Source organism: Phocoena sinus, chromosome 1, assembly GCF_008692025.1.
Source record: "Phocoena sinus isolate mPhoSin1 chromosome 1, mPhoSin1.pri, whole genome shotgun sequence".
NCBI lineage: Eukaryota > Metazoa > Chordata > Mammalia > Artiodactyla > Phocoenidae > Phocoena > Phocoena sinus.
In genome coordinates, this window is record NC_045763.1 from 12906798 (window position 1) to 13020577 (window position 113780).

General features: G+C 50.0%; 1 protein-coding gene across 3 annotated transcripts; it reads right to left on the minus strand.

The window, feature by feature from the left end:
• Positions 1-337: 337 nt before the first annotated feature.
• On the minus strand, positions 338-46455 carry LOC116740164 (protein-arginine deiminase type-2). 3 transcript variants are annotated; one of them, XM_032605501.1, is made up of 16 exons: positions 46288-46455; positions 33928-34111; positions 32875-32947; positions 26326-26387; positions 23935-24052; positions 22458-22583; positions 16943-17121; positions 14947-15050; positions 13847-13958; positions 13202-13309; positions 10951-11102; positions 8906-9050; positions 8051-8144; positions 6276-6361; positions 4119-4247; positions 338-3447 (listed from the first exon to the last, which is right to left on the minus strand). In XM_032605501.1, exons 1-16 carry the CDS (start codon positions 46377-46379, stop codon positions 3214-3216), a joined length of 1998 nt encoding a protein of 665 aa, XP_032461392.1. In that variant the 5' UTR covers positions 46380-46455; the 3' UTR covers positions 338-3213. The 3 variants fall into 3 exon arrangements, with proteins under 3 accessions (XP_032461392.1, XP_032461400.1, XP_032461410.1); XM_032605509.1 differs by lacking the exon at positions 46288-46455 and having other exon boundaries at positions 23935-24054; positions 26327-26387; positions 33928-34059; XM_032605519.1 differs by lacking the exons at positions 33928-34111; positions 46288-46455 and having other exon boundaries at positions 26326-26437; positions 32875-33008.
• Positions 46456-113780: the final 67325 nt, after the last annotated feature.

The window sequence follows — 113780 nt, forward strand, 5'->3', positions numbered from 1 at the left end:
CCCTCCACTCCCTTCCTGGTTTCTCCTGGAGGCTCTTCCTTAATAAGTCACTTGTTCCCAAATGCTCACCTCGGGGTCTGCTTTTGGGGAGCCCCACCAGAAACACTGTCAGACTTTACTGTGGGTGTTGGTCTTGACCTTGGCTGGTGGCCATTTAATACACACCTACTGAATGCATGTGGGAGTCCAAACCCTTGAGGTACCCTTGCTGAGAGCCCTGACCCTGTGTGCAGAGGGGCAGGGGCTGGAGGACCAGGAGAGGGCCCGCGTATGGCCTGCCTCCTTCCAGGCCGTGGCCGTGAAGCAACCATGAACATCACACCAACAGCCACATGACTTCCCATCTGACCATTTATTTTCTTGCTGTTTATTCAGGTTCTTCCCCAAACGTCTTTTGATCTCCAGCATGGCCTCTCGTCCAGAAAAAGCTGAAACTGTGCCCCACTTGTTGCCATCTTCATGATACCTCCTGCTCTCTTATACAAAGTATTTCAAAATAAAGATTGAAACAGGAACTTAGCTGAGTTTTGCAACACAGAAGTGTATTCTAGGTCTACATTTATAGAAAGTGGTGGGTGGGGAAGACTGATGAGCCCGGGGGGACTGGGGGAGATGTCCGTGCCAAGGGTAGTCACATGAGTGGGCAAGCAAGATGGGAATGAGTGAGTCCTCGGGGCTCCAGAATCATCAGAAGTTACTGACTTATTGATGGGGAGAGCCTTAGAAAAATCTAGAAACACACACTGTCTCCACCTGGGAAGCACTCACTTCCCTTTAAGGCAGACTAGAAAAAAATGAAAGAAAGCCCCAAAACCCATATTAACCAAACACACGCACACACACACACACACACACACACACACACACACACACCCCCCACACACCCCAAAGTCTAAGTCTCCAGATAAACATCCACAAATAGGCACTTGGTGTCTTCAGCTCTGGGGTTGGAGAGATCTGGGGCTTTGGCCCCCAAAGGCAGGAGCCACTGTCCCCAAAGGGGGGTACAACAGTTTCTGAAGGCTCTGGGGTCTGATCTGTTAGGTGGTACTGGCCCAGCTGGATGGGAAGGAGGCCTGTTTAAAGAAGACCCAACCCCCTCATTTCACTGAGATAGTGACTTGCTGGAAGCTCTGTGTCCTGTACATTTCCTGAATATAGCGAATTGGTATTTCTAAAGAGCACATCCCTGAAAGGGCAAATGCTGGCCGTTTAAGTGTGGGCATCTCAGGTTGGGAACTGACCGGCTCCATGAGGCAGGGGCCAGATGCAGTTTGCTACTAAGCACTGTGTCCTCGGGGCCCACCACTGCGCCTGGCACTTAAGGAGGCATACAATATACGTTTGCTGAATGAGTGAATAATCCAAGAAGAAAATCCCATTCTCTAAGAATACAAATTTACAACATTTTCATTGGTTATATATCAGTTCCTCTCTAACCCTCAAAGTAGAATTATAATTCACTTCTTCTCCTGAATCAGCTGCCCTTAAAGGAATATTTTTTAGCTGAAACTGAGTCTTTTCAGTTGGAGCCAGAGAATGAATCTGATTATGTCCAAATGAGAGGGTCTTCAGCAAATGCACTGAGAAACTTCAATGGGATAATCAATCCGTCTCTAAGGCCAGCAGCTGGCCCAGAACTGGCTGTTCAGGCTGGAGGTTAGGACAGGGTCTTTATGTGTTGGATCTGAGGTCTGGAGAGGAGAGGCAGGTCTTTCATTGTGTCCTGGGGGAAGGTCTGAGCCTGGCTGGTGGGGAAGAAGTCCTTGTCTAGCTGTCTTGAGAGACGGCATTGGAATAGGAAGTGGAGGCTGTGAGAAGAGGGAGGTTAGGAACTGGCAAGAGAATCAAGGACCCAGCAAGAGAAGATGGATATGGCTCACCCTGGAGCATCTTGATACAGTGAACTCTCAGGCCACAAGGATGCTGGTGTGGGGAGCAGCCCCCAAGCATCTGGGAGAGCCTGGGTCCATGAGAAAGAAGAAGCATAAGAATCTTGTAAACAGGGAAGGCTGCTCTGATAAAATCCACTTCCAGGGAAGGTTGTAAGCTCAATTACTGGACCCTCAGGGAGTCTAAGTCTAAGGAGGCTAGCCAACGGTGTCTGCATGGCAGAGGGAAAGCCAAGGGGATTTGACCGAGGCTGTTAAGGAACGAATAATTGGGGGTGTCCAGGTGGCCAAGGGAGGTGAATTTCAAAGGATGATGACAGTTCAAGGTACATCTGGGGTTCCAGAATCCCTTTCCATACCATCTACCTTGACCCACAAGGCATGGCTACAGGGACAACTGGTCATCCCAGAACCTCCTTCCCTTCTCCCCTCATTCAGTTTTGGACAAGAGACTAAAGATTCTTTGGGGAAGGGTTTGGGTAAAGCGGTTTCTGTTTTGTTTTGTTTTTCACGTCAGGGCTATACAGACACTGGCCAAATGTCCAGCTATTTTCGGGAAGGACAGCATGGAGGCTCAGGGGGTGACTTCGTGGACCCTGAGGCCCTTCTGAGGGAAGGCAAGGCACAGATATCTCAAATCCCCTCCCCGCGTCTGGAGGTCGCGGCCTCCAGTCCACGTCAGGCAGGGGGATTCTCTGGGGGTGTGAAGAGTCTGGAGAACTCAAGGAAGGAGGGAGGTGCCCAGGCCCCTGTAGTGTGAACCCTGACAGTCAGATTTTCTCCTTCTTCTAATACGAGTGCCTGACTCAGCTTTGATTGCTAATATCCACTTCAAACATGGCGATCTTGAGTAAACACGTTGTCAGCCACACAACTAGATGAAGAGCCAGGCTGCCTCCCCACACTGAGGCTCCTCTCTTTTAGAGATCTTGATTGCTTTTGATAACTGACCATTTGGGCCACCTGCCTTTTTCCTCTTTCCTCGCTTTAAATTCCCACTCTTATGCTTTAAATTCACCAATAAAGAGTGAGCCCTCGAAATCCTAGGCCCTCACCCTCAACTTCCGTAAAAGCAGAACCCCAGTTCCGTGGGTTCTCTCTCTCTCTCCCCATGACCTCACTGTGTGGCCCCAGGTGTGCCAGTTATTTCCAGGTCCTATAAGTAAAAAAAAAAAGAAAAGTAATAAACGTTTCCCCCCAAGTTTCCTCATAGTTATTGCTGAAGCGCATTTTACAATCATAATAAAAACCACAAGGGTTGGTCCAGCCTCAACACTGGTTGTTGATGGGCTGTGACAGGCACACAACAGCCCCCTGCAGGTCAGGGTACCATGTGCCACCACTTGAAGGTGAAGGGCTTCCTGCGTACGTTGGTGCCGCAGTGCACCTCCCCCAGAAATTTGTGGTAGGCGGAGATGTCATCCACGAAGGTGCAGCAGAGGCCCAGGGGCTCCAGCAGGGAGCGCACATGTGTCTCCAGGCAGCACACCTCCTCAACCTGGGGCCCAAATGGCTTGGGGATGCCCAGGTCCTTGCTGAGCACAATCATGTTCACCTGCAACAAGGAAGCGGGGGGCCACAGCTCCGTTTAGTGAGCACCTACTATGCCCCGCCCTGTTCTAAGCTCACTGAACCCTCCCAACAACCCTATGAAGTAGGATTGTGATTATCCCCATTTTACAGATGAGGAAACTGAGGCTCGGGGGGGCTAAGCAACTCATACATGGCAGAGCTGAGTGGAAAACGAGGCAACCCGCTCCTGTATTATGTGTATGTCCGTGCATGTGCATGCGGCTATATATGTACGCATCAGCGTGTGCATTGCATGCATGCGTGTATGTGTGTTTTCATGTGTGTACATGTGTGTATATATGTAGCTATGTGTGTGTGTATGTGTGTTCTAACCTCCTTCTATCACATAGAAGACTCTGCTCTATGATAACAAGAATCCCTCCTGTCTATAAAGACCTTTTTAATTTACAAGACACTCTCCAATCTGTTAAAGGATCGCCCAGGACCCCAGGGGGCAGCTAGAATAAGGATATCACCCCAGAAGGGAATGAGGCCCAGAGAGGGCGAGTGCCTGGGGTGGGTGGGAGGCCACACAGCAACTCAGCCGGGACTGGGACCCGGGCCTCCTGATTGGACAGCCTCAGCCGAGGGGTCCCTCTCGATCTGGCTGCCCCTGACTGGCCTGGATGAGGTTTGGGGTCCAGAGCGCCTCACCATGTTTGGGAAGAAGGCTCTGGCCTGGCGGTCCTCGTCCATCTTGAAGAGGGCAGGCAGGTCGATGATATCCTGCTCCGTCAGCCCCAGCTCCTTCTTGAGGATGTCGCGGTTCCAGTCCAGGCAGCGCTGGGCGATGGGGAAGAAGGGAGGGCAGGCGAGTGAGGGGACACCCCTGCCACCTTTGTCAACCTCACCCCTGCCTGCAGGGCACCCGGCACTCCAGGGAGAGTGTCAACCTCACCCCGGCACTCCAGCACGTGCCGACCTCTCTGGTGCCCCTCCCACCAGTAATGGTAGTAATAAAGAGAACGAGAGAGAAGATTACAGAAATAATACTAGAAAATCACAGAAGTAACACTAGTGAGGGCTCATTTACTGAGCACCACCTACTACAAGCCAGACCCTGTGCTAAGCTCTTGCTATGCAGCATCTCATTGAATCCTTAGGCTGTCCCGTGTGGTGAGAATAACAGTGACAATGATTTTGATTAATAATAATTAAAACCAATATGTACAAGAACCCTAAGTGTACTGTTCTAAGTGCTTTACATACATTACTTATTTAAGCCTCAACCTCATGAGGTAGACACTATTATTAGCCCCTTATTAGAGACTCTACCCAAAATGTAGAGTCCTTAGTGAGTTGCCCAAGGTCCAACTGCCAAAACGAGGGGCCATGGTTTGACCTCAGATCTACTCAATGCCAAAAAATGTCCACGGAGGGGAGTTACAATAAAGTCAACTTTCAAACAGCCAGTGAGGCATTATGTGAACTGTGGGAAACTCTGCAGTTGCTTCTACAGCCTCCACTCCACCCCTCCCCCTGAAATGTAGCAGCCCGTTATTGGGTTGGGTTGACTACATCCTCCCCTCCTGGTGACAGCTAATTAGTGGACCCTTGCCCCTGCCTCTTTGCTCCAGTGATTGGTTCAAGGATGGGCAATAAACCAGGATTAAGGGAATCAGCATATGGAATTCCCCTGGCTACAATAATTGGTTCAGGTTGGCACAGTCAGAGTGAAATGCAAAGCTTTTGTTTAATTGTTGGGGGCACAGACCTCCCTCTTTGTGGATGGTGTGCTGGATGGATGTGAGACCTTGAACTGTTGCAGCTATCCTCCTGTCATGAGGGCACCTGCAGAGCCCAAGAAGTGCAGAGAAATGGAGCTGGAGCCCTGATCAACCTGTGCCTGAAATCCATCCCACTGCTGGGCTTCCTACTCACATGAGTCAATTCAGCCATTTAAAAAAACCAGTTTGAGTTTTTAAATTTAAACTTGATACTCTAAATGTGCCCATGCAGGGCTTCCTCGGTGGCACAGTGGTTGAGAATCCACCTACCAATTCAGGGGACATGGGTTCGAGCCCTGGTCCGGGAAGATCCCCCATGCCACGGAGCAACTAAGCCCGTGCGCCACAACTACTGAGCCTGAGTGCCACAGCTACTGAAGCCCGTGCACCTAGAGCCCGTGCTCTGCAACGAGAGAAGCCACCGCAGTGAGAAGCCCACGCACCACAACGAAGAGTAGCCCCTGCTCGCCGCAGCTAGAGAAAGCCCGCACGCAGCAACGAAGACCCAACGCAGCTAAATAAATAAGTAAATAAATAAATAAATAAATATGCCCATGCAAATAAAGAGAGATCTAATTCAACTAAATATGACCCTTTTGACTGGTATCTACTTCTGGATACAATCTTTGAGATTTAGGGACTCCAAAGGTGGGATTCATCCATAGATAGAAAACTTCAGGGATCTCTGATCCCCTAAAACAAATAAAAATTCATGGCCTGTGTTTACACATGAAATTTTCTGGAGAGCAGGTCTGTAGTTGTCATCATATTTTAATGAGTGTGGGTCTCCCCCAAATGCTGTGGGCTCTAGCCTTACAGAGCCCTTGGCTCTTTAGTACTGCCTGATACACCTTCCTTCCCAGGTCTCCTATCTGCTTCTAGCCTCCACTGACCTGCTTTGTCACCCCATTCAGCCTCCACTTTAGAGGCGTAAACCAGGAAGGCTGGACCGAATGCTTATTGAGGTCCTTCCCTCTGTCATGTGCCCTGAACCCTTGGCCATTCCCTATGGAAGCCCCGAGGATGTGACAGGTGCCATTGGTCATAGCCTTGTCCCTCCCACAGGCCCCTGCCTCGCCCTCACCTGGAAGTACTGGTTCTCCTGCACGAGGCTCTCGTTGGACAGAATCTTGTTGATGGTGATTCGCTTGCTGCTCATCCCGCCCAAGCCTGTGGGGGTCAGAGGACAGGGGACAGTCTAGCTTTAGGTGTCCAGCCTGGGCGCTCCCCTTTGCCAAGGCCCCCAGCTTCTGGGCTAACTCTTAGGATGAGGGAGAGGGGTTGGGACAGGCTGGGGCACAGGAGGGCAACCCCAGGGGTAACTCCTTTCCCCAGGGTTGGCCATGTCACCTGGGCCAGGGAAGGGATGGCAGCTGTCTTGCTCTCTCTCTGGCCAGAGGGTAGGGTGGCACAAGAAGCCTGCTTCTAAGGATGAGCAGCAGACCAGAGGGAGTGTGGCAGAAGCAGGATGCCAAGGGGTGTCACCCTTCCTGTCTTCCAGACCTGCCTCATGCTTGGCCCTTGTCCTGGTCTATGCCTGCATCTGCCTCCTATTCCATCAGGATGGCCCACGTGGCTTCTGGCTTGATTAGTGATACCTAATGCTCATGGAGCGCCTGCTATGTGGCAGGTAGTCTTCTAGATATTTACATGGATTAACTCAATAATCCTCCCCACATTTCTATAAGGTAGCTTCCAGCATTAAGGATGAAGAAATGGAGGCACAGAGAAGTTACAGGACTCGTCCAAGGTCTTACAGCTAGTGGCAGAGCCCGTAAGCAGACCAGGCAGTCTGATTCCAGAGCCTAAGCTATTAATTCTTTTTTTCCCTGCCCGATGCTGGTCCGCTGTGCTTCCTAGTCCTGTAGGTTGTTAGTGGCAAAGAGATCGGTGCCGTTGCACCCTGTACCTGAGCTGTCCCCACACCATCCCTTGGACCTATTTGTACAAAGATAATAGTTCCTATATCCTTATGGGTAGCTTTGAGGGGTTAATAGAGAAAGAAGCCTCCAGAAAGTCAAGACTCATGCCTGCCAATCTAAAAAAAATTTCCTATCGGTGGGAATTAAAAAATGACGGTGGTCTTAAGTTGGTCTTGTCCATCCCAGACACCAGTCACTATCAGGAACACTGCCTTTCGACATGGAGGGTGGTAATGTATGTAAGTATCAACCGGCCTTAGGGGTGCAGACTTTTGGGAGCAGGTGGATTAGAGACGCCAACCTGAAAGGTGTCAAAAGGGAATGTAGGAAGAGCACATAGGAAATTGTCATGGCCTCTCTAACCTGGCTCACCGTCTGTGCCCCATCAGCTTTGTCTCTTTCCATGATTAGTTTAAGAGCAAAGCTCATCCCAGTCTGTCTATCCCAGTTATGTGGACGTTAAATTAAGCAGATGATTTCTCACTCCGGGACTGACAGTGATGATGTCTGACTGTGCGTCACGTTTGTCGACTCCCACTTTTCTTCCCACCCCTCAAGTGCATTATGTATATTCTTTTCTACCTCCCTTTCGAAAACACAAGCTCCTTGAACACAGATTGCGTGTCAATTTTGAACCATTTAACTCTCCTTGGGGTCTGGTGCCATTTGAAGTATACACTAGGTCCCGAAGAAGCACTAGGCACTGCTGGTGGTCATAAGGGGCAGCGGGCAGCTCGATGGTCCCGTTGGCCACAGCGAGGGTCACAGAGGCCAGGGCTGCTTCCCACCACGGTGACCTCACAGCCCCAGAGCGGGCCGGATGTCCAGGAAGTGGAGCTGGCTGTTCAGGGACAAGGCACTCATCTGCCCTGTCCTCCCAAGGGTCTCTCTGGGGGCTCAGCTCCCTGCTCCCTGCCAAGGCCCTGAGGGCACTCACCTTTGAACATGATGGCCTCCCCATGGCCCTCCTTCTGCTTCTCTCGGAAGAGCTTGTAGCAGGCCGAGGTGCTGGCCATAAGCATCCGGAATTCCTGTGAGAGACCATTCAGAGGGCCAGTGTCAGCAGAGAGGAGGTGGCCAAGAAACGTGAAGAAGCCCCCGCTCTCAGCCCCCGGGGTCCCACCTGCATATCGTCTCAAGCCACTCTCTGCCGAGCAAAGGCCCCCTGGCAGGGTTTTCTCTATTTCAGAGGAATATTTCTCACCCTTCCTGCTATAGAAACTCCTCCACCTCAGCAACGCCATCGAGTCAAAGCTCAGAGTCAAAGGTGACCTTGGACAGAGAGGAAGAGCTTCTCCAAGTGGCCAAGAGGCCAGGCCATTTGCACCAAATTTCCAGGGTTTGAAGTTGCAGCTGTTTCTTTTCACTTCTTGGGAAATGAAAGAACCCCTTTCCAGAGCCCCAAGCCCATACCCCATTGCTCTCTAGAGCATTATGGCCAGTACAGTGGCCACCAGCCCTGTGGGATTATTGGACACTTGACTTGTGGCTGGTCTGACTTGAGATGTGCTAAGAGTAAAATACACACCTGATTCTGAACACTTATATAAAAAAGAATGTAAAATCTCTCATGAATAATTTTTATAATGACTACATGCTGAGGCGCTAATATTTTGGATTTATTGGGTTAAACATTTACCTGCCACAGCAACAACGTGCAAACCAGCTTCAGCCTACTTCCTTCTTCCTCTCTGCGGTTGTCTTCCTCTAGATACCCCTCTCTGTTGACAAGAGCTGGTAGTACAGGGGTTCTGCACTATCCTATTCACTCCAGTCTCAGGGGCCAGCTCACCTTTGTGCCTGGGATGGGGACGAATGTCATGAACTCATCTACATGGCCCACGGTCAGCCAGTCCGAGTAGAGCTCCACGGGTGCCTGCACCTGCTGGGCCTGCAGGAAGTCCCTCACCACCTTGGTCATCCTCCGACCACCAGACCTGGGGTGGGGTTGGGGAGGAGACAGTTCTTCAGAAGGTTGCCCACTGTGCCTGTCTCACCAGAGGGTCTGCAGGAGGAGTTCAGACTCTAGAATCTAGCCTGGACCCAGAATAGCATTGGCAGAAAAGTCATGGGAAGGAGCCTGAGTTGCAGAGACCCTGGCACAGGCAGAAAGGTGTTTGAGCCCAAGGGGAAAAAGGAGGAGTTAGCTGTAGCCATGGTCTGTGTGAAGAGCATAGAGCCCATTCTTTGGCCACTGAGGGTGTCAGTAGGTGTAAGAAGCCAGCTTCTCTGCTCAGGGATTCCTCATGGACTGCTGGAGGGGGCTAGGACACAGGCATGATTCCAAAATCTTCCCTAGCCTATGTACCTCTTCACTGTTAACTTCTCAACTTCAATCATTTCAAGTGACACCTCTTCCAGGAAGCCCTTCCTGACTTCCACACTCCCTGAGGTCTTCAATCTCCCCATTACCCTTATACTATAACCGCCAAACCTCACAGTGGTCAACAAATGCCTCTGTGATCTGGCCCCTGCCTGTCCCTCCTACCTCATCTTCCTCCCTTTCTCCTTGTTCTGTTTGCTCTAGCCACATGCTAAACTTGTTACCAAGGTTTTGTCCTTTCTGTTCCTTCTATCTGAAATGCTCCTTCCCTTTGATCTTCCCATGGCTGCTTCCTTCTCATCATCTGAGCCTCAATTCCAAAGTCACTTCCTCAAAACCACAAAAGCCAAAGTGCCCCTGCCTCATCACTCTTTATCATGTACCCTATTTTATCTTCTTCACTGCACCTATTAGCACTCAGAAGTATCTTATTTATTTGCTTAATTCCATGTTTATTGTCTATACTGCCTCCATCCTTAATGGAAAACTTCCTGAGAGCTGGGACTTTGTCTCTTTTGCTCACTGCTGTCTCCCTGAAGCCCAGAACAATACCTGGCACAGAGAAGACTCTCAATAGATATTTGTCTCTAAGAAGACCCCCCGTGATCTCCCCTAAGGGGGTTAGGGACCCCTCCTTGGGTTTCTCTGACTCTGTATCATTCTATCACTGTACACACCCTTCTGTTTTCATGTCTGTGATCTCCACCATCTCCTGGAAGGTGGGGGCTGGGCTTCATGTTTAGAACCCCATGTCTGACATAGGGCTTGGTGCTTGGCTGGTGCCTGGGAAATACCTGCTGAATGGATGAGTGACTGTTGAGTGGAGGGAGAAGGAGGGCAGGGTGAGCAAATGGTCACTGTCTGTGTCAGTGGCCCTGCTGCAGAAGATAGAGAAATCCCATGTGGCTTATAGGGACTTGGTGCCCAAATCCTGGCTGGTCCCACATGTGCAGGTTCCTGGCAGCCCTTTTGTGAAGTAAGGACCCACAGTACTCACTCTCTCCCCAGCAACTGCTCTAAGGAAGACTCTGCCTTCTCATCGACTGGTGGGTGACCTGGGGAGGGAGTGAAGGTGTTGCTGACAGGCCAGGGAGCCAGGGACTCAGGCTTTGGGGCAGAGCCATGTCTTCTCATGTGTCTTTTGTGAATGGGCACCCCCGAGGATTTGTTGGTGTGCTCCCACTGATCCTCTTTCGGTACTTCTTCTCTGAACTCCTTCATCCCTTCCCCACTTTCTTTATAATCCCATTATATTCCCTCCCATTTTGGGAAGAGAGTTATTTATTTAGTTTTGTATTAGGTCCTAATTCATACTAAGATGTAAAGGCTAACTTGGTTTTCTTTCCAAGAGTGTCTGTATCTTGTCAGAGAGTCATGGGAGAGGTTAATTCTCCCAGCCAATCCCTCCATGTATGAGCAACCCAGTCTGCTCCTAAAGGGAAACAATAACTCCCCCTGCCCCCCCCCCCCCCCCCCCCCCCCACTGCCCGCAGGCCCACCCTGGCTTCTCTTACAGAGGAAAGCTGCTCCCGATGAGGATCCGGCCCAGGGGGTATGTCTTGCCATTCACGGTCACTGGCGGACTGACCTCTAGGTTCCCAAAGGAATCAAGGCTGGTGACAGGCTCAAAGAGGGGCTCCCGGGTCACGTAGCCAAAATCTGGGCCCTGGGCAAGAGACACCGTTGTTAGTCTCTTGCGGCCAGGAGCCCTTAGCCCCAACCCAGCCACCCTCTGATGACCACTTTTCACTACCTTTGGTCTGGCTCTGTGAGCACTTAGCTACTAGGGGGGTCACCCATGCTCTTCTTATTCCCACTGATGAGCAGGACCCTGGCATGGGGAGGCTGAGTTTGTGAGTATGTCAGTATGAGTGCGAGAATGAATGTGAATATACGAGTGTCTGTGTGTGTGTATACATCTGGGTCTCTGGGTGTGCCTCTATTTCTTAAACACAGAGACATATTGGTGATTTCTGGTTTGGTCCTCATTTTGTGCTATTGACATCCCCACTCATCTCTTAATGTGAGCAAGAAATGGACCTTTGCTGTTGTCAGCTATTGATATGGGGGCTGTTTGTTACTGCAGTCTTACCAAGTGAAAGCTGACCAATACATGCAGGAATGGCAGATATGTAACATATATACCATCCCAACCCATTCCCAGCTAACCCTATTTATTCATATTTATATCTGGAGCCCAGATATAGCCTCAGAATCCTTCTTAGCACAGAGCCCCAACAGACTGCAGTTACATGACATAACCCCAGTGACGCACCCTGAATTTTAAGTTTCCTTTCATGATTTTTTGGTAAAAAAGTAGGGATCTTGCTTGGGAGCTTGCACTGGGGCTGGAACTAAGCTTGTCTGACACAAATCCTTGCTAATAAAAACCAAAGAGTGAGAAGATGTGGCTTATCCTGGCCCAGCTTAGAGGCTCAGGAGACAGCTGTGCCCAGTAGGGTGAATGGCTGCAGCTTAGTGCTTTCTCGCCTATGAGCCCCAGATGGCAAGGTGAGACTCGCCAGAGGCTGGGGCAGCTGGGGCTTTACAGCCTCACATGGGCAGGCAGGCATGCAGCACAAAGTTGGGCTTGGCCCAGGCCTCCAGGAATAATGCAGTCTGGGGGCCTTGGTACTAGGCCAGCCTGGAACACTGAAGGCAGGTGGTGACCTGGGAAGAAAGAGTAAGAGAAGGATCTGAGAGGCCTTGGTTCTCCTGCCTGCTGGCTGGTTTGACTATCCCTCATGTTAGAGGAAGTGGACAGTCCTCACCGAGGACAGTGTCCAGGGCTGTGGAATGAGAACCAGAACAGCAGCTAATAATAGTCATTGTATCAGGAGCAGCACAGATGCCTTATATAATGCTTCCAATCTTCACAATAAGCCTGTGAGATGGATACTGTTTCTATCCCCATTTTACAGATGAGCAAACTGAGGCTTGAGGAGGTTAAGGTGTTTGCCCAAGGTCACATTGCTGCTAAGGGGTGGAACTGGGGCTCAAGGCCAGATCTGTCTGGCATTCCAGAGCTTTGTGCTCACACCACTGGCTGTGCCATCTCCCTGTGATGAAGGGACTAGGTTAGTGAATGTTCTCAAGAAGCAGGTGTGGACCTGGCAAAGGGTTGCCTCTGAGCAGCCCTGATGTCTCACAGGAGGCTGCCCTGTGTGTGACCTTGGCAAAGCCACCTGATCTACCCAGTCTCTGTTTTGTGTTCTGTTCAAGCCTCCCCCTGCCTGTTCAGGGTGGAAGGTGAGGACAAAGACGACTAATTTTGGTTCTGTCCTCATTCAGTTGGTTGTTGAGGGCATAAAAGGAGAGTGGTAATGACCTCTAGAATCGAGGGTAGGGGTCAGATTGCTTTTTAAAAAACTCATGAACTGAAAAAAATCACAGATTTAATGAGCTTTGAAGTTGGAACCATGCTTTTCAACAATTGCTTAACTATAATTTTCCTCTCTGAAACTTATTTTGCTGTAAGTTGGAGGTGGGGCAGTGTCAGGAGTCAGGCCTCTGTCTCCCATAGCTCTCATTTCCCATGAGAGGACTCTCCACGTTTTGGAAAAGCATCAGTTATCAGAGCAGGAAAGGATGTTAGAGATTACTACCCCAACTTACGCATTTTGCAGATGAGAAGATGGAGGCAACAGACGAATTTGCAGTAAACTGATTTGCCAGGGGTGCCCAAGGCCTCCCGACCACTCTGTCCTGTAAGAGTCCCAGGATTGTGCCCTCCCTCATCCCCCAAGGTGGTCCTCAGCATCTCACCAGGAGCTGCTTCACTGGGAAATCCTTCAGGTTTCCATCTCTGGGGGAGTCCAGAACCACAGGGAAGCCTTTGTGGGGGGCCTCGATGTAGCCAAACTCGATTTCATCCTGTGGGGACACCGGGAAGAGCTATCAGACGAGCCCAGGGGGCCACCAGCGAATACTAGCCAGCCTCCCCAATTCTCCCAAGCACGTGATGGCAGTGGTTTCTTACATTTCCCTCCTTAGATACTCTCTGCGCACCCCCAGCATGTTTGTACTCATACTGACCCCATTTTAAAAAACATAACTGGTAACATCTGTACACATTTTCCTGCAAGTAATACCTTAACTGGAAGTGCATTCTTTATTTATAGATTGGCTTCTTTTTAGCTGATGTATATAGTACTCCACAGAAAGGCTGTCCAATCATATGGTCACCCCCTTGCCCCGTGGATGGACATTTAGGTTGTTTTACAGTCTTCTGCTACCCTAAGAAGCTGCAGTGAATTACCCTGTACATTTCTGTCCCTGTGTACACGTGCATGTGTGATCTGAGGACAGAATTTGCATACGTGGAGCAGCTGGGCGCCAGGGCATTGACATTAAGCTACCTCTTCTTGCCTGAGCCCTGGACCACATCCTTCCCAGCTTGGGGTTCCTTACCTGGATCCAGCGATCTCCCCGGTTCATGTATTGGAAGCAGACCTTCAGTTCACAGTTGGTTTTCTCAACCAGGTTCTTCACCTCTTTCAGGAACAAGTAATTGTCCTTCATGCTGAGAAGTGTAGGAAGAGGGGGAGGCCAAGAGGGAGGGTGAGGAGGGATGAGGGCCAGCCCACTGAGGTGGCAACAGCAGATGGCATCTCTGGGCTGTGCTGGGCAGATGAGGCCACATCTGTGTTCAAAGGCACCTTTGCAAAGGCTACTGGAGTCAAGGGCCAAGCAAACTCATCCCCTCATGCAGTGTTTACCAAAGTCATGAACAAACAAAACGAGGAGGGGAATTCTCACCCTCACCTGCCCCAAAGCCTTACATCTCTGACTCCCCAGATTTCCAAGGAAGAGCTATGCCTAGTATGGAGGCAGAGGATGGGTCCAGGACAGCAGGGGTGTGTGACCAGGTGGTGTGGCCAGTATCATCTGCAGGCACTTCTTTCCCCTGCTGTAGCTGTCTAGCACATAATAGATGCTCAGTTAAAGAATTGCTGGATGAATAAGATGAGTTGAATATCCATTGTAGAGAAAGGTTCCTGACTACATGGTATGGGCCAAGAAGATATGGGAAAGAAATGCCAGCTATTACTATTATTTTTTTTTTTGCGGTACGTGGGCCTCTCACTGTTGTGGACTCTCCCCCTGCAGAGCACAGGCTCCGGACGCGCAGGCCCAGCGGCCACGGCTCACGGGCCCAGCCGCTCCGCGGCACGTGGGATCCTCCCAGACCGGGGCACGAACCCGTATCCCCTGCATTGGCAGGCGGACTCCCAACCACTGCGCCACCAGGGAAGCCCGCTAGCTATTATTTTTTAGAGCACAAAAACTCTGTGCCAGGACCTTGGATGAATACTTCACCTGCTTCATCTCACTTAATCATCACAGTGACTCTGTGATGTGAGCGTCTCAGAGAAGCAGAGGCACAGAGAGGCCAAGTGAGTTGCTCAAGGTCACACAGCTGGTAAGTAACAGAGCATGATCTGAACTCAGGTCTATCTGCCCCTGAAGCCCCAGCTTTAGCCACTCTCTGCGCTGTGCCTAACGCTTACCAGCACACAAACACCGACAAAGGAGGCAGCGTGTTGGGGGTCATGATCCACGGAGCAATCCGGAACGTCACGGTGTCCGTGAAGATGGGTGTCAGGGGGATCTCCTGGGCGTGGGAGAGAAGAGGAGGGGATCAAAAAGTCTTGTCAGGGTGCTTTTCACTCCTGCCTAACAAAGTAGGTGAAACCAATAACAGTAGTACCTCAGGGAGCGCTTACGGTGTGCCAGGTCCTATTTGTATATGTGAGATTTCATTTCTGCCTTACAATAACCCCAGAGGGTAGATAGTATTATAATCCTTGTTTTATAGATGGGGAAACCAAGTCACATAGCTGTCCAAGGTCACATGGTTAGTAAGTGGTAGAGCCTGTATATAAGCCCGGGCAGTCTGGCTGCCGAGCCCGTACTCTCAACCACTGTCTGACCTCGCTGCATCAAAGTTCTCTTCCTGAAATTGGCTCACATGATGGCTGAACCAGCCCCGGCCTTCCTCTGTTTTTGCTCTGGGCACCTTGCCCTTTTCTATATGTGAGTGTTATAATGTTATTGGGGGAAATTTTGATATGTCCACATTGCTCTTTAAGGAAAGGTTCGGGAAGCTTGCCTGCAACTTGAAGGAAGATGAGATGATTCCTTTGCATGGCTGGCTTTGGAAAGCTACAGGAAACCGGGCCCCTGCCCTTGGTGGGGAGGATGGAGGTGGCCTTTCCTGTATGGGTCTGCCTTTTAAAAAAATTATTTATTTATTTTTATTTATTTATTTTTGGCCACACTGCATGGCATGCAGGATCTCAGTTCCCTGACCAGGGATCGAACCTGTGCACCCTGCAGTGGAAGCACAGAGCCCTAACCACTGGACCTCCAGGGAAGTCCCCCGGGGTCTGCATTTTGAGTGTCCGCTGGAGGGGGCCACTCTGAGAGACCCTGATGGCCAGGTTGCTCCAGGCACTGGGGGAGCAGGAGAAGCCCTCTCCCCACCCCCTCCTGTTAGCTCTGCTTTTCTTGCCTTTCCCTTTTCCCAACGACTTGAGGCTGCTTTGTGAATGAGATCTCACAAGCTTGTATGCTCACAGCCACCCTGGGAAGCAGCAATATTTGTCATTTCTGTTTTCCAGATGGGGCAACTAAGGCATAGGGAGTAAATTCACTTGCCCAGTGCCTCATGGGCTCAAACCTGGGCCATCTGACTCCAGAGCCCATAAATTCTAAGCCCTGGACCACGGGCTCATAAATCTAAGCGAGACCTAGCTTCACCTTTGGCAGAGCCCGTGGCCTCCTGCCTCAAAGCGGTCCGGGGATGAAACTGGGGAGCAAACCCTGTGTCTGAGAGGGCAACCAGGTCCCTCCCTATATCTGAACGAAGCTGGGTGGGCCTGAGGGGTAGGGGTCTGGGGCTGCAGTTTTTGATGAGAGGTCCTTGTGGGCAGGACACATCCTAGGCTGGGGGGTGGGGGGCTTCTCCTCGGGAGGGGAAGGTGCTCTCCTTCTCGTCCAGTTTCCCAAAACCAAGAGCAAAGGTGGGTGAGATGTCTGGCCACAGGGAGGAGACACGGCCTGCGATTGGGATTTGGGGTTCGGCCTGTGGTCAGAGTTGGTAGAACCCACAGCTAGGGTGTGGGACCAGGCAGGGAGGGAAGGCACATGTGTGTGGCCTACTTTGCTTCTTGCGCTAACCATTGGCACTCTGTGCCTCAGAACTAGGCCCGCTCTCTGCAGGGAGGAGGACAGACCAGGGACAGGCATGAGGTAAGAGAAAATCACCTGGAGAGAATCCGGGGGAGTAGATACAGTAAGGAGGAACCCCCAGAGCATAGCTCAGAGGACGCTGGCAGACACGTGTGGATGGTGGGGCATCCGGGTCTCCAAGCCTGGACCCCCTCCCCTTGGAGCTTTGAGGGGAGTAGAGCATACTGGGGACCCCCCTAGGAGTGGCCATCTAGAAGGAGCTCCACCTGGCCCGCAGGGCAGCCCCTCCTGGTAGAGGCCCGGAGCCCTCACCTCGGCCATATACTCCAGCAGGCTGACGTGGATGGAGACCAGGCCCGAGAAGCCCTCGTCGGGAAAACGCAGGCCTTCCACAAAGAACAGCAGCTCGGCAGAGCCGCCCGTGTACTTGACCACGTGGTAGAGCTTCCGGCGGCCCAGGATGTGGATATAACGCTGGCCGAAAAACGGGTCTGGAGGGAGAAGGACCAAGGTCAGGCCCCACCCACAACCGTCCGTGGGGCGGGGTCACTGATGGGGGACGCGATGGAAGAGTAACCTGTCCTCTAGACACAGAGAGAAAAGCACGAGCAGAAAATGCCACCAGAAGGGCCGTGGCCTGGTCATCTTCCCAGCACTGCAGGGCCCCAGCCATGTGGCACTCAGCCAGACACCCTTCCTGGCTTCTGGCTTCCTTGCCTATAAAGTGAGCTAACTCTCCCAGGAAGGGGACACGAAATGATAGCAGCTGAGGACCGGGCAGCCAGTGATGTCAAGGAAGGGAATTATTGTTTCCATTTTACAGAGGAGGAAACAGTCCCAGAAGTAAGAAATGGCTTGTCTGGAGTCACATAGCCAGTCACATAGCCAGTAAGTGGCTGAGCTGGGACTCAAATCCCTGTCTAGTTCTGAACCCTGCCCTCTCCTCTCCTTTATATAAATAAAACACCAAAGTGTCCATTTGTGCCCCAAATTCTCCTCCATATAATGCAAGCCACATTGGTGTGTGGGTCTCTGGCTGCACGTTTTTGTGGCTGGTTTCTCCCACGCTCCTGCCCCACTGAAACCACCCAGCTCTTTCCAGCGCTGTTCCCTCTGCTTGGAAGAGTTATCTCCCTCCTTCTTTCAGGCCTTCTGGGAATCACAGCCAGATCCCCTAGAGACCAAGCCAGGGGCTCTGTCTGGAGTTTCCGCAGCCCCTGTCCTTCCCCATCACAGCCTTTAAATGGACATGATCTCAGTGCTGGCTCTGAGAGACTGTCACCTGCATGGGGGCTGAGACAGGCCCGGTCCAGGGCAGGTTGTATTTAAAAATATCTACTGAATGAATCAATGGCTCCCATACCACTCCCCATGGGAGAATTTTCAGGCCAATTTAGAGCACATGTGTTGAATTACTACTCTGTGACCACATGGACACGGACCTCTGGGGGACACAGAGATGGGCAAGATGCAGCCCCTCTGTCTAGGAGCAGTGCTCAGCTGACGATAAGATGGCACAGATGTGGGAAGCGTCATAGTAGAGCTACGGGGTGAGAGAGCCTGTGGGGTTACTGGGGTGAGGAGGACAGGGGAAGGGAGGCGGGGTGGGAGGCGTTTGAGCAGAGAAAGGCAGCCTTTGAGATGCCCCTGAGGGCGGCAGAGGTGGGGTGCAGTGAGGAGAGGAGATACTTGCATTGCCCAAGGCATGGAGGTAGGACCCTATGCAGTTCCAGAAGGAGTTTCTTTATGCCCTGCAGAGCTGGAAGGGCAGAATCAGGCTCAGCTTAGTACTGTTGTCAACGACAATGGGTATGATTATTGACCAGTCACCTGAGGGCTAGAGCATGTAACTAGAACAGTCCTGGCATGAATAGGGCCCTTGATTAAAACTTGCAAAATGAACGGAGGAACCAGCAAAGCCCAGGCTCAGGATTGTTCCTCACGTAGGACAATGTGCTCAACTAGACCCTGGTTATACATCTCATTAAGGGTGGGTTACCTTATTGGTTATGACTTCCAGAGTCAGAGAGATGCAGGTTCAAGTACCTCTCTGGCTTACAAGCTGCAAAACCTCAGGGAATTCACTTAACCTCCCTGAGCCTCAGTTTACTCATCTGTTAAATGGGGGATAATAACACTTATGCCACAGGGTCCTTGCAAGATAAAATGACAGCATCAGCAATTGAGGTAAGCTCGGTAACCAAGGGTAACCATTGGTAACACAGCTAGGACTTGCTGGTATTACTACTATGAGAGCCCATGAATGTGTCAGCACACCCCTTACTGCAAGATTCATGACCTTTTCATTGAACGGCTTAGGAATGGAAGGCAAAGAAAAATACCTCACCTCACCTTCCCTTAGGTGGGCCCAAGAAATGAGGCATATAGACTCAGACACTGGGTGTCCCAAGGAACAGCTCAAGACAGAAGGTGAAGTCCTTCTCACTCAGAAAAGACAACATATGCCTGTGTCCCAATCACTAAGTAGATCCAGATGGCTCTGCATAATTAAAAAAATTCTCCCCCAGGCACCCAGGCCCTCCAATGTCCACCAGTCCCAGGCTGCACTTGAACTGGTGCTAGGAAAGAGATCCTCAGGCCTGGAAGCTGACTTGTCTTTGCAGAAAACTCCAAAACTTTCCCAGGGCTCTGGGCAGTTAGGTGGTGTGTGTGTGTGTGTGTGTGTGTGTGTGTGTGTGTGTGTGTGTGTGCTCCACCTGGGCCTGGGAGGGTGGGGGTCTGGCAGGGGAGCTGGGCCAGATGGAAGGATGCGTTCTTGCCCATCTGCATGCAGTTTTTTCCCCTCTATGGCCTGCAATTTACATGTGCCTCTCTTTCTAGTGTCTTGGGCCAGCTCTAGGTAGATTGATGACTTAGAGGGAACAATCCAGCCACTGTCCCGAGGAGCCTCCTTCCCCCATCCCCCGTCCCAGCTGGGTGCAGTCCTGCCTGAGTGCGGCCTCTTCCTGCAGGAGCCAACAATGACCCTCTATTGAGCAGCCCACGTGCCTTGGACTGGGCCCCGCCAGCCACCCTGACCTCTCCTTAGCCCCAGGCATCAGCCCCGCAGGCTGGCATGTGGCATAACCCTTCTGGTCACTTTGGAGCCATTCCACCTCCCAAGGAGACTCTTTGATAGTGTGGCCATCTGTCCTGGTTTGCCTGGGATTGAGGGGTTTCCTGGAACGAGGGATTTTTAGAGCTAAAACCAGGAAAATCCTGGGCAAACTGGGACAAGTCGGTCACTGCACCCTTGTAGGAAGAGGTCAGGTCCCAACTTTGGGATCCTGAGGCAGAATCTGAGGCTGGAGCACGGACACCTGGGTCCTCCTAACAGCACTGGAGACACTTGTCTACTGCAATCATTATATAGTAAGTCCCCTACATACGAACCTTCAAGTTGCGAAATTTCAAAGATGCGAACGTGCGTTCCATCAATATCCGGCGTAAGTGAAACTGCAGCTTGTCCTCGGATTGTGTTAGTTGGGTACCTAGGTTAACTTTGCTGGACTTAGGAACAAGTTGGACCTACGAACGCTCTCTTGGAACAGAACTCGTCCATATGTAGGGGACTTACTGTAATTAATAATCATAATAATCACCCCCCGAAAGCAAGAGAGAGTGTCCCACGGGCTGGCTACTGAGTGCGGACACATGCTCCTTATCTAATCTCTATCACCAGCGGGAACTGTCAGGCCTCTCCTTAGCCCCACGTCACATCACAGAAGAGGAACCCAAGGCCTGGGCTGGTAAGTAGACTTGCCCAGATCCAGGATTTGAACCTTCTGGGCTCTAAAGCTCCCTCTCAGGGTCTCTCAGCCTCCAGCCCAGCCCCCTGCCCTTGGGGGACACAGGTGACACATGACATTCATGTAACACAACATATTCTTATCCACAGGTGTACATGGATTTTGATAAAACCCCAAAATGCCTGCACGGATGAAAAGGAAGAAGAGGAAACTGTACCACAGATGAATTATTTTTCATCCTGTTTAGCGTGGCACTGAGTATTCACCCAGGATTCCAATTCTGTGGGAGACTGACGATTCTGGGATCATCGCTGCATCAGTAACACCGCCCCTCCCCCCACATTGCAAGATGGCAGCCCAGATGAGACAGACTGGGGAACAGCATCTCAAAGCACCCACAGCAGTGGCTCCTCCTTTCCTTGTCTGCTCAGGACCCATCTCGATGGCAGTGAGGGAGAGGGATGTGATTAAGGGCCAGATCTCAATCCACTGTCATCAACAAAAAGATGCTCTAGATAATGTCCAGGTGTCACCAGCAGCAACAGGTTGAGGGTCACAATACGACACAGTGTGGTCGAGAAGCCGAGATCCTGCTTGTCCCCTTCCTGTCCGGCCGGCAGCCCCATCCCCCGTGGCAACCCTGGCCTGGACAGGGTAAGCATCAACGTCCCCGGCCCGCTTAGGCGGTGGAGCCGGCCTGACTCTGGGGACGTTCCAACCTGCGTGAGGTCACTGCCCGAGCCCAGGGCGGATCAGGAGGTGGACTGGCTTCAGGTGGCAGCTGGGTCCACTGCTGTCCTGGCTAAATCCCTCCCTGAGGTGAGGGTGCAGGGCCACTGGGACCAAGTCCTCATGGCGACTGCTCTTAGTGGGCCTGGTCAGAAGAGGGCCCCAGAGCTAGGCTGGAGACCCTGGGCCCCCCAGAGAGCTGGGCATGCGGGGGAGGCCTCACCCTGCACCACAGTAAACGATTTTGAGGAGACAGCTTTTTAATACATAAATCAGACCTTGACAGTCACTTGCTTAAAACCTTCTAACGGCTTTCCAGTGCACTTGGAATAAAATGCAAGCCCTCTCTGCACGCGCTGGCCCCTGTCCAGTTCGCTGACCTTGACTCCAACACATCCCCCTCCTCCGGTCTTCTGTCTGTTCCTCCAATACTGGTTCCCTCCTCCGGGCTTTGTACACGCTGTTCCCTCTGCTTACAACACTCTTCCCTCAGCTCATGAACGGCTGGTTCTTTCTCATGGTTGCTTTGGTTCTCAACTCAAATGTCACCTGCTCGGAGACGTGCCGGACCATCTAGGCTAGCGGTGCCTCGCCTCTGCCCCTGCCGTTTTCTACTGCTTGGTCTGTGTCATTTCTTCCAATTGTGCTTTCCGTTATGTTTTCTTCATTAGACCGTCTCCTTCCCGAGGGCAGGGTGTGATGGCAGAGTTCACCCAGGGATCCCGGCGCTGAGACCAGCACCTGGCACTGAGGGGGCTCGACACCGATTCACAGAAGGAACGAGACAGAGCAGGCAGCTGCGGGGATTAGCTCCATGGCGGAAGCACATTCCTGACTCACTGGGGACCCAGGAGGCCCTGTCCTTGGCAAGAGGACCAAGGGGTCCGCTCCTTGAAGGTGCCCACAGCATCATCACGGGCTCTTTAAAAGTCAGGGGCAGTTCTCATGTTCAGAAAGTCTGAGATGAACAGAAAACACCTGGTGGGGGTGGGAGGGAGTGGGTACCTGCCTCAGGTATCATGAAGGTGATGTGATTCTGGGAAAGATGGACCTCAAAAGCCCTTCCTCCCCTGGTTCACGTGGAACTCCTCGGGGTTCCACATAAATCTGTCAGTGCCAACTCCTTTGAGGGAGGAGAGATCTATTCCACGGGTCCTCCTGACTTCACAGGACAACGGTGGTCCTGGTTACCATTACCAAGAAGCTGGCCCTCTCCAGTCACCTGCACCTGTGACTACTAAGGGGAGGGGCCTGGGGAGCCTTAGAGGGAGGAGCTGGGCCCCCGAGGGGTATCTCAGAGAGCACTGACTGGATGGGAACTGCAGGAGGGCCAGGCTGGGGACACTCACTCTCCACGTAGAACACGCCCACTTTGTCCGAGTCCGACATGGAAATGTAGAGAACGATCTCGTATCCGGTGGGGAGGTGGTCGGGCCCTTTGGTCCGCAGGATCATCTGGGACATGTCCTTGAGGTCTGAGGGGTGGATGCATGAGGAGGTTAGAATTAAGAGAATTGCGTTGGGGCGGGGTGGGGGCATGGGGGAACTGGATGAAGGTGGTCAAAAGGTACACACTTCCAGTTGTAAGATAAATAAGTTACCAGGGATGTAATGTAAAACATGATTAATGTAATTAACATGGCTGTATGTTATATATGAAAGTTGTTGACAGTAAATCCTAAGAGTTCTCATCACAATTTTGTTTTTCTACTTCTTTAATTTTGTACCTATATGAGATGTTGGATGTTTACTAAACTTATTGTAATACTCACTTCATGATGTATGGAAATCAAATCATTATGCTGTATACCTTAAACTTAGACAGTGTTGTATGTCAATTACATCTTAACCAAAAAAACAAAGGAGAATTGTGGCTGGAATGTTGGCCTGTTACTTTTATAATCAGGACAAAGCAAACCCCAAACCTGTGTATTATGAAAAAGCATAAGAAGTAGTTGTTATCTCCAACACTACAGATGACTTCCTATAACCTTTTGGGAGCTTCCTTCTGCTCCTTTTTCTACATATGTACAACTTCTTAAAAAACATGGTTCCAGGGACTTCCCTGGTGGTGCAGTGGTTGAGAGTCCGCCTGCCGATGCAGGGGACATGGGTTCGTGCCCCAGTCTGGGAAGATCCCACATGTCGCAGAGCAGCTAGGCCCGTGAGCCATGGCCGCTGGGCCTGCGTGTCCGGAGCCTGTGCTCCGCAACGGGAGAGAGGCCACAGCAGTGAGAGGCCTGCGTACTGCAAAAAAAAAAAAAAAGAAAAAGAATCCGTCTGCCAATGCAGGGGACACAGGTTACAGCCCTGGTCCAGGAAGATACCACATACTGCAGAGCAACTAAACCCGTGTGCCACAACTACTGAGCCTGAGCTCTAGAGCCTGTGAGCCACAACTACTGAACCCACGTGCCACAACTACTGAAGCCTGCACTCCTAGAGCCCGTGCTCCACAACAAGAGAAGCCACTGCAATGAGAAGCCCGCGCACCTCAACAAAGAGTAGCCCCTGCTTACCACAACTAGAAAAAGCCTGTGCAGAACAACAAAGACCCAATGCAGCCAAAAATAAATAAATAAAAGAATTTATAAAACAAAACAAAACAAACAAAAAAACTTTAAAACAAGAAAACATGGTTCCAATTGAACTATATCGATAGTTTTAGTGTCTGTTTTTAGCAGGAGTGGATACCTGAGTCCACCATCCTCAGGAGACCCAAGGTCACACCTGCCTCACCCTCGGCCCAGCCCAAGACTTATCATAAGTGCTTTCATTGCTCCTCCCTTCTCCCCACCCCAAGCTCAAGTGTGGATCCTGTGGTACCTTCCTTGCTGTAGACTTTCTCATCGCTGCAGTCCTCTCTGGGCAACCAGGGTGTGTCTCGGTCACAGTTCACCAGCAGGATGGCTCCCTGCCCCTCAGGGCCCCAGGTCCAGGATGCCTGCATTGCCGAGGAGAGAGGTCAGTGCTGTCTTCTCTATCTTCTGACAGATATTCTCAACCCCAGCACAGACCCCATAGGACACTGGAGAGACAGACCCAGGATAAGACTCTTGCAGCCACTACCCGGGAATGTAAATTGGTGCAGCCATTATGCAAAACAGTATGGAGGCTCCTCAAAAAACTAAAAATAGAGTTGCCATATGATCCAGCAATCCCATTCCTGGGCATATACCCAGACAAAACTATAATTCGAAAAGATACATGTACCTCTATGTTCACAGCAGCACAATAGCCAAGACGTGGAAACAACCTAAATGTCCATTGACAGATGAATGGATAAAGAAGATGTGGTATAAATGAATAAATAAATAAACAAACATAATACACACACACACACACACACACACACACACACACACAATGGAATATTACTCAGCCATTAAAAAGAATGAAATAATGCCATTTGCAGTAACATGGATGGACCTAGAGATTATCATACTAAGTAAGTCAGAAAGAGAAAGACAAACACCATATGAGATCACTTATAGGTGGAATCTAAAATATGACGCAAATGAAGATATTTATGAAACAAAAAACAGATTCACAAATATAGAGAATACACTTGTGGTTGCCAAGGGGGAGGTGGGGTGGGGGAAGGAAGGAGTGGGAGTTTGGGGTTAGCAGATGTAAATTTGTAATATATAGGATGGATAAACAACAAGGTCCTACTGTATAGCACAGGGAACTATATTCAATATCCTAGGATAAACTATAAGGGAAAGGAATATGAAAAAGAATATATACATGTATAACTGAGTCACTTTGCTGTACAGCAGAAATTAAACACAATATTGTATACTATACTTCAATAAAATTAAAAAAAATATTTATGGGATGAGTAAAGAATGTATGAAACTTCACTGGCCCAGATGGAGGAAGCCTGGGTAAGTTCAGACCCACAGGGACTGGGTGACTCCCCAGCTCCTCAGCGGAGGTTGGATGCCTCAGAGGCCTCAGTGGTGCCTACTGGCACGTAGCTTGGCCATGGACACAGAGAACATATGTGTGGGGCTGTCTTGTCCTCAGGAAGGCAGGGCTGGGGCAGAGCCCCCTGAGAAGCCTGGGGGAAGGGGCTCCCCTATAGGCCTGAGGACATGCAGAGAGTCTGCAGCTGGCTGCTAGGCCCCAGGCTTCTCAATGGGCTGTATTTATTTAGCTTTTTAAAGTATCCATCTCCATATAATTTAAACCAGACTTTACGTTGTTATTATAAAAGAAATGTATGGGGGCTTCCTTGGTGGCGCAGTGGTTGAGAGTCCGCCTGCCGATTCAGGGGACGCGGGTTCGTGCCCCGGTCCAGGAAGATCCCACATGCCGCAGAGCGGCTGGGCCCGTGAGCCATGGCCGCTGAGCCTGTGCGTCCAGAGCCTGCGCTCTGCAATGGGAGAGGCCACAACAGTGAGAGGCCCACGTACCGCAAAAAAAAAAGTAATGTATGGCCATGGCAAAAATTTAAATGCCATACAAGGGCAGAAAATGGAAAAAAGAAGTCTGGATGTGCATAGAGCAAAACCAGCAGAGCTTAAAAATGGGGTTGAGGAAAAAGTAGGAATCAACGACTTGGAGAACACAATGCTATCTGTCTGCACAAGTTAAAAATACACACACGCAAACCACACCGCATGTTTCGCAAGAATCACAAGAACAGAAAGTGATGTGTTAAAACCATTGAAGTGCTCCTTTGTAGGGGAGCAGAATGGGAGTGGGGAATGCAGGATCAAAGAGAATAAATGAATGAATGAATGAACAAATGAATGAATGATTAATGAACGAATAAATGAAAAACTAAGAACGGGAGAGGGGTTGTGCAGGCACCATTAAAGATGATGTGCCTTGAATTGGGAACGATTAATGCAATCTTCTGCTCCCCATGGTCCAAAAAAAAAAACGGCAAAATAATAAGAGCAAATGCTTTGGCAGTACTTCCTCTGTGGCAGGACATTCATCCTTTCCACCAACTCTATGAACTGGGCGTCCCCATCCTGTGGATGGGAGCCACTGAGACTCGGGAACCTGCTCCATCGCTGTCCCTCTAAGGAGCTTGCTCCTTGGTGGGCTCTGCCATTGGAGTGTGTGTCTGGGAACCTGTCTCCTCATCTGTAAAATGACAGTCGTTGAAGCTTGCTGGGAGGACCACGGCTGCCTGCAGGACCCAGCCTGGGGCTCTGGCCCCGGAAGCCCCCCGTTCAGTCTGCCCTTGCAGCGAGGTACCTTTTTTGGGTTGTTCTTTTCCACCACGCCGTCCCGGTCTGCATCCACATCCAAGGAGATCTCTGGGGACAGACACATGGGTGAGTTGCTGAGCCTGCCAGACTGGGTGGGGCTGGGACAGGAGGAAGATTAGGGTGGGATTAGGGTGCAGCTCAGCCATTTGCTTGGTTCCCAGAAGGGGAGTGCCTTGCTGAGGGCATCTTAGCCAACCCCCTACCTCAACACCCCCCACTGCAGGATGGAAACACGAGCAGATACCGTGCAGACTGCGCAGCTCTTGGAGGGGCTGCCAGGTGGGTCAGGGGTCTCTCACCCCTTTACTGTTCCTCAGTCAATTCTGGGTGGTGGATGGGATGAGCCTCACTGGACAGATTTGGGAGCCTCGGTTCAGAGAGGCCAAGTCACACGCGCAGGGGCACACAGGTCGCATTAGCAGAACTGAAGCACACACTGCGTCTGGTCTGAATCGAAGCTCATATTTTGAAAACTTTCATAGGATTCCCTACCTGCCTTTCCTAGTCCGCCCTAGGCGTGTGTGCACATGTGCACGTGTGTGCGTTTCTCTCCCAGAACTCCTGGTGGTCTAGGGCCCACCTCTAAGGACTGAGGGTTTTACTTTGGGTGGGAAACTGGGTCTTCAATCCCTCTTGATCTGAGGGTGCCCAAGAGGCCAGACCACCAGATAGAGGATCCACTGCAGGGTCCCTGTTTATCCTTTCTCTTGGGGGAGGGACCTTCTCTATCCCTCGGGCTGCTGTGGGGACCGTGTGGGGCATTGAAATGAGCCCAAGGTTTAGTACCAGACGGTGCTGGGCTTCAACCTTGGTTCTCTGCTTATAAGCTGTGTGGCTTTGGGCAGGTTAGACAGCTTCTCTGAGCCCCAGTTTCTTTATCTGAAAAGTGGGGCCCTTTCCAGTTAGATGAGTTGCCCTAATTGCAATGGTGGGCACTACTGCCACTTCGAGCCGGATTTCTGTTGTCGTTGCTGTGGGAGCCGTCCTGTGCACTGTAGGGTGGTAAGCAGCATCCCTGGCCTCTGCCCCCTGGATGCCAGTAACTCCCCCCAGCTATGACGACCGAAATGTCTCCAGATATTGCCAAGTGTCCTTTGGAAGGCAACATGGCTCCCTGAGTTACAGACCGACGGGGCGGGGCAGGGGAGTTGTTGGGAAGGTGATGGGCATGACACATGAGATAAGCTGGGTTCAGGCCCCTGAACTGCCCCCAGTGGGCTCGGCCTCATGCTGAGCATGGCTTGGACCGAGGTAGGAGTTGGGTGGGAATGAATGGATTCCTGGGCAGTACCCTTGGCAGGCGTGCTTTCTCCCTGAAGAGGCAGAAACATCTCCTCTCTCTCTCCTAAGTCGGGGGATTATATTCGGGGCCTCCCTTTGCCCACAGCCCGATTCCCTCTTAACCCTGGTTGTGGCTCTTCTGGGTTTTGAAGGAGGTAGGAGCAGGGGGGCTTTAAGGGCACCTGGTCCTTGGAGAGGCAGCACTCCCACCTCTGCAGCCCCACTGTCAGGCGCTATAGGAAATAGTTAAACTCTTCCCATTGATCCCATTCACGCAGCAAATCACTGTTGAGCCTCTACTGTGTTCCAGGCACCACACAAGTCGTGGGGACCAGTGGTGGGCAATCAGGGCCCCGTGCCTGCTCCCAGGAAGCCCCCAGTCCTATGAGATAAATATTGTTCCCATTTTGCAGGTGAGCAAACCCAGACTTGGAGACGTCACCTGTCAGCAAATTGGGCTGATGAGCTGGGAGGCTGGTGCAGGATAAGAATTCTAGGGAGAAAGCCAAGAAGGCGGCACCACCAGCTACTGTTAAAGAGGCTGATGTAAACTTGTAATATATAGGATGGATAAACAACAAGGTCCTGGAGGAACAATATTGATTTTGGCTCCCAGACCTTCATGAACTTTCCAGCGGGACACTCCCTAGGGAATGCTGCCTTTCGGGGAGGCTGGCTTCCTGAAGCTCCTGCCTGGGGACCGGCTGCATACCCAGCCTCCTCCAGGAATCACTCTTTGCTTTTCAAGATAACAATCTCTCCTGCGCGTATAGTTCTTTGTGGACGGTACAGCACTTCCCATGTGTGTTTTCCCTTCAATTGCCCCCCTCTCCACCCAGCCACCCGTACCATACAGATGAGGAAACAGAGGCACCCAGCAGGGCATTGACCATGAAGTCCCCAGAGAGTACAGAGCCAGGGGTCCCACTCGGGTCTCTGACTCCAGACTCCTGCCTTTGGCCGTTCCCTCCACTGTCTGAGGCTGATCTCTACCCTGGGCTGTTTCCAAAACCCAAGCCTGCCTTTCAAGACCAGGACTTGCTCCCCTGAAGTTCAGGGAAGTTGGCCACTTCCCCACCCCGGCAGCCGTGTGGCTTTGGTCTCTAGGCTGCAAGGTGGTTCCACATCACAGATCCTGTGGTCTGTGAAAGCAGTGGGGCACAGGAGAGAAATTGTGAAGCACTTCATTGTGCTTTACTTCATTATTTACTTTTTTTTTTTGGCTGTGCAGCGCAGGTTGTGGCATCTTAGTTCCCTGACCAGGGATTAAACCCAGGCCATGCAGTGAAAGCACCGAGCCCTAACCACTGGACTGCCAGGGAACTCCCCACTATGAATTTCTTAAATTAAATTTTTAAATCAATGTAATATTTGCACAGTGCAAAAAACAAAAAAAAATCAAAGAGTACCAAATAGCTTCTAAAAAAACCCAGGAGCTCCTTGTCCAGCCCGTCCCCTCACCTGCCTGAGGCAATCTCTATAATACCAGACAAGTTTCAGACAAGTTTCACTGACTTCCCATTATGAAATTCAGGCATTGCGTAATGGGGCTCCCTTATCGTCCACCTCCCGACCTCCCACGGTGCTCGACACGTTCTCTCTTACGACCCATGACCCAACTTCACAGTCAACTGAAATGGCTTCCTCTCCCCTCCACCATCCCTCAGAAACACCCTCAAGCTTTAAGCCATCCCTCAAGGACTTCTCCCCTTCAAAGCTTCCCCCCAGTGTCCAATTTAACTAGATTCCAAGGGATGGTCTTTGTGGGGACGGGAGCAGGGCGGGCATGGTCTGCGCAGGGCTCTGGCCTCCCGGGATGGCTCTGTCTTCCCTGGGGGAGGAGGGAGAGGACATCTGTTTCAGGGCCTCTGGGGTCCAGACATTTCCCAGAGGCTCTGAATCCTACCTCAGCTCCCCATAATAGCCCCAAGGTGTCAGGTGGCACCTGGGGTATGGGGCAGATTAACTGGAAATGTCACTGGGATTGGGTTCAACGCAGTCTGCCCTGAGAATCAAAACACTGCCTCGGCTTCGACACAGAGGCATAAGAGTTTTGGCGGGCTGCCGGCCATGGACAGTGGCAGGGTGCTGGGCCTTCTTGCCTAACAGGGCAGCTTGGGGAGGAAGGATTCTCTTCCCCAACAGCCAACTAGGGCAGTTATCCTCAGCTCTCCGGAGGGGATGCAAGGAATGAGGGCCTTAGGCTGATGCTAAAAATTCTCAAGGCTCCTGTACATGTACTGCTCTCATTGCCAGGACCACAGCAAAGAGGATGAGATTATTCCTCCCTCCGAGATCCCTCCCCTCCCACTTTCCCCCTTAACCTGGAGGGCTTGGCAAATCAGCCCTAACTGGGGGCTCAGAGGCCCTCAGGGATCAATGAGCTCAAAACTCTCATTTTATAGCTGGGAAAAAGGAGGTCTAGGGAATTCCCTGGGGGGTCCAGTGATCAAGACTCTGCAGTTCCACTGCCGTGGGCCCGGGTTCAATCTCTCATTGGGGAACTAAGATCCTGCAAGCTGTGTGGTGCAGCCAAAAATAAAAAATGAGGTCTGGTGGGGGGGGGGCATATAACAGGTTTTTGGCAGGACTGGGACCAAGACCCACAGTCTGATTTGGCCAAGGGCATTATAGTTTCGCTCTCAAATCCCAGGAGGAAGACTGAGGCACAGGAAGGTTCCTCAGCTTCACCCACGCAGAGGGAAAATGGGCTGCCCCAAGAGGAAGGGAGGAAGGCAAAGAGCATCGACTGAGCACCTAGCCCACGCCAGGCCCTCGCGACGCGCCATCCCACTGAACCCTTGTAAACACTGTGCAAAAGTGCACCGTGAATCGCATTTTGCAGATGAGGAAACAGGCTCGGGGTGGTGGTCACAATGTGGCCGGACGAGGCAGAGCCAGAACACCGTCCACTCTGAAGTCAGGGATGTTTTTGGCTCAGCGTGGACTCAGCACAGAACTAGGGTGAGACAGACTCGGATACATCCTTGGGGGCAGCCCCACCATCCTGGGACATTCAGAGCGTTCCTGCCTCTGAGGTGCTGCCCCTGCATGATTACTCAGGGCATGGGGCTCAGGGGCTCCTGGGGTAGATGCCTGAGGGAATATGGGACCCGGAGGGGTCAGATAGACCAGTGGGTCTCAAAAGAAACCCAATTTTCACTAGGATTGCTGGTGGAACAGGAAACGCAAGTTCAATGGGGTGAGTTTTTCATAAAGCTTTATTTCTGCAATGTAAACGACTGTCTTTTGTTCTGAGATTACGCCCTGCCTACTCTTTAGGTGTTAAAATGTTAAAATGATGGTGATAATTGATGGTAAATGGTTTTATTCCTGTCTTTTCTTTCTGGCCAAGTGTCAAAATGGTCAGGTTTACTATTTTTTGGTTGGGGCGGTGGGAAGAGGGGACACTTCACTGACCCACGGAACCTAAATATCTGGAACTTGGGGCAGTTAAAGAAATCATTGTTCAGTGAGAGCACAGCCTCGGAACCCGGAAGGATGAGTCTGGCCATTCGTCACGTGCGTATTTGGTATCTTCCGGACTCTCGTGCCTGCAGCACCCTGACAGGCTTGCTCCGAGCACAAGCTCAGAGTCTCCTAGCAGAGCCCTGCCTCCTTACAGTGCACTGTTTGGCCGTCCATCCCGAGTCTGCCGTGCTTTAGGGTGGAAGTCTCGTTAGTGGTATCGTCAGCCCCTGGACATCTCCCTTCTCTGCCAGGCCTCTGGCCACTGCCCTTCCTGCTAATGTCCTCAGGTGTCCTTGTCTCTGTGGGGTTAGGTTTCCTCAGGGACGGTCACCTGAGACAATCTGGGGGCACCGTGTGCCCGTGAGGTGGACACACGTGCCAGCCCTCAGCTGCGACTCGGGAGGCTTGGGTTTCATCTCCCAAGGCCCCCCGAGGTTGTCCTGAGGAACCCTCCACCCCCAAGGCCAGGTACTCACTCCCTCGGTGCGGAAAGAAGGGCAGGTGGCCAGCAGTGAAGCCTGTTTGGGAATAAGCTCAGAAGCAGGAGAGCACTGCTGTTGGGCCTGTTTCAGTGGCTAAAGACACAGGGCTGGAGAAGGAGGGGCTGGCTTGGGAACTAGTTGTTTTGTGGGGACAGTTCTGAGACCCCTGGAGGATGTGAGATAATTGAAATGGTGGGGTGTCCCACAAACCACTTTCAGGGTTTGTGGCCTCAGGTAAGTTTTTGTTCGTTTTATTTTTTTTAGGAGCCTTGATCTTTCTCATCTGTAAAATGGGGACAATACTAGTGTGTATTCTCAGAATAGATGTAAGAATAGATTGAGATCATGACAGTAAACCACTTAGTACTGGAGCCTGGCACACTGTAGGTGCTCAGTAAATGCCACCTCTTCACCAAAGTCCCGGACACAGAGCAGGTGTTCAGAAAATAGATATTGTTATTTTTAAAGCACTCAGCACACAGTTGACTCTCAGTAACTGGTAGTTCCCTCCCCCTGACATGTGGCCACTCTATCGATGTGAAACTGAAGCTGGATGGACAAAATGACCCACTGAAATGTCGCCCTGGCTTAAACATTATCTGATTTAAAATTTAAAAAACTAATATCTCCACTGCAGAGGGGTCGAGTGAATGAAGCTTCAGAAGACCACAACCAATGTGCCCTGGCATCCAGGGCAGGGGAGTGCATTGCAAATGGAAAGAACCCAGGGGGGGAATGATCCTGAGTTCTGGAACCAACCTGCCACTGAGTTGCTGTGTGACTTTGAACTAGTTCCCTAACCTCTCTGGGCCTCAGTGTCCTTGTGAATCAAACGAAGGGCTTGGACTAGGTGAGTTAAGGACCCAGGCTGCATCTTTGTGTCCCTGGGCTGGGTCTGGGGAAGGCAAGTGTGTAGCTTGGATTGTTGAGGATAGCACAGGTTTTGTAGACAGGTCATTCCCCTCACTATGAGAGGCAAGTTCTTCTCCAGGCTGCAGGGGAGAGGCGGGAGAGGAACAGACTTTGCTCTTTCTCCTCCATGGCCCCCAGAGCCTGCGATGCGGACCCTGACATTGGGATGAGTCGCTGGCAGACCTAGGCATGCCCGCTCCTGCAGCATCCCCACCCCAGGACAGGAGGGCCTGGGCACGTGTGGCATCACTTTTCGGGCCTGCATTATTCAGAGGAAGCTCTGAGTGCCAGGTCAGCAGCACTGAAAACAGCCCAAGTGTCGCTGAGAAGAGCAGCAATGCCAGCCCCTGGGGAACAAAGGCACCCAGGCCATAGCCACGTCCACTCACCAATGGCCGTGAGGAAGAGCCCAGCCTGGTCGATGGGGTTGACCCCCTCCTCCTCATAGTAGTTGACGGTGACCTTGACAGGGAGGGGACACATTGGGAGGGAGAGAAGGGCAGAGATCACAGATCACAGGCAGGAAGATCTGCAATGACCACCTCCCTCCCTCACACCTCACAGCCTGTCAAGCTGACCCTCTCTAAACATCTGAACCCTCTCCTCCAGGAAGCACTCCTGGGTTGGTGGGCTGTTTTTCTCAGATTATCCAACTAGATATGGGACTACCCTTTCTCAGAGTGCATCCAGGGCGCCGACCTGCCCCCTGGTGCATTCTGCTGCTTGTGGGGGCCGCTCATCTGCCTTGGTGTGTGTCTAGCTGCCGCCAAGCAACGAGGGGGCTTAGGTTGCTCTTACTGGATAACGCTCAGCGCCATCACTGACATGGGGCACACAGTGAAGTTCATAATTAGAGAACTTAGGGAAGAGAGAGTCCGGTCTCGGATCCAGCACTTGGGTAAATCATTTTGCTGCGTGGGCGCTCAGCATCCCGTTTGATACACGATGAGACCAAGGATGTTTGTGGCTGTAACTTCCCGTGATTCCAATAGTTGGTCATTGAGCAGCACACGCTTTTAACCTGCCGTGAAGTCATCATTCTATGATCTAACAACAGGCCGTCTAATACCATAGCCACTAGCTGCGAATGTTTACTGAGCACTTGAAATGTAGCAAGTCCGAACTGAGATGTGCTACAGGTGTGAAACGCACAGCAGGTTTAGACTTGTGAAAAAAGAATGTAAGCTAGCTTGTTAATTTTTTTACATTGATATCATGTTGAAATGATAATATTTTGATGATGGAGTTAAGGAAAAAAATATCAAAATTAAGTCCCCCTGTTTCTTTTTGCTCTTTTAATGTGGTTGTTAGAAAACATAAAATGACGCGTGTGGCCCTCATGCTGCTTCAATCAATAGCGCTGGTCCAGCCTGTCTTGATGCCAGCACCGTCGGTCCCCAGTTCCCGCGGCCCTCGCAGGGGCGCCTCCCCGGCCACGGTACCTTGTCGCTGCTGGCCTCGGCGCTCGCCTGGCTCATGGTGAGCCGCAGCGTGGTGCTGGGCGAGAGAGGCCAGCGCTGCTTGCCGTCGGCGGCCACCTCCTCAGGCTGCCTGTCGTGCACCACCTCCACCTGCACGCGCTCCGAGTGCTTCAGGCTGAAGGTCTGGGCCCCGGCTGGGGCCGCGCTGTAGGGAGAGAGGAGGGCGGTCACGGGGACCCCTGGGCAGGTGGGACAAGGGGCTTCAGGAGAAGACTCCTGGAGGGACGAGGCTGCAAGGACACTCCCAGGCTGCCTGGTCTCCCTACAGTACCAGGTGTACGGTAATCCCTGGTAGTGAAGAGGGCACTTGTTAAAACTACAGATTCCTTAAGTGGGGGAAGGGATAAATTAGGAATTAGGGATTAACCGCTACCCAGTACTATATGTAAAATAAATAAACAACAAGGACTTACTGTATAGCACAGGGAACTATATTCAATATCTTGCAATAAGCTACAATGGAAAAGAATCTGAAAAAGACTATATATACACATATATGTGTCCATATAACTGATATAACCGAATCACTTTGCTGTACACCTGAAACATAGTAAATTGACTATACTTTAATTTTTAAAAAAAATCACTGTATTCTAATGAAAACATCTTTTGGCCTAAAAAAAAAAATTACCGATTCCTTGGGCCAATCCTGTACCCACTGAGTCAGAATATTCCAGGGTGGGGCCTGGGGATCTGAATTCTTAACACGCTTCCTCGTGTTTCTGACAGGCAACCGGCTTGGGAGCCACCTGATACTGTATGGGTGGAGGTCTGAGGTTCAGACAGAGGAATGAGTTTGCTGCAAAGAGAGTGCCAGGCCTAGAACCCTGTCTCCCAACCCCTGTCCAGCGTCTGAGCTGAAGGCCAAGAGACCTCGGCTGATAGAGAGGAGGCAGGTGTCAAAGCGCTGGGTTTGCACAGAGAAGAAGCCTGGAACTCGGGTCTTCAAGGGGCAAGCGTGGGCTGGCTCTTTCACAAAGACCCCTACTTTTTGTCACAGCTTTCACAGCTTGGAATTCTCTCTGAGAGTCATTCCTTGGGGTTCTGGAGTGGTTTTCTATTGAAAGGGAAATAAGTTTGGAATTCTTGAAAAGCCATCAAGATTTCAGGGCAGAAAACTAACTGGTTTGAGCTGCTTGCTATGGACTGAATGTTTGAGTCTTCCCAAATTCAGACGCTGAAGCCCTAATCTGATTGTAGTTGCAGATAGGGCTTTAGAAGATAATTAAGGTTAAATGAAGTCATGAGAGTAAGGTCCTAATTTGATAGGATTGGTCATCTTGTAAGAAGAGGCAGAGGGAGGAGAGGGGGAGAGAGAGAGGGAGAGCCAGTGATCTCTTGTGCACCGAGGAAGGGCCATGTGAGCCCACAGCCAGAAGGCGGCTGGCTGCAAGCCAGGAAGAGAGTCCTCACCAGAACCCAACCATGCTGGTACCCTGATCTCAGACTTCCAGCCTCCAGAACTCTGAGAAATAAATTTTTGTTTTTAAGCCACTGATCCTGTGGCATTTTGTTTCTGCAGCTCAAGCAGATTAAGACACTGGCTTAAGGGGAGATAACAGGAAGGACAGGGAGATAACAGAGGAGGAAGGTACCCAGGGCTGACAGTTTTGCTAAATATCCAGCCCCCCCCCCCCCCCCCCCCCCCCCCGTCTGAAGGTTCCTAAAGACTGAAAAGGGCTCAGAGGGATTTAGGTGGATTCTCATGGGATTTGGGACTAAGATACAGGTACAAGTGTCTGCCTCAAAGGCACAACTGCTATTTTGAAGGTCTGGTGTTCCTGGGCTCCCGAAGAGTCCTCCACTGTGATCGGGCAACAGAATCATCGGGGGTGCTGTTTAAATCTTCACTGTTTTGAAGGCTACAGATCTGTGGATCCCATTCCCAGAGAGTTTGGCTGGCATGCCTGAGGGGCAGCTGAAGTTGTAAACAGTGACCAGGGTTGAATGAGAGCTTTAGGCCAGTGGTTCTCAAGGTTCAGGAGCAGTAGCAGTGGCAGCAAAAGCATTACCCGGAGGGCTTGTCGAAACATGGATTGCCTGGCCCCTTCTCAGCATTTCGGAAATTCAGTAGGTCTGGAGTGGGGCCTGAGAGTTTGCATTTCTACCACGTGTCCAGGAACTGCTGGTGCCGCTGGTCCAGGGGCCACACTTTGAGAACCACTGGTCTAGATGTGCAGCAACGCGCTCTGGTGCTTAGAGCCCTGGGATGAGACGGCCAAGGCCCTGAGTGTGAGTTTGCAGAGGCCCCCAGGCAGGGTCTCTTCGATCCAGGCCATAGACTGTGGGAGTTACTGGCAAAGACCACTGGTCTCGGGCATTGGAAGGAGAGACCACTGGGCAATGGTCAGGCAGCTTGTGTCCAGGGCTGGGAAAGGAGCTTGTAAAAGAAGCTCCAGAACCACTCTGTTTCTTGTCTGTCCCCTTCTAAACTCCTCAGCCCATCATGGGGACACTTGTTGGCTGTGGTCTGCTGCCCTCCATTCACATCCAGCATTAGGAGAGGCACAGAGTCTGGGTAGAAACCCTGGATTGGGAGCACATGTACAAAAGATATGGGTTCAAGCCCAATTTTGCCGCTTACTTGCCGAGGGGGTCTTGAGTGTGTCCCTCGCTCCTTCTGAGTGTCCACTTGCCGACCCATAAGATGCAGGACGACCGCCCATCCCTCCTGTCTCTCATTCTTCAGCGGGGACGGGGGACGGGGTGCCTGCATTTTGCCTCATGGTGTTACCCCGGGTGTCTGTCTTCCTCTGGATTGTAAGCCCCCAAGGGCAGGGTCTGGTCTCCTCTAGGGCCTAGCATATGGCTGGCACATCACACATACTCAGCAAAGAGGGTGGAGCTGAGCAGGACAGAGGTGAACCTTTTAGAAGCTCCAGGCAGCAAATCCCAAAAGGAGGTGTGGGTACCCATGTGAGATGCTTTTAGGTGACACATGGATGCACAATTTAAAAGAAGACTTATGTATTTATTAAATGTATTATCTTTTATGGCAAGTGATAAAGGTTGGGCATTTATGGTAATCATATAAGATCTCCACTTAAAGTTATAACAAAAATAAGAGTTGGTTTAAAGAAAATTTTTAAGTTAATGGTACTAGAGGTAGAATATGCTTTTGGTAAAAATTACGGGAGTCTGGGCAGTTGTAGGCTCAGACCTAGGAAGCATTCCCCTAGTGAGTAGTCCTGGGTTTGACCATCAACCTGCTGGTGGCCTTGGGCAAGGCGTTTCTCCTCTCTCAATTTCATCAAGTGTAAAATGAGAGAATGGGACCAGGTCAGAGGTGGCTGGAGTCTGGGGAGCACAGAGGGGGCAGGCCTGGACAAAGGGGTAGGGAGGAGGTGCTGAAAAGCTGGGGATCTCTCTGCCAGATCCCCACCCTCCCTTTAAGCAGAGTCACATTATTTCATCTTGTCTCATACAATGGGTTTCTGCATACAACTCTATTTAGAAAAAATTGCTTTATAAACTCACAGGGCAGGATAATCTTTAGGGCCTCGATTCTGACAATGGTGAGATATAAGTGATGCTTCCTGCCACCCTCATTCCTCTGAGCCAGTTAGAAACTAGAGGAGGCTGCAGAGGCTCGGGGGTTAATGCCCCACCCACACTGGAGCTCTGGGGACTCACACCCTCCCACCCCAGCACCAGTCCTGCTCTGAGTTGAGCAAACAACTATTCTTCCAGCGGCCCTGGCAGAAGCAACAAAGGCATCTATTGTCCCCCGTGGCTGTCCCCCCGTGGCTCCGGATGGCTGCCTCCCTCCCTCCCCAGGAAGAACCTCTCAGAATCCCCTGCAGAAACCCAAGAGCCAGGGACTGCCGCCACCTTGATTGTCCCTGGATGCTGCAGGGAGGGGCCTAGGAAGTTACAGAGAGAAGTAGAGCAGGGATGGTGGTGGCCATGACCTCCTGCTTATGGAAAAGAGGCTAAAGATAGGTAGATGGAAGGACAGGCTAGGACCACATCTGCACTGCCCCCCATAGCCCAGTACCCAGGACGTGACCATGCTCAATATATATTCTGGGAATAAACGAATGAATGGACCCACCCTTCCTGGTTTCCCAAAGTGTATTACCAGAGTGATTAAAAAAAAAAAAGAAATCAGGTTACCTGCCTGCTTGAAAATACTCAATGGCTCTTCAGTGTCTACCAAACAATAAATCCAAACTCTGTAGCCTGGTATTCGCCAGCGGCATTTAGCCACCGCATCTCAACTGGACTCCCTAGCCTCACTTCCTGCGACTCCTCCCACCCTCTCAACTCCCTGCATGGTTTCATCTCACCATGCATTTTGCATATGCTGCTCCTTCTACCTGTAGTGCTTTCCCCTGACTTCTCTGCCTGGCAACTGCCCATCCCTCTCTGACGACTCAATTGATTTGTCTCCATCCATGTTTATTTCCCCTTGTGGCAGTTTATCTCCTTGAAGGTAGAGATTGGCTTTTCTTTTTGTTCCAGCACGTGGCTTAGCATAGACACATGGTAAGTAAATGTTTGCTGCAGGAAGGGCTGGAAGAGGGGACTTGCTTATGTGGTCATTCATTCACTCAACATGTATTTATTGAGCACTTACTATGTGCCAGGCGTATACTAGGTCCTGGGGGGTAGAGCAAAAAAGATAATATGTTCCCGGGGCCCATGGAGCAAATGTTCCACTGGAAGAGAAAGACTTCCGACGGATTACACAATTATGTGATTACAGCTGTGAAAATTGCTCTAAAGGAGACGTATGGGGTTCCATGAAGCCCTGGCCTGGAGGTCAAGAAAGGATTCCTGGAGGAAGTGGCACGTTTGAGTTGAGGTTTAAATTTTACACTCTAAACGATAGTTAAGAATTAGTTAAATCAGTGGTTCTTAAATTCGAGTTGCATCGGCAACACCTGAAGAGCCTGTTAAAATACAGGTTGTTGGGCTACCCCCAGAGTTTCTGATTCAGCAGATGGGGTGGGTGGGGCCAGAGGAAACTGCATTTCTCTCCCCCCCCAACTTTACTGAGGAAAAACTGACAAATACAATTGTATGTATTTAAAGTGTATGACAGGATGACTTGATACACATATACAGTGGGAGCAAAGTGCGTTGCTAACAAGCTCCCAGGTGATGCTGCTGCTGCTGGTCTGGGGACCAGTGTGAGAACCGCTGAATTTGGACAAAGCGAAGAGAGGAAGAGGAGCAGGGACTTCCAGGCAGCAAGGACAGCCTGGGTGATGGCCTGAGGTGGAAGCTAGCCCAGCATGTTCAACAAACTGGAAGGAGGTAAACGTGGCTGGAGTTTGGGAGCAAAGGGGAGGGCGAGGGGTGGGGGGAGAGGACCCAGATCATGGCAAGGAGCTGGCCATTCTCCTGCGGGCACCGAGGCTTCTGAGCAGGGGAGACGTGATCATTTCTGCACTGCAGACAGATCCACCAGGGTGCAGGGTGGGCAATGGATTCAGGAGTCAACCAAAGGAACATTGAGCAAGACTGGAAAGTAGTGTCAGATGTATTGATAGAAGAGGGACGTTCACTGTGCCTGGCCACGAGAATTCTGGGTGTTGTGACCTAATATCTGCTCAGCCCCACAAATGCTGTGTGGCCTCTAGGGAGCCAGTCAGCCTCTCTGGTCTTCGCTCAGTCAGTGGGGAGGGTCACCAGCTTGGCCTCGCAGGGCTGGGATGCTCACTCAGCCTGGGACTCGAGGGCAGTACGTGCCTGCTGCTCGCTGGCACCTGGTTCTCCCAGCTTGTTCGCCTGCCCTGGGCCTTGTTAACACCAGCGGGGCTTACTCCACAGTGAGCCCAGCTCCTGGCAGGCTGGGTTTAACACCCTGTCCTTGGGTCTTTGCAGGAATCTGAGGGGGTCTGTGGGTGCCAACCTGGCGTGCAACCCCATGGCGAGCACCCTCCAGGAGCCGCCTGGTGTGGTGGTGGCTGGAGGCCTGGGGTGGGTAGCTGGTCTGGACAGGGATGGGTGAAGACGGAACATGACTTTTGCCTTCAGCCAGCCTTCTTCTGTGCCTGGTAAGCTCAGCAGCCTCTCTCACTAGGCACTGGTGCCTCCAGCTGCCCAAGGTCCCTCTGCTGAGGGAAGAAACAATCTAATCTATGGTCACTCCCTCTGCAGACACCTTCAGTGACTCCCTCCTGCCTGCAGAACAAAGTTTAACACCTGAGCCTGGCATTCAAAGCCCCAGTTTAAATGTATCCGCCCTCTAGTCTTACACTCCAGGCTAGAGAAACTATGCCCTTTCTGCCCCCACGTGTCCCGACTTTCTTGCCAGGTACACTTGCTCCTGCATGGCCTGTCCTGGTCACACTGTGAACCCCTGTCCACCCTTCAGCTAGGTTGCCACCTCCTCCAGGAAGTCTTCCCTGATCCTATTATGATCCAGGACTCATCTCTCCCTCCCTTTGCTGGTGCTTCAAACAACACTTAACACTTGTTCAACATTTCTCTCCCATGAACGTTATAAACTTTCTGACGCCATAGTTCATTATTATTTGTTTTAATAATATTATAATAAACCCAATACTAATTCCTGATAACCACTTACTGAGTATTATGTACCAGGCACTGTTTCATGCCCTTGGCCCACGTGACCTCAGTCCATCCTTTCGATAACCCCATGAGGCCTGTATTAATGTCATCCCATTTTACAGATGAGCGTGTTGAAGCCCCCAGAGGGCAAGCACCTGCTCTGAGTCTCAGGGACAGACTGAGATGGGCAGGGTGTGGGGTAAACTCAAGTGCTCTGAGCTCTGGTCCTGGTTGCTCCTTCCTGGGAGAGGATCCAGAGGTTACAGTCCTCCTTAAAGGTCCTTCAGGTAGGGACACCTGGCGGGGGAGGAGGACTGTCAGGCCTGGCTCGGGAGAGGATCAAATGAGAAGCCCCCTACTTATTTTGCACGTGGGGCTCAGAGGTCCAGAGAGGGGAGACCAAAGGCTGGCTTCCTGCCCTGGGCTCCTGGGTGAGTGACCAGCATAAGCAGGCTTGGGCCAGTCAAAGCTCCAGGCATGGGGTTGGGCCCGGCTGGGCAAGACAGAGCTGTCTCCGAAAACTGGCCTCCCCCAAAGTTGAACAGGTGTGCCTGTCCAGCTGGGGGTGGGCACTGGGGTGAGCCCCTGCCGCTGTGCTCAGGCCCTGTGGGTAGGGAGGCAAGGCTCTCAGGGACCCCAGCCGTGCAGGGGGCTGTGGGCTCGAACCACAGGGTGCCAGCTGCCCCTCAGGACCCTGCCGCTGCCCGGGAGCCAGCCTGATGCCCAGGTCCTGGAGCAGCTCCTGGCAGGGCTTCCTTTGTAGAGTCGAGGGCTCTGGGTGTTGTTCTAATTTATGGGGCCACCTGACCTGGCCTGAATGCCACCTGCTGTCATTCTCTCAGGAGCAAGTGCTGCTCTGGCCAAACTCGGCCACATGCCCTTGACCTTCCACCGGCCCGTCCAACGGTATCCATCACTTGAGGCCGGGGTTGGAGAGCCCAGTGGCAGGCCAACGATAGGCCAGTCCGCATGCATCCCTGGCCACAGCCATCCATCCATTCAGCCAGCCAAGGGGCCCTTCAGTGACTTGAGGGCAGGAAGCTCACAGGAAGAAGGAAGACAGTGAGTAGGGAGAGGACGCGCCTAAAACACGAGCCCTAGCAGGCGGCCCAGCAGGGCAGTCACGGGCCTGGTCTCCACACTACCGCCATTTACCAGCCATGCCATCTTGGACAAACATCCCTTACCTCAGTTTCCCCCAAAATAGCACCTAACTCATAAAGTTGTTGTGAGGTTTAAACACATGTAAATTATTAAGTACATGTGAGATGCGTGTGCCAGGTGCCCAGAAGGCTGCCTGGTACAGAATAAGTTAGCTAGTAATATTAAGTAAATAATAAGATCTGCAAAGACAAAAACAATAGTCATGAGGTAGGGAGTGACTGGGGCTTTGGGTCGGGCACTGCAAGATGGGGTGGAGTCAGGAAAGCTGCTTGGAGGAGGTCACGTGAGCTGAGACTTGCCAGGCTCGCAGAGGTCTGGGGGACAGTGTTCCAGGCAGAGGGAACAGCACCTGCAGAGGCCCTGAGGTGGGGATGAGGGGGGTGCATTCAAGGGCCAAGAGCATCCACAAAACCAACGTGGCCGGAGTGGAATGCGCGCAGGGGAGTCAGCAGGAGACGGGGCCTGGCACCCTAGGGGGAGGCACCAAGTCCTCGTTGCTTCAGACCGGACTGCTGACCCTCCCTGGCCTTTGCCTAAGGATACCTTCTAAAACACTCAGACCAACCAAGAGACAGAGAGAGGGGGTCTGAGCGAGCTGAGGGCGTGAGATGCGGAGGAATTGAGATTCGGCAGGCTCTCCTCCGAGGCAGGATATGTAACTGCCCCATGCCCTGTTTTGCCAGCATTTTGCTATGCTGACGTCTAGGAATTCCTGCCCTGGTACCACCTTTCCTATCTTCTGCCAGAGAGTGATGGGCAAGACCCTGCCGGGAGAAATGGCTGGTTAGCCTCTGCCTTAGGGTATCTCAGAGAAAGGGGCACAGGATCACCCCTACTTCCTACCTCATGGGCCCATGATGAGTCAGTGTAACCAGGAGAAAGCCCTGGAGAGGCAAGAGAGAGTTGATACCATCGTCTCTGCTCTGAAGCTCCTGCAGACCTCAGGGTACGGGTCCTGACCTCTCTCCACCAGGGAGAAGGGGACACCTGCCCAACTGAGAACTCTCACGCCCCAGGACAGACGCATGAACCAGGGAGGGACAGGAGAAGCTGTCTGCACAGCCTAGTCTGCGGGGGAGTTGGGCAGAGCGCCATCACCCCATTAATTTACTCCGAGGCTGCCCCTTCTCCAATCCCTCCAGGCTTGGGCGGTGTCCGGCCGAGGTGAGTGGGGAGGGTGAAACCGACATGGGGGTGCCGCTCACTCAATGTCCTCTCTCCAGAATCAGATGGGGACCCAGGCCAGCCCCAGTGGAGAAACGGCTGCCAGCTAAAGGGACCATCAGGGGAGATTGTGCGGGGACAAGGTGTACATGTGCCAGACCTAAGATAAGTACACTTCGGGGTGGTAGAAGGAAACAGCAAGTATCTTCAACAGTGATGGCCAAGGAAATCTCTAGGAAAAAAATCCTACTTCCTTTTTTCTGCGCATCTATTTATAGCTTGCCAGAACTCAGAATGTGGCTGGGTCAGGTCATCATCCCCAAAGGACCAGTTTTGCTGGGAGAGGGAGGGTGACTCTTAGGGCCTGCTGAGGAAGGGGCAGGCGAGGCCCCTGCTGTGTGTCTGGAGGGGAAGGAAGTCGTGTGTACATCTCAGGAAAGGCGGCCCAGAGCCCTTGGGAAAAGGGGTGGGTGTTGAGATCTCTTCACTTGCCTCTGTGACTCAGGAGTGAGGGGTCAAGACACTACTCCCTCACTAACTAGGCCCAGGGTCCACCAGACCTTGTCCCTTGGCGTCTCCTTGGAGATTGGAGCCCCTGGGGCATCATGTGGGGTCTTGGGTCAGGACCTTGTGTCTGGATGGGGAAGGGCTCAGTGGGAAGTGGAGGGTCAGTTGGAAGTGGGTGAAGTCTCCGGGGGCAGTGGGCTCATGGCCTGGGTGGAGGGTGGGAGGGACACATGCTGAGAGGTGCACCCAGTTCAACCTGCTAGTTTTAGGGTCACACAGGCTGGAGTGGAGATTCAGAGCCTGAGTTCTGATCCACACGGAACTAGACCTGAGTCCTGTGTGACATCAGGCAAATGGCTTCACCTCTCTGAGCCTCACTTTCCTCATCTACAAAATAGGATGATCCTAGCACAGCCTCCAAGGTCTGTGGAGAGGAAGAGAGGAGATAATGCATTTGGTCTGTAAGTGCTCACTAATATCTCCTGCTATTAATACTGACAGTCGCTCTTACCACTACAGGTATCAGGAGTAACAATGGCCCAGTCTCCTTAGTTTCAGAAGGGGCCTCTGTCCACTAGACCAGTGGTTCTCAACTGGAGGTGACTTGGCCCACCAGGGACTGCTGGCATTGTCACAACTGGGGAGTTGCTACTGGCACCCAGGGGTTAGAAGCCAGGGATGCTGCTAAACATCCTACAATGCACAGGACAGCCCCTGGCGACAAAGAATTATCCAGCCCCAAATGAGGTAGTGCCGAGGTTAAGAAGCTCTGCTCTAGACCTGCGCTGTTCAGCACATACAGTGGCCACCAGCTACCTGTGGCTATCGAGCGCCTGAAATGCGGTTAGTCCGCATACAAGTGGGCTGTAAATATAAAACACACATTGAATTTCAAACACTTAGCAGGACAAAGAGGATGTAAACTAGCTCATTAATAATTTTTATATTGATTACATACTGAAATGCTAATATTTGGGATATATTAGGTTAAATAAAATATATATTATTATAACTAAGTTTACCTGCTTATTTTAACCTTAAAAATGTGGCTACTAGAAAATTAAAAATTACACATGTGGCTCTATTTGTGGCTTGCACTCTATTTCCGCTGGACAGCGCTGGTCTAGACTGTACTGCTTCTCTTGGGGGTGGCGGAGAGTCTTAGGTGAAGTGCAGGTGGGAGGTGAGGGTCGCTGGGGCTGTGGCTGGTTTCTTGAGAAAGGACAAAGGGGATCGTCACATGTCTGCCCCCTGCCAGAGTCCACATCTCCCCTGCTCCCTGCCTCTACGCGGGATGGGCCTCTCTCTGCCAGGACAGAGGGCGGGCAGGGGGCCTGAGCCTGAACCCCTTCTTTATTCCCCACCCCTCAATGGAGGCACCATGCCAGCCTTTCAGGCTGCACTAAAAGTGCCGCAGTGAACAAACAGGCGGGTATGGTGACAGCTGAGGCTTAGAGACCTGAGCGTCCTGGCTCCCGTTCCACTCCCTGGCAGTGCCTAGTTCGGACTTGGGGAGTGGACAAGGGAGGGGAGCGCTCCCAGGCCACTGAGGCCTGGACCACACTCCAGTTTTGTGTTATGACCTTTAGAAACCACCCCTGAGGTTTACATGTGGACAACTGAAGCCAGGGGCCAATGAGTGGAGAGGGTCCCTGGTCTGCACGGTGATCAGGCCCTTTGCTCTCAGGGAAGACCAGTGCCTGATGAGGAAGAGGCTAGAGACAGGCCAGCAGGGCCGCCAGGGCCACTGGAGGCGACAGAGACAATGGGTTGGGGAGGATGTGTGGGAAGACACAGGGATGGGGTTTGGTGGGGGGGCCTGAGAGAGGCAGGGCACTCCAGATGACAGAATGATTTGGGAGCAGTAAGCCACTTTGGCACTTCCAGCTTAGCTCAAGGCACAGAGAGGTTCAGGGGACTTGCCCAAGGGTATCAGCATGGGGTCCCCACCCCTGGGTCCCGCATGCTCCCTCCTCTCAGCACTGACCCCTCCCACGCCAGCAGTGGGGAACATTTCAAATGCTTGGAACAGAGGGCTGCAGGATCCCACCCTGGACTCTCCACCCCTTCATTCACACCAGCCACACCTTCGCCAGACCTGCCCCATGCATGGTGGGGAGACGGGTCATTGCACTTGGGTAGCAGGGGATCCCTGACTTCAATTCCCTCAGCCCAGGTCCTGCTGTCTCAGAAATCCTGCACCCCACCAGGGTTCGTGGACAGGAGAACAGGGCCGGGGGAACAGCATCCTGAACAGGAGAGCGCCTCTGACAAAGACTCCACCTCACACCCTCGTCCCCGACCCCAGCGTGAAGTCAGGGGAAGGCATCTGGGGACAGGGAGCTCATGGCCAGTGCCTGGCGACAGGCAACCACCAGCAGCCCCCACAGGGCGAAGCTGGAGCCTAGGCAACCCCTAGGGCCAGATTCCGCCCTTGGGCAGCTCCCCTCTGGCCCTGCCCCAGCCCCTGGCAAATCCTGGAGGAAGCTGAGCGGAACTGGGAGTGGAGGGAGGGGCTGGGCTGAGGCGGGTGGTGAGCCAGGAGGGTCTGAGGGCGTAAGGGAGGTGCTGAGGGGAGAGCGGGGAAGGGAAAGAGGAGAGGATGCTGGGGAAGCTGAGTGGGTGCTGAGGTCATCCTGGGAGAGGGGCTGGAGAGGTGGGAAGACTCTGGTGAAAGGTCTGGCTCCTGGAAAGGAGTAGTAAGGGTGCTGGGGCTGTGTCAGGGTGTCTGGGAGGGTCTCCGGATTCCGGGGAGGCTGACACAAAGTTTGGGGGCTGTCAGGTTTCTGGGCAAGGTTCTTAGGATTTCTGGGCGCGGGGGCGTCGGATGAGGGACGACTCGGGCTGGAGGCAGGCTGTCCGTGTCCCCGAGTCTGGCGAGGGTCTCAGGATTTCTTGGGCCCAGATTTCGGGCCGAGCCCGGAGTCGGAGGGGGTCTTGGGCCGGCGCGGAGGCCCGGCTCACCTGTAGACATCGGTCCAGAGGTACGTGCCCAGCACGTACACCGCCTCCACGCGGCTCCCGTACTGCAGCCGCACCGTCCGCTCGCGCAGCATCTTCCCCGTAGTGCCCGGCCCCGTGCCAGTCCTCTCTCTTCTGGGTCTGCCTGGAGCACCTGCCGCAGGTAACCCCTCCAGCAGTCCGCAAGCGCCGCGGCCCCCCGGCTCCGCCTTTATCCTGCCGCCGGTGGGCGGAGCGGCCCGTCGGCCTCCTCTCGCAGTGGGCTGTGGGCCCGTCCGTCAAGCGTGGCCACGCCCCCCCACAACTCTTCCCGCGGGGCCCCACCCCCAGGCCCTCCAGCCCTCCCCCCACCCCCAGGCCTCCCAGCCCTGCCCCTCCCCCTCCCAGGCCCACCCCAACCTTCCCCCCCACCATGGTCTGGGTGATGTCAGCAGTTGCCAATTTCCTACTTTCACTGGTTGATTTGCTCATTCTTTCATTCAACATACTTTCAGTGGGCCCCCAGCTGGCCGGCGCCGGGACACAGGGCCAGCCGCCCCTCCGGGCGCCCCCCGGCCCTGCGGGGCAGATAATGCAAATGCGGAGTTGTCATAGGGGCGGGGACAGGAGGCGGTGGCTCAGAACGAGTGGATGCGCTGAACCAGCCCAGGGTCCCGGACCTGAGCCTTCTTAAAGGAGGGGTTTGCAAACTAAGGGGAAAGGAGGAGAGGGAGCTTCCTGACCAAACCGGAAAGCCAGATGCAGCCTGCCCCCTCTCCCCCTTAGCCCCCCAACAATCAGATCAGTATTACAGAGGGAAAGTGGGGAGAGGGGTGGGAGTAGGGAACTTAACAGCCTGCAGGGCCAGAATGCCAAGCCAAGGCACTGGTGGGTGGCGACGGGAGCCTTGGCATGGCTTCCTCAGCGAGGAATGGTCGCCGGTGGAAGTGAAGGAGGCCATCTGGCTGCCCTGGATGGAGGTGCCCCTGGGCAGGGTCCATGAAGACTCCTGCTGGGCTGCTGAGGGTACTGGAGAGAAGGGGATTGATCTGACCCCTGTTGGTGGACTGAAATATTGATGTTCCAGTGGAGGGATAGTGAGGGGGCACCGTTCTGGCCTGGGCCACTGGGCAAAGGACCGTGCCCCTGCAGAGGTCAGTTCGTGTCTTGTGGAGGCTGAGGTTCAGAATGACACCCAGTGGGAGCCTGAAGCAGCCCCCACCGAATCCCAGACCCTTCCAGCTCTGAAGCCAAGCCAGGGCCTGTTCAGATAATTCACATAAGACTGAGTGGTCCTTGGTAGAAGGGGCAGGAACTGACGTGTTCCTGACAGGGCAGAGGTTCTAAGAAGGACGTGGCAGGCTGGAGGGGATGCGTGTTTAGGAAGGGGGTATGTCTGCTAGGGGGATGGGAACCCTGGGACGGGGTGCGTCTGAATAAGAGGGTCGGGGCTCACAAGGGCTCAAGGCTGAGACACACCCAGACTCCTGACCTCAGCGGCCTCCTCGAGGCAGCCCAAATTAGGAGATAGCCAAGACCCCAGCTGTTCCTGGGTAGCCGGCACCTAGGAGGAATGTAGGTGGGGAAGGAGGAAGGCCTGAATCGGGCTAAGGGGGCATCTGTCCTCAAGGTGCACAGACCCAGGGAGATGCTGGTAGCTTTTGATAGGCTCCCGCGGCCGCTGAGTGCACCGTCCAATCAGGAGGCAGGGTGACCACCTGCCAAAGAGGTAAAAAACTTGTGCAGCTCAGAGCTGACTTCGAGGCCTCCGAGGTGGGCTCTTGTCCCGGCATCCCTCTACCAGAATTACTTTTGAGCCCCTACTGTGTGGCAGATACGGGGTGTATGCCAGGGTCCCCACCTTCCTGGACATCATAGAACACAGCACCCTCATTTCACCCACTGGGGCCCAGGGTGGGGGAAGAAGCACCGCACCCGGACCCGGGCCTGGGCAGGTCATCCCAGGAGCAGGGGAGTGATAACATCAGGCAGAGGTGGTGATTGCCAGGAAAGAGTGAATAACAGTGGGCCCTTAATGCGTTCTTTCTGCGTGCCAGGTGCTGTTCCAGCGGCACTTTTCATGCATTGGAATTAGATCATTATACCCTCCCAATAACCCCACCACTTTACAGATGAAGAAAGCGAGCCGCAAAAAGGTTCAAGAATTCTCCCTCAGTCTGGTCTCATAGCGCCTAAGAGCGGCAGAGCCAGGATAGGAACTTGCAGGGGTGCGGTGGGAGGGTTGGGGGTGGATGGCAGGGGCAAAGCAGGTAAGAGCCGGGAAGGAATGTTGTCTCTTAACTGGCAGAAGACGAATCCCAAGTTCTAATCCCAGCCCCGCCTTTGTGGAACCTTGGATAATTCACCCAGCCTGCCATTTGGAGCCCCATTTTCCTCATCTGTGAATGAAGTGATCTCTCCGCCCAGATGTAAGGATGACATGACATGAGACGATGTACAGAAAACACTAGCACAGTCTGGCACAGGCGAGCGCTCAAGAAATGAAACTCCCTCTTCTTAAAAAAAAAAAAAATCCCACCCAGGCTCGGCTGACACAAGCTCCAAGGCTCCTGTCCCTGGCTCGGGGCCTGCAGTGTTGGGTCACGGCGCCTGGTTGGTGGGATGGGAGCCTCCGGGTGCCCAAGGGTTTAAAATAGCTGAAGTGGTCACAGCTGTTGGTGGATTCGGGGCCGGAGGTCTCAGCCATCACGGCTGCTCCCCTGGGACCCAGAAGAGCCACGAGGCACCTCATTGTGCCTTTTGGGGAAGGTCAGCAAAGGGCAGGCTTAGCTTGGGCCAGTTCTGGCACCGACCTGCACCTCACACCCCCAATTCAGTCTGGCTCCCGCCAAGCAAGTGGCCGGAGAAGCTGGGCTGGGAGAAGCTCGTCTGAGCTGTCTCTCGCTGTGCCAGGCCTTGAGGGGACCGGGGAGATGACCCAGATAATTCACGGGCCTGCCTTGTGCTCAAGTTCACTGATGGCATCATACATGCAAGAATTTAAAAAGGAAGAAATACACAAGTAATACCTGATCATTTTCTTTTTTTTTTTTTTTTTGGCCTCTCCGCTTGGCTGGTGAGATCTTAGTTCCCCGACCAGGGATCAAACCTGTGCCCCCTGCAGTGGAAGCACAGAGTCCTAACCACTGGACCGCCAGGGAACTCCTCTACCTGATCATTTTGGAAAAATAATTTTAAAAAAGGTCTCCCATGACCCCAGGGCTAGAGATGAGCATCGTGAACACTTTGGCATGTGATCTCACAGGGCCCACGCAGAGGCAGTCGGACGCTGCTGTGGGTGACTGCGCTAAGTGAGTCCTAGGCTGGGCCAAGAGCTGCTCTAAGGGCTTCACATCTCTTAGCTCATTTAATCCTCCCAATAACCCTAAGAGCTGGGAGCTATTATTATCCCCAGTTTGCACAGAGACATCGACCAGCCTGGCGGTGAAGAGCATGCATGACCTTTGGACTTGGCAAACCTGAGGTCAAGTCCAGCTCAGCCCCTCAGTAGCTTGGGGACCTCTCTGGGCCTCGGTTTCTACCTCTGTATAGGAGATACTAGCAATACCCAGCCCACAGGGTTGTAAGGAATAACCAGCTGATACACAGCAAAACGCTTAGTGCATTAGGACTACAGACTCAAGTCCTAGTAGATGGAAATTATTTTCTATGCCTGTATATAGTTAACTTTTTGTAAAAATAGGCTTCTGACTGTACGTGCTATTTGATATCACACTTTAAAGGCCTCTGCAATGTGTCATAAGCATACATTCATACCCCTTCATGACGTCCAGAACTTCAGAGTCTGCAAATCAAAGCAAGGTTCTAATTAGCCGAGGAGACTCAGAGAGAGAGACAGGGACGGTGCAAGGTCCTCCAGCCAGATAGCAAATGAAGGAACCCAGGGCACACAGTGGACATTATTCAGTGAACCACTGTGTGCCAGGCTGTACCGGGTACCAGGTGGTCTGAGATGTGAAAACAGGCAGCCATAGTACAGCTGTGGCCTCGAGGGAGTGGGAGGGCAGGAACAGGGAGGTGCCCTGTGATCACCTTTAGGCCCCCCCGAAGCCACCCAAGCTGTGTCTAAGATCCTCAAATACAGAAGCTCTGGAGGGGCCACTGAGCCAGGGCCCTGGGGGCCCAGAGGAGGGGAAGCAGGGCTAGCATGCCAAATAAGGGGATGGAGCTGGGTGTCCAAGGTGAGACCAGGAGGGTGGGCTGGACATAGGGAGGGGAAGATGAAAGAGTGTTCCTGACAGAGGGAAGTACACATGCAAGGCTTGGTGAGTTCTATCTGGCCAGGGCCGGGGATGGGGAGAGTCTGGCCTGGCCATGGCCATGTCACACAATGCCTTATTGTATAGGTCATGAAGAGGGCTTTTGGCTTTATCTTAAGGTCACAGGAAAGCCTAGGAAGGACCTTGAAACATGGCAATGATATGATGGTGCTTTAGGCAAATCACTCTGGCTGCCATGTGGAGCTGAATTCGACAGGAATTTTGACAGGAGGCCAGAGTGGTAAGGTGATGGGGCCTGGGTCATCACCCCCAAGGCAGCTACTCTGTGCCCAGGGACCTCCTCTCCCCCCAACTCTGCCCTCAAGAGCAGCTCCCCATACTCTGGGCCTTTCCTTTGTCCCTCACATCCCCTTTTCCCCAGCAAAGCCCACTCTCTCAGCCCACTCCTTTGCAAGGGTTCCCTGGCCAGCCAGTGAAGGATGGGCTCTGGTATGGGGCATTAATTTTGCTCCTGTTCCTGCCCTTGGTCCTGCCAGATATTCCACTCAGGAGGAGGGCAGAGCTGGGGTGTTACATTGTTATATTTATGCAGTGACTGGAGCCAGGCCGTTATTCAGCCGCTAATACCATAGGTATTCAGAATGAGGGACGTGTGTCCTGCTCTATACTCACCCCTCAAATCCTTCCGGGGCTCTTGTCACCTACAGAAATTTATTTTAAGGAACTGCTTCGTGCCATTGTTCGGGTTAGCAATGCTGAAGTTTGCAGAGTAGGCCAGCAGGCTGGCTGGAATTTGGGAAGAGTTGATGCTGCAGTCTTGAGTCTGAAATTTGCAGGCCGGAAACTCAGGCAGGGTTTCTATGATGTATTCTTGAGGCAGAATTTCTTCTTCTGGAAACCTCAGTCTTTGCTCTTGAGACCCATCCACACTATGCGGGGGGCGGGGGACGGTGACTTGCTTTACACAAAGTCTATTGATTTATTTTATTTTATTTTTTTGGCCATGCCAGGCGGCCTGTGGGATCTTAGTTCCCCAACCAGGGATTGAACCCAGGCCCTCAGCAGTGAAAGTTCTGTGCCCTAACCACTGGACCACCAGGGAATTCCCAAAGTCTATTAATTTAAATGTTAATAACATCTAAATAAAAAATACCTTCATAGGGCTTCCCTGGTGGCGCAGCGGTTGAGAGTCCGCCTGCCGACGAAGGGTACCCAGGTTTGTGCCCCGGTCCGGAAGGATCCCACATGCCGCGGAGCGGCTTGGCCCGTGAGTCATGGCCGCTGAGCCTGCGCGTCCGTGAGCCTGTGCTCCGCGACGGGAGAGGCCACAACAGTGAGAGGCCCGCGTACCACAAAAAAATAAAAGCAAAAAACCCAAAACCTTCATAGCAACACCTAGTCTGGTGTCTGACTAAAACAACTGGGGAGCCAGAGCCAAGTCGATCTGACACTTAAAAGTAGCCTTCGGGCTTCCCTGGTGGCGCAGTGGTTGGGCGTCCACCTGCCGATGCAGGGGACACGGGTTCATGCCCCAGTCCGGGAGGATCCCACGTGCCGCGGAGTGGCTGGGCCCGTGAGCCATGGCCGCTGAGCCTGTGCGTCCGGAGCCTGTGCTCCGCGATGGGAGAGGCCGCAACAGTGAGAGGCCCGCATACTGCAAAAAAAAAAAAAAGTAGCCTTCATGGTGCCAGAAAGGGGGCTAACGCTCTGATGCACGAGGTCATCATTTACAGAGCACTGACTTCTTACCAGGCGTTCTTTTTTTTCTTATTCAAGTATAGTTGATTTACAATGTTGTGCTAATTTCTGCTGCACAGCGAAGTGATTCAGTTATACGTATATATACATTCTTTTTAAAATATCCTTTTCCATTATGGTTTATCACAGGATACTGAATATAGTTCCCTGTGCTATACAGTAGGACCTTGCTGTTTACCCATTCCATATATAATTGTTTACATCTGCTAACCCCAACCTCCCACTCCATTCCTCCCCCAGCCCCTCCCCCTTGGCAACCACCAGTCTCTTCTCTATGTCTGTGAGTTTGTTTCTGTTTCATAGATAGGCTCATTTGTGTCATATTTTAGATTCCACATACAAGTGATCTCATATGGTGTTTGTCTTTCTCTTTCTGACTTACTTCACTTAGTATGATAATCTCTAGTTGCATCCACGTTGCCACAGATGGCATTATTTCATCCATTTTCATGGCTGAGTAGTATTCCACTGTGTATAGGTACCACATCTTCTTTATCCACTCATCTGTCAGTGGACATTTAGGTTGTTTCCATGTCTTGGCTGTTGTGAATAGTGCTGCTATGAACACAGGGGTGCATGTACCTTTTTGAATTATGGTTTTGTCTGAGTATATGCTCAGGAGTGGGATTGCTGGATCATATGGTAATTCTATTTTTAGTTTTCTGAGGACCCTCCATACTGTTCTCCATAGTGGCTACACCAACGTACATTCCCACCAACAGTGTAGGCGGGTTCCCTTTTCTCCACACCCTCTCCAGCATTTGTTATTTGTAGACTTTTTAATGATGGCCGTTCTGACCGCGGTGAGGTGATACCTCATCGTAGCTTTGATTTGCATGTCTCTAATGAGTAGTGATGTCGAGCATCTTTTTCATGTGCCTATGCTTGCCAGGCATTCTTGCTGCAACCCCAGAGGCACCCTCACTTTACATTCCAAAGGGTAAATTGACTTGCCCATCATCCTATCATAGTCACTGAGATTCAAACCCAGCTCAGTGGGAGGACAGAACTTGGATTCTTAATCCCTCCACGTCCCTAAAGCAGAGCTACGAATGTGGACCTTGAATAAGATGTGATGGGTCAAACCTCTGAAGAGCTGCCATGGGGCCGGATTAAGCTGACTGGTCTGTGTAGACCTGTGCTGTCCAACATGGTAGGTAGTTGTTGCCACCTGGGGCTACTGAGCGCTTGAAATGTGGCTAGTCCAAATTTAGATGCACTGGAAGTGTAAAATACACAGATTTCAAAGACTTAGTGTGCAAAAAATAAAATAAAATAAAAAAGATAATCAAAAATATATTGACTACCTATTGAAATGATAATATTCTGGATGTATTGGGTTACATAAAAATATTATTCAAATTAATTTCACCTATTTCTTTTAATTAAAAAAATGTGGCTACTAGAAAATTGAAAACTACATGTGAAATTGTGCGCTTGTGGCTTGTATTATATTTCTATTGGCGGTGCTGGTCCAGACTCTTCTAAACTGTTAGGCAGGAACTGTGGCCACCTTGTTTGTGATCACCCCTCCTGGGTTGAGCCTTGGTGCCTGGGCATAGTACATACATATTTGGTGGAGAGAGTGGAATTGCTCTGGAGTTCCCAGAGGGCATCAGTGAGGTCTGTGACAAGAAGATACAGAAAAGGAAATGTGGTGGAGGATGGAAGAGGTTAGTGACCACAAGGTGGCGCCAGATCCCCGTTTTAGAAGCAGGGAGGAGAGAGGTTTTTTTTTCACCTGAGAAAAGGTACCAGCCAGCGTGAATCTGAGAGATCAAGGATGCCTCCTGTCTCTGTCCAGCCTCACTCAGCTCCTTCCTTTAGCTTTTGGAACCCTCTCCCCCACAGGCTTTTGGGGTCAGGGTTTCAGGGACTCTGTGTGAGGTCCAGTCCCTTAAAGTAGGGTCCCCTCCCTGGACAGAGGGGCAACTGAGGCCCAGAGAAGGGGGAGTGAGGCCTGAAGAGGGGCAGTGACCTGCCCAAGCCTATTGGTAGCAGAGCCAGGTCCTTTGAGCCTCATCCTTTATGGCTGTCCTGTTGCCTTAATGCCTTGGCCCCTTGAGCCTGGGTCGTTGATGCACTCTAACAAGCTCAATAAATAATCACTGAGTGTGTGCCAGGCATTGGGCCGGGCAGGAGAAGGTGTGTGATCTATAAGACACATGTGCACACATACACACACATACCCTTTTATAAGAATGCTTCTTAGGCATTTATAACTACCTGGGCGTAGGTGCTATAATTATTCTTGTTATACCCCACGAGATGGTTAAATTCTCCATCTCTAGAAGAAGACTCTTAGATTTAAACCCCAGCTCTGACACTTGCTAGCTTTTGAGACCTCGGACAAGCCATTTTACTTGAGTCTTGATTTTCTCATCTGTGTAATGGGGTAACAATGACCCCTACTTCCCAGGTTGTCATAAGATTAAATGAGATAGTACATATAAAGGGCCAGGCACGTAGAAAGTGCTTGATTCATCTTGCCTGTGGTTTTAATAGTCATCAGTCAAGGCCTCTGCTGACCAGTGCTACAGCAAAAGCATCAGCTAAGTTCCATGGAGGGAATGCACTGACAGCTTAATAAGCGTTCCCCGGGAAGAAGATCCTGTGGCAGGAATTCAGTGCAAGTTGTTTGTTTGAGAGGCAGTGCCAGGAAACACCAGTAAGGGAGCGAGGAATTATGGCGGTAAAGGTTAGGGAATAAAGCGATTTACCTTGGTGGGCAACTGCTGCTTGTGGAGCACTAACTCAGTTATCCCAGCGAGGGGCGAGGGAGCTGGGGTGTTCATCCTCCATCCTCCAACTGTACCATGGGTGGAGGGCTGCGCCTGGGTGGGGGCTGGGGTAATTCCCCAGCACTCCTGGTTTGTTGTCTGCTCAAAGAGAAAGCCTTCAGGCAGAGATACAGGTGCTGCTGGAAGTCTGGCTGGTATGCACAGCCTCTGCTTCAAGAGAGAAGGGAGAAGTTAATTCAAGTTGAGGAAAGAAGGGAAGGCTTTATGGAAGAGGTGGCCTTTGAACGCACCTTTGAAGGTTGGGTAGGAGTTTGACAAGCAGAGATGAGGGAAGGGTATTCCTGGCAGGAGGCAGAGCACAGCCAAGGAAAGGAAATGTGGAGGGGCAGGGTAAATTGTGGGGGGATATTTTGGGGGCAAAGCCAGGAAAACAGTCCCGGGATAAGCCATGGAGCCCTCAATTGCCAGGCCAGAGAGCATTCTGGCTGGATTCTTTGGGCAGTAGGGAGCCATGGAAAGTAGGATCTCTCTCTGCTGCAGGTGAGGGTAGGTGGGAGGGACTTCTGAGAGCAGGTGGGAGGCTGTACTCCAAGTGACAAGTGATGAGAGCCCAGATGGGACAGTGGAACTGACCTTAGGGGCAAACTGGAGAGCGGAGCACAGGCTCCGGACGCGCAGGCTCAGTGGCCATGACTCCCGGGCCCAGCCGCTCCGCGGCATGTGGGATCTTCCCGGACCGGGGCACGAATCCGTGTCCCCTGCATCGGCAGGCGGACTCTCAACCACTGCGCCACCAGGGAAGCCCTTGGAGCCCTTTCTTTCCTTCTGCTGGGTAGAAACCTCAGTTGAGCTCCTTTCTGAGTGGCTGTCAATGGCTGTGCCATATGCCCAGCTTCCAGCAGGGGGCACCAATGACACAAGGAACCCTCAGCCTCAGCGCTCAAAGAAGGAAGAAAGAAGGGGCTCGTTCTGTTAGTTAATTAGACGGATTCCATTCTTTAGGGGGAAGTTTGCGGTGACACAGCCAGGATAACCCTGGAGTTGGGCAGCGTGGATTTGAATTCTAGTGCTGGTCTACCTTTCTGTGTCTTCACCTTTCCATGTTGCCACCTGTAAAATGCGGATGATTGAAAGTATCTTCTTCACATGATTGTTAAAACGATGAAATGAGATAAAGCACATAAAGCCCCTGGTACATAGTAGGTGCTGCTGTTACTGGTGGGCAGGGTCTGGATACAGCATTACCTATGAGGACTGAAGCCAGGAGGCTGGTTGTCTGTAGAAGGTGACATGAGCAGTCCAGAGACCCTGGGCCTCGCCAGAGAGTGCCCAGTCCATCTGGACAGTCTGGCGACCCCTGCGAGGACCTCAGATCACTGGGAAAGTGGGAGCAGGTGACCTGATTTTAATTTCCACAGCTATTGTTACATGAGTGTCAATGTGAGTTTTTGGTGTCCTTGAGGGTGGCTTTTCTGAGTAGAAAAAAGTATTCGGACTCTCCTTTGGTTTACAAAAATTGTTAATTTAGGATGTTCAATTTATTATATTTATAAATTCAACAATCTCACTTTAGTCTTTGAGTTAGCTTAAAAATCTTCTTTTACGAATATAGCAACTTTTAAAATAATTTTAAGGGGGCATTGGATGAATGTTTTTTCTATAATCTTGGTTAATTAAACAGGCTTAAACATCTTAAACTACACTTATACATTTAATATACTCAGTTTCTTTTTAAAATACTTGCTTTAATGACAAAACTCTCTCAAGCACTTAAATAGATCTTAGAAATCTAATAATTATATTTATAAATATGGTGAATTTAAATTCTTATAACTATTTTAATACTGTTAACAAATTTAGTAAGATTTGGACTTAAAAATCACAAGTCTAAATCAATCAATGATTTGTTTATGCATTTTAAATTAGAAACTTAAGGCTGATCTGTTATTCCCATAGAGCACATTCTTTTAAATATTACAAATACTTAAAATTCCAAACATGTGCCCATCATTTTTATTTAACACAAACATGTAACTACTATATGTTCGATTCTCTTAAATTTTTTTTTTACTCAATTCTTTTCATGCTTAAGAGAGGTGGGCTCACTGAGTCAAGGATTTTACCACCTCAAGCAAATTTTGGGGTTGACTTCCCAAGCCATTTTGGGGTGATCATCTCCTCTAAGATTCCCTAACGTCCACAGAAACCTCAGGCTTAGACTTAGGTTTTTGCCCATGACCTTGATGGGACTTGAGTCCCCCTTATCATCACTTGAAAAGGATCTCCCATCATCTAAAAAGGGAGTGGTTGTGTAGCCTGGCTCTTGTGAGTTCAGTTTACATATTCCCCATTTCTCAAGTCAGATTTGAGGCTCAGTGTCTGGGTTTGGGTTTGGGTTCAACTGATGGATTTACTCCTTGATTCTATTCTGAGCTCCGTTCAGAGACTTCCTTTTGGGGCCACCCTGTTACAGGTGTCTAAATCACACCCAGCTGAATCTCTCTGCTTTTGCCTGGCTCCTCAGGACAATTCTAAGGTTTTTATAGGGATAATGAGTCTACTCTTAGAAGCCAGGATACGGCTGAAGAAATTGGAAGTGGGTGGAATCTTCCTCCTTATTCAGGACCATCCCCCCCCATCATCCTGGCTAACGTAGACCCCGCCCCCATCACTCTCTATCACAAAAATCGCCCTAGCTTAGTTTCCTCAGATTGTTTGTTACCAGCTGAAAATACCTTACGTAGGCAAAAAAACACAGTTAAATCTGAATTTCAGATAAACGATGGATAATTATCCCAGGTTCCAAGTATTGCTTGGGACATGGAAAATGATTTGGTGTTTACCCGAAATTCAAATTTAACTGAGTGTCCTGTAGTTTATCTGGCAGCCCTACTTATTTGTGTTGATAATGTCTGTCCTCCACCCTCTCCCTGCGAGCCTGGAGGGGTCATTCCCTCTGTCTTGTTCACTGCTGTGCTCCTGGTCCCAGGACAGGATCCAACTCATGGTAGGTGCTCAATGAATGAGTGAGTGAATGCAGGAGCTGACAGAGGTACCATAACCGAGCAGAACCCTGCCACGTCCCCCGCCTCTTTTTTGTAGAAAAGCTTTAGCCTCCTAGGCCTTCCCTGAGGTCCAAAGAGCAAATTTAATCAGAGAAATGAAAAAACGCAGAAGCAAAGGAAAATAGCCAAGCAAGGCAAAATAATAGTTTAACCATAAAACAAAGCAAGGATCTTTAGTCCCTCCTTATGGGCTATAGATAATATTCTGAGACACGTCCTTTGAGCTGTTTTGCAGATACTGAAACCCCCACCAGGTGGAAGAGGTTAATTGTATGCTGACCACTTAGACCCCAGACTGGCTGGAACTAGAAGGTTGATGACGCTGACTCCCGATTATGTGACCACCAACCAATCAGAAGAACGTCCATGAGCTGACTGTGACCCCGCAACTCTCTCCCTCACCCTGTCTTTAAAACCCCTTCTCTGAAATCCACTGGGGAGTTCGGGTCTTTTGAGAATTAGCTACCTGTACTCCTTGCTTGGCACCTGCAATAAACACTGCCCTTTCCTTCACTGCAACCAGTGTCAGTAGATTGGCTTTACTGTTAATGGGCGAGGGAACCCAAGTTTGGTTTGGTAACAGTATCAGTTCAGGCTGGCCAGGTGGGGAGAGCCAGGACCAAGTGGGGGGCGAGTGCTGCAGTGGGGCAGGGTTGACTTTTCCCAACAGCAGTTCCACACCTCAGGGTGTGACTGAGGGGCCATGACATTCCATCTGCTCCACCATCGCGAGGCTGGGAGATGGTACCTAGAGCAGGGCTGAGTGCATCCCGCACCCTGAGCAGGAGCTCAGTCACCCTCTAGTCCCACTCTGGGTGTGGCCTCTGTGTGCCCAAGAGAGAAGACAGGAGTCACACATGTGGCCTGCAGGAGTGTCCTCTCTCCTGGGGCCAGGTGGGTGACCCTCCTGCCCTCACAAGCCATGGGCTCTAAGGTGGAGCCCTGGGGTCCCCATGGGGCTGGGACGCATGGCTCCTGGCTGGGGTGGTCAGGCCTGGATTAAGAGGGGCCTGTGAGGGGTCGAAGCCTCAGCCCCTGCCCCCATTAACCAGACTCCACGTGCACAGATGAGCTGATGCTCACCCAGGCCAGCCCAGACGCACACGTGCATGCATACACACACACACACACACACACACACGATCTCTCTTCACTCCCACACCGAGGTCTCACACACGAGCTGCTGCTTCAGTCCCATGAACCCTGTAAGTAATGGCTCCCAGAAGCCTCCTATGCCCCTCCCTGGGACCAGCACCCCTCTTGGAGGGCATGTCTCATCCTGAGCATCAGGGAGGGGTGGGGAGCCTGCCCCCTCCCTGGCAGTGAACTCCTGGCGTTCAGGGACCTCTGATTCCTCTCTGTCCCCAGTGCCTGGCACAGGGCTTGGAAACACTCAGGAACCAGTTAATGAGGGTGAGATCAGAGACCTTGTCCCCGTGTAGCAGCCGGATTAATCACTGCACACCCGCTTCATGCCAGGCACCACGTTACGCTCTTTACAGGTATGAACTCACCGAGTGTTCTCACTGCGGTGGCTGCTGCTCACCCTCACATCCCTGAGGAGGAAACTGAGGCACAGAGAGCTTAAGTGATGTCCGTGGTGAATTTACCGGAGCCCTGTGAGCCTGCCAAACGGTGAAGGTTAAGAAATGCCACCACCCTTGTGTTTCAGGAAATGGTTTACTGTGCAGGGCCCCGCCTCGCCCGTATGACTTACCTAAGACTCACGGACGCTCCCCCCGCTTCCCCGTGACAAGGCCAGACACAGACCCTCCAAACTCCTATTCTTTGCCCAATAAATGAGCCGTTCGTTCTCACTGATCAATCAGAACAAAATGCTTGTTAACCAGACTTAAGCTTCTTTCCTTCATCCAGGCCCCTGAACTGTAGCCCCCTGGAGGCAGCCGACAGCCCCACTGCAACCACCAGAACAGGGTAGAACGTTCTCTGAGCTACCTTCCCAGCATGCACCCTTTCATCCCACTTTCCCACTCCTGATCCTTCTAGCTCTGTTGACTCCTCTCTGTAAAAGAAAACCTCTTTTTGCCCACTTCTTGAGAGGCTTGCAGAATTTACACTCAGAGCATTCTCCCTGGTGCCGTAGCTCCCTGCCACCCCTATCTCAATAGTGCCTTCCCTGCGAGCGTCCTCTTGAATGAATTCTCTCCTTGCTCAGTCTGAATTTCTTGGGTTTTCCTGGACATAACTTATCCAAGGTCACACAGCTAGCAAGTGGCAGAGTCAGGGCTCAGACCCAGGCCTTCTGTTCCAGAAGCTCTGCTAACATGCCTGTTGCGGCCCTCTACACCCTACACACCTCCAACACTGCACGCAAACACAGGTGCAACATGCGTAAGAAAGGCGCATCTCCAGGCTCGCAGGCTCGCACCTGTGCTCATGCCCCCACCACCAGTGCCCCCATCCTCAAGGCAAGGCTCATCCTCACACAGGTGTGCACGTCCCCCCCTCCCCCCCCACCACGTGCACATGCGCACACCCTCACTCCCTCTCCCAGCCTTCCAGGCACAGCAGGCTCACGGTCTTGGTGCCTGGAAAGGAAGCTGAGTCTGAAGAAAAGCTTGTGGCCGGCTCTGACCGTGACCCCACTCTCCCTTCATCCCTCCTCTGCCTGCCGGGATCTCCTGATCCCCCCACCCCTGTGCTCTCCCAGGGTGTCAGACAGGCTGCAGAGGTCACTGATCCCTCAGTGGGTTTCGATTCAGGCCCCTGGGGGGAGGGAGCCGGAGTGTGTGGTTAATGAGTGTGGGCTCCAGCCCCCAGGATCCAGCCGGCAGTGTGGAAAGAAGGCCTGGCTAGAGCCGCATAGACTCAGGCATTGCTCCCTATCCCACCCCATCCAGAGAGCAGTAGGTTTGCATCCGGGTTTGAATTTTTGCTCTGCTGCCTGCCAGCTGGGTGGCCTTGGACTAGTTATTTAACCTCTCTGAGCCTCAGTGTTTTCATCTGTTGCATGAGGACAATTAAAAAGACAAGCTACTGTTTATTGAGCACTTACTATGTGCCAGACATTGGGCCAACGACCTTAAATGGATTAATTAATTTAATCCTCCCAGCAACCTGCCAGTGTAGATTTTACTTTGAATCACGTGAAATTGCCATTTTTATAGGTCAAAAATAGTCAAGTGCTGACAAATTATTTAGTTTAGCCTCTTATCACCATCCCTGTGTTACAGATGAGGAAACAGACTCAGAGAGGCTGTGGCCTGCCCAATGTCACACAGCCATGAAGTAGCAGAGCTGGGATTTGGACCCAGGTCCCCCTGGCTCTCCTGCTACACTTTTAATCTCAATGCTGGGCCTTGGTGAGGACCAAACCAAACCATGTCAAGTGTTCAGCACAGCACCAGGCACACAGTACGTGCTCAATAAATGTACTCTTCCTTTCCTTGCTTGCCAGGGTGAGTCCTCTCAGAGCTAAAACCTTAACCCCCTACCAGGCTAGATGACTGACTCCCCCATTTCTCCCCCAGCCCCTCCCTCTGACCTGTCATCCATTCCAATGCTGGGGTGAAATCACACGCTGGCCTTGCCCCACACTTGACCCTCATCCTCCACCATCATCTAAGTGGGTCCTGGCAAAGGCAAGCCGCCCTCTTGCAGGGAGTCTTCTTGGATGGGCACCTCCCTGCCAGGTGCCCACCCCGCTTCCTGGGCTCAGGTTCAACACCATGTTCAATTAGTTCTGCAAGTGCCCACGGAGGCCATGTGTCTGGAGCACTCAACAAGGGCCCTGGAGCCAGAGCACCCCCCGAGTTCCTCAGCTAATGTATGTGCCCAGCACTGGGATCAGTGTTTCCTGTGGTCTCTAACTTCACTCCTACAACAACCCTTTGCGTGGAGTGGGGGGGAGTACCTTTATTCTTCCCATCTTGCAGATGGGAGACTGAGGCTCTGATAATTAAAGTGACTTGTAGTCTTGAGGTAAACCTGAGGATAGAGGAGGGCTGTGACCTCCGCCCAGGGAAATGAAGGGGCACATCCTGGTGGACGCTTGGAGAGACCCTTGAGTGGCTAGACTGTCAACAGGGAGAGGTAGGGAGGTGAGAAAAGAGGGGAAGGGCAAGCTGGGCCGAGGATACCATGTGATCAAGGCTTGGACGTTTTAATGTTTTTTATTTTTAACAACTTAGCACCCTAAGGTTCCCTAATCCTAACATTTTACTGGTCTAAGGTCATATATTTCTTCCATTCTAAGCTTTTATTAACCCAAAAGTTTAGAAACTTGGAGGTTCTATAATTCAGGGCTCCCCAAACCCTGGGTCCGCGGCCTGTTGGAACTGGGCGGCACAGCAGGAGGTGAGCGGCCGCGGAGCGATGGAAGCTTCATCTGCTACTCCCCATCACTTGCTTTACTGTCTGAACCATCCTCTCCTCCCCTGCTCCCGTCCGTGGAAAAATTGTCTTCCACAAACCGGTCCCTGGTGCCAAAGAGTTGGGGACCGTTGCTATAATTCACACATGCTGAGGAGCCTTTGTGTCTCAGATCCGGTAATTTGCAGATTCTATGATTAATTTCAGGAAGATGCTGGGTATGTGGGTGGGGAAGGCAGGGACAAATCTGGTACATAAGCATCACTCCCCCCACCCCCTTGCACCCGCCTTCCTCAAGTGTCAACTTCCCCAGGGCTGGGTACAGAAAAGGAATCAGGAAATACTTACAGAATGATTGATGTTTGGGCAAGAAAGGACAGGGCTGGCTTGGGGGTGTGAATGGGGGCCGGGGATGGTTCTTGGCCAGGTACAGGGCTCGTGTTGGCACAGTTAGGAGGAAAGGGTCAAGTGCATTTGTTGGAAGCCCACGTAAAGTTGTGGATAAAAGGGTGAGCATCTGAGCCTGTATATGAAATGGGAACTATGCCAACATTGGCTTGCAATGGAGTCAGACTTGCAGTCCAGCCCCAAGGCTGCTGTGAGGCCAGGATAAACCAAAATGGGGGTTGGCCAATCTCTTTCGTATAGATGGCCAGATAGTAAATATTTTAGGCGCTGTGGACCAAGACACAGTGTGTTCTTTTAGCACAGATATACTGTCATTGTGGGATAAGCACAATACATTTCCATCTAATTAGATTAAAAAAAGAATACACGCTCCACTGCACCTTTAAAGTGCACCATTTGCCCATCAACGGATGAATGGATTAAAACATGTGACATGGGGCTTCCCTGGTGGCGCAGTGGTTGAGAATCTGCCTGCCAATGCAGGGGACACGGGTTCGAGCCCTGGTCTGGGAAGATCCCACGTGCCGCGGAGCAACTAGGCCCGTGAGCCACAATTACTGAGCCTGCGCGTCTGGAGCCTGTGCTCCGCAACAAGAGAGGCCGCGATAGTGAGAGGCCTGCGCACCGCGATGAAGAGTGGCCCCCGCTTGCCGCAACTAGAGAAAGCCCTCGCACAGAAACGAAGATCCAACACGGCCATAAATAAAATTAAAAAAAAAAAAAAAGAATGATCCATGCTTTAAAAAATAAAAATTTTAAAAAAAGTGTTTAAAAAATACAAAACAAAACATGTGACACATACATACAACGGAATATTATTCAGCCTTAAAAAGAAGGGGATTCTGACACATGCTACAACATGAATGGATCTTTTTTATTATTATTACTTTTTTAATAGGTCTTTATTGGAGTATAATTGCTTCACAGTGCTGTTAGTTTCCATTGCACAACAAAGTGTATCAGCCACATGCATACACATGTCCCCATATCCCCTCCCTCTTGCATCTCCCTCCCACCCTCCCTATCCCACCCCTCTAGGTCATCACAAAGCACTGAGCTGATCTCCCTGTGCTATGCAGCTGCTTCCCACTAGCTATCTGTTTTACATTCGGTAGTGCATATATGTCCATGCCACTCTCACTTTGCCCCAGCTTCCCCCTTCCGCTCCGTGTCCTCAAGTCCATTCTCTATGTCTTTATTCCTGCCCTGCAACTAGGTTCATCCGTATCTTTTTTTTTTTTTTTAGATTCCATATATATGTGCTAGTATATGGTATTTGTTTTTCTGACTTACTTCACTCTGTATGACAGACTCTAGGTCCATCCACCTCACTACAAATAACTCAATTTCATTTCTTTTTATGGCTGAGTAATATTCCATTGTATATATGTGCCACATCTTCTTTATCCATTCATCTGTCGATGGACACTTAGGTTGTTTCCATGTCCTGGCTATTGTAAATAGTGCTGCAATGAACATTGTGGTACATGAGTCTTTTTTTTTTTTTTTTAACATCTTTATTGGAGTATAATGCTTTACAATGGTGACATGACTTTTTTTGAATTATGGTTTTCTCAGGGTATATGCCCAGTAGTGGGATTGCTGGATCATATGGTAGTTCTATTTGTGTTTTTTTAAGGAACCTCCATACTGTTCTCCATAGTAGCTGTATCAATTTACATTCCCACCAACAGTGCAAGAGGGTTCCCTTTTCACCACCCCCTTTCCAGCATTTATTGTTTCTAGATTTTTTGATAATGGCCATTCTGACCGATGTGAGGTGATACCTCATTGTAGTTTTGATTTGCATTTCTCTAATAATTAGTGATGTTAAGCAACTTTTCATGTGCCTCTTGGCCATCTGTATGTCTTCTTTGTGAAATGTCTATTTAGATCTTCGGCCTATTTTTTAATTGAATTGTTTGTTTTTTGATGTTGAGCTCCATGAGCTGTTTGTATATTTTGGAGATTAATCCTTTGTCCATTGTTTTATTTGAAAATATTTTCTCCCATTCTGAGGGTTGTTGTTTTGTCTTGTTTATGGTTTCCTCCTTTGCTGTGCAAAAGCTTTGAAGTTTAATTAGGTCCCATTTGTTTATTTTTGTTTTTATTTCCATTATTCTAGGAGGTGGGTCGAAAAAGATCTTGCTGTGGTTTATGTCAAAGAGTGTTTTTCCTATGTTTTCCTCTAAGAGTTTTATAGTGTCTGGCCTTACATTTAGGTCTTTAATCCATTTGGAGTTTATTTTTGTATATGGTGTTACATAGTGTTCTAATTTCATTCTTTTATATGCAGCTGTCCAGCTTTCCCAGCACCACTTATTGAAGAGACTGTCTTTTCTCCATTGTATGTTCTTGCCTCCTTTGTCACAGATTAGTTGACCATATGTATGTGGGTTTATCTCTGGGCTTTCTATCCTGTACCATTGATCTATATTTCTGTTTTTGTGCCAGTACCATACTTTTTTTTTTTTTAAACACTGTCTTCTCAACAGAAAATAATAAAATATTCAGGATAAGCTACTTCTGGAAGACAATGTGTGATTCTTACTTTTCAAAACTTAAACTGTGGATTAAATGCTTTTTAAAGTTTTTTTTGAATTTTATTTTATTTATTTTTTTATACAGCAGGTTCTTATTAGTCAGCAATTTTATACACATCAGTGTATACATGTCAATCCCAATTGCCCAATTCATCCCACCCCCACCCCCACCCCCCGCCACTTTCCCCCCTTGGTGTCCATACGTTTGTTCTCTACATCTGTGTCTCAGTTTCATACTGTCTTGATTACTGTAGCTTTGTAGTATAATTTGAAGTCGGGGGGCCTGATTCCTCCAGCTCCGTTTTTCTTTCTCAAGATTGCTTTGGCTATTTGGGGTCTTTTGTGTTTCCATACGAATTGTAAAATTTTTTGTTCTAATTCTGTGAAGAATACCATTGGTAATTTGACAGGGATTGCATTGACTCTGTAGATTGCTTTGTGTAGTATAGTCATTTTCACAATACTGATTCTTCCAATCCAAGAACATGGTATATTTCTCCAACTGTTTATGTCATCTTTGATTTCTTTCATCAGTGTTCTATAGTTTTCTGAGTACAAGTCTTTCGCCTCCTTAGGTAGGTTTATTCCTAGGTATTTTATTCTTTTTGTTGCGATGGTAAATGGGATTGTTTCCTTAATTTCTCTTTCTGATTTTTTGTCCTCAGTGTATAGGAATGTCAGAGATTTCTGTGCATTAATTTTGTATCCTGCAACCTTAACCAAATTCATTGATTAGCTCTAGTAGTTTTCTGGTAGCATCTTTAGGATTCTCTATGTATAGTATCATGTCATCTGCAAACAGTGACAGTTTTACTTCTTTTCCAATTTGTATTCCTTTTACTTCTTTTTCTTCTCTGATTGCCATGGCTAGGACTTCCAAAACTATGTTGAATAATAGTGGCGAGAGTGGACATCCTTGTCTTGTTCCTGATCTTAGAGGAAATGCTTTCAGTTTTTCACCATTGATTATGATGTTTGCTGTGGGTTTGTCATATATGGCCTTTATTATGTTGACGTAGTGGATGGGTCTTGAGAACATTAAACTAAGTGAAAGAAGCCAGTCACAAAAAGTACTTAGACAAATTCATAGAGACAGAAAGTAGAATGGTGGTTGCTGGGGGCTGGGGGGAGGGGAGTGGGGAGTTATAGTTTAATGGGTGCAGAGTTTCAGTTCTGCAAGATGAAGAGTTCTGGAGATGGATGGGGGTGATGGCTGCACAGCAATGTGAACTTACTTAATACCACTGAACTGTACACTTAACGATGGTTACGATGGTAAATTTTATACTTTGTGTATTTTACCACAATAAAAAAGTACAACATTCATTGTCCACTTTTCTTGTTTTGACATGATGGATGCGCACTGGTAATAAAAACATAAAAGGCTGCACTATGGTGATATGCATGCTGTCAGCTGGGCCACTAATTTGTTGAGCTCTGAGTAGCCAGGCAAAGTGATGAGAGGATAAGTCTGTGTCGTAACTACTCAACTCTGTATTGCAGGGTGAAAGTGCCGTGGACAGAATGTAACAAACGGGCGTGGTTGTGTTCCAGTGAAACTTTATTTATGGACATGGAAACTGAGTTTCACTTAATTTTTTTTTTAAATTAAGGTTTTATTTATTTATTATTTATTTATTTTTTTGGCCACGTTGGGTCTTCGTTGCTGCTCACAGGCTTTCTCTAGTTGCGGCGAGCAGGGGCTACTCTTCCTTGCGGTGCGTGGCCTTCTCATTGCGGTAGCTTCTCTCGTTGCGGAGCAGAGGCTCTAGGCGCGTGGGCTTCAGTAGTTGTGGCACTCGGGCTCAATAGTTGTGGCTTGCAGGCTCTAGAGCACAGGCTCAGTAGTTGTGGCGCACGGGCTTAGTTGCTCCGTGGCATGTGGGATCTTCCTGGACCAGGGCTCGAACCCGTGTCCCCTGCATTGGCCGGTGGATTCTTAACCACTGTGCCACTGGGGAAGTTAAGTTTATTTAATTTTCACGTGTCATGGAATATTCTTCTTTTGATCCCCTGCCCCTGCAACCAGTTAAAACCATTCTTAGCTCATGGGTTGAAGAAAAATGATCAGTGGGCCAGATTTGGCCTGTGAGCGGTAGTTTGCCAAGCCCTGGGAACATCAGACAAACCCAAACTAAGAAGCATTCTATGAACAAAATTGCCTGGATTCTTCAAAAATGTCAGTGTCATGAAGCACAAAGAAAGTCTGAGAAACTGCTCCAGATTAAGGGACACCAAAAACATATGATGACTGCATGTGATACATGACCTTGAGTTTTCTTTAGCTGAAATGGATGTTATTTTGACAGTTGGTGAAATCCCAATGAGATCCATGGGTTAGAGTGTTGTATCAATGCTAATTTCCTGATTTTGATAACTACTGTGGTTATGGAAGAGAATTCCATACTTACAGGAAATACACACTTAAGGATTTATGGTAAAAGGACATCATGCCTGCAACTTACTACTAAGTGGTTTGGGAAAATAAACAAATATTAATATATAAACTATAAACAAATATATAGTGTATAAATATATATAAACTATAAATAAATAGAGAGAGAACACTAATGTAGTAAGATGTTACTATTTGGGGACTCTGGTTGATCTAGATGCAGGGCATCTGCAAATTCTTTGTTTTATTCTTGCAACTTTTCTGTAAATCTGAAATTATGTCAAAAAAAATTTTAGGACAAAGAAGAGGATTGAGCATTCTCTTCTATTTTATGTATCTACAGATAGCTATTGAGAAACTCCTTCCAAAAAAGATACCATTTATCGTTCTCACCAACAGTGGATGAAAGCCCCTTTCCCCCCCATCTATACTACTACCTAATCTTTTGAATCTTTTTTTTTTTTTTTTGCGGTACGCGGGCCTCTCACTGTTGCGGCCTCTTCCGCTGCGGAGCACAGGCTCCGGACGCGCAGGCTCAGCGGCCATGGCTCACGGGCCCAGCCGTTCCGCGGCATGTGGGATCCTCCCGGACCGGGGCACGAACCCGTGTCCCCTGCATCGGCAGGCGGACTCTCAACCACTGCGCCACCAGGGAAGCCCCTGAATCATTGTGATAAATTAAAAATATATCTCATTTGTATTATTGGTCATTTCTTTTGTTATAGTTGAGGCTGGGCACATTTTTCTTTGTGTACTGGCCATCCATATTTTTTTCTTTTGTGTAACTAGGAAGCGAAGGGGGCCTGGGACCCTGGGCCCTTTTAACATTTGGACGAGGAGCAGAGGAGTGGGGAGAGCTGAGACAGCGTGGTATTATTGTCGATGCCAAGGAAAGAAGATGCTTCAAGAGGGAGGGAGGCCAACCTTGTCCAAGGCTGCTGAGAGGGCCAGTAAGATGAGGACAGAGGGGTGACCAGTGGGTTTGGTGGCATGGGGGCAGTCTTAGTGGTGTGTTGGATGGACGCCCAATTATAGTAGGTGGAGGGGAGAATGGGAGATGATGTTTTGAAGAGACAGAATGTGCCAACTCTTTCAAGAATGTTGCTATGAAGGGGAGCAGAGAGATGGGGTGGGAGCTGGAGGGGGAGGTGAGGTCAAGGGAGGGTGACACTTTCTGTGTTTGCTTATGGGGATGATTCAGAAAAGAAAGAGAAACTGGTGATGCAGGAGACAGCAGAGATAACAGGAGGAACGACGTGTTTCAAAAGAAGAGAGGGGGGACTTCCCTGGTGGCATAGTGGTCAGGATTCCAGGCTTTCACTGCCGTGGCCTGGGTTCAATCCCTGGTCAGGGAACTGATCCTGCAAGCTGCGTGGCATGGCCAAAAAGAAAAATAAGAGAGGGGACGTTACCTTCTCAGGTGACCTCCCCCAGCCCCTGGTGTCAGTTCCATCTAGACCCCAGTGACTACCAATTGCAGGCTCTCTCTTTTCACCCTAACTGCCCCTCCGAACTCCAGCTGCATCCATATACCTGCCTGCTCAGTATCTTTCTATGGATGGTCAATGGGCACTCCAGCCTACCCTGGCCAAAAAAGAACTTAACTATTCTGGGCCTCAGTTTTCCTCATCTGTAAATTGGGGATGATGACCAAATTCATAGGGTGTTTGCGAGGATTATATGAGAGAGTCTATGTAGAGCAGCGTTTCCAACCAGGAGTGATTTTACCCCAGGGGATGTTAGGCAATGTCTGGAGACATTTTTGGTTGTCTGACTGAGTGTGTGCGTGTGTGTGTGCATGTATGTGCGCTACGGGCATTTAGTGGGCACAGGCCAGGGATGTTGCTAAACATCCTACAGTGTTCAAGTCAGCCCCATGACAAAGAATTACCTGGCCTCAAACCCCTGATGTAAAGCACGCCAGGCACAGAGGAAAAGCTCAACAAATGTTAGCTAATACTATTATTGCCCACCCCCAGGGAGAATCACGTAATTATTTATTTACTTATTGCCTCGCAGCTTGCGGGACCTTGGTTCCCAGACCAGGGATGGAATCCAGCTCCAGCAGTGAAAGCGCTGAGTCCTAACCACTGGACCACCAGGGAATTCCCTGATTTATACTTTAAAAAATTAATTTTCACACTGAAACATGCACCATATTTCAGATATCTTCTAAATCTCGAAAGGTTATATTAGCACAGGCACAGCATTAATGATGACACTTTCTTCCACTTTGAAAAACTAAAGATAGTTAAAATTAGAGTTCTAGGAAGCCCAGTAATTTTACCTTTTTGGTCTTTCCACTGGTGGCTGTCACCAGGTGACATAGGGAAATAGGGAAATCCAGAGCCACTCAATACACTTACTGAGCTTGCAAAATCAGGGATGTCATCCATTTGTATTTCTTGTAAAATAAGAATGTATTTCTGTAGAGTAACTAACTGGTTAATTTTACTTGTAGGCCAGGAAATAAAATGAATAAACAAAAATAAAACAAAATTAAATTAAAAAATAAAATATAAAACTTCTGGGGACTTCCCTGGCCATCCAGTGGTTAAGACTGTGCGCTTCCACTGCAGGAGGCATGGGTTTGATCCCTGGTTGGGGAACTAAGATCCAAACTTCTGTCCAAACCAGCTCCTGCCACCCGCCCCCTGCCCCCGCTTCTGCCATTTTTCCCATCCAAGAAAAATACCGCCACCTACCCCAGGCAAAATATATACAGTATCCTTGATTCCTCTTTCCCCCTCATCCCCAAATCCAGTCCGTTATCAGCAAATCCTGTCAATTTCTCCCCCAAACATCCTGAATCCTTACCACCCTCACCTCCAGACATTCACCTGATTCCGAGTCCTCGTCACTTCTCCCCTGGACTGACATGGGCGCCACCTAACTGTGCTCCCTGCTTCCCCTCTGGCCCCACTTTGGTCAGCTTCCCACACAGCAGCCAAAGTGATTAAAAAAAAAGCATGCAACCAGATGGTGTCCTTCTCCTGCTTCTGATGGTTTCCCCCCTCCCTCATATCTGAACTCTCCCTCCAGCTTACTGAGCCCTGCACATTTGACCCCTCCTGTACTCTACACTCCCCTCATTGCCCACTTCTCTCTGGCCACATGGGCCTTCTTTTGGCGTCCTGAGCATTGAGCTCATTCCTACTTAGAGACCTTGTACTACCTCACTGGTCCCTCCTCTGGAGTGTTTTTGTCATTCAGATATCAGCACTTTCTTTTTTTTTAAACCATTAAAAAAAATTGAGGTATAGTTAATTTACAATGTCGTGTTAGTGTCGTGTATACAGCAAGGTGATTCAGTTATACATACATGCATACATATATATGTATACATATATATTCTTTTTCAGATTATTTTCCATTATAGTTTATTACAAGATATTGAACATGGTTCCCTGTGCTATACAGTAGGTCCTTGTTATTTATCTATTCTATATATTGTAATGTGTATATGTTAATCCCAAACTCCTAATTTCTCTCTCCCCCCACCCTGCTGTCCCCTTTGGTAACCATAAGTAGTTTGTTTTCTATGTCTGTGAGTCTATTTCTGTTTGTTTGGGTTTTTCTGACCATGCTGCACAGCATGTGGGATCTTAGTCTCCCCACCAGGGATCAAATCCGTGCCCTCTGCAGTGGAAGCATGAAGTCCTAACTGGACCGCCAGGGAATTCCCAGTCTATTTCTGTTTTGTAAATAAGTTCATTTATATCATGTTTTTAAGATTCTACATATAAATGATACCATATGATATGTCTTTCTCTGTCTGACTTCCCTTAATATGATAATCTCTAGGTCCATCCATATTGCTGCAAATGGCATTATTTCATTCTTTTTTATGGCGGAGTAGTACTCCATTGTGTATATATACCACATCTTCTTTATCCATTCATTTGTTGATGGAAGCAAACTTTTGTTGCTTCCATGTCTTGGCTATTGTAAATAGCTCAGCACCTTCTTGAGAGATCTTTCCTGACCATCCCAACTAGAGTAGCTCCATCACCTTCATCATATCACCGTATTTTTTTTTAACCAAAGCTTAAAAAAATTTTTTGTTTTTGGCCGCACCACGCAGTATGTAGGATCTTAGTTCCCGACCAGAGATCAAACCCGCGCCTCCTGCAGTGGAAGGGCAGAGTCTTAAGCACTGGACCTCCAGGGAAGTCCCCATAACACCGTATTTTACTTTGCTACATAGTACTTACCACTGCCTACTGTATGAGAGATATATGTTTATTTGTACCTTATTGCTTGTCTCCTTCTCACTAGGTTATTCCATGAGAGCAGGGACCTTGTCTTGTTTACTACGCACCTCCAATGTCTTGAACAGTGCTTGGCATGCAGTAGCTGCTCAATGAATAATTGTTGAAATGATCTGAAATCACGAGGCTTGCCTGTTTGTGACTTTTATCTATTTTTTCTACTGAGTTATTATTTTTATCTATTTGTAACGGCTTTTTGCTTATTAAAGATATTAGCACTTAGTTTTTTTTGATTTCTTGAAAGGCATTTGTTGGAACAAATGGTGCAAACTTTTGACTATGGTAGCATGAGTATGTAGCTCCTACCACCTGGATTAACTGCTCCAGCCTCAGAATAGAAACAGTGAAAAAACACGAATGGACACTCAGGGTTGGTCAACTCTTATGCAGCATTAAAGGGAGGGAACACTTCCCCTCCTTGGAATGTTGGGGAACTCGGACACCCAGATCCTTGCCCTGACTTAGCTAGTGGCATGAGCAGGTGACTTCTTGGCATGCCTCTTTACCTGAGCTGAGTCACTTGCAAATTGGGGATAATGATACTTGTCCCCGTCTCATCAGCTTGGGGTATTGTAAACTTTTCAGGTGGCAGGGTTTGCGGTTGGATCAACAGATCCACAAATATTTAGTGAGTTCGCGCTCTGTGCCAAGGCCCTGACGGAGTGAGACATAGTCTGCCTTCAAGGAGTTTGCAGTTCAGAGAGAGAGACAAGTGTGCAAATCACTACAAGGGCCAGCAGAAATGATAAGTGTGTGCACAGTGCACAGACATCATACCCAGGAAGAAGTGGGTGACTGCTTAGAGGGAGAGCGAGGAAGGCTTCCCAAAGGAGACGATAGGTGAATAGTTTCAAGGAATGAATAAGAGTTCCTCAGGCAGACAAGGGGGCAGAGCAGTCAGAGTAGAGGGAACGGCACGTGTAAAGGCTTGGAGGTATGCAACAACACGATGGATATGGAAAAGCTACAATTCTGTGGGATTCCTCCCTGGCTCCTACTTCCTACTTCTTTCCTTTCGCAACTTTGGTCTGTGCCACTGTGGTCTTGGGGGGCAGGTGGACGATGTATGATTGCAGGAGTGCTAAGCCTCCCTGGGGAGGGTTGGGAAGCAGCCCTGCTAGGAGTTGCTGCATTGGGGATCAGGTCTTTAGGGGGCTTGCTAAGTCTCCTTCCTCTCACCACCAGGAAAAAGGCAGCAGGAGGCTGCCCTGTGGCTCTCTGGCTTGGCCCAGCGGTCTTACCCATCATGATGGAGGATCCTGTCCAGGAGCAGACAAATCACAAGGCTGGGGGCTCTGGGAGAAATGGAAGATATTGGCTGAACTGGCAGAGCTGGGCAGAACGTGAGCTGCCTTAGTCGTGGGAAGGCAAAATATTTCATCTTCTCTGGCACTTCTATCCTTGGTGTTTGGTGGCTGTTGGGAGTTACGTAGCTGAGGCTGAGATGTGTTTCAGCAGGAAAGCACACTGGGATCAATTAGCAATGTCTGCCATGAGAGCTGGAAGGGAGAGAAGTGGCCTGTGTGCTATGTATGTTGCCATCTCTGACCCAGTCATATGCTCTCATTTTACAGATGGGGAGACTGAGGGACAGAGAGTCGAAGTGTCTTATTTGTTGTTCTATCTCCAATCCCAGGACAGTATCTGTCACTCAACATTAGGAAAGATCTGTGGAATTGACTTGTATGAGGCTAATAGCCCAGTTCTCCTGAGTTCCAGTTTCAGGTTCTCTCTGCTATAACTGGCCAAGTGGCTGTTTGCTGCACAAACTCTTGCATGTTTCCTGGGATAGTTTCCATCAAGAACCAGCCTCCAGAGGAGGCTGGGGAATCAGAGTGGTGCTTCCTCTTGGCAGCTATGGGATGACCAGGGCAGAGAGGCTGGGAACAGACTCAGGTACCAGGCTGCAGAAGAGCTGACTTTGTCCTTTGCAAAAAGATCAATTCAAAAATCTTAAATAACCCAGCAGAACCACAGAACTTCAAGTCTGAAAGCTCTCAACAGACTTTTAGTTCAATTCAGTTGGGAAAAAAGCACAGACATGGGTTTAAATCTCAGTTCTACAGTACGGAGGTTTCTTAAAAAACTAAAAATAGAATTACCATATGACCCAGCAATCCCACTACTGGGCATATACACAGAGAAAACCATAATTCAAAAAGACACATGCACCCCAATGTTCATTGCAACACTATTTACAGTAGCCAGGTCATGGAAGCAACCTAAATGCCCATTGACAGATGAAATGGATAAAGAAGGTGTGGTACATATATACAATGGAATGTTACTCAGCCATGAAAAGGAACGAAAGTGGGTCATTTGTAGAGACGTGGATGGACCTAGAGACTGTCATACAGAGTGAAGCAAATCAGAAAGAGAAAAACAAATATCATATATATATATATTTTTTACTAATAAATTTATTTATTTTTATTTACTTTTATTTTTGGCTGCATTGGGTATTCGTTGCTGCGCACGGGCTTTCTTTAGTTGCAGCAAGCGGGGGCTGCTCTTCATTGCGGTGCACAGGCTTCTCGTTGTGGTTTCTTGTCTTGTTTCAGAGCACGGGCTCTAGGCGTGTAGGCTCAGTAGTTTTTTGCACACGGGCTTAGCTGCTCCGTGGCATGTGGGATCTTCCCGGATCAGGGCTTGAACCTGTGTTCCCTGCATTGGCAGGCAGGTTCTTAACTACTGCACCACCAGGGATGTCCCCAAATATCGTATATTAACGCATATATGTGGAATCTAGAAAAATGGTGCAGATGAACCGGTTTGCAAGGCAGAAATAGAGACACAGATATAGATAACAAATGTATGGACACCAAGGGGGGAACGCGGGGTTGGGGGGAGGTGGTGGTGGTGGGATGAACTGGGAGATTGGGATTGACATATATACACTAATGTGTATAAAACAGATAACCAATAAGAACCTGCTGTATAAAAAAAAATTTTTTTTCAGTTCTCTTTCCAGCTATGTGATCTTGGGCAAGTGACCTAATATCTCTGATTCCAACTAGTTTCCACAACTGTAAAACAAGGATAATATAATCTCCAGCTAAAAGGATTAAATGAAATACGCAAGCAAATTGTCAGCCCAGGGCTTGAGTTTACGTTTTACAAAGTGAAGCAAAAGCAAAGAAAAATGGGCAAATTCTGCTTCCAAAGACAGTAGTGTTGGTGTTTCTAGCAGACATTCGTATAAAATAGGCACATTTTACTGGTCTATTCTGCACTTTCTAGAATATTCCTCCCCCTCACTTCTCCCACTAAGTCTTCAGCCACAGTCTTATCTCTTTCACCTGTTCATTGTGGAATTCTGGGATGACCCCAAAGGCCCAGGTTCACTCAACACCTACTATGTGCCAGGGTCTGACCTAAGCACTAAGCCACTAGTTTAGTCTAGACGGGAACAGGTGACGACAGTCAGGTGACCAGAATTCCACAGAGTCCAGCTCTGCTGACCCTCGGTAAGTTACTTCCTGCTGGGTCTCAGTTTTCTCATCTGTGACATGGGGATGTCGGCCTGGACCGGAAGAACTGCCAGAGCCCTTCCTCTGGCCCTCCGTGGTGATGCTGGGGGGCCCGGGCTGGGGAGGGGTGAACCACGTTGCGTGAGCGGGGCGAAAGAGGCGCGCCCGGCCAAGCCCCGACTCATGACGGCCCGACCCGGCCCTGGAATGAGCCCGGAGCAAGGGTTTAGCGCCTTTCCGCCCAGGGTTAGGGCGGGCGGCGAGCTCATTAGTGACTAAGCCCGGGTTCGCAGCTGGAGCCAGCGCCGGGGGCATCCCAGCTCGAGAGGACCAGAGGCGCGCGGAGGGTGGGGGGCGCTCCTCCAATCACAGGGCTCGTCTCACCGCCCCCCAGATGCTGAAGAAACACCGGAGACCCCAAAAAGAGTCCCTCTTCGTCGGTAGTTTCAGGCATCCTTCATCCCAGGCATCCTTCTGTTTCACGTCGACCTGGTGTGTTGGTGTGATCAAGGGCCCTGGGTTCAAATCCCACCTTTGCTGTTTGCTGGCTCTATGGCTTTGACAAATTAAGCTCTCCAAGCCCCCACTTTCCTTAAAGGACTGTAGCAAAACTCATTATTAATAATAACAACAATACTGAACACTTAGCCTAATCTCGTCAATATGGACTCTGGAAGCTCCAGGTATGGTCTGTGGAGCTCGTTAGAAATATGGCGGCTGGACCTCCGGTCAGACCTGAGCCAGACCGCGTGTTAACAAGAACCCCATGAGACTCCTGCTCAGGCTGAAGTCTGGGGAGCGCTGGAGTGCCAGGACCTGCACGCAGACCCCATGTGCCCCCTGCCAGCTGGGAAGGTTACTCTGGGGCGCAGTTTCCTTGTCTATAAAATGAGGATAATAATAGCGTGCTTTCCAGAGCTGTTGTGAGGATTAAACAACCTAAACATTCAAAAACTGAAAAGTGCCTGGGACAGACTAACGACTCCATAAACGACAGCCAAGCACGAGGGGTTCCCACATCCCACCTTCGCTGCCTCTCCAACTGCAGGCTGCTGTCTGCTCTCCTTTCCCAGAAAGCAGCTCTGGCCCTCGCCCCACCCCTCTGGGCTGGGAATCCTGGTCTCCCTCTTTCCCTAAGGCCAAGCCCCCCAGCAGGGAAAGGACATAAGTCCTCCAGTTTTCTACCAGGGTTTGCTTGGGCCTTACCCACAGTAGGTCATTAATACCTGCTTGTGAGGCTTGTGAGGTCTGAATGGGCTGACCCTGCTATTATTTCTTTCTCTCTGTGCGTGTGAGAGTGTGTTTGTGTGTGTGCAGGGGAGGTACTTAAAGGGAATTTAACGATAACCTTTATTAAACACTATGTTTCTAATCCTTCCTAATACGTCTTATTCATGTAGTGCTCAATAAACAGCTCTGTGAGTGAGCTAGGCACTCTTATTATCCCTTTCTTTTTTTTTCTTGCGGTATGCGGGCCTCTCACTGTTGTGGCCTCTCCCGTTGCGGAGCACAGGCTCTGGATGCGCAGGCTCAGCGGCCATGGCTCACGGGCCCAGCCGCTCCGCGGCATGTGGGATCTTCCCGGACCGGGGCACGAACCCGCGTCCCCTGCATCGGCAGGCGGACTCTCAACCACTGCGCCACCAGGGAAGCCCTTATTATCCCATTTTTATGATGAGGAAAATGAGGAGGCTCAGAGACAAAGTCATTGGTTCGAGTTCTCACAGCTGGTAGGTGGCCGACCTGGGATTCGGTTTTATCTTTCTGGCCCACTGTGTGACCCCGTTTCTTCTTTATTAAGTCTCTGGGGACAATGGTCAGTGAAAGAACTGGGGAGAAGAGAGTCTAACCTGGATCTGGCTTGAGGTGGGGGTTTAGAGGTTCTCCTTTGCTTGCTCCCTGGAGAAAGTGTCAGCTGTGGGCTGGATAGAAGGAGGGAGGGACTGAGACTCTGGGGGCCGTTTCTCTCCAACATCCAGGATGCACCTGGCATCTGGGCCAGGACCTGGGCCCCGCCCCTGTTTCTTCTGGCCCCTCCCAATATTCTCCCTTAATCTGTACTGCTCTGGCCTTGCCAGGTGAGGCAGCTCAAAATCCAAGGTCCAAAAGTGTAGGGGCGGTGCCTCGCTGAGGTGGGGGACAGATTTCCCAGGGCTGGGCCACTTGGGTGGAGAGGTGAAACCCCCACGTGGGTCTGGATTTGAACCCTGGACTTTGGGATTTCAGGGCTGAGCTCTCAACCTCCAGTTCTCCCAGGATTCCATGGAGGTCGGTGCTGTTACCTATTTCCCAAATGAGCAAACTGAGGCTCAGCGTCTGTATTAGTTTCCTATGGCTGCTGTAACACATTACCACAAGCTCAGCGGCTGAACAACACCAATTTATCTTTGCGGAGTTCTGGAGGTCAGAATTCCGACGTGAGTCTCGCTAAACTCGAAATGGCGACAGAGCTGCCTTCCTTTCTGGAGGCCCTAAGGGGAGAGTCTGTTTACTTGCCTTGTCCAGCATCTCGAGGCCACCCACTTGCGTTGGCTTACAGCCTCCTTCCTCCAGCTTCAGAGTCAACGATGCGTGTCTTTCTGACCCTTCTGTAGTCCCGTCTCCCTCTGATCACAGCCAGGAAAGGTTCTCCACTTTTAAGGACTCTGTGTGGTTAGATTGGGCCCACCTAGATAATCCAGGATAACCTGATTATCCTAATCTCAGAATCCTTCACTTTAATCACGTCTGCAAAGTAGCTTTCGCCATCTTCACAGGTTCTGGGGATTAGGATGTGGACATGTTTGAAGGGGTGTTATTTTGCCTCTCACTGAGGGGTGACGTGAGCTCTCCAAAGTCACACATCCTGGAAGCAGCAGGGCCAGGACTTGAACCCAAACCCCAAATCCCAAATCCCAGTGACCTCTCTCACTGTGTTCTTCTGCCGCTCTGGTTCTAACTTCTATTGTCTGGGTGAAGTTTGTTTGAAGGTTTCAGGGTACTTCTAAATTAATAAATCATCTGAGAAACTAAGAGGTCTCAGTAGGTAATTGCTCAGTAGATAAGATTAGTTGAGGACAGAAATGGAAAGATGGGATGGAAGAGTGGGACTACCAAAGTGTCACCGCTGCCCATGGAAAGTTGATCTTTCTACCAAGGCTGCCTGAGAGACAGGAACTTGTTTGTGAGAGCTGAGGCTCTTTTCAGATGGAGCTGGGGAGACTGGCCTGGCTCTGGCCAGTGTCCTCTGCTGTGGGCTCTTAAGCTCTGCCTCCATGCTTATCCAGCAGCTTCTGGGACTTCACCCTAGATTTGCATCTGGGGGTATAACCTTGAGGTCATTATTTAACAAAACTGTGGAGAGAAGTGGCAGTATGGATGGAGCTGCCCCGCTTCCTGTTCTCCTACAGTCTACCTTAATAACAAGTGGGGTTATGAGAACCTATAAAAGCTGTCACTGTGTTTATTGTGGGGATGTTATTGAAACCATTTATAGTTGTTAGGGTACTCTTCTGCAGCTACAAGTTGTAGAAAACCCAACTCAAACAATTTATTGGCGCAGGTACTGAAAAGCCAAAGGTAGGTTGACCTTCAGGTACAGCTTGATCCAGCAGCTCATACATGCTCAATACTGCCTCAACATTAGCTCCGTGCTCAGTCAGACTCTCCCCTTGTGTTCCTAAGATGGCTGAAGAAGTTTCTGTGACTCTGTGTTTCTAGACTCAAATGCAGTAGAAAAGAGAAAGCTACCTGGTGGCTCAAAAAAGTTCTGGAAGGGGGTCTTGTTGGTCTTGATTGATCTGCCTTGGGTCATCTGTCCACCTCCCTATCAATAACTGTGGCCAGAAGAATGGGACATGCTAAGTGGCTTAAGTTAATTGACACTTGCCTCTGAAGCTGAGGGTGGGGTTAATTCCTCCCAAAGCATCAGGTTGGCAAATTCAGGGTCCCATTAGGAAGGGAGAATGGATCCTGGGGAGTCTATGGCATCACCCTCCTTGTCATCGTCATGTCCCCCTGGTAAAGACATACAGCTTTGTAATGTGTGAGAATCTGAGCAATGGGCATGTTTCTACCTATGGACACCATGATGTGTGTGTGTGTGTGTGTGTGTGTGTGTGTGTAGTGGTGTTCAAATGACAAAGAAGTTAGGGGGAAGAGGAAATGAACGTCAAATAGTATAAAGCTGGGGAGAAGTAGCACACAGAAATTAATGTCACAGCTTGTACTTTGTCTCAATCTCTCTGAGCCTTAGTTTCCTCATCTATAAAATGGGAATACCAACCCCAGCATGAAATCAAATGAGAGGAGGTTTGTAAAAGTTTGTGTGAATAGAAAGAGGTGGCCATCCAATCATTCAACAACCATTTATTAAGCACCTACCGTGTGCCAGGACCAGTTCTGGGGCTCTAATGATGAGCAAGACAGACGTGATCCCTGACACAAGGGACCCAGAGTTTCCCAAGTATAGAAGTTGTTGTTATTATTAAAGATTCTAATGCCAGAGGGGCCTCCCCAGCCAGTCATGGGTGGGGAGTGACATTCCCAATGCCACATGTCGGTGGAGCTGGGACTTGAACCCTGAGCCTCCAGTTCTCTCTGCTGAGACTCATAGCCTCTCCCCTCCCCACGCGGCAGCCACTTCCTGGCTAATGAACCAGACTTCCTTCTGGTGCACTTAGGAGCAGTGTGTGATGTTGCTCTTCCTTGTTCCAGGAGCCAACAGGCCCTTCCCAAACTATTCCTGGTAACTGGGATGGAGAGTCAATCACAGCTTAGTGGTTCCACTTTCCCTGCCGGCAGCCCGGCACGGCTGCCCTGAGCAGGAGGCAGAGCACACGTGCCGGGTTATGATTTTGTGTCCTGGGATGAAGCCACCGGGAGGAGGTCAAGCCAACCCTGTTCTGTGTGTGTGTATGTCTGGGTGCATTTGGGCATGTGTGGTGCGCATGTGTGGCAAAGAAGGGTCTGCAAGTGTTGGGGAATGGCAGGGTCCTCTCCCCTGTTGTGAGTGCATCACAGCCCAGCTTCTCCCTTCACCCAAGCCAGCTTCCCACCCCCCTCCCCACTACAGGTGTTGATCCTGGGAGCACTTCTCAGTTAACCACCTGCATGCAAATCTCCATCTCAGAGTTTGCTTCCCAGGGAACCCAACCTCAAATGCACTCTAAGCCAGTTGCCTCCATCTGTAAAAATGAAACAATATGGTTTTGAGGATTAAATGTGATATTTTAAGTGAAACACCAAGCACATAGCAGGTGTTCGGTAAATAATGATATTAATGAACGCTTAAGTAGATAGCACTGGGAATTCCCTGGTGGTCCTGTGGTTAGGACTCCACACTTCCACTGCAGGGGGCACTGGTTCGACCCCTGGTCAGGGAACTAAGATCCCACAAGCTGTGAGGCACGGCCAAAAAAAAAGTAGATATCACTAACTCTGCAAGACCCTGTTCTGTGCTCTTTGATGATTCATGATGTCGTTTACTCTTCACAACAAGCCTACGAGAGAAGTACTACTCTTGTCCCCATTTTACAGATGAGGAAACCGAGGCTTAGAGAGGTGAAGTAATGTGCTCCAGGCATCCAGCTTGTAAATATTCAGATGCAGTACAGATACCGAGCAACTGCTGGGTCAGGATTACGAGCCCAGAGCCAGGAGGATGGACTCTGTGACTCCAGGAAAGGAGTCTGGACCTTTGGAGCCTCTGCTGAGAACCTCCATCCAAGTCACCACACTGGCTCCTTTGAGGCTCCCGCGCGACCACAGATGGAAGTGCTGTGTAAACAGTCGTGCACCGGGCACCTCTGAGGTGTGGTCATCTCTCGTGGTTCTCTTTATAACGGTGATGATAACACCCATTTGTGGTGTGCCGGCCCCACTTGAAACACTTGGCAAACATTATGATATTGATTCTCACCAATCCCACGAGGCAGGTGGCTGCTACTGTCTGTGTTTTACCGATGAGACAAGGAGGCTCGGGGAGGTTTAGTAAATTCCCTTAGGTCCCAGGGTGAGGAGATGGCTGTGCGGGATGCAAACCCAGGTCATGCTGAGTCTGGAGGTAAACCCTCACCCCAAGGCCGTTAGCAGGATGAGGTCCTGAAGCGACTGCCCAAACAGCCACTTCTTGGATTCTAGTTACTGACCCCAAATAGAAAAGGGATTAGTTTACTAGGGCTGGCCGGTCTCCCAGAGCAGGGGGTCCCGGCAGTTTCCAGGGCATGGGAGAGACACAGGTCCACTCTGGAGAAGCTTCTGTCCAGGCAGAGCCACTAGTCTGAGGAGGGAAGTCCTGGGGGAGCTGCTGGTGTGGCTGGAGAGACACAGGCCCTGCCTTGCAGGAGACCCCAATCTAATGAGGGATGCTTAGCCCCGGCCCCTTCTCCCCACTTTGGGGAGCTTGGATACCAACAGAGGCCCCAGGAAGGAAGAAACAGCGGTGAGAAGGGCCTGAGGAAGGGGAGAAGCTGGAGCAGGGAGTTGGCCAGCGGCCAAGGCCAGTCTCTCCTGCTTCACCCCTCCCCCTGTCTGTTGGGGCCTCTGTAACAAGCCTGTGAGTAACTGCCCCGGGGCCAGGAAACCAGGCATGAGGACATGATGGGGCCTCATGAGGAAGCCACAGAGCCCCGTGTGGAGGACCTGGTGACTCAGGAGCTACCCTGCAGGGTGGTGCGTGGCCTGCCCGGGCCGTCTGCCCTCTCCCACTTGCTGTGTGGCCCGGACCACTCCTTGTCCTCTCTGGGCCTCAGTTTCTCCATCTGCCAATGGGGGGAATAGCCCTGGACAGCCTTTGTCTCTCCATGGCTCAGTCCCTTCAGGCCACAGACCCACAGGAGCCCTCAGTCTGGGAAATGTGGTCCTGAAGCCCCCTCCACCCCTGATTCCTGGCCTGGCCTGCTCCATTCCGCAGTCCTTCTCAGCCCCCAGTGCCCCCAAAAGAGCCCCTTCTAAGGAAGTCCTCACTGCCAAAGCCAAATATCAGTCCTTGACCGCACGGCAGCTTTGATTTCATGACCTGCACCCTCCCTGGGTTGGGTAATGTGGCAGGTTCCTGGTTCCCCTCCAGCTGCTCCGACTGTCACCTCCTTTCCCCCGCCCTTGGCAGGGTGCAGGAGATGGGGACACTCAGCAAGGCTCAGCTGTCCCTCTGTGAGAGCAACTCCCAGGGCGTTCCCTCTGGGTGGGTGCCCAGTGCAACACGACAGGATGCACCATTTCAGGCTCACTGCAATTCCCCGTGCTCTGTTGTGGACACGCTGTTATTTTTCCCTTCCCCACCATTAGCAATTAATGAAGCCTTTGCATCTCCTGCCCCCAGGAGGGTTCATACCTGCAACCCAAAGCAGTATGCTTTACAGAGCCGGGATTGTGTGTTATCTTGCACATTTGTTTTTTTTTTTTGGCGATACGAGGGCCTCTCACTGTTGTGGCCTCTCCCGTTGTGGAGCACAGGCTCCGGACGCGCAGGCTCAGCGGCCATGGCTCACGGGCCCAGCCGCTCCACGGCATGTGGGATCTTCCCGGACCGGGGCACGAACCCGTGTTCCCCTGCATCGGCAGGCGGACTCTCAACCACTGCGCCACCAGGGAAGCCCATCTTGCACATTTTTGTATCCCAGTTCTGGGCTCCATGCCTGGTGTGTAGTAGGCGTTCAGTAAATATTTGTAGACTTGGCAGGTGACCGGATGGTGGAATAAATGCATGAAGCATCCTCACCTGTGCAATGGGGGTGGTCACAGTACTGACTTCTCAAGGTTGTTGGGAGCAGAAATGAGAAATGCCTGCGAGGGGCTTAGTACGGTGCCTGGCACACAGCAAGTGCCCAACGGAAGCCAACTGTGACTATTATCATCTGGCTGCAATTTGGTAGAGCAAAGCGATGAGAGCTTGCACCTGTCACCCTGCTGGATTCCTTGGGGCCTCAATTCAGAGTCCCGCCCATGGCCTTTTGGAGTGAGTCCAGGCCAGCATCTGATGGAGGAACTCAGAACCTCTGAGTCTCAGCCTCCAGCTCCTGGGGACTTGTGGGCCACCCAGACCCCACTGTCATCGGCCAGTGCCCATAGCAGTACCAGAGAGGGCAGCCAGGAGCCCTGCAGGAGAATCCCATCGGAAAGAACAGAGCTGAAGCAGGATCTGGCACAGAAGGTGACTCCTGGGGTTGGAGCAGCCTTTGGATCAGTCTCTGACTCTCTACGGAGCATCTGCTGTAAGGAGTGTGTGATGTGGGTCAGATGTGAGAGGCAGCTGCTTACATGGAGTGTGGAGTCAGATAGACTTAGGGTGCCTGTGGAGGAACCCCTTCATCCCACTGAGCCTGTTTCCTCAAGTTGCAGGATGACTGTGGGGTCAAGGGAGCACAGAGCACAGCCTCATACGGTCCTGCTGCTGGGCGCAGTGTGCAGCATTCAGAAAACAGAGCCTACCTTTTAGACATAATTATAGGATATGGTCTTGACCCTTGGGGATGTCACGTTCCAGCTGAGGACACAGCACTGGTAAGAAGCAAGCTGAGAATCCATAGTTCCAGCCGTGATGTGGGTCCCAAGTGATGGGCAAGTAGCGGGAAGAGTTAAGACGGAAACTCACCTGGGTTATAGTGATCCAGGAGGGCTTTCTGGAGGAGGGGCTTCCTCAGCTGAGCCCAGGGGAGGAACAGGATGTGGACAGATGGCTAGGAGAATGGAGGGCATTCGGGCAGAGGAAGGAGGTACAGGGAAGTGTGGTGGTGGAGTGAAACCCATACACTGAATCTGGGTACGGTAGTAGGGGTGGCAGTGAAGTGGCCTGAGGGCTACCAAGAACACTTTTGGGGTGTAACAAGAACAGGGCGGGAAGCAGGGCCCACAGTCTTCCGGTGGCAGGTGGAGGTTGCTGCGTGGGTCTGATTTAAGGAAGGCTTATCTCTTCTGTGCCCAGCAGTGTTGGGAGTTAGTTTTATCAGGTCAGGAGAGAGAGGAGGGGACTGCAGGATCAGTCTAGGCCCCTCAGCCTGACCCCCAGGGCCCTTTGTGATCTGGCTTCTCCCCATCTGTCCAACCCAAGCCTCCCCACCCGACACTCTAGCCAAGCTGAACCGTACCCTGCCCCTAAACATGCTTCTGGCCTTTGCTCCACTGACCTTCTGCCTGGAATGCTCTTTCCCTCACACCCACCTGTCAAACCCCTGCTACTTCCTTAAGACTTAAAAGTCACCTCCTCACACCTTATCTTTGATAAAGGAGGCAGGAATGTACAGTGGAGAAAGGACAGCCTCTTCAATAAATGGTGCTGGGAAAACTGGACAGGTACATGTAAAAGTATGAGATTAGATCACTCCCTAACACCATACACAAAAATAAGCTCAAAATGGATTAAAGACCTAAATGTAAGGCCAGAAACTATCAAACTCTTAGAGGAAAACATAGGAAGAACATTCTATGACATAAATCACAGCAAGATCCTTTCTGACCCACCTCCTAGAGTAATGGAAATAAAAACAAAAATAAACAAATGGGACCTAATGAAACTTCAAAGCTTTTGCACAGCAAAGGAAACCATAACCAAGACCAAAAGACAACCCTCAGAATGGGAGAAAACATTTGCAAATGAAGCAACTGACAAAGGATTAATCTCCAAAATTTACAAGCAGCTCATGCAGCTCAATAACAAAAAAACAAACAACCTCATCCAAAAATGGGCAGAAGACCTAAATAGACATTTCTCCAAAGAAGATATACAGAATGCCAACAAACACATGAAAGAATGCTCAACATCATTAATCATTAGAGAAATGCAAATCAAAACTACAATGAGATATCATCTCACACCAGTCAGAATGGCCATCATCAAAAAATCTAGAAACAATAAATGCTGGAGAGGGTGTGGAGAAAAGGGGACACTCTTGCACTGCTGGTGGGAATGTGAATTGGTTCAGCCACTATGGAGAACAGTATGGAGGTTCCTTAAAAAACTACAAATAGAATTACCATATGACCCAGCAATCCCACTACTGGGCATATACCCTGAGAAAACCAAAATTCAAAAAGAGTCATGTACCAAAATGTTCATTGCAGCTCTATTTACAATAGCCCGGAGATGGAAACAACCTAAGCGCCCATCATCGGATGAATGGATAAAGAAGATGTGGCACATATACACAATGGAATATTACTCAGCCTTAAAAAGAAATGAAATTGAGCTATTTGTAATGAGATGGATAGACCTAGAGTCTGTCATACAGAGTGAAGTAAGTCAGAAAGAGAAAGACAAATACTGTATGCTAACACATATATATGGAATTTAAGGGGAAAAAATGTCATGAAGAACCTAGGGGTAAGACAGGAATAAAGACGCAGACCTACTGGAGAAAGGACTTGAGGATATGGGGAGGGGGAAGGGTGAGTTTTGACAGGGCGAGAGAGAGTCATGGACATATACACACTAACAAACGTAGTAAGGTAGATAGCTGGGGGGAAGCAGCCAGCCACAAGGCACAGGTATATTAGCTCGGTGCTTTGTGACAGCCTGGAGGGGTGGGATGGGGAGAGTGGGAGGGAGGGAGACGCAAGAGGGAAGACATATGGGAACATATGTATATGTATAGCTGATTCACTTTGTTATAAAGCAGAAACTAACACACCATTGTAAAGCAATTATACCCCAATAAAGATGTTTAAAAAAAAAAAAAGTCACCTCCTCTGTGAAGCCTTCCTTGATCTGCCCAGGAGGAATGGACTTCTTTCTCCTCTGTGCCCCACAGCGCCCCCTACCTTCAGCCGCCATAGCAAATGCATTTTGCTCTGACGATAACTGGCCATGTGACCTTGGGCTAGTTATTAAACATCTGTGTACCTCAGTTTCCTCACTTGTAAAATAGGGGTAATACTAGTACCACTTCGAATGGGCTGACACCTGTAAAGCATTTAGAACAGTGCCTGGCCCTTTACTAGTAAGTGGTAAACGTTACCCATTATTAAAAGAATTACTGTCACCTCATAAGGCTGTTATGAGGACCAGGTGAGTTAACACACGTTATGTGCTTAGCACCGTGCTGGGCACATAGTGAGCCCTCAACAAATCAGACCCATCCTCCCCACTGTCACTTCATTACCACCATCACCGTCATCATCAGTTTGCCATCTGCCTCCCCCAGACTGTGAGGCGCGGCTGTGCCCTGGCTACTTTTGATCCCAGTGGCCAGCTCAGAAGCAGGTACACAACAGGTGCTTGGTAAGTGTTTCTTGGGAGAATGAAGAAGACAGGGCCCCGGCCTGGGGCTGATGAGGAGGGGAAAGTTGTGAGTGAGGTTCTGGAGGGAGAGTCATCAGGACCAGCCCTAATGGCGGGGGTCGCGCAGGGAGTGGGGTAGTATAGGGGAAAGTGCTAGGCGGGTATTGACATGGGAGGCTTATGTTAATAGCCACCAGCACTGGGAGGCTCTGTCCTCTGCAGATCTATTCCCAAACCCTTTGGATCCAGAGCTGCAGCCTCTGTTGGAGCAGAAGGGTATTAAGAAGGATTTGGGGAAAAGAGATTCCCTCCGAAGACAGCTCGTCCTAAACTTCCAGTCTCAGGAACTGTCTCCAGTCTTGGACTCCATCCTGAGCTGAAGCTGTTGATCCCATAGATATGTGGTGGCCCTGGGCAAGGAGGTGCGTGCGGCTCCAGGACGGTCTTCTCAACAGCCAGCGATGCGGATGGGGAAGGGGTCCCTGGGATACAAGCTGAGGAGGTGGGAGAATTAGGGAGGGCTTCCTGGAAGAGGTGTTTGCAGTTGGGAAATAAATCCAGAGGAGGGATAGGTGGCACCAGTGGTCAGCAGGGTTGAAGAGGAGTGAGCCCTGGGTCCTCAGGCATTCAACCTGTTGACCTTTCGCTACCTCACTGCCCCTGCTCTGGTGCAGGCCCCCATCAGCCCTGCCTGGACCGCTGCAACTTCCTTCTTCCTATCCTGCCTCCGTAGAATCCACTCCCTGCCTGGCGTCCTCCACTCAGGACCCTGCAGTGATTCCCACCTTATTCAGTCAAAGCCACTGAGGCCCTGGCATGACCTGACCCCCTGCCTGTCACTTCCATCTTCTACCCTAACCCTTCCCTCCCTCACCTTCCCAGTCACAAATGTCTCCTTGCAGTTTCCTAAACCCTCCAGGCTGTTTTCCACACCCTTTGTTTTCCTGCTGCCTGGAAGACTCTATTCCTGACAATGTCTGGGGCCTTCTCATCCCTGAGGTTTCAGCTTAAATGTTTCCTTGTCTCTGAAGCTTTCTCAGACTTCCTTATTTGATTCCTTCATAGATCTAATCACAATCTGCAATTACCTTTACAGTCCTAAAATTTGTTTATTATCCCTTCTCTCCACTAGAATGTCAGCTCCACAAGGGCAGGGACTTGTCTCTCTCTTTCATTTTCACATCCCCAGAGCCTCAGGCAGTACCTGGCATCAAATAGGCCCTCATTAAATGACTCGGAATCCATCCTGTGCTTTGAGAGAAGGAAGGTGGGGAAATCAAGGAAGGCTCCCTGGAGGAGGTGTTTAAAGCTGGGAAACAAATGCAAGGCAGGGGTAGGTGGTTGGCAGTGAGGACAGGGTAGAGATGCAAAGAGCTGGCTGGAGAAGGCCCAGGGGAACCATTTTGCCCTCTTTGGAATATTTTAACGAAAGCCCCACTTGAGGCCGGAAAACTTCTGTCTAGCTGTGACCTGGCTCCAGGAAGGCTGTCTTGTGAGGCTTTAGAGCCATGTACTCCCAATTCTGCAACCTAGTAGCTGTGTGGCCATGGGCAAGTCCCTTAACAGCAGTGGGCCTCAGTTACCTTGTCTGTTTAATGGGGATGGTGATAACAATGGCCAGCATTCACTGAGTCACAGCCCCAATGCTAAGTGCTTTACAAATGCAGCTAACTGGATCCTCACAGCCACCGCATGAGACAGGTGCTATTGAAACAGGGGCACCGAAGAATTCCACGCAGTAATGCTGGCAAAAGGCTAGGCTACATGTCTGGCCCCGGTGAGCACTCAGCTTTAAGAGTTGCCAGTGAAATTGATACTGTGGGCATTTATTTCCCTTGTGGAGGGAGCACAGGCTCTGGAACTCGCTGACTAGGACTGAGTCAGGCCCATCCTCAGCGTTCTGTACCTTGATGCCTGCCTGTGAGAGGGAATGTCTGCACTTCTCCAGATCTCTCTCTGGAGCCTGGTCAGGCCACTTGTCCCTCTGGCCTGCCCTGCTGGTACCCAGAGCAGTGCTGTAAGTCATGCAGTGCCACTTCCCTGCCCGTGAGCCCAGCCAGCTGCCTGCTGTGCGTCACATTTTTCTGCCAGTTAATTATAGCCATTTCTGTCATCATGAAAAATGTATGTGATCTCGCAGGTCCAGGAAGCCCCGAGAGGCCCGGGGGGGCTGCTATCCATGGATAAAGCTTGGGAGGAGGCTCTTCCTTGCTAGCCTGCTCTGTCTTCCTCCATTGGACTACCAGCCCTTTGAGGATAAAGATTATATCTCCCTCACTGGGCTGGGCCTCTGGACAAAAGATCTAAGAGAATGTTTTAAAATGCGTGACTGAGCTGGCAAGAAATTAGAAGCACTCCAAAGCAAAAAATAGATAAATAAGTTTTAAAAATTAAAAAATAATAAATAGAAAAGAATGTGTGCACAAGTCAGGAGAGCTATGTGAGCCCTGAACTGCAGCTCCCCCCAAAATTCTTGTAAACTAGAGCTTTGCTGGTTTTCAAATGAAGGCCAAATTTACATAGAGTAAAATTCACCTTTTTTTAGTGCACGGTTCTCTGAGTTTTGACAAATGCATATAGTTGTGTCCTCACCACCACAATCAAGATAGAGAGTAACTTCACCTGCCCTCAAATTTCCCTGTGTCCCTCTAACCGTTTTTCTCATCTACAGCCTCTGGCAAACACTGATCTCCTTTCTGTCCCTCTAGTTTTGCCTTTTCCAGGATGTCATCTAAATGGAATCATACACTAGGTCACCTTTTGTGTCTGGCTCTTTCTACTTAGCATAATGTATTCGAGATTCCTCGGTGTTGTGTATATCAGCAGTTTATGCCATTGTATGGCCGTACCACAGTTTGTTTAACCATTAACCTGTTGAAGGACATTTGGGTTGTTTGCAGTTTTTAGTGATTACGAATAAAGCTGTTGGAAACGTTTGTGTACAGGTTATGGTTTAAGTGTAGGTTTTAATTTCACTTAAGTAAAGAGTTAGGGGTGAGATTGTTGAGGTGTATGGTAAGTACATGCTTGACTTTATAAGGATCTGCCGAACTGTTTTCCGAAGTGGCTGTGCCGTCTTGCATCCCCTCCAGGGCCAGCAAGTGGACCTTTGCTTTTAACAGGTGTGCACGAGGCAGGAGACAAAACCCAAGAGCTGACCAGGTAGTGGGATCTGAGATCCCTCATAAAGTCAGAACCTCTGTAGACAACATCTTTAATGAAAGAGTAAACTTGAAAAATACCTGTCTTCCAAAAGATGGCAGGAAAAATGACTGGTCTTGGCTTTGACTCAGGACGGAAGGGGAAATAAACTACTTCCTGGATCAACCCTCAGGTGATATCAGAGCCCAAATTCCTGCTTCTTGCTTAGTCTGGAAACTTCAAGCTGAGAATTTAAAGTAGTTCCTAGGGAGTAATGCTTTCAGGTGTCCAGCAAAAACAAACTGGAGGAAATCCTTTCTGGAGGAAAACGTGTCAATCAAAGCCTTATAAAATTTCCAGATAGAGTTCTAATGGTCATGAGCTTACAATGAACAATTTTTAAAACACACAAAACCCAAGATTCCATGAGCAAGTTTTAATAGAAACGAGCAGCAGAATCAGACTGGCAAACACCTGAGCTCTAATATGAATTAGAGCATTCATATTGGGAAATGAGGCTGCTAAATAATTTAAACAAATAAAAGGAAGTGTTGGAAGTATCACCATGGCACAAGAGACTATTAAGAATGATCAGGAACAGTTTCTTATATAATTAGACATATATTTACCATAGGAGTCCAATTCCACACTTAGGTATTTGCCAAAGAGAAATGAAAACATATGTCCTGGAAAAGATTTGTATACGAATGTTTATAACAGTTTATAATATTCAAAACATGGAAACAACACAAATGTCCATCAACACATAGATGGAGAAACAAATTGTGGTCTATAATGGAATACTACTTAGCAATAAGAAGGAATGAACTATGGATACTTTCAACTACCTGAATTAATCTCAAAAACATTATGTGGAGAGAGAGGAGCTAGGTACAAAAGAGTATGCACCGTATGATTTGATTTGTATGAACTCTTTGAACTGGCAGAAACTAATCTATAGTGACAGAAGGCAGATTAACGGTTGCTTGGGGCCAAGAGTGGAGAAGGGGATTGATGGCAAAAGGACACAAGGGGACTTTTTGGGATAATGAAAAGGCTCTATGCTTTGATTGTGGTGGTGGTTATACGTAAGTGTACACATTTGTCAAAACTCATCAAACTGTATACTTATAAGTGATGCATTTATTGTACGCAAATTTAGACAATATAATTACATCTCAGTAAATTATACCTCAGTAAAGTTAATTTCAAAACTAAAATGGCACTTATCAGGCAGTTTGAAAAAGACTTAGACTGAACTTCTTAGAGATGAAATACATAAAACTGAAATAGAAAAGACAATGGATAGGTTGAGTGTAGATTAAACACAGTTGGAAAGAGAATTAGTGAACTGACAGATTGCTGAATAAATCTCCAGACTGCAACACAGAAAGACAGAGATGAAAATTATGAAAGGGAGTTTAAGAGAATGACATGAAAAAGCCTAAAACGGATTCAGAATTCTAGATAGGGACAATAGGGAGAAGAAAGAGAAACATTTTTCAAAGGGATAATGGCTGAGAATTTTCCAAAATTAATGAGAGATGAATCCTCAAATTCGGAAACTCAACCAGGAAAACTTAAAAGAAATACACATCTTGACAGTTATATTGAAATTTCAGAACACCAAGGATAAAGAGAAGGCCTTTAAAGCAGTTAGAAAAGTCAGATCACCTACAAAGGAGTAACAATTCGGCTGATAACTCACTTTGTATCAGAGGCAGTAGAATGATACCTTCAAAGTGCTGAGAAAAATAGCTATTGGCCAGAACTGGATACTTAGTGAAATTATCTCTGAGAAGTGAGGGGGACTTTCAGACAGTTTCAGATCAAGAAAAGCTGAGAGTTTAGCTCCAAATGAGACACATTAGAGGAAATCATAAAGTACATCCTTTATGATGCAAAAGGAAAGAAAATAATTTTAGAAGAAAAGTCTAAACAGATGGCAAAATAAACATGCCAAACTTGTGAGTAAATCGAATGAAACACCAAATCTGTAATTAGTGGTGATAATGTCTTTTTTGAGAGCTTAAAAAAATATAGTAGAGTGAAAATACCAGACAACAGTAGCATGGTAAGCCAAGAGGGGTGATCAGGGTTAAAGCTTTCTAAGGCTGCTCTATGATTTTGGAGGAGAGTAAATATAGAGATTTTTTACATATGCTTTAGGATGGAGGTCTGCAAAATATGACCCTTGGGCCAAATTAGGACCGGTGCCTGTTTTTACAAATAAAGTTTTATTGGCATACAGCTATGCCCATTACTTTATGTGTTCTCTATGGCTGTTTTCATGAGTGGTTGCTACAGAAACAGTATGGCTAAAATATTTTATAACAAAGCCTAAAATATTTACTATTGGTCACTTTGTAGAAAATGTGTGCCAACAACTGCTTTTAAGTTTTTAACTACTGAAAAAACAGAAATAGAGGATATAATATTTAAACAAACAGAGGGGGAGAAAAGCATGAGGAGGAAACTAATCCCCCCCTCCAAAAAAAAGAAGAAGAAAAAAGAAAAATCAAGAAAATAGAAAGTACAAAGTAGGATGGCAGAAGTCCAAATGCTTCTAGCCACTGCCCGATTCTCTGCTTCCATTTCAGCAAAGCTTGCAGAGGTGGCTGCATGAACCGTCTCCATACCTTGCCTCTCACATCTTCCCCAAATCCTGCAATAAGGTACTTGTTCCCATGGCCCACTGTCCCAGCTCTGGTCAAGGGTACCAGCGACATCCACATTGCTGAGCCCAGTTGTCCAGAGTGTTCCATCTGGAGTCCCATGCACGGAAGGGTCTCACACGCCCAGATGTGGGTTCTCTTCACGCTTGGGGCATTGGGCAGAGCCTTGGGTGGCCAGAGGTCCCAAGTTGGTCCCTTCATCCTCGACAGCCTTGTCGGTTTCCCTGGGGGTCACACAAATACTGGTGTTTTCTGTGTGTGCCATAACTTGGAAAAGGTTGAGAGGCTTCGTTAAGGTCCATTTTCAATCCCTTTCTTAGACTCGTCTGCAGCGTTCCACAGCTGATCATGCCCCTTCTGGAGACACTTCCTCTTCTGGGACGTGCCCACTCTTCCTCGGTTTTCCTCCTACCTCCCTGGCTACTCCTTCCCAGCTCCTTTCCTCTCCCCGACCTCTAATCATTGGAGGGTTCCACAACGTGGTCCTTGGGCCTCGCCTCTCTTTTATCTACACCCGCTAGGAGCTTTCACCCAGTTTCCTGGCTCAAAACTGCCGACAACTCGCACATTCATAACTCCAGCCTAGCCCTTGCCTCTGAACTCCAGCGGCATTGCCCAGTCCCCTCCCGCGGTTCACTTCTTGAGGGTCTAATTGGGACCTCAGTCTCAATACCTGCAAAACTGTCCTCCTGCTTTGCAGCCCTACAAACCCGCGCCTTCCCCAGATTCTCAGTCCCAGCTCCATGCTTTCGGTTACCTACACTTGGAGTCAAACTTGGAGTCATCTCTGTCTCCTCTCTTTCTTTCACACCCCACGTTTGATTCATCAGTGAACCCTGTCAGATCTGCCTCCAAAAAATAGTTTCAATCTGAACACTTTTTCCCACTCCACTGCCTGTTTCTGGTTGGGATTATTAACACTGTCTCCAGCTGGTCTCTCTGCTTCCACTCTGGCCTCCCTATAATCTGTGGTCAGAAAGGTATCCAGAGGGATTCTGTCTAAATTCTTCCAATAATTCCTCATCTCACTGAGATGAGTGGGACCTCTCCTTTGGCCTCAAGGTCAACACGATTCTACCTTCTACCTTTCTGACCTCATCTCTTAGTTCCCTGGCCCATTCCCTCCACCCGCTGGCCATGCTGGTCTCCCAGAAGGTCCTTGAATGTGCCAACCGAGCACCTGTATCAGGGCTTTGCACATCCTGTTCCCCTTCCTGGCACTCGGATTCCCCAGATACACCCATTGCTTGTTCCCTCACTTCCTTCAAGTTCCCGCTAGAGTGTTACTCTGCTAGAGAGGCTTCCCGGCCCCTGTATAAAGCAGCGAATTTGCCCTGACCTATGGTGTTGATCACCACGTCTTTTCACTGTTGATGTTGGCTTTGTTTGATCACCCGGCTGACCAACTGGTTAGTTTTCTCCACTTGTTATGGGTAGAATGTGTACCCCACCCCAATTCCCATGTTGAAGTCCTCGGGACCCCAGGATGTGACCTTATCTAGAGGTAGGGGCTTTACAGAGGTAATCAGGTTAGAACGTGGTCATTAGGGTAGGCCCTAATCCAATATGACTGGTGACCTAATAATAAAAGGGATGGTTTGGAGACAGACACACATACAGGGAGAATACCATGTGAGCATGAAGACGGCCATTTGCAAGCCAGGGAAAGAAGCCTGGAAGAGCTCTCTTCCTCACAGCCCTCAGAAGCAACCAACCCTCCTGCTATCTTAATTGTGGCCTTCCAGCCTCCCAGACTTGAGGTAATAAATCTCTGCTGTTTATGCCATTCAGTTTGTGGTGCTTTGTTAGGGTGGCCCTAGGAAATCAACACACTGCTGTAAAGTCACTCTTTTCCCCATTTCCATCTTCTATGCATTGGAAGGAAGTCATTATGTGCAGCCCACACTTAAGCTCTACCTCCTTGAGGGGAGAGTATCTACATAAACTACTTGGAATTCTCATGCATGGCTAAAACAATGCATGTTTTAGTCATTTGTTTATTTCCTGTTTCCCCCAACCAGACTCGAACTCTCCCGAGGCCATGGATTTCAGCTCTCTGGTTCACTGCCAAATCCTAGCACCTAGAACCCAGCACCTAGGCACATAGTAGGCAGCTGAATATTTGGATGAACAAAATAATGAGCCAGCAACGACAATAATTAGAAATGGACTATATTATCTAGTTTAAAGACATATACTGTCAGAATGGGTGAAAAAAGCACACCTTTGTACTAAAGAAAGTCCCAAGATACTAAATCACAGGAAGTTTGAAAAGTAAAGGAATAGAAAAAGACATACCAGAAGAAAAGCCAACCCAAAGGAAGCTGGCGTGGCGTTAGTAACTGTGCATAGAATATTATTAGGAAACAATCATGTAATTATGTTTATATATTGTATATGTATATATACTATTGACGAAAAAAAATCAGTCCATCTAAGAAAGAAATGGAAAACTTTACTTGAGCCAAGTTGAGGAAGAGTTCTTGGATATCTCCTCTAATCTGCCCATTAGAGGTCAAAGCACTGTTATATGTGCCTTTGAGGCAGAGGACTATACATTAAATGATGTAGATAATTTGCACAATCCAGATCTACAGGTACAGAGAGGTAGGTCATGATGAGCCCTTACAAGATTAAGAAAGAATGTTGTCTTCGGGCCTCTCACTGTTGTGGCCTCTCCCGTTGCGGAGCACAGGCTCCGGACGCGCAGGCTCAGCGGCCATGGCTCACGGGTCCAGCCGCTCCGCGGCATGTGGGATCTTCCCGGACCGGGGCACGAACCCACGTCCCCTGCATCGGCAGGCGGACTCTCAACCACTGCGCCACCAGGGAAGCCCAAGAATGTTGTCTTTTAAGGAGTGGTCTTGTTGGTGCTGGGAGAATGTTCTTTATGGTTGAACATAAAGTATTTCTGCCGGTGGGGAGGTTTCATCAATGCATAATGCAGATATGCAATGCACAGCACAGGGGAGACAGGAGACCAAAGGGCAGAGAAAAATTTTTATGTTTAAATTTTCCTTGACTTGCCTTAGAATATGAATTTTTATTTCATATATATATATAATGTATGTATACATTATATATGCAATAATGCAATATATTATTAATATATAATTATATATGATTAATATATATAATTATATGTTAATGTATAAATACAATATATAATTAATAAATATAATTGTATATAAATATAGAAAACATACATTATTAATAAATATAATAAAGCAGTTACCAGATAATGTTAAAATGTTCAATACATTGGAAAGCTAGAATACTTCTGAACTTGTATGGTTTAATAACATAAATTCAAAATATACAAAGCTGAGTTTCCTGAGTTTTCTTTATGCCTGTATATCCCAGACCACGTACCAGAGAAATCAGCAACCCAGAAACATCAGACAAAAACACAGACAAAAAAACCCCACAAAAGCCTGCTGTCTTTAGTCAAATGACCAGGAAAAGGGCAGCTGAACAAGACTGGAAGCTTCTAGACAATAACCGCCTATTTCGGCCAAACGGCGTAGGAAAGACTGTGACCCCAGGCTTACCTTGCCAGCGAAGGATGAGTAGGGGACATTGACTTCCATCTTTGTCAGGCATTAAGGAGGTGCCCCCACTGCTCAGCTGTGCTGGTGTCAGAGGAAACTGAGGAGCTGGGCTTTTCATTCTTACTGGGTATTAATGAGGTGCCTGGCCGATGCTGTGGTATTAGTGGAGACCACGTGAGGGAGCCTGATCTCCCACCACCCTGAAGTAATGAGGGGCTCCTTCTCACTGATGTGGTGTCAGAGGAGGTCTAGAAGAAGGTCAGGACTTTCACTACCATCCAGGGTAATGAGGCCAACCCCCCACCCCCATGGTAGCAGTAGAGACCACATAGGGAGCAGTAACAATTCACCCCAGACTCTCCCAGCCTACTGGGGTGCCTAAGATGCTATTCACACACAACAGTAATCAGGAGACCCTTCCCGGCAGTTGTCAATAGAAGCTAAACAGGGAAACTGCGCTCACACTTCCACCTGGCAGCAGTGAGGTGGCATCCCTGTTTCCTGACTAGAGCAGTGTCAGAGGGACCCTGCTATAACGTAATGTTTAAATAAGATCCAGAGTTTCATAACATAACACCCAAAATGTCCAGGTTTCAGTAGGAAATTATTTGTTATACCAAGAACTAGGACGATCTCAACTTGCATGAGAAAAGACAATCACCATACACCAATGCTGAGATGAAAGGATGGAAAAAGATATAATATGCCAACAGTAATCAAAGAAGGCATAAGTGGCTGTATTAATAATGAGGTAACATAGATTTCAGAGCAAAGAAATTACCAGGGACAGAGAGAGACATTACATAATGATAAAAGAATCATTTCACTAAGAAGACATGGAAATCCAAAATGTGTATGCACCAGTCAACAGAGCTACAAAATATACGAAGCAAAAACTGATAGCACTGAAAAGAGAATAGACAAATCCACAATTATAGTTGGGGACTTTAACTCTCTCAACAAGTGATAGAAAAACTAGACAGAAATCAGCAGTCATAGAAGAACTCAAGTACACTATCAACCAACAGTATCTATTTTAACATGCATAGAACACCCCACCCAACAACAGCAGAATATACATTCTTTTCAAGGACCAATGGGCCATATGCCGAGTCAGACCATATCCTGGGTCATAAAACAAATCTCAAAAAACGTAAACAAATTGAAAACTTACAGAGTGTGATCTCTGACCACAGGGAGATGTAAATAAAAATCAATAGCAGAAAGATAATAGGAAAATATCCAAAAGCTTGGAAATTAAATAATATACTTCTAAATGATACATGGGTCAAAGAGGGGGTCTCAGGGAAATAAAAAGTACATTAAACTGAAAATAGAAGTACATCATACCAAAATACATGGGACACAATGAAAGCAATGTGGAGAGGGAAATCTATAGCACTAAACGCTTACATTAAAAAAAGAGGGAGGGGCTTCCCTGGTGGCGCAGTGGTTGAGAGTCTGCCTGCCGATGCAGGGCACACGGGTCGTGCCCCAGTCCGGGAGGATCCCACATGCCGCCGAGAGGCTGGGCCCGTGAGCCATGGCCGCTGAGCCTGCGCATCCGGAGCCTGTGCTCCGCAACGGGAGAGGCCACAACAGTGAGAGGCCCGCGTACCGCAAAAAAATAAAAACAAAAAAGGGAAAACATCTCATATTGATATTCTAAGCACCCTTTTTAAGAAACTAGAAAAAGAAGAGCAAAAAGAGACCCAAAGCAAGCAGAAGGAAGGAAAAAATAAAGATAAGAGCAAAATCAATTGAAAACAGAAGAACAATAGGGAAAAGCAATGAAACAAAAAGCTGGTTCTTTGAAAAGATCAAATAACAGAGTGGGGAGAGAGGCACAATTATCAACATCAGGAATGAAACCAGGAATATCAATACAGACCTGCAGACATCAAAATAATAATAGGGGAATACTACAAACAACTCTACACACATAAGTTGGACAACTTAGATGAAATGGACCACTTTCTCGAAAAACACAAACAACCAAAATTCACCCAATATGAAATAGGTAATTTGAATAGCCCTGTATCTATTAAAGAAATTGAATTCACGATTTAGAAATTCCTGAAAAAGACATCTCCTGGCTCAGATGGTTTCACTGGAAAATCCTACCAAATATTTGAAGAGTTAGCACCAATTCTACACAATATTTTTCAGAAAACTGAAGAGGAGAGCTCATTCCTCAATTCATTTTATGAAGCCAGTATTACTCGGATATCAAAATATAGGAAACTAAAGTCAATTGAACTCTGAGAATTGGAAAAGTCTACTAGACTGGGAGATTTTGACACATCTCACTGACTGATAGAGCAGACAAAAAAAATCAGTAGTCAATAGAAGATTTGACAAGCACAAATAACAACTCCATCCAATCAACATACACGTAACCGGGCATCAAGCATGGACAAATACTCATTCTTCTCAAGCACGGGGGACACATGTGAAAACTGACTATATGGGTACCAGCCACAAAGCAAGTCTCAACAGAATCAAAATAAATTGTATCATCTGGACCACATCCTCTGACTCTAATGCAATTAACTGAGAACTCAGTCAGGATAATAAGAAAATCCTATTTGTTTGAAAATTTTAAGAAATCTTTTAAAGAACTTACTGAACAAAGGAGACATTGATGGAAATTATGAACTGAGCAATAGTAAAAAGGACAACATATGAAAACTCAGGGACTCAACTAAAGTGATTCTTTTTTTTTTTTTTTTTGGCGTTACGTGGGCCTCTCACTGTTGTGGCCTCTCCCGTTGCGGAGCACAGGCTCCGGACGCGCAGGCTCAGCGGCCATGGCTCACGGGCTCAGCTGCTCCGTGGCATGTGGGATCTTCCCGGACCGGGGCACGAACCCGTGACCCCTGCATTGGCAGGCGGACTCTCAACCACTGCGCCACCAGGGAAGCCCTAAAGTGATTCTTAGAACAAAAACATAGTCTTAAATGTTTGGGGTAGAAAATAAGGAAGGCAAGAAATCAATGAATTAAGCACCCAGCTTGAGAAGTTAGAAAAATAAGATAGACCCAAAGAAAGGAAAGATAAATGTAAAAGTGAGAGATGGTAAAAACAAAAAAAATGGGAGTTTTAAAATTCCAAAAGTTGGTTCTTCGGAAAGATTAATTAAACTGGTAAACTTCTGACGCGATTCATTGGGGGAAAAGAGAAAGGCGTAAACAAAGGGACTTAATGAGGCAGGCACAGGAGAGGATGAAGCTGTCCATAGAAAACCCAAGGAAACCCCCTTGGTGCCTGGAATGGGAAGATAGAGACCATCTTAGATCTACTGGCCTTTGAATGACCCCAAGAGGGGAGACACCCATGTCCTATGATCTTTCTGGGAGCCAAGCTTGTGAAGCCAACCTTCACACTCCTACATGCAAACATACAGGAGCCCAGGCCTCCAGAGAGGTGCCTGCTACCTCTCCAAAGAGAGTCTCCAGGGTCACAGTCCCTTCCTCTCATACCTCCTTCCTCACTCGCCTCATCCTGAGAGGTAAAAGAACTCTCAGACTATCACGAGGGCGCACCAAGCTGCTACACCATTTTACCTCCCCACCAGCTACATATGAGGGTTCCAGTTTCTCCACATCCTCACCAGCGCTTGCCATAATCTGTGTTTTGGTAGTAGCCATCCTAATGGGTATGAGGTGACATCTCACTGTGGTTTTTTTTTGCGGTACGCAGGCCTCTCACTGTTGTGGCCTCTCCCGTTGCGGAGCACAGCCTCCGGACGCGCAGGCCCAGTGGCCATGGCTCAATGGCCATGGCTCACAGGCCCAGCCGCTCCGCGGCATGTGAGATCTTCCCGGACTGGGGCACGAACCCGTGTCCCCTGCATCGGCAGGCGGACTCTCAACCACTGCATCACCAGGGAAGCCCCTCACTGTGGTTTTGATTTGCATTTCCCTACTGACCAATAATGTTGAACATCTTTTCATGTGCTATTGACCATTTGTGTCTCTTCTTTGGAGAACTGTCTACTCAAATCCTTTGTCCATTTTGTAATAGGGTTTTCTTTTTAATGTTGAGTTGTAAGAGCTCTTCATATAGTCTGAATATTAGACCTTTATCAGATATAATATTTGCAAATATTTCCTCCCATTCTGTGGATTGTCTTTTCACTCTCTTGATATTGTCCTCTGAATCACAAAAGTTTAAAACTTTTTAAAAAAAAAATAATTTATTTATCTTTGGCTGCATTGGGTCTTCCTTGCTGCGAGCGGGCTTTCTCTAGTTGTGGTGAGTGGGGGCTACTCTTTGTCGTGGTGTGCAGGCTTCACCTTACAGTAGCTTCTCATTGTGGAACAGGGGCTCTGGGCACGCAGGCTTCAGTAGTTGTGGCACAGGGGCTCAGTAGTTTTGGCTCGTGGGCTCTAGAGTTCAGGCTCAGTAGTTGTGGCACACGGGCTTAGTGGCTCCGCAGCATGTGGGATCTTCCCGGACCAGGGCTAGAACCCGTGTCCCCTGCATTGGTAGGCGGATTCTTAACCACTGTGCCACCAGGGAAGTCCCACAAAAGTTTAAAACTTTGATGAAATCAAATTTATTTTTTTCTTTAGTTGCTAAAACTAAATTTATTTATTTATTATTTTTAAAAAATTTATCTATTTTATTTATTTATTTTTGGCTGCATCGGGTCTTCACTGCTGCGCACGGAGTTTCTCTAGTTGCAGCAAGCGGGGGCTACTCTTCATTGCGATGCGTGGGCTTCTCGTTGCGGTGGCTTCTCTTGTTGCAGGGCATGGGTCTAGACATGTGGGCTTCAGTAGTTGTGTCTCACGGGCTCTAGAGCGCAGGCTCAGTAGCTGTGGCACACGGGCTTAGCTGCTCTGCGGCATGTGGGATCTTCCCGAACCAGGGATTGAACCCGTGTCCCCTGCATTGGCAGGCGAGTCTTAACCACTGCATCACCAGGGAAGCCCCAAAACTAAATTTAAATGAAAAGAAAATATAGGTGAACAAATGTGAAAACTTAGATGAAATGGACAAATTTCTAGAAAAGTATAGCATCCACACAACCAGCAGTGTGCTGGTAAATGCTTGACAGTTGGCTTCCCAAACCAACCAAACACATACACACACAAACAAAATCTGCTCATTTGTAGCGTTTACCAATTGCTGTGGTGTAAATTTTCCCACCACAGCCAGTTTCAAGCTAGCAATATGGCATCGCTGAGTGCAGAGGCAGCCACCAGCACACTGCTGAGTTCTCACACAAGAAATGGAAACCTGCCATGTCCTGCTGCAGATGAGCAAGACACCCTCCACCCTCCACTCTGGTAGCTGCTGATGTTGCCGCTAGCGAGGGATGATCTTGGCAGGGTCCCGCCAGAGAGGGGCGGCCCAGGAACTCACACCCACTCCTCGCATGGCTCTCTTTCTGCGGACTGTGACTGAGCAATGGTCCTGTCTGAATCTTTGAACCTAACCAGGCATGTGTAGACTCATGCATCACAGAATGTCCGTGACCAGCTCCTGGCAATTGCAGCTCAGAGAGGGCCAGCAACGTGTCCAAGGTCACACAGCAGCATATGGCAGAGTTCAGCTAGGAGTTAAGCCTCCCATCCCAGTCTTGGAACTGCACAAATTTGAGTCTGGCCCATGAACCCTCTTCAGCTGGGCCCCTGGGCATCTCGTGCTGTCCTGTGCTGGCCTGGGGATGCCAATGGGATCATGCATACACCAAGGCCAGGTCTGGCTGTCCTCACTGCTTCTCCTCGGGAAGCCTAGGGAGCCCCGTGAGCAGGGCTATAACTGGGGGTGGGGGTCAGCAAGGCCAGCTTCGAGCCATGGGGAGAACCCATCCCCCACAGGCCCAAGTCAGCAGGGTGAGGCTTCCAGGAGGTTCTGGACACTCCCTAGAGGAGGCGGGCATCCCCTGGGGCCCTTTCGGAGGCTGCGGGTACAATGGAGAAATAAAGCTTGGGCTTCAGAAGCGCTCAGAGCCGGGTGGGCAATCCAGTTCCCCATGCACGTGCTGCGTGACCTTGGGCAAAGTGTCTCAACGTCTTTGAACCTCTGTTTCCTCTAATAAAGATGTCCAGCTCAATGGCATGAGGCTCGAATGAGGTAATGTTCAAGAGCTTTCTCTGGGCTGGCATACAGCAGGTGCTCAATAAACAGCAAGTTCCTCTCCTCCTGCAGCTATCTCAGCCGGGCCTTTCCCCTGCTCAGGGCATTCTGCCAGCTGACCGCATAGTGGTGGGCAGGGCGGTGAGGTGACCCTCCAAGCCCCACGACCTCCATAGTGGCAAATTCCTACCACAGCCAGGACCTGAGTTGGCCTCCTTAGGGGATGCTCAGGGGCAGTGGTGCAGAGCCAGGAGGGGGGATCCAGTCCCAAGGTGATCCCTGAATACCCCAAATACAGGCAATCTTTCTGACACCTGAGTTGTCCCCCCAAGGACAGCTTGAGGTGTAGAGCTGCTCCGCCTGGCCCCAGTGCAGGCTAGAGCCATGGCCAAGCGTCAGGGGACCAGTGGCAGGTCCAACCTCTGCTGCTGATGTGCTGTGTGACCTTGGGCAAGTCATTGCCCTTCTCTGGTCCTCACTGTTCCCTCCTGTAAAAGGCGGGTATTGGGCCAACTCAGCCCTGGGGTCCCTCTGGCTCTGATTGTTGATTTCCAGCCTCCACCCAGCTATGACTTGCAGAGAAGTGGCCTGGGCCAGGGCTGCGCCCCAGCAGGCATTTTCCTTGGCTCGTGCAGGAGCTGCGCCCCAGGCTCCCTGGGCCAGACCAATAAACAGGGCTCGTAAATGTCTGGCAAGGCAGCAGGCCTCCCTCAGATAAAAAGTGTTTTCTAAGCAGAGTTGAGAAAGGCTGGCTCTGGGCAGCCCTGAGTCAGACTGTAACAGGGGCAGTGGTGCAGAGGGCATCCAGCTGCCCAGCCCTCCCAGCCCAAGGGTGTGCGGAACCAGCTCCCTTAGTCATCCACCCTGTCTGCGGCCTCTCTCCTTCCCTCCTTCCCTTTGGATATAAACTTGGACTCTAGTCCTGCCTTCCTGTGTGGCCTTGGGCCTGTCACTTCTCCTTCTGGGCCTCAGTTTCCCCATTTGTCAAACGGGGGGGCCAATCTCTGGCTGGCCTTGCTCCTGGATGGTGTTGAGACTTAAGGGAGACAGCGTGTGAAAGCACTTTGCCAGAACTGAGCAAATGTGCTGTGTAAGAGTGACCCTCACGACAGAGCGGTTCCCTTCCAGGAAGAGACAGGAAGACAGTTTTCTGAGGGCTCCTCCATCAGACTGGAGATTCCTCCAGGACAGTGTCTGTGCCTCCCTTGTTAGATCAGAAGTTTCAAAAAAGAGAGAGAGAGAGGGGCGTTGCCTAACCCTTAACTCCTGTAAGGTAGGGGCTGTCTTTCCCCCATCAGACTAGGTGATCCGTGTCGTCAGGGGCTATACCTCCCCAGCAGATGGGAAGTTTCCCGAGGGTAGGGGCTGTCCTCTCCTCTCAGAGAGGAAGCTCCTGAGGACGGGCAGTGTGTCTCTCCTCTCAGTCTGGGGGTCCTGCAGAGCGTGGGCTGTGCCTCCCCTTCAGACTGGGGTCCCATTGTCCTCCTCTACGTTTCTCCTTCCCAGCCAGGGCCCAGGACGCCTGTGTTGTGGATGGCTGCTGGGTGCGGGGCTGGCCCTTGGGGACCAGCGCTGGGCGTCAGGGAGAAAGGAGGCCACACGTGGACCGAGGGGAAGTGGAGAGGGAAGTGCGTATTAAAGCAAAGCAGCGGCTCGGAACGAGGCGCCCACCCTGCCAGGCCACGATGGCACTGAGAGCTCAGGACAGAGGGCCAGGGTTGGGCTGGGTGATTCAGGCCTGCCCTGGGGCTGGTTGGCTCTCAGACTCAGCCCAACCCCACCTGGCCTCACCTGCTTATTTGGCGTGGGAGTGGGTCGCTGAGGCTGGGGGCACTGGGGTGCTGTTGGGGAGGAGATGAGAGAGGGGTAGCAGGTGGTGCAGACCTGGCCTAGTGTCACCGAGTCAGTGCTGGACAGCTCTCCGCGGATCAGAGCTACTCAGTCCTCTCCTTGTACAGCTGTAAAGACCAAGGTCATACAGAGGGTGCCCATGCCACCCAGCCAGTCTGTGGGGTGTTGAGCCTGGAACCCAAGGCTCTGACTCCTGGCCCAGTGCCCCTTCCACTCTGCCTGCCTACTTCTTGGGGAGACTCAGCTTGTGCTCTTAGAGAGCCTCTCCTCCCATCTGAGGGTGGATAGAACCCCCCCTGCCCCTGAAAACCTCACTGTTAGCACTGAGCCCAGATAACCCAGAGACAAATCTGGGTGCTGTCTGGAAGACTTCCCAGCCCCTCTTACCCAGGACACTGAGCCTGATACTTTCCAGAATTTACCCCTGAGTAAAGCACAACCAGATACACACCTTGGAGGGACTCTGGGGTTGCAGCCAGGGAAGCTAGCTGTGAGCACAGAAACTCCCCGAACGTTCCTGCTTAACAGTTGCAGCGTGTGAGTTTTGAGTTCCGCTCTACCATGCAGGACTGGTGGTTTATCTTTTTCATGTTGATTTGTAGACATTCCTTATGTATTCGGGATGTGAGTCCTTTGTCAGAGACACGGATTATGAGTATCTTCTCTTCTACATGGAATATTAAGTCATCAGCCCCTTCCAGGAGCATCAATAATGAACAGACTGGCAAGACATGGAAACAACCTAAATGTCCATCGACAGATGAATGGATAAAGATGTGCTACACATATACAATGGAATACTACTCAACCATAAAAAAGAACAAAATAATGCCATTTGCAGCAACATGGATGCAACTAGAGATTATCATACTAAGTGAAGTAAGTCAGAAAGAGAAAGACAAATGCCATATGATATCACTTATAGGTGGAATCTAATATATAACACAAATGAACCTATCTATGAAACAGAAACAGACTCACAGACATAGAGAACAGACTGGAGGTTGCCAAGGGGGAGGATGTTGAGGGATGGAGTGGGAGGCTGGGGTTAGCCGATGTAAGCTATTATATATAGAACGGATAAACAACAAGGTCCTACTGTATAGCACAGGGAACTATATTCAATATCCTATGATAATGGAAAAGAATATATATATATACGTATACCTAAATCACTTTGCTGTATAGCAGTAATTAATACAACATTGTAAATCAACTATACTTCAATTAAAAAAAATAAGGAAAAAAAATAATGAATGGGCCAGACCCTGTTTGTGCTGGGCGCTGGGCTTCCGAGGTACATGTGATGTGGTCCCTGCCCTCAAAGGGAGCACATCTCTGGAGGAGAGACAGACATCTAGAATGAGGAAGAAAGAAAGACCAGTTTCTCTCACCAAGCTAACATGATTTTCTTTACAAAAGTTTTATCAAAACTTTCTTCAGAATGCAGGCAGGGTGAAAAGAAAGGTTTCCCCGTGTTTTCTGGGCTGGGTCTTTAAATCCTGTGCAGTGAGCGCTGCTTCTAGAAGCTTCCTTGACTCCACAAGCCCCATTGGCTGAATGGGTACTCAGCCCCTGACCTCTTCCCTGGTTTCTGCCCTGGTTTTGGGTGGCTTCACCAGGACGTGGTCGAATTCTTAACCCTGGAACCCGGTTCTTGGTGCTCAGGGGACGTGAGTCAAGCGGCCTGGGAGTGTGCGAAGCGGGGGTGGGGTCAGGCCCGATGAATATTCTGCAAAGTTGGGTCCAGTTTAGGACTCCTCACCTGTCCTGGGGTCAGTGGGTACCATGTCAGGCCAAGCCAGACTCCACTCCCACCCTTGGGCTGCCAGCACTGAAGGGGACTCGGGAGGCTGCGAGCAGGACGGAGGCAGAGGCCAACCCTTGGAGCAAAGGGGGCAGGACGAGGCTGGTCGGATGGGCCTGGCACGAAGTGGAGCCCAGGCCACGGAGACGTCCACGGCCCTCCGGTGAACGGACGGTGGGGCCTTGGCGGGCTGGGGGCAGGGTGTCCGAAGTGTGACGGTAGGCAGAGGAGGGCAGAGAGGCCTGGGTTCCAGCCTGGGCCCTGTTCCTGGCCTGCCACGTGCCAACAGCCAACTCCCCTCTTATCTAAGAGGCCTCAGTTCTCTTATCTGTGAAGTGGCCTCCACGGCTCTGACGTTCTCTGAAGCGTGACTGAGAAGGAGGGACCGTGAACACGCTGGATCATGTTCCCTCCTTGGGGAGCCTGGAGGAAAGACAGAGAAGCAAGAGGCATCTCTGAATCAGGGAGGGAAAACCCAGTCCCGGCCCAGGAGGCTCCAGCAATGCCTCTGACCGGAAGGCTCCGGACCCCGCGCTGGACCAGGAGCCCGTGGAATTGGGGGCATCTCTTTGCTTGTTTGTAAGACCTGTGTTGTCATCTCTGCATCTGCCTGAGACTGTCCCAGGCCCCCAGAGCTCCGTGAGGGCACGGGCTGTGTCCCACTCCAGCACAGACGGCGGGGCAGCACTATGGGGGTGTGTGGTGCCCCCATGAGCAGCCTCGAGCCCCTGAGCTATTGCCCCCGCACCCTCTGCCTCCCTGGGTCAGGAGGCAGGGGCAGGGGGACCAGGCAGACGACCACACTCGTGTCTATATGCCCCCTGCCCCCAGAAACTGTGGGTGCTGTGTCCTGAAGACTTGGGAATCCTGGGATCAGCTTATGAGGAATCACAGCCACTTTGGAGGGGGGAAGCAAGGACCTCGGGCCCCAGACAGCACGTGGGCAAGGCGAGGTTCATGAAAGGCAAGCCTGCGGACCCTCAGAGACCATCAAACCATCCCCTGCCCCCTGACACATGCAGATAGGAAAACCCAATCAAGGCTCTGACCGGTCTGAGGGTGTTTCCCCCTTCTCAGCCCAGCGTACCCCAGGACAGGGATGGATGCAGAGCACATAAGAGCCATCAGCCTTGGGGGCCAGGGTGATGGCAGGAGCACGAGCTCAGAGTCACAACTGTCCTGAGTGAGTTGTATGACTTTGGGAGGCATCTGCTCCTCTCTGAGCCATGCTCTGTTCACCTGTAACCGCCTTTCTGGGGTGCAAGGGACCACGGTGAGCTGTGGTGAGTGCTCAGAGCACAGTCTCAGTGTGTGTCCTCCCTCCCCTCCTCCAGGGGGACCGGGCACTTTGGGGGAGCCTCAGGACACACTTTGCTGATGTCAGCAAAAGTGAGGGGTGTAGGGACAGCCACCCTGCCTCTTGTCTGCATGGGAGGCTGGGTTGGAGGGCAGGGGTTGGGGAGCTGGAGTTGCCACAGCCAGGGACCTGGCTCTTGGCATTACCAGTCAGCATTCTTGGCCTTCCCCAATCGATAGAAATTGATAAGAAGACAGACAAGAAATTCAGGCAGGGCTTTATTGGGGCTCCTGCTGCAGCAGGAGAGAGCGAGAACACTTGCTGGCTCCCTGAGGAGGGGTGAGCTGGGTAGGCATGTGTCCAGGGGTCAGGCCGGAGGGGTGGCTTAGGGGGTCTGCCCTCCCCTTTGGTGGTGGTGTGTGCAGGGGGCATGCGCGGTACCCTGCTTTTGCTCCCGGCTCTTCAGAAGCGGCAGTTGGGTTTTTGATCTTTTTGTATCTTGCTGTCCATCATTTGCCCCAACTGCACACGCACGCAGTTATTTTAGTCCCTTATAGTTACTTTGTACTTTGTTGCTCAAGGAGACATTTGTCTGTGTGCAAGCACTGCAGCAAAGGGTCCCAGGTCCCGAGTTTGGGCAGTTGGTCCCAGAAAAGACAGTGGGAGGTGAGTGGGCAAGACGGATGTGGCGGGAGGTGTTGACAGCTTCTAGGGCGCTGGCCATCTGATAAGCCCTGTAGCTTCCTTGCCAAAGACTTCATGAGATTTATTTGTTTTCTTTGGAGTCAGGTAAGGTGCCAGATGAGCTGGTTTCCAGCCTCGGCTTTGTGGCTGGCTGCTTTGTGATCCGGAGCCAGTCACCACCCATCTCTGGGCCTCAGTCTCCCTGTCCATGACCTCCCTGCCTGCACCCTAGTGCTGCTGGATCCAGTTTATTTGGCTGAGTCGCCTGATGGCTCCCAGCCTCAGTTTCTTCATCTGCATAGTGGGGATAAACACAGCTACCACCTGGGAGATGTGAAGGGGGTTGTCCCCTCCGCACCCAGTCCAGGGACGCAGTAGGTGATCAGTACCTGTCCGAGTGCAGGGAGCAGGGGGCTTGAAGGAACAGACCCTGGGGGAGCGGGAAGCCGAGAGAGGATCTTGTGGGCTCTAGGACTCCCTCCTTCTCTCTCCTCAGTGTCTCTGTGCCTTTCATTCTCTCTTGGTTTTGGCCCCTCCCTCTGACTTTCAGTCTGTCTCTCTCCGTCTCGGTCTCTCTCTGCATCTCGCTCTGTCTCTGTCCCTGCTTTTCTCTGTGTCTCTCCTCCTCACTCTCTCCCTTTTGTTCTCTGTTTTGGGCCTTCTTTGTCTCTGTCTCTGTTTTTCAGACTGTTTCTTTCCGTTTTTCTCCTTCCCTTTCCCATTCTCTCTCCTCTCTGGAGGCCCTCTGGCTTCATTGAACTGCTGGGCCAGGCTGGGGTGGGGAGAAGGCCGAAGCTCTGCTCTCAGGTGACACTGGGGTCCCTGAGGTTGCTCAGTTCAGTGCCAGGGTCAAGGAGATAAGGGCCAGACAGCCCAAGAGCTCTGTTAAGGGATGGCTGGAACCTCTGCCTGGGGAACATGGGGGCTTCTGACTGGCTACGGGATCTATGGGATGGGTGGCTGAGAACACTTGAACTGCTGTGAGTCTAGATATTTTCATTTAAGCCAGCTTCCTGATCCCCCAGAGCCAAAGGCCTGGCCATTCCCTGTCCCTCTGAAATGTGACGTCTTGTCAGAGGGACGAGGAGAATGTGGTTGAAGCAGGTGGTTTCCCAGGGCAGAGCCTGTGGGGGTTACTTAGAGAACAGAACACTTCTGGAAACCAGAACCATCTGGGAGGGCTTCCTGGAGGAGGTGGTCTATGAGGGACCAGGAGGGAGCCTAATAGGCCCCGGAGCCCAGCCTGTGCTGGGTGCTTTATTTATTTATTTTTCAATATTTATTTATTTATTTGGCTGCACCGAGTCTTCGTTGCAGCACACAGGATCTTTAGTTGCGGCTCGCACGATATTTAGTTGCGGCATGTGAACCCTTGGTTGCAGCATGTGGGATCTAGTTCCCTGACCAGGGATCGAACCCGGGCCCCCTGCATTGGGAGCTTGGAGTTTCACCCACTGGACCACCAGGGAAGTCCACTGTGCTGGGTGCTTTAGAAACCTCACTGGTTTCTTCTTCTGCAGGGTGGGGATAAGCACAGCCACCACCTGGAAGATGTCGAGGAGAGTGTGTTGTAAAACCCAGCACCTGGACCAGGTGTGTACATAACAAGTCCCTTTTTGCAGATGAGGCCAAAGCATCCCCAGAGGGGTCAAGTGGCTGCCCGTGATCATGCGGCCAGTGAATGGCGGGCCAGGGCTGGACCCATGCTCTGTGCAGTGCTGGTACTGCCTCCCCAGCTGCTGATGCCCCTGTATCCGCAGCGCCCCTTCTTCCCTCCCTGGACGTGGGGTAAAGAGAATGGGTTGTGTGGCCTTGGATCAACTGCTGACCCTCTCCGGGTGTATCACCTGGGACAAATCAGACCAGTGGCTTTCTGAGAGGGCCTGAGGAGCCCCAGGCCCCCGTACTAGGGCTGCAGGGCCTATTGGAGGGGGAAGGAGGTGAGCATGTGGGCTTTGAGCCCCTACCTTGCTTGGTCCCAAGGGTCTGCTCCTTAATCTGTTTTAACTGTGGCCTCCTGAACTTCCAGGTTCTCTGTAAAGCCTCCTATTTCCCTGAATTTCTAGGATCGTATGTACCCCCGCTCCTCTACCCCAGCCATCAGGGCCCCCCTGCCCCCAGGCTAGCCCCCGACCCCAGGACTCAGGCCAGGCCAAGGCCAGCAGAGGCTGGATGGCCTGGGTCTCTGTCCTGGGAGGCTCGAGGGTTTGAAGGGGTGCCAGAGTTGGCTGGCCGGTGTCCAAAGGACCTTAATGGTGTGAGGTGTCTGGGAACTGGTATCTCTTGGGTCCTCCTGCCATCAGGCCTCTGTGCGGGGGTCTGGGATCGGGGCTGCTCTGGGACCAGCAGGCCAGACGCAGGACGGTCTCGCCCTTCCCAGGGCAGAAGCTGGGGGTGCATGTGACGTAACAGGAGAGGCTGAGGCCAGTGGCCCCTGCAGCCTATAACAACACAAGAGCCACCCTGGCTTCATCCTCCTTGCAGGCAGTGGAACATGGTGATTAATACACAATCTCTGAGTCCCATGGATGGGGCTGCAGCTCTGCCTCTGTCCTCATTAGCAGGACACCTTGGACGTGTTGCTTAAACTCCCTGAGACTAGACTTCCTTCTCTGCAAAGCAGAGGCAACAACAGCGCTTGTCTCCTAGGTCTGATGCAAGAAGAAAAGATGATGCCTGCAAAGCACTTAGTTGGCACGTTGTAAGTGCTCAGTCAGCGCTGGCTCGCATTCATACACTCCCTTCCCTCCCTGCATGCATCCCTGGTCCTCAGCACATCCCCTTACTGTGGCTTTTACAAAACGTCCTCGTGACAACGTGTTCACACGTCCACGTTCCCCATAAACCATGCTTTCCTATAAGGCAAATTGGGATCTGGTCTTTCTCTTCTATTCTTGGCCCAGCCCATGGTAGATGCCCAAGAAATGTTTGTTGAATAAATGGGTGATTTATTTTGGCAAGATGCTGAACCCTTCTGTACAATGGTTTCTCCAGTGGGAGTCTTGGCTGATGACGTCTCGTCAGTAACATAGCTGGTGAGAACAGCAGTTGGACAGGTCAGATGTAGATGGAGTGTCAGATGACTTGAGAATCCAAGTTTCTAGCTCTGAGGCTGATTCTCTTTTACTCCACATTGCCTCCACCTGGCTGTGTCTTTAGTGGCAAGTCACTCCCCTTCTCTGGACCTCTCAGTCTCTGTGTGTTCTGTGAGGCCCGCAGACCATGTTTTCTGGAAGGGCCTGCCTAGATGTGGAGTTCAGCATTAGGGGACGCCCCCTAACACATTGCTGTCCCCAAGCCCCTTTCCAGGAATGATTCTCCAGCTCTGGGTAAGCTGGTAGAAGGTGTTGAATCCAGGCTTATTCTCACAGTGGGATGTCGGTGGTTGCCAGGTTGGCTGACATTCAAAGGTATTGAATCTCTGCTTTCTCAGCACGAGGAAGAGCCAATATCAAGAGGATACCCCCAAATTCTCTGCCACTCCCTATTTAATCAAAGGTTTGGATAAAATAAGGATGCTCATGGAGGAGAGTTGGAAGGATACAAAGCACATATTTCTATAGACAGTCCCTTCCCCAACCTACCTGTGAATCAAGCCAAACCCAACCATAGCGATGTTGTGAATCACTTAGTTTAATATTCCACCCTTGCCCCATTTATTAAACTACACTCAGTGGTGGGGGCATTTCTCGCAGTTCTCAGGGCCTGGAAGAGCCAGGCTTCTATTCCTCAACTGGTTTAGTTTTAACTTCTGAGCACCATGATTCACAGAATTGATTACATTTCCTTTTTTTCCTGGGCCACCAGGAAACTCACAGCTAAGTCTGCCAACCAGATAGGACGTCTCTCCCTTTTTCTTTCTTTCCCACTCTTTGACTTCATTTTCTCACTTAAAAAGATCAATCACATCCTGGATATATTTTGTAAGCTGTCTCAAATCCTTTTTGTTAGGATGTGGGCTATGAATCCATGAAAGAAGTGGAAACGTTGAGTCTTCCTGTGGAGTGGATGCTGGAGGAAGAGACGTGGAAGTGGGGAAGGGAGAGCAGGAAGGCTGCTGATGGGCAGAGGTTCATGGAAAAGCCCAGGTCAGGGAGCAACCCCCAGGAAGGGAAGGAGTGCAGCCCAGAGGAAAATGATCAAGATAGGGGCCAGGTACTGAGTGAAGGAGGCTCATCAGGGGCCTGGTCTGGGAGCCTTGAATGCCAGGCTACGTTTCTAATTTTTTTTGGCCGCACCGCGTGGCTTATGGGCTTTTAGTTCCCCGACCAGGTATCAAACCCGGCACCCTGGCAGTGAGACCACCGAGTCCTAACCACTGGACTGCCAGGGAATTCCTAAATTTCTATTTTTTGAGGATCCACTCTGCCCCAGGCACTTTACATATGTCCTTAATAATTTCTACATTATTCCAGGCTTTATGAATTAGGAGACTGAGCCTCAGAGAAGGTAAATCATTTGCCCAGGGTCCTGAAATCTAAGAAATGGCAGAGCCCAGACTGGAACCCCAGACAGCAGCCCCCAGCTGTAGGCTTTGCCCACCTTCCTTTATCCTGGGACCATACGCAGCTGTGGAAGGCTTCTCAGGGAATGATGTCATCAGATGTAGGTTTCAAACAGATCACTGCTGCCTGCAGCGTGGAATGCAGTCAGTCTGGGGTCTGGGGGACCAGGAGGCAGCTCAGGTCTCTGCTGAGAGATGATGGTGGCTGGGACCAGGGTAGCAACGGGGATGAGGGTGGGGACAGAGAGGATGGGGTGGGGTCAAGAGAGATTTGGGAGGGAGAGCAGACGGGTCAGGTGGTGTGACTTTCGATGCTGGCGGTGGGGAAGGAGAAGATGTGCTGTGGAGGCAGCTGAGTCGGCCACCTGCGGAGATGGGGCTGATCTTACCTGACCACAGCCCCGCAGGCCTAGACCTTGCCCAGTCCAGCCCCCCTACGCGGTGTCATTAGCTTTGTTGACCTTGCCACGTGGAGCCATAGATGTCCCAGAGCCGAGGAAGGAGTTGGTGATTCCCGAAGGTCCCTGGTGACCTGGGCTGGGGTTTCGGGGCTCTGAGGGGACAGTGTGGATCCAGTTGGGTGACTCATGGCCCCCACCACTTCCTGCCTTTAGAGCCGCTAGCCCCAGGCACTCTGGCCCTGCAGGAATTAGTGGGTATCCTGCCTTCTCACAATGGCTGAGTCAGAGTAATAGGGAGAGAGTAAAGGGAAAAATTAAATAGTTAATCCCACTAGGGGATTGTAAGTAAAGAAAAAAGTATGGGAGACCTCTGTAAGTTAATGACCACTCAAGAAAACAGGTTTGCTTAGCCACAAAAGCAAGCAAGCTTGCTTAACAGTGAAACAATTCAACAGAAACACGAGACATGCCCCCAAAACAATAAAACAATGGTGGCATGAGTCCCACATCCTGCCCAGTGAGCTCAATAAGTTAATGACCCCTAGGACGTGCTCTCTGCACACATAAAAATCAATCATTTACAGTCGCGGCTTGACCACATAGGGACAAGAAAACTCCCTGGCCCAACTTGGAGGAGGAGCTGATGATGGAAGCATGACATCTGCTCAAGAATGAGGAAGAAGGTGGTTATTTCCTCCTCCCCACTTTTCCTTTGATTATAAAACTGTAGCCCACTAACTTCTTGGGGCGTGGCACCCTCTTGCCCATTCGCTTGTCAGCTTCATAAGCGTCCTATTCTAATAAATCACTTCTTATCTATCACTTTGCCTTTCGCTGAATTCTTTCTGCTCTGAGACATAAAGAACCGGGGCTTCTCAAAGCACCCCCAAAATGCCACCTAGTGGTTTCGAGAGCCCTCAGGGCCCTTCCTCCATCCACCTGGGGGTCCAGGATCCTGCTCTGGGTATCAGGGGCACAGAAGGGTGTTGGGGGTGACCTGGGAGGTCCCAGAGGGGTGTGTCCATATAAGAAACTGAGAGGACTCAACAGGTGGTGAGAACTCTGATTTCTAGAACAGCACCTATATACAGAAAGTGC

Bases quoted from the DNA above. Each gene is read 5' to 3' on its own strand.
- LOC116740164 (XM_032605501.1), bottom strand. From the start codon at position 46,379: ATGCTGCGCGAGCGGACGGTGCGGCTGCAGTACGGGAGCCGCGTGGAG. The intron at 32,948-33,927 runs GTACCGTGGCCG...CTCCCTGTCAAG, and splicing joins CCGAGGCCAGCAGCGACAAG to GTCACCGTCAACTACTATGA. The intron at 26,388-32,874 runs GTGAGTGGACGT...GTCTGTCCCCAG, and splicing joins GCTCTTCCTCACGGCCATTG to AGATCTCCTTGGATGTGGAT.